At 39.0% G+C, this 107,470-nt stretch overlaps 5 protein-coding genes and 1 long non-coding RNA gene across 11 annotated transcripts; all 6 read left to right on the plus strand.

The window, feature by feature from the left end:
- Positions 1 to 38,408: 38,408 nt before the first annotated feature.
- On the plus strand, positions 38,409 to 58,844 carry LOC145448297 (atlastin-1-like). 5 transcript variants are annotated; one of them, XM_080326664.1, is made up of 11 exons: positions 38,409 to 39,263; positions 40,207 to 40,403; positions 41,397 to 41,537; positions 42,280 to 42,435; positions 44,228 to 44,287; positions 47,573 to 47,798; positions 49,751 to 49,935; positions 50,332 to 50,403; positions 51,152 to 51,349; positions 52,537 to 52,608; positions 54,644 to 58,842. In XM_080326664.1, the coding sequence occupies exons 1-11, from the start codon at positions 39,260 to 39,262 to the stop codon at positions 54,878 to 54,880; spliced, it is 1,548 nt and encodes a 515-aa protein (XP_080182790.1). In that variant the 5' UTR covers positions 38,409 to 39,259; the 3' UTR covers positions 54,881 to 58,842. The 5 variants fall into 5 exon arrangements, with proteins under 5 accessions (XP_080182790.1, XP_080182792.1, XP_080182788.1 ...); XM_080326666.1 differs by having other exon boundaries at positions 38,419 to 39,267; positions 40,215 to 40,403; positions 54,644 to 58,843; XM_080326662.1 differs by lacking the exon at positions 38,409 to 39,263 and having other exon boundaries at positions 39,276 to 40,403.
- Positions 58,845 to 58,965: 121 nt separating this feature from the next.
- On the plus strand, positions 58,966 to 62,977 carry LOC145448298 (uncharacterized). The gene is made up of 4 exons (XM_080326667.1): positions 58,966 to 60,646; positions 61,252 to 61,449; positions 62,395 to 62,466; positions 62,537 to 62,977. The coding sequence occupies exons 1-4, from the start codon at positions 60,584 to 60,586 to the stop codon at positions 62,846 to 62,848; spliced, it is 645 nt and encodes a 214-aa protein (XP_080182793.1). The 5' UTR covers positions 58,966 to 60,583; the 3' UTR covers positions 62,849 to 62,977.
- A 6,899-nt stretch (positions 62,978 to 69,876) lies between these two features.
- On the plus strand, positions 69,877 to 71,248 carry LOC145449149 (uncharacterized). Its single transcript, XR_013918155.1, has 2 exons — positions 69,877 to 71,026; positions 71,082 to 71,248. It is a non-coding gene; the product is annotated as an uncharacterized LOC145449149 (long non-coding RNA).
- Positions 71,249 to 74,383: 3,135 nt separating this feature from the next.
- Positions 74,384 to 92,903, plus strand: LOC145448368 (vacuole membrane protein 1-like). Of its 2 annotated transcripts, none has more exons than XM_080326749.1 (8): positions 74,384 to 74,528; positions 80,533 to 80,689; positions 82,556 to 82,646; positions 82,711 to 82,901; positions 86,177 to 86,258; positions 87,647 to 87,856; positions 89,587 to 89,868; positions 91,730 to 92,903. In XM_080326749.1, exons 1-8 carry the CDS (start codon positions 74,504 to 74,506, stop codon positions 91,868 to 91,870), a joined length of 1,179 nt encoding a protein of 392 aa, XP_080182875.1. In that variant the 5' UTR covers positions 74,384 to 74,503; the 3' UTR covers positions 91,871 to 92,903. The 2 variants fall into 2 exon arrangements, with proteins under 2 accessions (XP_080182875.1, XP_080182874.1); XM_080326748.1 differs by lacking the exon at positions 74,384 to 74,528 and adding an exon at positions 78,701 to 79,006.
- A 3,122-nt stretch (positions 92,904 to 96,025) lies between these two features.
- Positions 96,026 to 98,433, plus strand: LOC145447827 (ADP-ribosylation factor-like protein 8B-A). The gene has a single exon (XM_080326104.1). The coding sequence runs from the start codon at positions 96,088 to 96,090 to the stop codon at positions 96,646 to 96,648; it is 561 nt and encodes a 186-aa protein (XP_080182230.1). The 5' UTR covers positions 96,026 to 96,087; the 3' UTR covers positions 96,649 to 98,433.
- Positions 98,434 to 100,319: 1,886 nt separating this feature from the next.
- Positions 100,320 to 101,866, plus strand: LOC145447822 (uncharacterized). Its single transcript, XM_080326097.1, has one exon. It carries the CDS (start codon positions 100,650 to 100,652, stop codon positions 101,511 to 101,513), a length of 864 nt encoding a protein of 287 aa, XP_080182223.1. The 5' UTR covers positions 100,320 to 100,649; the 3' UTR covers positions 101,514 to 101,866.
- Positions 101,867 to 107,470: the final 5,604 nt, after the last annotated feature.

Genomic DNA, 107,470 nt, shown 5'->3' on the forward strand with positions numbered 1-107,470 from the left:
ACAATAACAAAACGCAGCTGTTCGAACTTAGCGGATCCCATACAGCATTGCTAGCTCTAAATACTCCATTGAAAAATCTATTCCCCAATGAGTTAGATAACAGTGCGTTACTCGTAGCGATTCAATCGTATACTCTATAATATCAAAAACGCAAATGACTCGGTGGATATCACTGCTATCTATAAATACTAGTTGCATAGCTGAGGCTAAATGCCGTAAATGACTACTGGGTTGGCCGAGTGGTTGAGGCGTTGGGCTTAAGTTCCAATGAGCAAGTGTTCACGTGGGACGTGCAAACCTATACCAGCTCATCGGGTCAAATCGATCCATTATGACGTATATATCATTAGCAGTAATCTTGGACATATTCAATCTATAGCGTACAGCGAATAATCATGTAATAAATATTACACGTTATATATATTGCCTTGGTTCAACTGCAATAACAAATAAGGCGATCAACTTACGCAATAATGACGTTATCATATCTCAGCGTTACTGGACTGGAACTAAGCAAAGCCGCTCTCGTAATAACTAAATTAATCAACTACGCAATCATAATGACGTAATCATTACTGGACATGCTTCAACTGCAATACGCAATCATAATGAAGGTAATCAACTTACGCAATAATGATGTAATAATATCTCAGCGTTACTGAACTGGAACTATGCTATCTCTCACACAACCAAAACCTCTCTCGTATTGGAAACACGCCCACAATGTTCTGCGTTCTGATTGGCTAAGAGATGTCACGTAATTAAATACTCTAAGCCCATTGGTCCGCGTCGCGACCCACTATCTATTACTACTGTCAGAAACTCGGTAAGGTCATAGTTACTACCACATTACCTAATTTACCCGACCAACTCGTCATGATCATTCCTGAAATCAACACAAACATGACTACTGACTTGAGTTAACCACAAAACAGCATCAAGTTTTAAATCTACTTGTAGCTTACGGATTATTTGAATGTTGGTTATGTTTCGTTGTAATTGAGTGTATGGAAATAGTATTACGTCTCGACATCTTACCATCTTACGGTATTCAAAGAGTCAATCACAAAGACATTGTCAAGTAAATCCGTTTGTAACTTACCCGACCAACTCAAACAGTATCAGTATGAAAAACAGCCAAGCATACACGAGTCCTTACAATCACTAAAACCTAAAATCCACAACGAGTTCGGTTGCACTCATATACCGCCAACTCTTATATTTTTGTTCAACTGTAAAAGCAATTACTACTTGGTATACTCTGTAACATAAAGTAATTACTTCTCAGTGTCGGCGACTTGAGATTAACATAATATGTTTGAGTATACGAGACTTGAAAGTCTGACCAACGTAGTTGAGAACTCATTTCTTACAATCGAACGATGGTGTTATATTCAAAGTTATCATGCTGTGAACATAAGGATTGACACATTGATTTGACATATGAGATTTTGTAATAGTTGATCATTACTTTATTATTGAATTATTTGCGTTAATTAGACCCGGCGTTGTGGTAAATGTTATGGCAGCAACAAACTTTTCAGTACCAATGTTATTAACATATTAAGCTGTAAAACTATGTGTGTCTGAAATGTTCTTGATAGGAAAATTACTCCACCTTGGTAAAAATCACTCTGCGTATCGCGGATATCAGAAAATATTTTCAGTACCCAAGACTAAAGATGAAACGACAATATCGGTATTATTACATTCAACAATCAGTACAATTATTAAAATCTATCGTTTGCGATAAACAACACTAAAGATGTAATAATTCCAGTATTCATACATTAAACCTCCGATACAAAATGCTTTATTATTCCGATTCCCAACGGGTAATTGAAACGACTAAGTGTAGAATCAGTATATCACAGTATCGTTACTATTGAATCCAACGATTTATTGTCGGAATTTGTGACAGAGAATTGAAACATATGCACTTTGCAGATTGTGAAAATATCACTTTGAGTATCGAGTACCGTTCGAAGCTAGCGATCAATTCTTAATCATTTCAGTAACTCCCCCATTGTGCGTGCTAAATGTAAAATATCGCGAGGTTATACACTCTAAGACTTTGATCATTACAAAAGTAAATTGTGATATGTTTGTTAGATGCATCCAATTCAGTTAGAAATGTCTGATGCACAACAATCGTAATATCAAAAAAGTACTTGCTACACTGTTATTTGCTAAACGTGTTTTGCATTGTTGTTCATTTGTAGTATTGATTGAAATTGTTCTTGAACCCTCAAATAATAATTCCTGACACGAAACTAAGCCGCCGAAAATCATTACCATCACAAAGAAACAATTTGCACGATGTTTACTAAATGTGTCATATAGTTAGGTGTACTGGAATTATTTGTAAAACACACACACACACACACACACACGATCAGAAAAATTGGAAATTTTTCCGTTGTCATTCGCTAAAGTAAATGTCATCACAATACTCTGTCACTAAAAGACGTTACTTGGACGTGCTTGAATTCTAGACATAGTTCTGATTTACCCAACACAAGACCCAAGGACAACCCTAGTTTCACCCAAACACAGATATCCAAAATATCACACACTTCGCTATTCCTAAAGCACAAACACCCGATACAAAATAATACTTATTGTGTTGTTGCGGCATCATCACTCAACAATATCACCCTCAATACAAATGATGTTTATGTGTAACATGCTATTGATTTGAACCACACCCACCTGACGGAAGAGGATTTACTCAATCTTTACAAAATGGATATTGACCAACATCACATCACCGGATTGTATCTGTTTCGCTGGATACGAGTTATGTTAGTTTAACAGTAAACAAATTTCACCCTCTTGGATTATGAACTCAATGCGTTAGCAGTCATTCAATATTTTGTTTGTGTCAACTAGTTACTTGGTATGTTACTCCACAACTCTTACAAAAGTACGAAGGATATTAACATCACACTAAGTAATTAACTTTACTCGATATCGTCGCATTACGAAACTAAAGAATGGTTCGTTAGACTCTACAAACTGTTTCGATATCACAAGACCTTTATTGTCTGAATGGGTGTTCATGTGTCTTAAGAACCAAATAGTTCAACACAGCACTAGTACCAACAGAAACATCAGAGTTGTTTACACAAAAGTTTGTATGCGTGCAGTATGCGAATACCATGTGTAAGTCCAGCACAATTGCGGTATCCATCCGGGTTTAGTTAACACAATTTACGACACCGAGGTCACCTCATCTTTCGTAAGACAACAAACCAACCAAGGTTTCAGGATATGTCCATGTCATAGCAATAAATCAGCTACTCCAACAACAGAGTACATATGTTTTCTAGTTACGGTGCTTACATCTTACACACAAATCAATCTACTTTGCTAACAAAAAGTGCTGGGTCATCAAGTGAGTGCCCTAGCAACAAAACAGCTAAACGTACTATCATACAAAATGGCCGTTATAGTCACCAACGGTACATGGTACAAGTAACAAGTCTCGAGAATCCAGTTATTGAAAAAACATGAAGTGTTTCTCCTGCGCCAAGTCGTTATGTTGACGAAAGCGTATATTGTAGTATCATGATCGATTTGCATTCGTTGGTCACAAAATGTCACTACTCTAAATAATTATTTTTCACTCAAACACAAACGCATACTTGTCACCAATCGTTTTCATCAAGCACGAGTTCAAGAAACCTGTTACGACATGAATTCCGATTTAGTTTTACAAATATTTTATAATTGTTTTTAGTAACACTATATCAATGTCATCAAGTTGAGTGTTTACGATATTGGTGTGTAGGTGTGTGTCATACTTGGGGGATCCGTATTACAATTGACTCGAATTAACTAAATGTAAGAAGGGTTGAAATGTTTCGAATCGATTCATAAGTGGTCTTCGTTGTGGTTTTCGTCGGACATACAGCACGAACTAACTGTAGACTCCTCCCTGTTGTACAGCTACTCGGTAATTGAACTGCATTAACATGTAAACAACGATCTTGTTTCGTCACACCAAAAATATGTTCACTGTCGCGATACTCCGCACAAGACGTGCATAGCCTTTTCACACTCGTAATAGTATACCAACGTCAAGCGATAACGTTTAACAAGACCAACGACACTGAACCCACGACGTTTACCTATGTAAAATTACCACTTTCACTTGTCAGTCCATCGTTTACCTGACTAAACATATTATTTTCCTTTGGAGATCTGACGTTTACCCAAAGTAAGAAACCATTTTCACTTGTAAATATATTTTTTCCTCGGCTAACAAACCTTTTTTCACTTGGAAATATATTTTTTTCCTGAGCAACAAACCTTTTTCACTTGGAAATATATTTTTTCTCTGGTTAACAAACCTTTTTCACTTGGAAATATATTTTTTCTCTGGGTAACAAACCTTTTTCCCTGAGCAACAAACCATTTTCACTTGGTGGTCCGTCGTTTACCCGAGTAAAAATATCATTTTCCTTTGGAGATCCGGCGTTTACCCAGTGTAACAATACATTTTCACTTGGAAAAATACTTTTACCTAGAGCAACTAATCATTTTCTCCTGGGTAACAAACCCTTTTCGTCTGGAAACTATCATTTAACTTATTACCAATACCGTTTTAACTTGGAAATACATTTTTTCCCTGGGTAACAATACCATTTTCGTTTTGAAAACTGACAACCACACCAGAAAATTTGATATTTTTGTATATTGTTACGACTGACAGAGACAAAATATACACCAACAACGACTCCGATACATTTGTCTAATCAAATATTCACTTGCTCTGATGCATCCCATCAAAATCATTGGTTACTCACATACAATAACAATGAGCTGTTGTACATCGACATGTGTGTTTTCGGAATTGGCGAATAAAGGGGTTTCCGATATGTCCGTGATGTCCGGGTTCGTGCTTTGGATTTTCCAGAGTCAAAATGTCTGAATAAAACACCTCCTCGACTTTGGTAACTGGTTGATACACGGATAATGGTATTCGGAAAACGGATGAATTTATGTTCCCCATCGCGCTAACAACTCCGGGTTACTTGCGAGTTTCCTCAGGTCTGTTTACTATATTGTGTCTTTACTGATCAATACATGTCGCTCCAGTCAGCTGAAACCGGATCACTAATATGAGAAAGTGTGTGGGGGCCTGATCCGGATATTCGCTCATGAACCAACGACCAATATTCAAGTAAACATGTTACAGACCGTGTTTTGTCTCCATGAAAAATACCAATGCATACACCATCACATACAAGTAACGACACGATTGTTCACAAGTATTCGCGTAAACGAGGTGTACATACAATGTGTCGGTGTACAAACATCATGGAAAACAAATTCATGTTCTCAAGTCTCATCATGCGACGACTCTGTACATTCAATGTGGGCATAGATGACTTGGAGACAGGTAAGCAGTCATATTTGGTCGTAACATGGTCTTAGTATGAACCGACCTCCACCCAACTTGTGAAAAATCAATCTCACACGAGTACAACCCTTTCACGGGTTCACACATAGATTTTGTAAGATTGTTCGGATTCTCAGGCAGACTTGTATTATGATCCAGACTTCGATATAATCGGGTTGTGTAACTCGCTCAATCCCACCGTGTATTGTTCGTCCTAATCTGCGAACTTTTTTGCTGAGACTGCAGTGTTTCACCTGGCATAATGTATTTGGCGATCACCCTCGTTATCAGTCTTTCACGCGATGAATATGTCAGATGTCGCTACTCCCACACAACGACTACAGATAAACATCGTGAGCAGTGACTCCGGATTGAAATCGTAAACAGGGACTCTGTGTGAGTTGAAGTCTTATTTCGTGTTAATCACACCGCAAGAGGGTGCTATCTCGTAATTCTACAGGTCAACATAAACCGCGAATGGAAACTTTTGGTCTAGTTGATCCAGCTACCTATTGAAACGTTGTTCCCACACAGACCATTGAGAAAACGTTATCGCTACCTGACCATATACACGAACATGGAAGGACTACGCGTAACTGTCCATAGATTCCTCTGGCCTCACACCGTTGTTTTACGACACAGACAAGACGCAGCGGTGGAAATATTGAAAATAAAAAACGATACCTTGGTGACATTTGATTTGGATTTTACACCTGATGAACCATACACTCGATTGGTACATTGGGACGACAACTCTATCGTCGAGGTCGAGGGAAAAGAAATGTACAGATTTGTTGGTGTTGTGGATATTCGGCGAAAATCGGGATGTATGATAGTATATGGTTCACATATTTGACTGAGAATATATCGGTATGCATAGTGCGCTGTCCATTGTATCATGCCGTGTGTCATCTATGCCCACATTGAATGTACAGAGTCGTCGCATGATGAGACTTGAGAACATGAATTTGTTTTCCATGATGTTTGTACACCGACACATTGTATGTACACCTCGTTTACGCGAATACTTGTGAACAATCGTGTCGTTACTTGTATGTGATGGTGTATGCATTGGTATTTTTCATGGAGACAAAACACGGTCTGTAACATGTTTACTTGAATATTGGTCGTTGGTTCATGAGCGAATATCCGGATCAGGCCCCCACACACTTTCTCATATTAGTGATCCGGTTTCAGCTGACTGGAGCGACATGTATTGATCAGTAAAGACACAATATAGTAAACAGACCTGAGGAAACTCGCAAGTAACCCGGAGTTGTTAGCGCGATGGGGAACATAAATTCATCCGTTTTCCGAATACCATTATCCGTGTATCAACCAGTTACCAAAGTCGAGGAGGTGTTTTATTCAGACATTTTGACTCTGGAAAATCCAAAGCACGAACCCGGACATCACGGACATATCGGAAACCCCTTTATTCGCCAATTCCGAAAACACACATGTCGATGTACAACAGCTCATTGTTATTGTATGTGAGTAACCAATGATTTTGATGGGATGCATCAGAGCAAGTGAATATTTGATTAGACAAATGTATCGGAGTCGTTGTTGGTGTATATTTTGTCTCTGTCAGTCGTAACAATATACAAAAATATCAAATTTTCTGGTGTGGTTGTCAGTTTTCAAAACGAAAATGGTATTGTTACCCAGGGAAAAAATGTATTTCCAAGTTAAAACGGTATTGGTAATAAGTTAAATGATAGTTTCCAGACGAAAAGGGTTTGTTACCCAGGAGAAAATGATTAGTTGCTCTAGGTAAAAGTATTTTTCCAAGTGAAAATGTATTGTTACACTGGGTAAACGCCGGATCTCCAAAGGAAAATGATATTTTTACTCGGGTAAACGACGGACCACCAAGTGAAAATGGTTTGTTGCTCAGGGAAAAAGGTTTGTTACCCAGAGAAAAAATATATTTCCAAGTGAAAAAGGTTTGTTAACCAGAGAAAAAATATATTTCCAAGTGAAAAAGGTTTGTTGCTCAGGAAAAAAATATATTTCCAAGTGAAAAAAGGTTTGTTAGCCGAGGAAAAAATATATTTACAAGTGAAAATGGTTTCTTACTTTGGGTAAACGTCAGATCTCCAAAGGAAAATAATATGTTTAGTCAGGTAAACGATGGACTGACAAGTGAAAGTGGTAATTTTACATAGGTAAACGTCGTGGGTTCAGTGTCGTTGGTCTTGTTAAACGTTATCGCTTGACGTTGGTATACTATTACGAGTGTGAAAAGGCTATGCACGTCTTGTGCGGAGTATCGCGACAGTGAACATATTTTTGGTGTGACGAAACAAGATCGTTGTTTACATGTTAATGCAGTTCGATTACCGAGTAGCTGTACAACAGGGAGGAGTCTACAGTTAGTTCGTGCTGTATGTCCGACGAAAACCACAACGAAGACCACTTATGAATCGATTCGAAACATTTCAACCCTTCTTACATTTAGTTAATTCGAGTCAATTGTAATACGGATCCCCCAAGTATGACACACACCTACACACCAATATCGTAAACACTCAACTTGATGACATTGATATAGTGTTACTAAAAACAATTATAAAATATTTGTAAAACTAAATCGGAATTCATGTCGTAACAGGTTTCTTGAACTCGTGCTTGATGAAAACGATTGGTGACAAGTATGCGTTTGTGTTTGAGTGAAAAATAATTATTTAGAGTAGTGACATTTTGTGACCAACGAATGCAAATCGATCATGATACTACAATATACGCTTTCGTCAACATAACGACTTGGCGCAGGAGAAACACTTCATGTTTTTTCAATAACTGGATTCTCGAGACTTGTTACTTGTACCATGTACCGTTGGTGACTATAACGGCCATTTTGTATGATAGTACGTTTAGCTGTTTTGTTGCTAGGGCACTCACTTGATGACCCAGCACTTTTTGTTAGCAAAGTAGATTGATTTGTGTGTAAGATGTAAGCACCGTAACTAGAAAACATATGTACTCTGTTGTTGGAGTAGCTGATTTATTGCTATGACATGGACATATCCTGAAACCTTGGTTGGTTTGTTGTCTTACGAAAGATGAGGTGACCTCGGTGTCGTAAATTGTGTTAACTAAACCCGGATGGATACCGCAATTGTGCTGGACTTACACATGGTATTCGCATACTGCACGCATACAAACTTTTGTGTAAACAACTCTGATGTTTCTGTTGGTACTAGTGCTGTGTTGAACTATTTGGTTCTTAAGACACATGAACACCCATTCAGACAATAAAGGTCTTGTGATATCGAAACAGTTTGTAGAGTCTAACGAACCATTCTTTAGTTTCGTAATGCGACGATATCGAGTAAAGTTAATTACTTAGTGTGATGTTAATATCCTTCGTACTTTTGTAAGAGTTGTGGAGTAACATACCAAGTAACTAGTTGACACAAACAAAATATTGAATGACTGCTAACGCATTGAGTTCATAATCCAAGAGGGTGAAATTTGTTTACTGTTAAACTAACATAACTCGTATCCAGCGAAACAGATACAATCCGGTGATGTGATGTTGGTCAATATCCATTTTGTAAAGATTGAGTAAATCCTCTTCCGTCAGGTGGGTGTGGTTCAAATCAATAGCATGTTACACATAAACATCATTTGTATTGAGGGTGATATTGTTGAGTGATGATGCCGCAACAACACAATAAGTATTATTTTGTATCGGGTGTTTGTGCTTTAGGAATAGCGAAGTGTGTGATATTTTGGATATCTGTGTTTGGGTGAAACTAGGGTTGTCCTTGGGTCTTGTGTTGGGTAAATCAGAACTATGTCTAGAATTCAAGCACGTCCAAGTAACGTCTTTTAGTGACAGAGTATTGTGATGACATTTACTTTAGCGAATGACAACGGAAAAATTTCCAATTTTTCTGATCGTGTGTGTGTGTGTGTGTGTGTGTTTTACAAATAATTCCAGTACACCTAACTATATGACACATTTAGTAAACATCGTGCAAATTGTTTCTTTGTGATGGTAATGACTTTCGGCGGCTTAGTTTCGTGTCAGGAATTATTATTTGAGGGTTCAAGAACAATTTCAATCAATACTACAAATGAACAACAATGCAAAACACGTTTAGCAAATAACAGTGTAGCAAGTACTTTTTTGATATTACGATTGTTGTGCATCAGACATTTCTAACTGAATTGGATGCATCTAACAAACATATCACAATTTACTTTTGTAATGATCAAAGTCTTAGAGTGTATAACCTCGCGATATTTTACATTTAGCACGCACAATGGGGGAGTTACTGAAATGATTAAGAATTGATCGCTAGCTTCGAACGGTACTCGATACTCAAAGTGATATTTTCACAATCTGCAAAGTGCATATGTTTCAATTCTCTGTCACAAATTCCGACAATAAATCGTTGGATTCAATAGTAACGATACTGTGATATACTGATTCTACACTTAGTCGTTTCAATTACCCGTTGGGAATCGGAATAATAAAGCATTTTGTATCGGAGGTTTAATGTATGAATACTGGAATTATTACATCTTTAGTGTTGTTTATCGCAAACGATAGATTTTAATAATTGTACTGATTGTTGAATGTAATAATACCGATATTGTCGTTTCATCTTTAGTCTTGGGTACTGAAAATATTTTTTGATATCCGCGATACGCAGAGTGATTTTTACCAAGGTGGAGTAATTTTCCTATCAAGAACATTTCAGACACACATAGTTTTACAGCTTAATATGTTAATAACATTGGTACTGAAAAGTTTGTTGCTGCCATAACATTTACCACAACGCCGGGTCTAATTAACGCAAATAATTCAATAATAAAGTAATGATCAACTATTACAAAATCTCATATGTCAAATCAATGTGTCAATCCTTATGTTCACAGCATGATAACTTTGAATATAACACCATCGTTCGATTGTAAGAAATGAGTTCTCAACTACGTTGGTCAGACTTTCAAGTCTCGTATACTCAAACATATTATGTTAATCTCAAGTCGCCGACACTGAGAAGTAATTACTTTATGTTACAGAGTATACCAAGTAGTAATTGCTTTTACAGTTGAACAAAAATATAAGAGTTGGCGGTATATGAGTGCAACCGAACTCGTTGTGGATTTTAGGTTTTAGTGATTGTAAGGACTCGTGTATGCTTGGCTGTTTTTCATACTGATACTGTTTGAGTTGGTCGGGTAAGTTACAAACGGATTTACTTGACAATGTCTTTGTGATTGACTCTTTGAATACCGTAAGATGGTAAGATGTCGAGACGTAATACTATTTCCATACACTCAATTACAACGAAACATAACCAACATTCAAATAATCCGTAAGCTACAAGTAGATTTAAAACTTGATGCTGTTTTGTGGTTAACTCAAGTCAGTAGTCATGTTTGTGTTGATTTCAGGAATGATCATGACGAGTTGGTCGGGTAAATTAGGTAATGTGGTAGTAACTATGACCTTACCGAGTTGCTGACATTCAAATATCTTTTACGCTGTAATATACGGATTTAATTGTGATAAATTATTAGTCAGTTATTGTTCAGACATTCAAATCTCGTATACTCAAAATATAATATGTACAAGTCAAATCGTATATGCACCGATTAGTAAATACTTTGTCTTCATAATAGTAACGACCTTTACAATCGAATAAAAAAAGACCGATCATACGAGTACAACCAGGATGAATTATTTCAAATTTATGAGTTGAAGTGATATAATCAAGTAAGTGAAACTAGATTTTTAACAATTGTTAATGTTGTGAATAATTCTTTTGAGTATGGTACGATGTTGAAATATCTCTTTGACAAACGGAAAGCAGGATCGTGAATAGAGTTGTAAGTTTCAAGGATTGTTTCAAAGTATGATCTTGAAATGTGACTGGATCAAAGTTGGTAGTCATGTTTGTCAATATATTTCAATTCAGATTATGTCAAAGTCCAAATATTTCATTTTGGATTATCTGGATTTACCTTTAGTACATCCCGCGAATGGATTCCGACACCGCGCTATAACATTTTTGATAATAAGGACTCGAGGCTTTTCATGATAGAGTTGACGAGTAATAAGATGCGTGTTTTTGTTAAGAGTTTGATTTCGTGTTGATAAAGACAATAACTGTATAATGCACATACTTGTGATTCTTGATTCTTGTAGAATTATAGTTGGTATTGATTCTATAAGTGTGAAAACAGCGGCGTGGAATGTGCGAATAATTCGATGTGGCTGAAAGTCGGTGTCAGTAATGGTCGAATCAAAAGATCACGAAAAGATTTCTCAAAATAATTAGAATTGTACCGAATTAACATATTCAGATACGAATCAACTTGGTTTGTGTAGTAAGTTTCATTTCGAGTTGGCAAATTGATACATTGGTTGAATATTCTCATAATTCTTATCGCGCAACTAAAGTCAGCCACTGTTCGAAGTGTCAAAACATATAGCGACCACCAGAAAGTGTCAAATTGTTGGTTTTCGAATCACCGTCTGCGACGGCTCTGTGACAAACTAAGTACCGAAATATTACCATGTGAGCGATCGGTATGTCTTTAACACCAAGTCACTAAAATGGTTATGCCCGAGACATTATCTTGTTAGCGATCGCGGGATTTGCAATCTATTTTACACTTTTTGAAGTGTTAATTTACGAGTGTGGTTATTTGCTGGTTGCTTTTTGTGTCACTGCTGAATACTGAATACTCCTGAATGTAATAGTGCTGACTGGATTAGTGTAATAATCGATACGATAGTGCGCGGTTGACCGTGAAACAATTCCACACGCAGGTCATTCGAAATATAGGTCGCACTGCTTAATCCTCACAACAAGCCACGTTTCCGTTTGTGCGGTTATTGTTGGTGACTCGTACATATTCAACACCACGCGAGAGATGGCCGAAAGTGCGAATCACGACCGCGCCCATAAGAACACATAGCGAATCACCAACACAGCCTATACGTGAAAGTACGACATGCGAAAGTACGATGTGCGAGAGATGCCTACACCCGAAAGTACGATATGCCGACGCAACCATAAGAACACATAGCGAATCACCAACACAGCCTATACGCGAAAGTACGACATGCGAAAGTACGATGTGCGAGAGATGCCTACACCCGAAAGTACGATATGTCAACACGAGTTTCTCAGCCGCATGCCAACCCGCCCATAAGAAATAAGAGCCGCATGCCACCCCCGCCATAAGACGAAATAGCCGCATGCCACCCCCGGTTTTCCAGCCGCATGCGACCCCGCCCATAAGAAATAAGAGCCGCATGCCACCCCCGCCATAAGACGCAATAGCCGCATGCCACCCCCGCCATAAGAAATAAGAGCCGCATGCCACCCCCGGTTTTCCAGCCGCATGCCACCCCGCCCATAAGAACCCCATGGCCGCATGCGACCGATCGACTATACTACTGCGGGGTTGGCCAAAAGCCAAGTCATACTTCTACTTGTTATTAAGTTCGGTCATGTTCGTGCTTGGCTGGGGTTGCTGAACTTCCAGCTTGTAATCCAACTGTTGCGTCATAGATAACATTGACATCCAGCTAATCCATCACATAGCTCCTTGTTACGCAAATCAAATAGAATGGAACCATAATAGAAATGGTTTTATTGCATTTATTTTAAATCACTTCTTTGCAAGATGCTCAATACTTGATAACAGTTGCAATAAAAATTTGCATGAAAATTGGCAAAATTGCAAAAAGTTACAGCATAAAATGGCTTCAACTCCTCAACTTGACTCGAGTCAAAACTATAGAAGTGCAATTGACTTGTGGCTCGGGAACTTTTGACTTATGGTGGAGACCAATTTATCCGCTGAGTAGCGACTAACTCTACTAACTCCTCTACTCAGCAACGAATTCGTTCCTCAACTCACGCTAAAAAGTATATAGCCTAGGCTACTCACACTCAAATGCGTTCGAATCAACACTCAAATTTAAGTCTGCGCTCCACCAAACTTAAAAATAAAATAGTATTTACGGTGAGCACAGCTATTATAAATAAACAAAGAATCGGTCACCGTAAATACTATTTTATTCAAATCCAAATTTTTCGACGGCAATAACTCCGCTTCCACTGGTTGGAATTGAACCAAATTTGGTGAGCATCGTTTCTATAGACAGCTTTCATGGGAAGAACATAAAATTTTCAAATTTTTTATTATTTATTTTTATATCATAATTAGAAACTTTATTCTCCTGTAGCAAAGCGGTTACTGGCTGGAATTGAACCAAATTTTGTGTGTAGGCTTAAATTAGGTAACCTAACAATTTTATCAAGTAGCCAGTACGATTTGAGAAAAAAAAGTCATTTTTGAAGAGCCCTACTGGACACAAGCAAATCTCACGGCTGCGATTGGTCTTCGTCGCACTTTCCCTTCCACTTTCCACGGTAATTTTCTACCAGCTTGCCGAGCATTCAATTTGATAAAATGGGTTTCAATCGAAAGCTGCCGCTGTACTTGTCGTACGACAGTAGTAGTATAGATCGCTCGTGGTGTGCCATTGTGGCTTATGGGCGGGGTGGTGACTCGTATTGAAAACCCGGGGTGGTGACTCGTACTTTCAGACCCCCCTCTCGGCCGTGATTCGTAATGGGTTCTTATGGATGCGGTCATGATTCGTACTTTCGGGTATAGGCGGCGGCGGTGACTCGTATTGAAAACTCGGGGTCGTGATTCGTACTTTCGGGTATAGGCGGCGGCGGTGACTCGTATTGAAAACTCGTGGTCGTGATTCGTACTATTCTTACGCGGTCTCTGGTGACTCGCCATGTGTTCTTATGGGCGCGGCGATGATTCGTACTTTCGTTGATAGAATGCTAGCGGCATGTCGTACTTTCACCAAAAAGGGTGTGAAATAGTTTGCTAAATCTAGGAATCAGTCGCTTGGTAATTAGTTTACCACGGAACCGGCGTAGACGGCAATACGAATATCAACAATAGCCGCGTTCACCAACTAACACTTCAAATAGGTGTGAAATAGTCTGCAAAAACCTGCGATCGCTGACAAGATAATGTCTCGGCCATAACCATCTTTCGCGACTTGGTGTTACAGGCATATCGATCGCTCACTCGGTGAAATATTCGTAACCAGTTTGGCACAGAACTTGATACTGCTCGTAAGATTTAATAAGTAACGAATAACAGACCATCAGTGTCGGTAACTTGAATAGCGACAAATTGTCAATTATTTTTGCTCTAACCCTAATCCTTTGTGAAGTGAACGCTTATTCAAAAGGTGTGAAGTAATTTTAAAATCCTACGACCGCTCACAGGGTAATGCTCCAGACATAGCGATCGCTCATGATTTGGTATTACAGACATACCGATCGCTCACAAGGTAATATTTCCGTAACTAGTTTGTCACAGAGTCGTCGCAGACGGTGATTCGTAAACCAACAATTTGACACTTTCTGGTGGTCGCTATATGTTTTGACACTTCGGAACGTGATCGACTTTAGTTGTATGATAAGAATCATGCGAATATACAAGTAATGTGTCAATTTGTCAACTTGAAATGAAACTCACTAAACAACTCAAGTTGATTCGTATCTTAATATTTTAATTCGGTACAACTCTGATCCTTTTAGAAATTCTTTTAATGCGATCTTTTGAATCGACCGTAACCTGAATATTACTGACGCCGACTTTCAGCCAGATCGAATTATTCGCGCATTCTGCGTCGCTGTTTTCACACCTATAGAATCAACACCAACTATAACTCTACAAGAATCAAGAAGCACAAGTATGTGCATTATACAGTTATTGTCTTTATCAACTTGAAATCAAACTCTTAACAAAAACACGCAACTTACCATTTGTCAAGTCTAGCATTACCAAAAAAATCAGATAGGTCTATTATTGATTGAAAATCCTTGAGTCCTTATTATCAAAAATGTTATAGTGCGGCGCCGGAATCCACTCGCGAGGTGTACTAAAGGTAAATCCAGATAATCCAAAATGAAATATTTGGACTTTGACATAGCCATGTTTGTCAATCTATTTTAATTCAGACTAACAACTTTCAACCCAGGCATATTTAGAGATTATACGCACATTGATTCGAAACAAGTAATGAAACATTACAACTCTATTCGCAGCCTGTCTTTACGTTTGTCAAAGAGAGTTTCAGAAATATTATCACTATGACATCTCAACATTTTAACATCTTGCCATCAACAAAAGAGTAAAATACAAAAACCTTGTCAAGTCAATCCGTTTGTAACTCACCGAACCAAAGCAAAATGTGTTCATACGAAAAGTAGACAAGACTACGCAAGTAATCACTACAACCCACAAACATATCAAGTTCGGTTTTAGGCATAGACCGCCAAATCGTCTTTTTGTTCAACTGTAAAAGTCGTTACTATATTCTGTAAGATAAAAGTAATTACTTCTCGGTGCCGGCGACTTGAGATTAACATAATATGTTTGAGTATACGAGATTTGAATTTCTGACCAACGTAGTTGAGAATTCATTTATTACAATCGAACGCAGGTGTTATGTCGAAAGTTATCATGATGTAAACATATGGATTGACACATTGGTTTGACATATGAGATTTTGTAACGGTCTACCATGACTTGATTATTAAATTATTCGCGTTAATTAGACCCGGCGTTGTGGTAAAGGTTATTACGACAGCAACAAACTTTTCAGTACCGTTGTTATTAACATATTGAGTTGTAAAACTATGCGTGTCTGAAATGTTCTTGAATGGAAAATTATTCCACCTTGGTACATATCACCCTGCGTATCGCGGATATCAGAAAATAATTTACAAATGTAATTGTTTCCAGTAACCAAGACTAAAGACGAAACAACAATTGCGTTTGATGCTTAACAACCGGTACAATACTTTATTGTCGGAATCTGCGACATCGAATTGAAACATACGCACATTACGCAGTACGAAAATATTACTTGGGAACTCGAGGGTATCATTTAATCCGTGTTAAACTCTTTTCACACTATCTGTCGAACGCGTGAAATGTAAAACATTACGAGGTTACACTCCAGGACTTTGATCATCAAGAAAGTAAATAGAGGTATGCTTGTTGGATACGTCCTATTCAACCGGTCTTGATTGGTACAAAACTCATAACAATATTAAAATCGAAGTATGTGCTACACTGAAATCTACAAAAATGTGTTTGTATTGCTGTTCGTAGTAGTGATATCGATTTGAACCTCCGGAATAGTTGTCATCACCTAACCAAACTACTGAAAGTCGTTGTCAATCTGTATGATGTTCACTGATTGCATACTAGAACTATTTGTGCAGCACACACGACCAGAGAAATTGGAAATTTTCCCATTGTCATTCATCAAAGTAAATGTCGTCACAATACTCAGTCACTAAAAAACCATATACTTGTATGTGATTGAATCATCGGTAATTAACTAGCTGAATCAAACCCCTAAGAAATTTCACTCACTCATTGGGTATTAAACAGCGTCGCTTAATCGGTGTGAGTCGCTTTTTTCTAAATACAAATCATATCTGTCCATCAGAAAACAATTTTCACTCACTTGGGTAATGAAACCAGTGTGCGATATTAATACAAGATATTTCCGTCACACAAAATATAATTAACTTCACTCGATATTCCCATGCTACGAAACTGTACAATGGTTTCATGTTTTTGTATGACATGGAATTAATACCGATCGAAGTAACCGTATTAGAAATGACTTTCAAACAAAGACACTATATGTGGTTAACATTCTCATCGATTCTATTGTGATCAATGTATACTTCATGTGATCTGGATTCATTTCGATATGGTTAAACATTCAACCTCGACGGATACGAATTGTCACACACTCAAGTAATATCATACCAAATAGTTATTTACAACAACCAAGACACAGAAAATTTGTTTTGATCGTTTCGATTTTATTACTGAGGTACTCATCACTTCACCTAATACAATCTAGATTTAAACTCCGTCTATAGTTTTGCTGGATACGAATTATATTAGTGTAAACAATTTTCACTATCTTGGGTTATGAACTCAGTGTGTTAGCGATCATTCAATATTTTGTTGTATCAACTAGTTACTTTGTAGGATACGAATGATCATCCCTACAACTCTTACAAAAGTACGAAGGATATTTACATCACGCAAAGTAATCAACTTTACTCGATATCCTCACACTACGAAACTAAATGTTTGGATGGACTCTACAAACTGTTTTGATGTCACAAGAACTTTTTCATACGAATGGTTACGTATCTAAATATTCAAATAATCCAAAACGCAACTATAGTACTTACAGAAATATCATATAATTGTTGTAACAAAGTTGTATGCATATACTATTGAATTGCATACTAAAGTTTTGTACCTTCAAGAAGCTCTTCAAAGTTGTATGTGTACAATGTTTATCGTGAGTCCTACACATTCATGATATCCGTCCGAGTTTGACTTTTAGAAAATATTATGCCGACATACTGATGTCTTTCAAAAACCAAACCGTGGTCACTGCTTGGGAGACCGATAAATGCCACGACAGTAATCTAGTTACTTCCACCAAAGAGTATGTATTCGACTTACCTTCCACAAATCTAACGCATAAAACAATTTACTTTAATACCGAGAAGCACAGAGCCTCACATCAAAACAACTAGAAGGTGGAACTATATTTTAAAAAAACGTCGCTAACCTTTGTGCACTAGCTGTAAATCACACAAGCAACAAGTTTCAAGATTCTGGTTATTGAAAACACGTTGAAGTGTTTCTCCTGTGTCAAATCGTTATGGTGACGAAAGCGTATATTGTAATATCATGATCGATTTGTATTCGTCGGTCGCAAACTGTCACTACTCCGAATAATTATTTTTCACTCAAACACAAAAGCATACTTGTCACCAATCGTTTTCATCAAGCACGAGTTCAAGAAACTTACTTGCTACGACATGAAGTCCGATTTAGTTTTGTAAATATTTTGTAATTATTTTTAGTAACACTACATCAATGTCATCGAGTTGAGTGTTTACGATATTAGTGTGTATCTGTGTGTGTGTGGCATACTTGGGGATCCGTATTGCAATTGATTCGAATTGACTAAATGCAAGAAGGGTTGAAATGTTTCGAATCGATTCATAAGTGGTCTTCGTTGTGGTTTTTATCGGGACATACTGCACGAACTAACTGTAGACTCTTCTCTGTTGTACAGCTACTCGGTAATCGAGATACATGCAGTCACATTTAAACAACGATCTTGTTTCGTCACACCAAAAATATGTTCACTGTGGCGATACTCTGCACAAGACGTGCAAATCCTTTTCATACTCGTAATAGTATACCAACGGCTACCGGCGACAACGTTTAACAATACCAACGACACTAAACATACGATACCTACCCAAGTAAAATTACCATTTTCACCTGGAGGTCAGGCGTTACCAGAGTAAAAAATACCATTGTCCTTTGGAGATTTATCGTTTACTCAGAGTAGCAATACATTTTCACTTGAGGGTCTATCGTTTCCTAGAGTAACAAACCTTTTTCACTTGGAAATATATTTTTTCACCGGGTAACAAACCTTTTTCACTTGGAAATATATTTTTTCCCTGAACAACAAACCTTTTTCAACTGGAAATATATTTTTTCTCAGGGTAACAAACCTTTTTCACTTGGAAATATATTTTTTCCCTGAGCAACAAACCATTTTCACTTGGTGGGTTCTCGTTTACCTGAGTAAAAATATAATTTTCCTTTGGAGATCCGGCGTTTACCCAGTGTAACAAACCATTTTCACTTGGAAAAATACTTTTACCTAGAGTAACTAATCATTTTCTTTTATAAATATATTTTCTCCCTGGGTAACAAACTCTTTTCGTTTGGAAAACTATCATTTACCTGAGTACCAATACCGTTTTTCACTTGGAAATCTATCTTTCGCTGAGTAACAATATCATTTTCGTTTTGAAAACTGACAACCACACCAGACAATTTGATATTTTTGTATATTGTTACAACGGACAGTGACAAAATATACACCAACAACGACTCCGATACATTTGTCTAATCAAATATTCACTTGCTCTGATGCATCCCATCAAAATCATTGGTTACTCACATACAATAACAATGAGCTGTTGTACATCGATATGTATGTTTTCGGAATTGGCGAATAAAGGGGTTTCCGATATGTCCGTGATGTCCGGGTTCGTGCTTTGGATTTTCCAGAGTCAAAATGTCTGAATAAAACACCTCCTCGACTTTGGTAACTGGTTGATACACGGATAATGGTATTCGGAAAACGGATGAATTTATGTTCCCCATCGCGCTAACAACTCCGGGTTACTTGCGAGTTTCCTCAGGTCTGTTTACTATATTGTGTCTTTACTGATCAATACATGTAGCTCCAGTCAGCTGAAACCGGATCACTAATATGAGAAAGTGTGTGGGGGCCTGATCCGGATATTCACTCATGAACCAACGACCAATATTCAAGTAAACATGTTACAGACCGTGTTTTGTCTCCATGAAAAATACCAATGCATACACCGTCACATCAAGTACGTCACGATTGTTCATACATACCAAGTATTCGCGTAAACGAGGTGTACATACAATGTGTCGGTGTACAAACATCATGGAAAACAAATTCATGTTCTCAAGTCTCATCATGCGACGACTCTGTACATTCAATGTGGGCATAGATGACACTCGACATGATACAATGGACAATGCATTATGCCTACCGATATATTCTCAGTCAAATATGCGAACCATACACAACCATATGCTCTGATTTTCGCTGAATATCCACAACACCAACAAATCTGTACATTTCTTTTCCCTCGACTTCGACGATAGAGTTGTCATCCCAATGTACCAATCGAGTGTATGGTTCATCAGGTGTAAAATCCAAATCAAATGTCACCAAGGTATCGTTTTTCATTTTCAATATTTCCACCGCTGCATCTTGTCTGTGTCATAAAACCCCGGTGTGGGGCCAGAGGAATCCATGGAACGTTACGCGTAGTCCCATATTTACTCGTGGATATAGTCAGGTAACGACAACGTTTTCTCAGTGTTCTGCGTGGGTGAACCGTTGCAATACGTAGCTGGATCAACTAGACCAGTGGTTCCCAACCTTTTTCGACCCATCGCCCCCTTTTCAAGGTCAACACCGATCATCGCCCCCCAAATTTTGTGCACCGATAATTGGGCATACAGACTGTAATCACCGGCGGCTTGACTAAAAAAAAAAAAAAAAAAAAGGTCATCTTTCTAAGCTCAGAGCTGAAAATAACGTTTTTTCTCTCTGAATTGCTAGGTGGATGACTAAAAAAAAAAAAAAAAAAAAAAAAAAAAAAAAGGTCAGCCGTTTTGACGCGTCATCGCCCCCCTATCGCCCCCTTCGCTATTTTCGCCCCCCGTCGCCCCCTTTGTCCATTTTCGCCCCCCTATCGCCCCCTTCGTCATTTTCGCCCCCCTAGATCGCCAAATCGCCCCCTGGGGGGCGATATCGCCCACGTTGGGAACCACTGAACTAGACCAAAAGTTTCCAACCGCGTTTTATAACGACATGTAGAATTACGAGACAGCACCCTCTTGTGGAGTGGTTAACACGAAATCAGTCTTCAACCCGCAGAGACACACCTTGGATTACATTATCAAATCGTGATTGAACTCGAGTTTCACACATACACATAATCCCTGTTTACGATTTCAATCCGGAGTCACTGTTCACGATGTTTAGCTGGAGCCGTTATGTGCGAGTAGCGACATCCGACATACATTGCGTGAAAGATTGATAACGATGGTAATCGCCAAATACATTAAACCAACCAAGGTGAATCACTGCGATCTCAGCAAAAAAGTTCACAGGTTATGACCAACAATACGCGGGGATTGAGCGAGTTACGCAACCCGATTTTACTATATGTCGAGGTCTGGATCACGATGCAAATCTACCTGAGAATCCGAACAATCTTGTAAAATCAAGGTGTGAACCCGTGAAAGGGCTGTACTCGTGTGAGATGCATTTTTCACAAGTTGGGTGGAGGCGGTTCATACTAAGATCGTGTTACGTCCAAATATAGCTGCTTGTCTGTCCGCAAGTCATCTATGCCCACATTGAATGTACAGAGTCGTCGCATGATGAGACTTGAGAACATGAATTTGTTTTCCATGATGTTTGTACACCGACACATTGTATGTACACCTCGTTTACGCGAATACTTGGTATGTATGAACAATCGTGACGTACTTGATGTGACGGTGTATGCATTGGTATTTTTCATGGAGACAAAACACGGTCTGTAACATGTTTACTTGAATATTGGTCGTTGGTTCATGAGTGAATATCCGGATCAGGCCCCCACACACTTTCTCATATTAGTGATCCGGTTTCAGCTGACTGGAGCTACATGTATTGATCAGTAAAGACACAATATAGTAAACAGACCTGAGGAAACTCGCAAGTAACCCGGAGTTGTTAGCGCGATGGGGAACATAAATTCATCCGTTTTCCGAATACCATTATCCGTGTATCAACCAGTTACCAAAGTCGAGGAGGTGTTTTATTCAGACATTTTGACTCTGGAAAATCCAAAGCACGAACCCGGACATCACGGACATATCGGAAACCCCTTTATTCGCCAATTCCGAAAACATACATATCGATGTACAACAGCTCATTGTTATTGTATGTGAGTAACCAATGATTTTGATGGGATGCATCAGAGCAAGTGAATATTTGATTAGACAAATGTATCGGAGTCGTTGTTGGTGTATATTTTGTCACTGTCCGTTGTAACAATATACAAAAATATCAAATTGTCTGGTGTGGTTGTCAGTTTTCAAAACGAAAATGATATTGTTACTCAGCGAAAGATAGATTTCCAAGTGAAAAACGGTATTGGTACTCAGGTAAATGATAGTTTTCCAAACGAAAAGAGTTTGTTACCCAGGGAGAAAATATATTTATAAAAGAAAATGATTAGTTACTCTAGGTAAAAGTATTTTTCCAAGTGAAAATGGTTTGTTACACTGGGTAAACGCCGGATCTCCAAAGGAAAATTATATTTTTACTCAGGTAAACGAGAACCCACCAAGTGAAAATGGTTTGTTGCTCAGGGAAAAAATATATTTCCAAGTGAAAAAGGTTTGTTACCCTGAGAAAAAATATATTTCCAGTTGAAAAAGGTTTGTTGTTCAGGGAAAAAATATATTTCCAAGTGAAAAAGGTTTGTTACCCGGTGAAAAAATATATTTCCAAGTGAAAAAGGTTTGTTACTCTAGGAAACGATAGACCCTCAAGTGAAAATGTATTGCTACTCTGAGTAAACGATAAATCTCCAAAGGACAATGGTATTTTTTACTCTGGTAACGCCTGACCTCCAGGTGAAAATGGTAATTTTACTTGGGTAGGTATCGTATGTTTAGTGTCGTTGGTATTGTTAAACGTTGTCGCCGGTAGCCGTTGGTATACTATTACGAGTATGAAAAGGATTTGCACGTCTTGTGCAGAGTATCGCCACAGTGAACATATTTTTGGTGTGACGAAACAAGATCGTTGTTTAAATGTGACTGCATGTATATCGATTACCGAGTAGCTGTACAACAGAGAAGAGTCTACAGTTAGTTCGTGCAGTATGTCCCGATAAAAACCACAACGAAGACCACTTATGAATCGATTCGAAACATTTCAACCCTTCTTGCATTTAGTCAATTCGAATCAATTGCAATACGGATCCCCAAGTATGCCACACACACACAGATACACACTAATATCGTAAACACTCAACTCGATGACATTGATGTAGTGTTACTAAAAATAATTACAAAATATTTACAAAACTAAATCGGACTTCATGTCGTAGCAAGTAAGTTTCTTGAACTCGTGCTTGATGAAAACGATTGGTGACAAGTATGCTTTTGTGTTTGAGTGAAAAATAATTATTCGGAGTAGTGACAGTTTGCGACCGACGAATACAAATCGATCATGATATTACAATATACGCTTTCGTCACCATAACGATTTGACACAGGAGAAACACTTCAACGTGTTTTCAATAACCAGAATCTTGAAACTTGTTGCTTGTGTGATTTACAGCTGGTGCACAAAGGTTAGCGACGTTTTTTTTAATATAGTTTCACCTTCTAGTTGTTTTGATGTGAGGCTCTGTGCTTCTCGTTATTAAAGTAAATTGTTTTATGCGTTAGATTTGTGGAAGGTAAGTCGAATACATAGTCTTTGGTGGAAGTAACTAGATTACTGTCGTGGCATTTATCGGTCTCCCAAGCAGTGACCACGGTTTGGTTTTTGAAAGACATCAGTATGTCGGCATAATATTTTCTAAAAGTCAAACTCGGACGGATATCATGAATGTGTAGGACTCACGATAAACATTGTACACATACAACTTTGAAGAGCTTCTTGAAGGTACAAAACTTTAGTATGCAATTCAATAGTATATGCATGCATACAACTTTGTTACAACAACTATATGATATTTCTGTAAGTACTATAGTTGCGTTTTGGATTATTTGAATATTTCGATACGTAACCATTCGTATGAAAAAGTTCTTGTGACATCAAAACAGTTTGTAGAGTCCATCCAAATATTTAGTTTCGTAGTGTGAGGATATCGAGTAAAGTTGATTACTTTGCGTGATGTAAATATCCTTCGTACTTTTGTAAGAGTTGTAGGGATGATCATTCGTATCCTACAAAGTAACTAGTTGATACAACAAAATATTGAATGATCGCTAACACACTGAGTTCATAACCCAAGATAGTAAAAATTGTTTACACTAACATAATTCATATCCAGCAAAACTATAGACGGAGTTTAAATCTAGATTGTATTAGGTGAAGTGATGAGTACCTCAGTAATAAAATCGAAACGATCAAAACAAATTTTCTGTGTCTTGGTTGTTGTAAATAACTATTTGGTATGATATTACTTGAGTGTGTGACAATTCGTATCCGTCGAGGTTGAATGTTTAACCATATCGAAATGAATCCAGATCACATGAAGTATACATTGATCACAATAGAATCGATGAGAATGTTAACCACATATAATGTCTTTGTTTGAAAGTAATTTCTAATACGGTTACTTCGATCGGTATTAATTCCATGTCATACAAAAACATGAAACCATTGTACAGTTTCGTAGCATGGGAATATCGAGTGAAGTTAATTATATTTTGTGTGACGGAAATATCTTGTATTAATATCGCACACTGGTTTCATTACCCAAGTGAGTGAAAATTGTTTTCTGATGGACAGATATGATTTGTATTTAGAAAAAAGCGACTCACACCGATTAAGCGACGCTGTTTAATACCCAATGAGTGAGTGAAATTTCTTAGGGGTTTGATTTAGCTAGTTAATTACCGATGATTCAATCACATACAAGTATATGGTTTTTTAGTGACTGAGTATTGTGACGACATTTACTTTGATGAATGACAATGGGAAAATTTCCAATTTCTCTGGTCGTGTGTGCTGCACAAATAGTTCTAGTATGCAATCAGTGAACATCATACAGATTGACAACGACTTTCAGTAGTTTGGTTAGATGATGACAACTATTCCGGAGGTTCAAATCGATATCACTACTACGAACAGCAATACAAACACGTTTTTGTAGATTTCAGTGTAGCACATACTTCGATTTTAATATTGTTATGAGTTTTGTACCAATCAAGACCATTTGAATAGGACGTATCCAACAAGCATACCAATATTTACTTTCTTGATGATCAAAGTCTTAGAGTGTAACCTCGTAATGTTTTACATTTCACGCGTTCGACAGATGGTGTGAAAAGAGTTTAACACGGATTAAATGATACCCTCGAGTTCCCAAGTAATATTTTCGTACTGCGTAATGTGCGTATGTTTCAATTCGATGTCGCAGATTCCGACAATAAAGTATTGTACCGGTTGTTAAGCATCAAACGCAATTGTTGTTTCGTCTTTAGTCTTGGTTACTGGAAACAATTACATTTGTAAATTATTTTCTGATATCCGCGATACGCAGGGTGATATGTACCAAGGTGGAATAATTTTCCATTCAAGAACATTTCAGACACGCATAGTTTTACAACTCAATATGTTAATAACAACGGTACTGAAAAGTTTGTTGCTGTCGTAATAACCTTTACCACAACGCCGGGTCTAATTAACGCGAATAATTTAATAATCAAGTCATGGTAGACCGTTACAAAATCTCATATGTCAAACCAATGTGTCAATCCATATGTTTACATCATGATAACTTTCGACATAACACCTGCGTTCGATTGTAATAAATGAATTCTCAACTACGTTGGTCAGAAATTCAAATCTCGTATACTCAAACATATTATGTTAATCTCAAGTCGCCGGCACCGAGAAGTAATTACTTTTATCTTACAGAATAGTAACGACTTTTACAGTTGAACAAAAAGACGATTTGGCGGTCTATGCCTAAAACCGAACTTGATATGTTTGTGGGTTGTAGTGATTACTTGCGTAGTCTTGTCTACTTTTCGTATGAACACATTTTGCTTTGGTTCGGTGAGTTACAAACGGATTGACTTGACAAGGTTTTTGTATTTTACTCTTTTGTTGATGGCAAGATGTTAAAATGTTGAGATGTCATAGTGATAATATTTCTGAAACTCTTTTTGACAAACGTAAAGACAGGTTGCGAATAGAGTTGTAATGTTTCATTACTTGTTTCGAATCAATGTGCGTATAATCTCTAAATATGCCTGGGTTGAAAGTTGTTAGCCATGTTTGTCAATCTATTTTAATTCAGACTATGTCAAAGTCCAAATATTTCATTTTGGATTATCTGGATTTACCTTTAGTACACCTCGCGAGTGGATTCCGGCGCCGCACTATAACATTTTTGATAATAAGGACTCAAGGATTTTCAATCAATAATAGACCTATCTGATTTTTTGGTAATGCTAGACTTGACAAATGGTAAGTTGCGTGTTTTTGTTAAGAGTTTGATTTCAAGTTGATAAAGACAATAACTGTATAATGCACATACTTGTGCTTCTTGATTCTTGTAGAGTTATAGTTGGTGTTGATTCTATAGGTGTGAAAACAGCGACGCAGAATGCGCGAATAATTCGATCTGGCTGAAAGTCGGCGTCAGTAATATTCAGGTTACGGTCGATTCAAAAGATCGTATTAAAAGAATTTCTAAAAGGATCAGAGTTGTACCGAATTAAAACATTAAGATACGAATCAACTTGAGTTGTTTAGTGAGTTTCATTTCAAGTTGACAAATTGACACATTACTTGTATATTCGCATGATTCTTATCATACAACTAAAGTCGATCACGTTCCGAAGTGTCAAAACATATAGCGACCACCAGAAAGTGTCAAATTGTTGGTTTACGAATCACCGTCTGCGACGACTCTGTGACAAACTAGTTACGGAAATATTACCTTGTGAGCGATCGGTATGTCTGTAATACCAAATCATGAGCGATCGCTATGTCTGGAGCATTACCCTGTGAGCGGTCGTAGGATTTTAAAATTACTTCACACCTTTTGAATAAGCGTTCACTTCACAAAGGATTAGGGTTAGAGCAAAAATAATTGACAATTTGTCGCTATTCAAGTTACCGACACTGATGGTCTGTTATTCGTTACTTATTAAATCTTACGAGCAGTATCAAGTTCTGTGCCAAACTGGTTACGAATATTTCACCGAGTGAGCGATCGATATGCCTGTAACACCAAGTCGCGAAAGATGGTTATGGCCGAGACATTATCTTGTCAGCGATCGCAGGTTTTTGCAGACTATTTCACACCTATTTGAAGTGTTAGTTTGTGAACGCGGCTATTGTTGATATTCGTATTGCCGTCTACGCCGGTTCCGTGGTAAACTAATTACCAAGCGACTGATTCCTAGATTTAGCAAACTATTTCACACCCTTTTTGGTGAAAGTACGACATGCCGCTAGCATTCTATCAACGAAAGTACGAATCATCGCCGCGCCCATAAGAACACATGGCGAGTCACCAGAGACCGCGTAAGAATAGTACGAATCACGACCACGAGTTTTCAATACGAGTCACCGCCGCCGCCTATACCCGAAAGTACGAATCACGACCCCGAGTTTTCAATACGAGTCACCGCCGCCGCCTATACCCGAAAGTACGAATCATGACCGCATCCATAAGAACCCATTACGAATCACGGCCGAGAGGGGGGTCTGAAAGTACGAGTCACCACCCCGGGTTTTCAATACGAGTCACCACCCCGCCCATAAGCCACAATGGCACACCACGAGCGATCTATACTACTACTTACGACATCTCGTTATGCCGGAATGGTAACTTCTGATGACTCAAACGCGCTAGCTTGGAACTCTGTTGTGTGAATGAGTGAGATGGCGCTTGGGTGGATGTCGTTCCATATATACATGAAATGCTGAATATTTCAGGGTGAATATGCAGGGTGAATATACCAAAGTTGAATGGTAGACGAACAGAGGGAATCGTTCGAAGAGAAGCTTCATTTAAAAAGACATCCTGAAAATATGTTAATTTTTCAATTTTTATATACGATATTGATGCATTCTTATTTTCTTGGAGGCCTGCACTTACGTGTTAGCCGCTGAATCTTAATGAATTTCGAATGGGTCTGTACCAGAGTTGTAATTTTGAAAAGCACGGGTCACCAACGTGGTGCCCGCGGGCCTCCGGTAGCCCGCGAGGACCAGATGAGTAGCCCGCGAGCCTGTTCTAAAAATAGATCGAATAGCAGAACTTACCAATATTCGTCTGATTTTTACCGGTGAGCTTTTAAATATATAGTTATAAATTCATTGATTTAGCTATTCTTGTTCAAATCACACTAACATGTAACTTACAAATGACAATACAGTAGGGTTGGCATACGTTCGCAAATTCCCGGACATGTCCAGAAGTTCACTGTTCAAACTTGCGTCCGGGAGGACTTTCTAAAATATGCCTAAATGTCCGGAATTTTGAAGGCTTGGCGTAGGCTCATAACTTTTTCGTAAATCAACATAATAACATTATATTTGAGAATACTAAATCTACATGGTATTTTTCTTCGTTCTGCGCGCGATTTACTATCACATTTATTGATTTTAATATGGGGACTACCACCCTCGCAAGAACTGCAACAAAATATGAATAAAAATAACCTTCATTTACTGAAACAAGCCTAATTGCAATCGCAATTATAGGAGAACGGTATATTCCTAGAGATGGTTAACGCCGTTTAAATGCTTTATACAAAGATAGTGGTTCCAAACGTGGGGGACGTTTGCCTTTATTCTGGGGTTCGCGAAGATGTTGAACTTAATCAGCTTCCAAAGTAGCCCGTAAGTTTTGGCAAAGGTGTTGACTTTTTTCAACAATCAGCTCGGTAAATTTTGATCTGGGCCACGGAGCATTTGCAAATTGAAGAATGAGTCGCGAACATAAAAGGTTGGAAACCACTGTAAGCAATGTTCTCTCTAATTTTCAGGAGTCTACGCGCACTCACCAATTCACCGCACGGTCCCTTGGACAACAGTGCGTGCGTAACAATTAAAAAAAGTTTATCACTTCGGATTTTTGTGCGTAGCTTAGATTTCTGTGCGCAGAAACCATGTCAGCAGTAGCACTGCACAATTCCGCACGTGTGCACTGTGCAGCTTAGAAGGAACATTGACTGGAATTGGGGTGTTTATAAAGGTCAGTGGTGCGCACCGGCATAAGGCTGATAAACAATCATATCGTTGTGACATGAACGATGTACAATTACGCTCCCTGTATTTTCGAAGTCATCATCCTCCACCAGCTCTACCGCTAACTCTGATCATGTGGGCGGAGAGAGGATCAAACTATATAGTTATATATGAAAACCAATATTATTGACAGAATTCATTCAAAATATTTTACTACCAGATGCATATTGAAACCAGATTCATATAGCAAGTCCACCAGAAGTTGCATCGATTATCCTATGTTGGGCGGGAAGGGGCTGAAAATGTGGTTTCGGTCCCGCGCGGTTACACAACACACAGCCCCATACTCCTGAACCGGATCGTGACCACCTCTGGTCTATAGGCAAAGCTTTGCTAGTGTGACGTCATATTGACAGACAATGTGTTCATTAGGGTTAGTTCGGATATCAATAATTTCCACTATCCCGATAACGGATATATCCGTATATTTGAAATTTATCCAACCGGTTAACCTGATAATAACTGCTAAGTGAGACAATCGATTTCACGAGGTCTGCATGAAGAATGGATCCTAAAATCACGCAAATTTATTGTTCACTGCTTCTGCAACGCCCATCCCAATAAAGCACAATGCATCAATTGTGGCATCCTGTAGCCAGGACCGGAGTTTTGTAACAACGAGTCCACATGCATTGAATGCTCTTTCTGCTTTCACAGATGTGGGCTGAATAGTGAGGAGCGCTTCCTAAATAGTCTGAAGGTTGGCAGGTCGTTTCCCGGAAGCGTCAAAGGCATTACATGCCTTTTTGGCCATTCTTCCGTTTAGGTTTGGAGTACTGGAAGGACGAGTAACTGATACTGGAATTGATGCCGACATTATATCTCGCTCTAATTCTTTTTTGAGATATTCACGTGATCGGGCGCGTAGCCAGCCGAAAAATAAGGAGGGGGGGTTGAAATAAAATGAGGGTTTTCGATTTTTTCGAATTAAGCATCCGATGAAATCAATTACGCTTGCACGCACGCGCATGTTTGCGAACATTCCATGTCATTCAGTTTCGCGATGTTACTCTTTAATCACAATCGCTAATCAGAATACACTTAACGGCATATTGTCTCCAAGCGATGATATCCTCTGTACCAGGCTTATTGCAGATGCTATTGTGTAGTCCAGCGATAATATCGTGAGCGCTGAACACCAAGCCAATGCAGGTGCGATTGTGCAGGCCTGTGATGGTATACTGTGCACAAGGCCTATTGCAGATGAGATTCTTCAAGCCAGCGGAACTATAGGCTTGTTGAAGACGCGATAAATCAAGCCAGCGATGATAGCCGAGTTCGCGGCAATCGATGACCTAATTTCTCAATCTTCTCAGCTGGAGATCGCGTAGTTGTGCACATACGTATCTCGCTAATTGGCCGAGCGCAACACTGATAATACGACTTAGGGTGGATTGCACAGATGCCGATTGAAAAGTAATCACCGATTGCCTTAATCGGCGATAATTTAATCAGCGAGCAAGGTCACCTGGTGACTCTGTGGTACAGATACGGATTCGCCTGTGAGTTATCTTATCGCGGATTACTGACGCAAATCGACGCAAATGACGTACGTTAGCAATCAGCTGTCTTCGGTCGGTGGCGATATGAACTGTGTCGTCATAAGGGAGAGATGCGCTCTTGATAGATATGTATATTTAGCTGATGTCATGTGCGTATAACAGCTAACTAAACTGTTGCTACTGCACAGTGTAAGGTTATGAACGCCAGAACGCGTCAGAACAAACGTTTTGAGGTTATGAAAAGAGGTATTGTAGGAATAGCGTACCAAAATCATCGTCTTATACCGGTATTGCTATGCCAGAAACTCTACTACAAATTTCGTATATTGCAGGACATTTATCTCATTACTCAGGCATATCTAGAACTAGAGAGATACTTTCAGATGGAATTTTATTTTCCGTTTATTGGTGCATTAGTCATGATAGCCGCTTCACCAATGTGAAGATATACAAATTGAGTTCATACACACACATTTGCATACGATTTTGATTTCTTCATACCAATGACAATTGGCTCTGCATAGGAGTGTAGAAGTAAATTTCAGCCATTGCAAAGATCTAACTGTTGTGCAATGTGCTCAAGTGCTGTACAAACAGTAATGCATTTATGTTACAATTTTGCAATGCAAAGTTATCTGCTGTTACCCAGTTGAGTAATCTTGTTTGTTGACAGCCAAACCTCACTTCAGTTTATCAAGAATTTGGTCAACCATAAAATTCAATACAACCTAGCTATATTAATATAGTGCAATGTCGAGTGAGAATAACAATGGATCCATACCTCAATGTTCTTGCTACCCTCCAGATGTTAGAGAGCCTAGCATAAGAGAGAGTGCCAAGAAGATTGGTCAAAGACAGAGCAAATCCATTGAAATATACCCTGGAGGTTAGCGACACCGATAACGTGACGGCACAACCGAGAGCACGACTTCAGCGCAGACAGATTGTTCAAAATCACTTCTCTGGAATGTCATCTCGTGTTGGAACACCAATAACCACAAATTCAATTCCTCGTCAATTATTTTTATTACGAGATCCAGTAGCCTAGGCTGTAGTCAGGATTGGACAACTAGAAAATCAGCTTTTCAAATTAGACTATATTGATAATTATGGCTGCATATTTTTCCAAATTAGAATAGAATTATAGACAGTAGTTATTTTCCAATTAAATTAGAATAGGGATTACTGAATATGTGAAAATTTGGAAATTGAATCTGCACAACTCGCTTAGTATTGTAGAGGTCTACTGTAGAATTTTCAGCAAAACCAGAAATTAAGTTGGAATTATATTACTGGCATTTTGCACTTACTATTCTAATTATACAGCCAATTTACTAGTTGTCCAAGTCTGGTTTTTGTGCTATTTCGATTCGTTGCTGTATTTTCTCAATTTTGCAGTTCTTTTTCCATTTCCAGTTTCTGGTACTTGACATGCATCTGTAATTCAAAATATTTCATTCTGATATCATGCTGCTCCTTTGCCATTTCCAGGACGCTCATTTCTGAACACCACATTTTGATCACCAACATTTTAGTTAAAATATGATATTTTTTATCAACACACCTGGCTCTCTTTTCGAGACAATTGGCGACGAGCTTTTTGTGTTCTGTTTCATCTTGCATATTTGAATGTAGCAATGAATAAACTGTGGGTTGCATCACCATCATTGTATGCTAACACTTACCGGTCTGGTGTTCCATCCTGAAGTCTGTCGAGGGAACTGAAGGAAGCGTCACATCGCCATCAACAACGACAAGGGCAGCAATTTCATTTGCTGCAAGAAAACTATGGTTAACTACAGTTGTATTGATTCAATAGAGTTCAAATTCAATAGAGCAATGTTAATGTCAATCAAAAGAACCCGCAATGTTCTATTTGAAGTAGTCGTGTGGCTATGTTAGTACCAACACGATTCATATGGATTTCAAATTAGTACCTCAACTTACCATCGCTGTTGTGACATGAAGAACCAGTCTCAGTGTTCACATCCTCGTCGATGATGAAGGTGCCAACTGAATCTTCGGAATATGCATCTGAATAAACATTTTATTTAAAAATTTTAGTTAGAAATACCTTAGAAAAGTTACTTTCAAATTATTTTTTCATGGTTTATCTTAAAGTCAGGTTGCAAGCCTAACAATAATATGGCCAACGATACTGCTCAGGCACCTGCACAGTAGCAAAGCCTGACTGTTGCACGTTAAAATTGGATGCAAGTTCCTCTGTCGTTGGTTGTAACATATTAAAAAAGTTTATGTCCTAAATGCACTCAGCATTGTTCGTGTGACTATCGAATACGCAATCGTAGTCATACCGATGTTTCAAACATTCAATTTGAGATGGAATAAGGTCTGAAAAGTGATAATAAATAAACCAGTGCTATAAAAAACAATTGCAGATTGATCAAGGAGCGGTTCAGATTAGGAATTTGCTGAGCAGTGTTCCCCATGTGTCGTTTTCGTATAGCCGATGACGTGCAGCAGTCTCTGGATATGGTTAGTTTGTTGGGAATTTCCCGTGTTTTTCATGATCATCAAAATTTGTCTATTCAGTTCAAAACGAGCGTTAAAACGTGAGTATGAAGCACGCAGAGAGTCACGATAAACACAGATGAAAACAATACATCTCCTACTTGGGATTTTTAGGAATTGTCAGTAAAATTACCTATCGAAAACCTTTTCCAAGGAGTTCGTCAACTGGAGGTGGGCCAATTTTGGCCCGTTCGACGAGTCGTGATGCATATAACTTTTTTGCTTTTCGTTTCAAATTTTTCAATACATTCTGGATTTGGCCAGTTGTACGGCTGCACGCGCAGGACCGGTATTCGTAGCTGCATATTTCTCACTGATTACATCTCAGGCCACATCTTTTTGTTTTGCCGTCAGTCTTTTTGTCTTCTTTGGTTTCAATATATTCTTCTATCAATTCAATTATTCTAAACTTTTCCTGTCTGTTGCAATTTTCCGTCGTCGTATTTTATTTCCAAAGTATACTATCGAATTCTGTACAGTGTACAGTACAGTCTGTAAAAAATGTCATACCGGTAATCATAGCATAAGGTACTATCGGCTGTGGTAGGCCCACACCCATAATATGCGCCAGCTAATACCGCAACTGCACGTCAAAGCATCCAGTTAACACCATCTCAATACCAAATACTAGTGTACCTGTAGCCAGCCCAGACCGCAGTCAACGCGAAGCACACAGCCGATTAACTTTCTAGACACCTCGCTCGGCGGATAATATTTGGCCGATTAAAATTCACCGATTAGTGGCAAATCGGCATCTGTGCCACGGAAGCCAGCCGATTACTGACGTTTAATCGGCGATTAGGGATTAATCGACATCTGTGCAATCCACCCTTATTGAAACTTACTAAAAAGTATAAAATGCTTCAGCAACGATACTCTTTTATCCGGTTAGCCAGCAGAATTATATCCGGATACCAGATAATAAAAAAGGCTGCGAATAATCCCTTAACCGGCTAACCGTTATTACCCAATTGGGGGGGGGGGCGAGCTCGAAGGGGGCCCAAAAAAATTTTCGCGATAGGTGCGATTTCAAATTGCCAAATATCTTGATTATTGGGTACTCTTCTCCCAAGAAAAAGTACGCAAGATTTATAGAAATGGGCATATAGGTGTTGTCCATTACAGCGCCACGCCGCACCATGTTTTAGCCCATGTATAACATCCGACTTCAAGAAATGTGCCGGAACGATCGGCAGCGAGACAACCTTGTCCGAAAAAGACTGCCCTTATGCTGACCGAAAACTTCGTTATATATACAAAACACATACAGGTTTGCGCCGAATGTTCCTGTCTTGGCAATCTGAACCTCACAAGACAAATAGGTATACCATCCCGCAGGGAAAAATTATATGCCAGTGAAGAAATACCAATTCGAAATCGTGTGATCTTTTACTTTAGTACGTTTGGGCGATTCTATATTTTTTGATATAGCAGACAGGAGGTCACGAAATAACATCATGTAACGAATTCATACCAGCGGATGTTTAATTATTAGTTACTGGCTCTACAGTTTCAAAGATACCTCACTCAGCTCTACCGGTAAATGTGATTACGTGAGTAGAGAGGTCAAGAAATTTATAGCAATCTATATGCATTTCCCGATCTTATTGACCGACATTATCATGAATTATCGAAATTTTCGCGCCTCGCGCTCGCTCACTAAACACTGGGTTACAACTATAACATTGTGGCAAAAGCGAGCAGCGTGATGGGAGACGGTTTATCACCCTATGGGAGCCCAAGACTCGAGTTTTTTGGGGCCCTGACGAAGTGCTGCTTAGTTCCTGCCAACGGGTAAACATCCGGAGATGTTTAATTACTATTGAGGGGTCCTACCTATCATACACACCTCACTCAGCTCTACCAGTAAATGTGATTACGTGAGCAGAGAGAGGATAAAAATTGATAGCAATCGGTATGTAATTCTTGACCATATTGACCGTTTTAGTCATGAATTAAAACAATCTATCGCGCTTCACCCGATTAGGCATCAATATGGATCAAGCTCTGCAACTTTCGCATAGACCATTTTGCAGCTCTTGATAATCCATGCGAACGAATTACGATCGTTTTCACAACTACTTACTTACTTGAGTAGATTTAAAGTCAGTCAATTCTACTTCTACTTTCAGTTGTTTTAAGTTGCTCATGGAAGAAGTAATTCTACTCGTACTTGAGTAGATTTTTTCGTCGTTACTTCTACTTCTACTTGAGTAGCTTTGACCACCTCTTGTCCACACCATATAGGACAGTATGATATCTGGCAACGCAATTTCGGAAAATAACGTGTGGAAATCGACACTGAACTGAGCAACGAGAATAGGCGGGCACTTGACGTTGAGTATCGATCGATACTTAGTTGAGTGGAGATACGTATTTGAGCAATACTTAGTTAAGGAGAAGAATTGGTCTCAACCCTTAGATACAACCCTGCCTATGTTTACTCATTATCATAGATTTCTTCATTGCATATGTAGCAAAAATAATTATCTTGAAACTTTGAGTCAATTTAGTAAATACCCCTTAATCGATCTAACATATCATGCATTTTCAAAATGAATTTTATTGTTGACCTGTTTAATTATTGAAGGTTTTAATAATTTCCTCCTTATACTCGTCCCGGCAGCATGTGAGGCACAGTGGCGTAGCAGTCATTTGGCGCTTATGACTTTGCACCATGAGCAAGATGCTGCTAGGGGGTAGCAAAATGTGAGATGATGACCTTTTGTTCTTTTTAGTCAACACTGCAGAACTACTGAAAAAGTTGGATGATGCGTCAGGACTTAACTCGAGTCACTTTGCGAAAATGACTTGAATTTAATTGACTCGGCAGTTTAAAAATGTGGATTGGCTCATGGATCGAGTCAATTTCAAGTCATCAAGTGTGAATTTGCTATAATTCTTCATAATTTGGTTGCAATCCAGAAGCCAGTCACCAATATGTTACAACACGTAGGCAGTTTTGTAGGTTCCTCGAGGTGACGTTTATAATTATTGACAATTAACTCTCCACTGAGAACATCTTATACTGAAACTGCAAGTAGTAAAGCTTGTGTTATTGATGGAATTTATGGCCTTGTGGTGCAAAAGGCCAACACTGCTATAAGCGCCATAACATGATTTGATTAATAAATATTAATACGCACCACCGTACTAAAATCACACCTGTGTGCGTGAATCACAGCATAATTTCTGTACTGGTCCTGCACTCCGGCGAAAATTTGAATCCGTATGCAATTATGTTTCAAAAATCTTGCCGGAATCCTGTCTAGGTGGATCCCAAAATCCAGACAATATACATCTCCACCATTCCCTAACAGTTATAGCCAGTAAAGTCTCTATCAACAGTATCTGTTTTCATGCGATCGCAATACGAACAATGGCTCTTTCGGAAGTCACTGACTCGAATAAATCGCTATTGTTATGATCGCTGTCCTGAGTGCCTACTGAAATTAGTAGCCATTATATATCTTCAGCGATAGCTCACTCAGTATCGGTGATCGAAGGACAGAAGACCGCGGTGTCATCAGTCAGACATATAGCCAGCATGGAGTGGAGTTGTTCAACTAGAAGATTTCCAGCGTTGCCAACTTAGTTATGAATTACAATTATAGCTACACAGTTTTTTTTTTCGGAATTAGATTAGAACTTGAATTAATAATTCCGCGAAAAATGGGAGATTCAATCGAGCTCGGTTCGTATCAAATCAAAGATCGTTCTCATAAGCACAAGAATGACAAATGCTTCTACAGCAAGCTCGGCTTGTTTCGCACGATACAGTTCTTCTGTAGTATTTTCAGGAAAACCGGAAATTAGATTAGAATTATATTGAGAGCATAGCAACATTTCAAAAATTAGATTGGAATTAGAATTGGAGCAGAGAAACTTTTCACAAGTTAGAATATAATTAAATTACCGGCATATCGCTCTAATAATATAATTCGACATCTAGAATTACTACTAACTAATTGTCAGTCTGCCGTCATTTATTAGTTATTCTGAGTTAATCACTGTAAATCCATGATTGTAAAGAGGTGTAATAATCGTATTGGCACCATTGCGTTGGATATAAATCAGGTAAACGGCATTTTCTGATACCAATTGTGCTTCCCCGCCTCTCAAATCGGTGTGAGTGAGTCTAATGCAGTAATTCGTTACGGGGATATATAGCCTACCCTATAGGTTGCAGTGGAGTGTACCGAATTTCTGGGATTTCTTGATGGGCATGAAATCAGAACCAACAACATTTTAGCTTAGGGATATATATCCACATGCATTATTGGAGTATTTTACTGATTGTCACATATTGGCATTTGGGTATTTAGCACAATTTGGTAACTGGAAGTCCCATTTAATTGATTTACACCCCACGCAAACATGAAAATCGTCGAAATACACGATTTTCGTTTTCAGCAGAGGTTATCAAATTTTTTTATACACGCCCCGTTTATGATAGTGAAAAATGTCGCCCCCAACCCCCTCTTATCGTGATTTCATAACGTTTAAAGAGAGATATCCGAATGCTAGCAATCCCGATGGATAGTTTGAAGCCATTGAAGGTTATGGCTGTTGATGAGAGGACTGCCAAATATGAAATTAGGACAATATACAGAGCAATAATAATGAGCTGGAGGTACATCTTGCCGGGCGCGAAAAAATTATCAGTGAACTATGGCTTCACGCCCTCTTCTGATGCTCTCACACCCCAAAAGAGGGGGGCACCCGCCCCCCCCCCCCCCCATCCGTTTGAGAACCACTGGTTCACAGTCTGCGCATTTTAGCATGTTATCGGGTATGATGAATTGCAGGACGGGAATAACTACCACTGAATTATTTGATTCGATACGAACCGTCCACGATAAAAAGCCATCCGCGGGCCCCAGGCTACTTCCCAAATCCCACAGCAAAGGGTAGCCAGCGTTGGTACGCCATTTCACGGTATATGAGGCATTGTTTACATCAGAGGTGTCAACCTCAAATTGCGTCGGGGGCCGGATTCAAACCTTCGGAGCACTCGCGGGCCGGACCAGTCAAATGATTCCAAAATGTTACCTCAAAATCCATGCCCTTGTTTTGTCACCCAAATACTCAAATATCAAGGTTACTAACTTAATAATCATGACCATAGGGTTCTATTCTATCAAGGTATCACCTCTATTCGCAAACAATGAAATTGGAAAAATTTCAATGATTTGCCGGTTGAATAGATAGATATATATATATACACTGCCAAAACCGCGACTTTACCGAGGACATATACGTTGGCATATATTGCTATGATGTCTTGTTTTATTCGTAATCAGACAATATAGTCATGTATTGCCCTATGCATAGCAAGCAATACAAGCGATTTAACCGTAAACGCAGACGTTTAGATAATTTGGGTCATTATTATTGTATCGCGAATCGGGTTTCTAACCGACGTTTTCGCTTCTGCACATAATTGCTTTTGGTCCAATTTCCCATTTTCCCAGCGAAATCAATGTGCATTTTTTGCCGTCTCAGAATTCGTATCAATGGAAGCAACTTGTTCCTAATAGCTGCGAGTGTGAAACCATAACATCGCTGCCGGATGGTTATGATATGGCGTACGAACATGAAAATATACTAGATGTTTTCTATATTGAGGGATTATTTAATGAATGTATTTCGTACTAAAAATTTCAACATTTGTTAGAAATGTGGTGGATAACATAGGCATTTTTCAGAATCGTGTCGCGGGCCGCATGTTTGACACCCCCGGTTTACATGAATATAAGCCATGTCGATGTTTGATTGGGAGACTAGTCCAACTATTGTCGCGACTTCATCTCAATTGTGTTGTGTTTTGAATTATTGAAATTATTATTACACTGAACTGAAGTGATCTGAACTTCATAAGTTATCCAATACCACTGCAGCCGGGCTCGATCGGTCCTGATTGACTCTATCTGTGTAGATTTATATTATCGTCAATGAAGCCGTGAACCTCCACTGTAATACGTTGTCGTATGTGGTAATCAGAAATAATTTTCTCGATATTGCATATAGAGAGCTTCTCCAGAAAAGAAAATGGGTAAGTAAACATTTTACTTTACATTTAATATATCATACAGAACGAAGTAACGGAGTCAGTCGTTCTGTCCGCTTTTATTGTATCCACGAGAATTTGCCAAATTGGTGATGATCCTTAAAGCTCATCGTCATTTTCAATGGCGTTGCAACACTCGTGGCTTCTAAATCATTCGTTCAGTAGATTTGTTAATGTGCAAAGCAGAATGGATTCGAAATTCAATTCGCCCTCAAAAGGCGCTGGCGACAGAACCACTGTATACATCATATCTTAGCCTGTATGGAGCTCTCTGTTGCTGACCTTGCTGTAAATACTATATCCAAAAGCTGGTAATAACAACGTTTATATTATACGTTATTTTCCATCCAACCTTGCGAACATCTGATCAGACCTAGAGGTTAGCTCCTGAGAGGTAGCGTGTTTGGGAAGGTAAGAAGTCGGGCTATACGCGTAACATTACAAAAGCGCTAAGAAACTCTTGAATGGGCCTGCTCCAATCATAATATAATATAATTCAACATTGCTTCCCCGTTTGAAAATGTTGAAGAACTTTATTAAGTTTTAGCTTTCCTGGTTTCGTTGACTCATTAGTAAGAATTTTTGAACATAAATACATCCAGGCTTGCACACTCCAATGTCATGTACATATTTCATTCCAAGTTTAAGATAAGTTTAATCATACATAATTCATTGCCATTGCGGAAATTTTAAAATAATATTTATAATAAATATAAAGTAAAACTAATAAAGTAAACTCAAAATTAAGACGTTGCTTGCTGCAGTACGATTGTTTTTAATACATTTTAATCTCTTTGTTTTGTTAATGTGGAGTGGACCGAAAATGATAATCGTTTTCATGGCACCCCAGACCACAGGTTGGAAACCCCTGTTGTAGTAATACGACTGAAGATACACGTTACGTACATGAACTTGACTTTTATTACAGCTGCGCAGCAACATGCGATACCCATCGTCATCGAGAATAACGGAAAGCTCGAATTGAATCGGGAGGGAGTCAGAACTGTATTTACCGATCCGAAATTAAACGGCAAAAAGATCTGTATCATTTCCATCGCCGGAAGTTTTCGCAAAGGGAAGTCTTTCATGTTAAACTTTTTCCTGCGATACCTGCGGCGACAAGGAGTACGTATATATACACTCTTAGGAAAATAATATATATTCTCACCCAAAAGGCGATACACGAAAATGAAACCTACCTTAGAATGATACCGCGAGATCAATCAAACATTACATTTTAATCCAAATTTTGCCTCACTAATGAGAATAATCACAAATGAAGCAAGAAGTAACGGAATGAATTAGGGAGGTAACCACGTATATAGGCACGAAGGACTTGTAACAGTGCCATGAATGAATTCGAATATATAGGCTACAGAGAAGAAAAAACGGGGATTAAAATGATGATTGACTCAAATTGACTCTGACATGAAGCAAGAGATGGTCAAAGAAGTCAAGGAAGCTTCTCAAGTAGCAGTAGAAGTAGCCACCCAAAACTACTTGCAATAATGTAGAATTTGCTGGCTTTAATTCTACTCAAGCAAGTTAGTAGTTGCGAAAAACAGTCATAAATACGTTCTCAGGTTCCGTCGGAAGCTGTCAGCTGAGCACGACGAAAATTCTGGACTTTACTTAAAGTGTGAAAATCAATTTTCTTTGGTACTCCGTGAAGACCTGAATCCTCTGAATTTATCCGTTTCAGTTTCTCTGTCTTTCCCATCGGAAGAAATTAATACTAATACTTGACAAATTGCAACCAGCTAAAAGTAAGTAAGTAAATCAGATAATATTACGAAGTAAAAGTAGCGGGGAGTTACATTTATTGTAAGTAGCCTACTGCAATTGGAGGAAACCTACCTCAGTACTTGGAAAAAGAAAAAGTAGCCTAATATGATATTGCGGCCACCTCTACTTGAAACACACGGATAAGGAATGCTGTTCAGTCTTTCTTAACAATTGGGGTGAAGTATTCGATCGACACCCCGAGGACTTTCTGACTTTTGCGGTGAAGGATCTGTTTTTGTGTGTCGCCTTTTAGGTGTGAAGTGTGAATACACACACTCTTTGCTAGGAGTGTATTTTTCTTGTGAGACAAACTTACAGGTGAACTCGTTTCAGTATCGCAACACAATGTGGATGGGACACGACGACAGTCCTGTCAATGACAACGGCTTCTCCTGGAAAGGAGGGAGAAATCCAGTCACGGCCGGAATTGTTATCCATAGAGAGATCTTTATCTCTGAGAAAAATGGAGAAGAGGTGCGTACGTTGCATGACTGTAATTGACTCCAATCATGAATTGACTCGAGTGGATTTTTTTTTCGTTGGATCGACTTAGCCGGGGTCATTTTCTTAAAAATAGAAAATGAATCGACTCCACTTGAGTCCATTTATGTATCGACTCGACGTAGAATTGATTATCTGGCATGACACGGCCAAGTGATATGACTCGAGACACTTTTCCTATAAATATTTATTAATAAAATCATGTTATGGTGCTTATAACAGCTTTGGTCTTTTGGAGCACAAGTCGATAAATTCCATCAATAACACACGCTAACTTTAGTATAAGATATTCTCAGTTGAAAGTTAGTTGTCAATAATTATATGCGTCGTCCAGAGGAAGCTGCAAACTCGATAACGTGTTGTAAGGTATTGGTGTATACGTCAATAAGTTGTCCAAGTTCAATTGCATTCTCTTTCGCTGTGCGCTGGTTCTCAGTATCTGTCTGCGTTGTTCAAGTGCCGGATAATCTATCACAAAATGGCGTGAGTCCTTCGATGACTCCACTATGGGCACGGATAGGCGTCGCAGAAACCTCTGTTCTGTGGAGGTGTTCATTCAATCCGAATTGTCCCGTTCGTAATGGCGATTGAAAAAAACAGTGCCTAAAAATAAATTTACGTACACCCTAAAATCCCCTTGCGTACCATAGTTTGACAACCCTGTTATGCGTTGTTCTCCCCTGCTTCCTAGCAAATAATCGCATTTTCTCTTAAGGTGGTCATTTTACTCATGGATACTCAAGGCCTGTTCGACGGCCAGATGGACAACGCAAAGAATTGCGTCGTGTTTGCATTGAGCACGTTATTGAGCTCGGTGCTCATCTACAACCTTTCTCAGCAGATACACGACAGTGACCTTGAATATCTTGAGGTACTATTTCAATTATGCGGTTATCAATTTCAATCTGGCGTGACAACTATAAATGCACATTTTCAAAAATGCGCAACTGTGGATGTAGAAGTAGAACTATTGAAAATACTTACGTAGTTTCCCGTCCACCAACTATATAGAATGGTAAATTGTTAGATAGTGGGTATACCAGTGTGTGAACAGTTATGGTTATTTATAGGGTAGTATTATCCTCTGGCAAATATTTGGTTTATAAATCCTATTTAATCATTTATGATGCGAGTGAAGTTGGTCAGAACGAGGTTACCCACCTTTTTGAAGTACTCCAGTAGATTTTGCCTACTTGCTCAACCAACTCAACCGAGAATTCACTTGAGTAAAGAAGAATCCACTGTGATGCCATATTGAAATCATCAATCCAATAAAGTAAGAGCATAGGCCTACCTGCAATCATATTTATCTGTAGTTGTGCATTTAGAAATAATGACGCCGTGTTTGAACTGATGACGTGCAAACGAGTATGTCAGTATAGTTGCTGATGTCTAAATTATGACAAAAATTAGAAGCTGGAGTCACTCAAAAGGGAAAAATTCGAGATTTATATAATAGAGCCGCTATAGCAGGGGCGGGCAACATACGGCCCGCGGGCCGGATCCGGCCCGCGAAGGGATTTTGCCCGGCCCGCGGACAGATTTCCGTCTTGCATGATAATGTGGCCCGCGGCCCTGTCTGAAGTTCGTGGAAGCGAGAAGACTTGCATTATCGGCATTTACGATGCACTCAACCCTAATGTCGTCTGTGGTAATCATGATTTTTGTCGACTACAATGGTCAATCGTCATTTACACCAGGCTGATATTTCTTATTTTTGATTCCGTAACCGCCGACTTGTAGCACGGCACACTTCTAGGCTTTTTGCACCGCATATGCCAGGGGTCGCCAACTCAAAACGGGTCGCAGGTCACATGAATTCAATATCGAGATTAATCAGGCCACACAATTGAACAACGAGGCTATACCGTCACCTACTCCACCCTGATGAATTGATATCTAGGTAAATTAGGGTTACCGGACCTATCGAACGCCTTGAAACTTAATTAGGGATTGCACCGTGTGTTGTTTGATCAGATAAGATAGAAGCAGACATGGGGGCGCCTGTATGACAACGTTATTCTCAAATACACATTGTCCTCGCCATCAGGGGCGAGAATTGGCTTTGAAGTGACATTGCTGTCGTTAAAATACATTCATTAAATACGATTTATTCCTTGTATATGTGGATAAATGGCCGATGATGTATCAATTTAGCAATCCGGCCCGCCAAGTAGGCCTACTCAATTTTCCTAAATCCGGCCCGCCGACTGGAGAAGTTGCCCGCCCCTGCGCTATAGTATACATAAATGTTCTCGCTCACAATACCTACCTACGATTGGGGGTAGGACTTTTTGTCGGTATATCTCAGTTTGAATCGAAATAATTATCTTTGGCATACCTACCTATACTACCATGTATATCATCTATATGTATTATTATCAACACATAGTTTGTTAGTTTGTTAGTGTGTTTGATGTATTTGAAATATTTATGCCACTTTGGGCACCGCATGATATTTACGTTTTTCATGATGAAAATATTTAAACCAACTATATTTATATGTATGCCCAGTTACAAACATACTAATTGTTAACGTGATATCTTTGTCGGTGCATTTTGTGATTTTTACAATACATATTATACTGACTTCGTGACCGACCCTTGGTCTTGCACCAACTCCGCATAATAAGACAAAAATAATCAACTCCCGTTTGTTCTAGTACTTCACCGAATATGCGCGAGCTGCTAAAGAAGCTAGTTCAAGCCATAAGCCGTTTCAGGTGGGTGACAACTATTTATATTTGTAATTTATATCTCTGACTGATAAAAGGATGCACTGCGTTCTATAGAATATGTGGTCTCAAATGAAAACCGGCGGTGCTCAAAATTTTGACAGCAGTCATTTTCCTCATATAGCCATCATAGTCGAACTACAGATAAAATATAGTTACGACTTGCACCGCTCCATTTCATCACTGTGGCACTATCTTTACGCAATCAAGGCAGAGAAGGAATTCTAGGTCGTGTTTTGGTATTTAGCACTCCTACCATGTCTACAGGTAGGCAAAATCGAGTAGCGCACGCGGCCCGCAGCGCCGGTTTGTGTGGCACCCAAAACCCTCATGAAAAATATTGATAAAATGCATACTAAAAATCAAATTATTTCGGCAACTTGACAGAATATTCTCGTAATATATTTCACCATGACAATAATGTGATATAGTCTTTCTATGATGTTTATGTTTATGTTTGTTGCTACCGTAATAGCCTGACCTCAAGTCCCTCGAAGTTTTAAAGATTTCGCTTGTAAGCATCACGGAAAGTCAAAACAGAAATGATATACTTCGGTTAACGTGCTTGATTTTTAATTTGAAATTACAGCAAGATTATTACTTTTAGTGCGATGCTTGATAAACCGAATTCTTCCTCGATATTTGTTGAAGTTGTTATGTTCGTGCATTTTACGTTGGTATTACCGCCAATCATTATTTCCTCGTGTGTCGTGCTTCGTATTTCTACCCTGTGTTCTGTTGTCTCGGGGTCTTTTTCGTTTAACTGCACTCTGGATCGTGTCGCCTGTCTTAAAGTTATTCTGCTGATAATATACTGATTTCTTATTGCAACCACGTCGTATTGAGTTATTGTTCAAACAAGATCAAGAACATAACAGAAGTATTCTCTATTTGTATTATCAATATATTGTAAAAGCAACATGGTGATGATACTGTCAGCATTGTATGTCCTGGAGGTGAAGCAAAAGTAGAATCAGCACATCTATGAACAGATCGTTGGTCACAGATTCAAATTTCCATCCTGTTGTAACAATCGGCACAAGCGACTTTTATCGCGTATTTTGTCAAATTGGTTAGTGAGGACGGTCTTGTGAATATTTCGGACGGTATATTTCGGCTAGTTTGTGCTGATTATTCATTTATATTATCTGCATATTTACTCGGTCACTATATAATTGAATAAAAATAATGCGTTTGGCTAATAATCCCCATTTACTATGATGCGACCCGTAAGCCAAAATGTTTTTCCGCCATTGCATTATGACGTGATCAGTATATGAGAGATGCATGTGAAAAGCTATGTACTTTTTTGCCACCTCACATCATACAATGCCAGTTGTTTTACCGCAAATGAAGGTTATTCAGTATTTTTTCGGCTAAGCCTATTTCATGGCACTTTGTGACAATGCTGTGGGTTGATCATGACGGACATATCATTTCCACTCACGATTGTAGCTTAACTACATGTTTCGTGTGCTGCAGTGCGACCAATCACGGTTCAAGGTTTCCACAGTGGAGCTTAAACCGTGGCTAGTTCGCCTCCGGTCCGCCAAATATATTACAATTCAATCTCTCGATACCAAATTACTATAAATTGGACGCTTGTCCATTCATTAGAGAAACATAACATCAAATTTTAAACTAATTTGTGTGCATGGTGTCACATAGTTCATGGTCTACTTCGGTAGTACGTCACAATGGTGCAAGCGTTGTACCAAGCTGTTTAGAAGTAGGCTGCAATTCATTTCGGTCATGTTATATGTGACTTTTCATCTAACTTCGTCAAATTCCGGCTGTGCAATCAAGCGACACTTGGCAGTACAATAGATCAAAGTCGTCAAAATCGCATCTCTTTAAAATGATACCAAACAATAGGGTTACCAAGTGTCATCTTTTAACAGGATTCGTCCCCCTTTTTCAATAAATTGAACGGGTCCCCGGAGGTCAACACAGCTGAAATAGGGTAAAATCAGGTAATTTAGGAGTCGAGTCAGAAAGATAACCTTTTTTCAAGGCAACAGAGTACTATCCGTCGAAAATTTTTCCAAATTACCAGTTTTTTTTTTCCGCTACTAGCTTTCAGAATTTTTGAAAAGTGTCCTCATTTTCGGGTCCCGAAATATGGTAACCCTACAAAACAGTTATAATCAAGTTAGTGGCCATTCGCAGAACTTTGCCTAGCAGAAATTCAATAGAATCATGCATATCTTAAATATATAAGGCCGCATTAAATTATGTTTCAAATATTACAGATGAGTGGCATACATTTTGTCGTAATTGACCGGCGTGCAACATATGTTTTGAATTTTTACCGGTACGCGAGGTCAAAACGGTTGAGAACCACCGTTCTGAGCTATGCTATTCTCGTGATAAATTAAATTTTAGCAAAGATGTGCCTATCATTTCAGTACCCGAAAGAATACTCTCTGGGTATTCGACTCGAATCGAGGACCGTAACTGCCGCACCAACCCCACCCCAACCCCCAACCCCAATTAGGGTGCTCGATTTCGTAGGGGGGCCCAAAATTATTTCGCGAATCAACACAAATTATAGACTATTTTGTGGAAAAATTAATATAACTCCAAACCTTCGCGCCCCAATAATAAACACGCATCATTTACAATAAAATATACATTTCGGTACCGGCAATTACCGCTCCACGACGCACCCAGACTATGAAGTTTCGGCCAACATGCGATCTCATGAACTGTGTTACCAAATAAAACCTTAGCCAAAATTACCGCGGCGTGTTTGCTGAATACATCAATATATATATATGGTCGATCAGCGCCTAGGTGGCCGGCTCGGAATAGTCCTGTGATTTCTATTCGAAGTCACCACCTTCCTCAGGCCTACCAGTATATTTGATCAGGTGGCCTAAGAGAGGGTGATAAATTAATTGCAATATATTCCATTACCAATATTATAGACTATAAATTCAACCTTGGATATGAATTTTGTAGCGCTGGGCGCGACTGCAGAAAAAGGTACACGAGTGACCAAAATCCCCTGAATTTTTTTGTTTTTGGTTTTGTCGCCCGACGCGACGGGCCGGGAAGCTCGGCTATGGCCATTTGTGGGGCCTACGACTAACATTTTTGGGGTGTCTGACGAAGTACTGTTTCGGCCCTGATCGAACCGTTAAATATTTTACTCGATTCAGATTAGAGTATTATAGAATCCTTGTTCCAAACCCTACATATAGGCCCCTGTATGTGTATAGTCATACTACCATAAAAGTTACCTTCTACATATTTCATTACCATACGCAGACACTGACCTTCCTTATTCGAGACTGGCCCCACGCTGTCGAACTCGATTTCGGAATGAAGGGTGGTGCCAAGTACTTGGATGAGGTGCTGCAAAAACAAAGTGCAACTCAAGGATCCGTAAGAAGCCACTTACAGAAAACGTTTGAGGCTACAAATTGCTTCCTTTTGCCATATCCTGGAAAAAAGACAGCAGAGACTGATCATGTACGGGATCTAAGACTGAGCGGTATGTTTGGTGTTTTCAACTACAGTTCTTCATTTTCGCAGCTGTTTCGGTCGTTTGCTCTTCAGCTCAGGGGTTCATAACCGTTTTATGGTCACGACCACAAATTTCGATTTCAAATTGTTCCGTGACCCCATTCTGATTACTAGAGAAATGATAAGCACCTTCGCCCAAAGCTTCGCACGGCCCGTGTTGGAAGCTGGCGACGAGGTGCGCAGTAATAGCAATTATACAATTATGAACTCGTCGACTTCCGTCTATCAAGACTATATAGCAACGTGGAACTATTTCTATCTCAATCCAAACGCAGTAGTCAACTAGTGGTAGGCCTACGTGAAATTCTGTGTCACGCGACGTACAGATAACGATACATGAGCATGAGCAATGAGCATGAGCAATGAGCATGCATGTATGCATATTGTTATTACATAGAACTACCGGTCAATTGTAGTTTTCCTGGAAGGTGGGATTCCCGTTCCATTAATTTCTAGGTACCCGACACTTTATTCTTCATAGTGAAGGCAAGACACCTACTTTACCTTGTAGTAGGTGGCGCATTAAAATGACTGATCTGTTTGCCGGGTTCGCATTACTGAAATGTCTTTTTTTGTCGATTTGGAAAAATGACCTACAATATTCAGTAATGCCGCCTATAGCATCTTGTTAATTGACATTCTTGTTATAGTCATGTATTTATTTTCGTCTCTGCGATCCCAAAAGAATACGCAACCGACCCCACTGAGGTCGCAACCCCTAGTCAACGACCTCCACCCCAATTGGGGGGTTTGACGTGCGGCACTTGCGGCCCTGTGCCTACAATATCCATTGACGTTACACTATGCCAGAGGTGGGCAAACGTTCGAGCACGCGGGTCGCATTCAACATCTGAATCCATTCGCCCCCTTGTGATGGTGAAAGATCTCGTGCGCTCCCTATCGTCATATCACAAAACGCAACCAGGATGCTAGCAAACGTGCGGATAGTTTGAACCACTGAATTCGACTGCCAGTAGTACAATTCTAATCTAATTTATGAAATTTTCTATGGTCTCAATTTAATCATAATCTCACTTCTGGTTTTCTCGAAATGATACCTGAGATCAGTAACAAGCATAGCTTGGTGTACAGATATTTGTCATTCTTGTGCTGATGAAAATTAATTTTGATTGGATATGAACCGATATTGATTTTATTCTAATTTGGAATATAATACAATTCCAACTTTACGCGATTCCAGTAATTCAAATTACAATCAATTTAGGAGTTTTTCAACTCTGCGAAATATGTATACCGTAGTCGAAAGAGAAACAGTGTTCTTTAATGTGAAGTATTACAGGCTCGTTATTTATATTTGTTTTGACAACTGTTACAGAAGTGGCGCATAAAACATGTGATGTGATTATCACCACTATCTCGATTTTAGTACTAGGCTACCAATAATAATAACTGAATAATTGTATTTAGCATAATACATTAGTGTTTGCGAAATGGTGCTGCTAGAATAGAGATTCAATGATCCGTAATATGCAATTTACAACTAGGCTAATTATCATTATAATCGTATATAGATTTTGATTATAAAGTATTGAAGTGAAAAACAAGGGTTGGTAACATGTGTTTGAAGATAGCATTTCGGAATCACCTAACTGGTACAGCCCGCGAATGATAGGCCTACAGGGTTGTAATGAAGTCACAAGGCTTCGAGTCACAAGTCAATCTCACTTTTATAGTTTTGACTCGAGTCGAGTCGAGTCATTTCCGGATTTTGAGAAAACGACTCGAGTCAAGTCGAGTCATCAGAAAATAGTGATTAGAGTCGGACTCGAGTCGAGTCAGGACTCGAATCATTGCAACCCTGGATACAAAGGCTTGAATCCGGCCAGCTACCCAAGTTGAATTTCACATATCATATGCTTGATCGATACCGATAGAAATAACCTACGTGTAAATTTATAGACATCGAGCAAAAGTTCCGAGCACACACGAAGGAATTTGTGCATCAAATATTAAAGCCAGAGAATCTTGTTGTGAAACGCATTAACGGCCAACCTCTGCACGCAAATGCGATAATGCAATTTCTCGAAGACAGCATGGATAGCCTCAACAGTGGCAAACTTCCATCTGTGAATAGGATGATGCAGGTAGATATGTTAGGAATATAACGCATGTCAAATCCAGTTTACATTTTCAGTTAATAGTGTCCATCTGTTTTTTTTTTGTATATAGTCATAAACAGTTTAAGGTAGGGTGGTCCTTCAAACGAATTTGGGGAAGTTGTTGATCTGACCCATTCCACGATGTTCCGTTTGGTTGAAAAACACCCTGTGTAAAATTTGATTTTTAATAATTAGACTTCGAAGGGGCTCAATGGATCCGAGATTCTCCCCTTGTGAGCTACAAAAACATCTAATCCCTTTAATATTTTCTCTCTCTCTCTTTCAATTTATACATCCTATGTACTATATGCGATATATAGATAGATATAGGCCAATATGTATCATTCGAATCGCAAGCGTATGGTGGCACGTTATCTTTAGACTGTGGCGGCTGTCCAAAATCTCGAAGCACAGCAGAGGAGTGTCACGAAGTACCGGGAGGGATTTTCTGAGGTATCGTATGTCCTATGTATGCATTGTAATTGTGTACGTATTAAGAGTCACGATTGAATAGGACAATAGTAGGCTCGGAAAACAGAACAAAATTATTATCTATACACGATTGATGTCAATCGCAAGCAATGAAAAGTGATACAATGACTTCTCACACCTAAACAATGTGTTCCAACTGTGTCTTGAAGCAGCAATGTCATTATCCTACATTTAGAGGGGGTCGGTAAAGAAGTACTTCTACTTTTTCACGTACTCCAAGTAAGTTTGTTCCATCAGACACTTAAACTTTTGTAAAGTATAAAGTAGTTTTAGTTTAAATGCCCCAAAATCAACAAGGATAAAAACTATACAACATCCTATTCCTACGTGCTTATCATTCTAGACGACTTCTACTTTTGCATTAACAGTTTTCAGTTTTTTATTCGAAACTATAGACCCAGAATGTACTTTTTACGTACATGGAAATTGGTGCTTCGTCTTGGACTTGAGTAGGCTATATATTTACGAAATTTCTTCCACTTCCACTCGAGTATCAAAGATTACTTTCACCACCTCTGCGTACATTACATTTCCAATACTGGCATTTGAATGTTGAATGTCGATATTTTTGTTAACGAACATGCATTGCACGTAGTCACCAACCTAGACTTGAACATTACTATTCCCCTTGTAGTTTTTTCATTAGTAATACAGCACAAATATCGAATATACATCAATTCAAGGAAAAATCCGCAATTTACAAATTCAGATGTTCACGGGTGACAACTTTTACGACGATGTTGCCTTGCAAGAGATGCACTGCGACTTGCATGCCGCATCTATGAAGTTTTACAGCGATTTAACTCGCTTTGGCGGAGAAGAATCCCGTGCGAAATACCGTCATCATTTGTTGACTTCGTTAGAGAGGGAATTTCGGCAGGTGACGAGGATAAACCAGGTCATAAAAGTAAGTGCATTAATTCCTGATGCGTGACGGGGGAATATATATAATCTTGTGATTGCTTAATCACCTCACAACATAAACAAGAATACATTCATTATAACTTGGATACCTCTTTCTGAGAGTTATCGGCACACTAGAGGGATTCAATAGAAACCAGTATGATAAAGTATGAAATTCGCTCCGTAACACTGGCGACAACAAATTTTTAGGTATTGTAGTAAGGGCTCCTAACCTGTATGCCTAGGGTTTTTTAGGAGAGGAGATGAAAACATTTGTCGTCTCCAAGTAGTTAAAGTTTACTCCATAATAACAAAAGAAATCGATTAAAATGTTATTAAAATACTAGTACAGCAATAAGGTAGCCTACTTCTTGATCTTGAGTTAACTTTACTTCTTTTACTGTTGGATTTAATACTGGTACAATAAAATTTGCGCAACGGCTACCCTTGCAAAATAAGGAATTATGATGAAAGTCATCCTAAGCCTGGCTATGAATATATACATGACATTGGAATGTAGGCTACGAGCCACAATGTGTTTTATGTTCAACAGTTCTTACTACTGAGTCAATGATACCAGGAAAGTTTAAGGTTCAAAAAACGGGGGCTATTGATCTTTCGATTTTTTTCTAACGGGGCCACGGTGTAAATAAGTTTTGGAACTCCTGTATTATGTAGCAATGCTAAATTTATGAATAGCAGAAGACGAGTACAAAACAAAGCTAACTGACAGGGCATTGGTAAATTGTACAGAATATATTTACGTTTACATAAACTGAGATTGGCAACTGAATATATTTGATGCTATGCTACACCTATGAGCTAGCGAAAATTATGCATAATTATTATATAATTTCTAATATGACATTTTCAGTAACTCTTTCCGTGCATTTTCTTCGGTAGGCTACTCACTTATACGGTAGCCTACTGTAGATCTAGGTCTCAAGGCATAATAACATGGCCGCCGATTCGGAAGAATGTAGATCAGTGCAGTACGATCAGTTTTACATCAAACACCTCAATTTTCTTCCAGACAAATACTTAATTTGTTATTGCTTGCAATGTTTGTGATTCCATACTTTCGCACTGGTTTCGCCTTCTTTAAACTTGTGTTGATGTCATTTTACACTGTCTACATTCAAATGTTTGTAGATTTGTGTATACTCCACCTGTATCCCGCCTGTTTTGCAGAGTGTATCTGAATCCAAGGTATTGCAACTGATAGAACGCTTGACGGAAGATTACGAATTACAGTTTAAGAATGTACGTATATGACTTTGATTTTATGTGAACATATTTTTTTTACATGCGATACAATGGTAGGGTTGCCATATTATTTTTCTCACTTCGCAGTCGGTTGACTAAAAAAGGTCAGCTCATTTGCGGAATCTCAGTCGAATTTTGCTATGAATTTGACCAAAATTCCTCAAAAAGAAGACAAAATCTCAAAAAGGAGGATATTTAGACGTCCTCAGAAGACATGTTCAAAAACCCGAAAAAAGAGGGCGTATGATAACCCTATACAATGGATGCCGCGACGGACATATCATTCGTATATAACAATCTTCGGAAACATGTGTTGAGCCGATTGGTGTTGTGGGCCCCCGAGGAGTCCGTTACGCCTCTTGTCTGAAGATTTCGTATAATTTTGGCTCAGAATTATCGTGGCTACGTATCATGATAAAAATTGAAAAAAATATACTTTTTTAATAGACACGTGTGTTACTGCCTTACTCGGTACCCTTTAGTCACCTTATAGCAGTCGTTGTCCTTATTAGAGCGAGTCTCAAATCCGAGTATTATTAAATCTCACGCCCACACCTCACAAACCTGGCGAAATGCATTTCCAATGTGGAGGGAGCAGATTACCGATTTAACGCCACGCAGTTCTATGAAACATGATTTATTACTAATTATTCATTGATTCGGGAGAATGATTTCACTGAAATTTCTTTTTCATAGTATTTATCTACCACTCTTTTGTATTGTCTGCTTTTCGTATACATCAAGGGTTTCAAACATTTCTTGCATAGTCGTTTCACGTGCTCGTTGCAGGAAATTTCAAGCCCATCCGGGGAATACGGAATAATTCAAAACATATCTTGATTTTACAAAACCAAGCACTAAACAGCAATGCGCGCCCCTATCATAATATCCAGCACATGACCAAAACTGACGCACCCCAAACAATGTTCCATTTAATTTTTGACGAGTCTGCGCACACTTACCAGCTCAAGGATTATTTGTGCGGAACTTTGATTTTTTATGCTCAGAGACCGTGTCAGTACTGCGTATTTGCGCACGTGCGCAGTTTAGAGAGAACATTGACACTATACTAGAGTAGGTCCCATAATCGTATCGCAAAATCAACATAAAGTAGACTAAGTTTGGGCACATTTACTTTTCTTGAAAATATTCCTTCGCTAAATTTAGTGTCGCTGGATTTCATGATTTTAATATGGTGACCCCCCCCCCCACACACACACACACACACAGACACACACACATAGAATTATAGATAGAACTATAGAACAAAATCGAAAAATATGCTAAACATACAGATATGAGTCCAAGCGTATTCGCAATTATGAGATAACCCTATTATCCTAATATCGCTTGACACCGATGGGTTGCTTGAATCTAGGGGTGTACAACGTGTAAGTCCGAGACTATCAGGTACTGGCATTATGGTATTGATATGTCCTTGCGGCATGGATTCCGGGGACAAAAGCGACCCGCAGAGGCGAATAATGCAAATTCATAGAGATATGCGTTTCATCAAAGGACATTTTCCTTTCACTTCGTCTTATCTTAAGGTTTTAGAGTTTTCCACGCCGACAAACGTAACGTTACTGTTACATCACACCGACTTGTGTAATACAGGGGTGGGCACATATTTCATGATGATTATGTTGTCATAACATATTTCATGATCATTATGTTGTCATAACATTGCTTCTGCGCGTGGCTATAGTGTCGAACACAGGTGACTTGATAGGTGATGAAGTATCCACCGGTAATCGCGCTAATGGCTTTTGCAAGGTATTCAGCAAATAATACGTATGTTCAACAATAGCGCTTATGCGGCCGCGACCCAAATTGACACCATTCGTGACCTCAGGAACCACAGATTTATAGTGTAGTGAGCTGCAATGAATTTGTAATGTTGAATATTTTTGGTTTACGAACGGTGTTACGCGGACATCAATTAATTTTGAAATCACTCCGCAGAGCAAGATAGGGTTCCAAATATTTACATGATATCATGGAATGATACAGAGATATTGTCTTTCTACAGCAGCATTGCACTAACGAAGGGAAAAATTACTGGGGAGACAAAGACTTGGAATCACTCCATACGGCGATATCGTCAGTGGTGTTCGATAACTACAAGAGTGACCAGTTGTATCAGAGGTTTCCCGAAAAGTTGAGCCAATTACAAGAACGTGTGAAGATGTCATTTCAAAAGTTTAAGCGAGACAACGAGGAGGCGATGAGAGTCGACAAGGAAAAGGCAAGGAATGAAATGATGTGAAGTTTGATCCATTGAATATGTATCCCAGTCTTATACAAACTATAGGAATTTCAAAACGCGTGATAATACTATAGCACTACTCACCTATGAAAATGCGCAACTAGAACTACAACTAAAAAACTACTCAATTTCAGAATATCACAGGTAGAATTATAAATTGAACTACTCCCTTTTCAAAAATGCGCAACTAAAGTTACAACTACTCATTTTTCAAAACTCGCAACTAGAACTAGAACTAACACTACTCACTTTTAAAAAAGCGCAACTTGAAATGGAACCGGAAGGATCCACTCTTCAAAAATAGCAACTACAATTAGAATTATATCCTCTTTTCAAAACTAGCAACTACAACTATAGAACTACAACTACTCACTTCAAAACTCGCAACTAGAACTAGAACGACACCTTCTTACTTTCCAAAATGCGCAACTGTGAATAGAACCGAAACTATTACCTATTCAAAAATCGCGACTACAATTAGAACTAGAACTAGTCTCTTTTCAAATCTCACAACTACAACTACTCACTTCGAAACTCGAAACTAGAACTACGACTGCAACGACTCACTTCAATACTAGCAACTAACTGCAACTATAACTACTCACGTAAGGCTATCAAAACTAGCAACTAGAACTAGAACTAGCTACAAATTAGCAACATAATAACCAAAACACAACTAACTCAATTCCGAAGCATCTTGTTAAATTTCATTTTATCGATATCGGATCGGCTCTCCACTTGAACGGATGGGTTTCGACCCCTAAAGCATGCCCCCTCGTTTCGCCACTATTAGTGGTAATGAGTCTGAGCTATAGCGATGGCTGCTAGAGCAGCACACTATTATCACGATTCACGCCACACGACGGCATGTATACATCAGTTGTTCAGCATGTAATGATGTTTTTTGAATACACAACTAAAACTAGAATTAGAACTATTTATTTTTCAAAATCCGCAGCAACAACTGGAACCATACTCAATACAAAAGTAGTTGGTTGACCGTAAACTATATAACTAGATCAGTATTATTTGGTGCTAGCCTGTGAACAATTAGTTAGGGTAGCATTTTCACCAGTCAAATAATCTGAGTTTTCAAATACTATTCCAACATTTACGATACTTATGATACATATATCTAGTAATAATTCTCAAAGCATCTAAATTCAATGATTCCCAACTGCGGCCCCCAAAAATATCAAGCAATCGAGTTATGACAAAAAATGAGATTTATATTTATTAAATACACTTGCTTGGCTCGGAGTCTGGAGTTTTTAATTAGGATTGCAGGAAAGTCGTGAGTAGACTGCTATGGTTACGTCACTGCTGTTTCAATGCAATGTGCCATAACTTTCCAGTTGAACGAGCAGTAGCTAGAGATATGGGTAAAGACAGGACCATAACTGCCACACGCCAAATTCCCGATGGAAGGGAGGACGAGCTCGAAGGAGGCTCAAACATTATTTCGTGAATTAGCATAAAGTATCGAGTATTGTGCATCTTTTTCAATTTTATATCACTCTAGGCGTGATTTCATGCTGCTAAATATCTTGATTTTTGGGGAGGCTACTCATCCCCAAGAATAAATGCGCAATATTTATAGAAATCGGCAATGGGCATATCGGCGTTGGCCATTACCGCGCCACGACGCATCTAGACATATTATGTTTTAGGCCATGTAACATGCGACTCCAAGAAGTGTGTCAGAACGATCGGCAGCGAGAAAACCTTGGCCGAACAGGACTGCCCTTATCCTGACCGAAAACTTCGCTATATGTACAAAATACTGTCTGGGCAATCTGAACCCCACGAGACAACTACCATCCCGCAGGAGAAAATTATATTCCAGTGAAGAAATACCAATTGGAAATCGTATGCGACTCTTAGTTTAGAAGCCTACATTTTGGCGATTCTATGTTTTTTGATATAGCGGACAGGTCACGAAATAACATTTTACGGAATCATACTAATGGGCCCTACAGTTTCCAAGACACCTCACTCAGCTCTACCGGTAAATCTGATTACGTGAGCAGCGAGGTCAAGAAATTGATAGCAATATATATGCACTTCCCGGTCATATTGACCGATTTTATCATGAATTATCGAAACTTTTCGCGCCTGGCGCTGGCTCACTTAACAGTACAACTATTTTCGTGGCAAAATCGAACAAGGTGATACGGGTAGGTGATATGAGAGACCAAGACCCAAGTTTATTATTTATTTGTTTATTTTTGGGTGGGGACTGACGAAGTGCTGTTTCGTTCCTGTCTACGGGTCAGGGCTGTGGAGTCGGAGTCGGAGTCGGTGGAGTCGGAGTCTGGATAACTTTCGCTTGATGGAGTCGGAGTCGTGAAAACTATAATAGCTGGAGTCGGAGTCGGAGTCGTGGAGAAAATACTGACTGGAGTCGGAGTCGGAGTTTGTGAGAATGACCCTGACTTCGACTCTACTCCGACTCCAACTACTCTATCATGAAAATATTGAAATATTGAAATATTTTGCTTTCAAAGAATTTTCAATTTAATTTTTATGTACCACCAATCACTGTTATTAATAACCATACAGATCAGGTGCGGCCAGCCCATGGCACGCAGGCCAAATTTGGCACACGAGAAGGTTTGATGTGGGCTGCGATTTAATTCTCGAAATTATTTATGACATCAGGTACAATTGCAAGGCCAACCAAAATTTGATGATGACTAAAACAACAGTTCTGACGCATTGGCGTATCCAGGGGTCAGCCACATTTATCCCAGATCTTCGTATCTGACCATAAAGTAGAATATATCATAGCAGATTTATTTGACTTGAAATTTTTCTCCGTACTTCGCATGATTCATTGTCACTAGATTTCTTGCATTCAGTATTTGAGCCCCCTTCTGAAAATTATAAATACATATTATTCACAGAATTGAGTCTAACTATCGCAATTAGGAGATAACGTGTGGTCCAACATGCGGCTTTGCTTGTGCACTCGCAGCGAAATCGTCGACAAAACATTTGCAAAAAATGATAGAGGCATGTTCACTGATACCGTCGATTTTGCTATGTCTAAACGTCGGATAATCCTATCCTTGCCAAATGAGCCCAGTGGTATACAGATGCGACCCCCCAATGTATGTTAGCAACATATTTATTGATATAATTCATTCATTATCTTGCAAAAAAATTTCGCGCTTCGCGCGACCAGGGCCTGACTGCGCACCGCACAGTTGCATGGCATATTGTTATCAATTATAAAGCGTATTAATATAAGTCTTGTTTGCAATGTTACCTTATACTGTTCGCTCCTATCGGACGACTAAAAAAGGCTATCAACATTCCATTTGCCCGTGCAATGGTTCGTATATCTCATGTGTCGCTTTGGCCGAAAAAGTTGCCCACCCCTGATATAGATAAAATTAGACAATACTTGCAAATTGTAATTTAGTAACTCAGTTGCACAGGTGAAGAAAATCGCAATATGCGTTTTCGCGATGCAGTCAAAATTGATGCAATTTTTGGAATTATACCATCATACTGTGACAGAGCAAATGCATCGGCTGGTTTTGTAAAATTGTAAAAATGATGTAAATATGACCAAACGCTGCTTCCCACTTGACAAAATTAAAAATATTTGTAGTGTAGCTTAGCCGTTTGGGTCGAACAAATAATTAAGAAAGACTGCAAGTCCCAATCCTTGAATACTTGATTAAGTACATGTAGACTACTAGACATAGGCTATATGGTCTTTGACTACTTAACTAAATTTATGACCAATGTCTGTTGGTAGTAAAAGTTTGTGTGCGTGTAATCAGGATAGTGTGCAATGACAAAATTAGTAAGTTCAATCTCTTTATTAGTTGCTGACTCATACACAAGAGCTACACTTGGATTTTTTATCTACATTTTTATTTTACAGAATGAGATATCTGCCATATTTGAATGATTCGTACATTTCAGGATATTAGAGATTCCATGTTATAAAAACTTGAAAAATGAAGGATATTTAGCAAATCTTTCTTTCATGTTAATTGCATAGTGGATAATTCGAGCTGTGCCACAATGAAACAATTTAGCATGTCACCGCTAATCATATATTTGCATATGTTTAATGGCTGTATGATAGTCAATCAACCGACAACGTGGCATATAATTTTCGAAGTAAATTGGTAATAATGCTGGAGTCGGAGTCGGGAGTCGGAGTCGGAGTCGGTACGTTTAAAGACCCAGAAGTCGGAGTCGGAGTCGGTACGTTTAAAAACTCAGGAGTCGGAGTCGGTATGTTGAAAATGTGTGGAGTCGGAGTCGGAGCCGGAGTCGGTGGTAAAATTTACCGACTCCACAGCCCTGCTACGGGTATACGCACGAAGATTTTTAATTATTATTGAGGGGCCCTACCTTTTCAAACACACCTCCCTCGGCTCTACCTGTAAAACTGATTACGTGAGCAGAGAGAGAATAAAAATTGATGGCAATATATATGCAATTCCCGATCATATTGACCGATTCAATCATGAATTACAAAAAAAATTTGGCACTTAGCGCGTCTAGGCGATAAAACCTGACTCACTAAATCGCCCCGAAAGCAGCATAATTGTTAGTCCTATAGTTCACGACCGACGCGTCCGCATAATTTGATAGGTCCGGTCTTCATCGAAAGCTAGTGTCGCACTGATTCCAAAAATGCGAATTGAAATCTCGCCAGGGCAATAAAACTACTCCGAAATAGCCACCAAAGGTCGATTGTTCTGAACAATAGGAGCGCAGCAACACAATGGCCAATGGCGTCAAGCGATTGATCGGAACAATGCCAATTTTCATATTTTGATGGCTATTGTGGGTCCGTTTCATTGCCCTGGTATTCGTGCGGCCCCGACCGTACTCTGAAATTCTAAATTTGGCCCTGACGCCGAAAAAGGTTGGGAACCACTGATCTAATTCCTACTTGAATTGGTACTTGAAATAGTAGGCTATTTTTTTACTTGGGGCTGCATTTAAAACAAAAATCAATTTAAAACAAGCATGCTTAAAACAAGGCCCTAGTTTAAAATATGTTTTATTGTTTTTTTTTTAGTCATGACGTCACGAATATTTGATTGTGTCGTCACAGTGGATTCACATTGACAATTGAAAATATCGGGGGAATAGGGCTCCTTTGACGAAATGGGCTTCCGATCACTGTCATAAGCAGACCAAAAATATCATTAATCAGGACTACATCGTTATGCCGCATTTTTACGGTCGGCGGTCAGCATCAATAAAACACCCATTCCGTGCCAATCATCTATATCCACGTGCAAATACTGTTGAGCCGACGACGATTTCGATGGTTCCAGCATCCCCATATCGTAAACGTCGACGAATTTTCGTGCAAATCGTCAGTAGGCTTACACTACGTGTTTTTTCAGGCGTATATACACAATTACGGCACAATTCGCATTCTCACCCGGCAAATAATCTGAGTTTTCAAATACTATTCGATCATTTATGACACTTCTGATACATATATCTTCTAATATTTCTCAAACATATATTTCCCACTTAAAGTAGTTTTGGCATGTCTTCCAACTAGTATTTGTACTTGAGTAAAAATGTTTGTCATTGTTTCCATTTGAGTAGCAATGGTGACTATTTTGACCGCTTCTTGATGCGGATGAATTTAATGGATAAAATGAATAAATCAATATTATCTTTCTATAATTTCTTTGCAAGCAGGACTCGAAAATGAAAATTCTGCTACGAAAGCAAATGGAGCTAATCTTGGATTTCCGCGGCAAAATAGCCCAAGTGAGTGTATATTCATATATATAGCAGTGATTTCCAGCCCTTTCCAGTTGGCAACCCACTTTTCATGACAGTATCCGTGTGTAACACACAATGAGATACGACCAAACGACTTAAAACGTAATTCAACGCACAATACGTCGTGTATGGAGTTGTACTGCCGGCAGGCGGCATTGCGCATTAATTCGCAGACACGAATTACTACCCGTAGCAGATGATTACAAACGAGAAAGTGCGTAATTCGTTATTTACGCCGAGCACAAAGGAGTATACTGAGAAGCTTGCGTCGCGGCAATTATTTGCTGATTCCAACAACAAATCGAGCTGGATTGCCGCATTTACTATGATCAACATTCGCAAAGCCTTTGGAGGAAGGAATTAATTACACGCAGTAACACATGTCCAATTTCCCGCTCCAATCCAAACGATTGTCCCGAAAATCTGGCACGGAACCGTGGCTTGCGGCGAATATGGTCGCAAAATCAATTTAATTTAGAGGAAGAAAACCTGTATTTGTTACTCTAATCGTGAGAAGATAACGTGTTTGTCATATTCCGAAAATTTATCTTTCAATTTCTGTTCAATTGCTGATGAAATCTGTGTCTTAGAGCACGTCGGAGTACATTGAAGAGCACAAACTCAAAGAATTATGTGATTTTGAACGTACCAATGCCGTTCACATGCATGACGTGGTGTTGTTCGAACAACAACTCGATACCAATGACGCCGATATCCAACACGCCCAGTTCATTGGGCGTATACAGGACGAAATTGAAAGGTTCACCAGAATAAATGAGGAAAATAAGGTATACTCGACTTATTTTAGATAACATTATGAACATATAAATCCTGAGGAGTTGCTGTATGTGTAATGCTGGATCCTGGCTGTATATATACATATACATGCATTTTGTGTTTTCGCTGACTCGGTTAGGGCGTGTCGCATCACCAAAACCCCACGTATCAGAATTTCTTAAATTAGGTTGGAATTCGAATCGCTGAATTCGGAAAAACACGGAAATTGACCTAAATTCCAAAGCATAAAGAAATATATACAACTCAGTTCATATCCTAGGGTTACCATAATCCATACCATACGTTGCGATCAATATTATGGAATAGAAACATTTCACAAATCAAGTTTAATCCCAAATATATTTTTTGACAATTATAATTAGCCACCTACAATTATCTAGTATACCTGGTACATCCCATGTAATTTTGATTGACCTCAGAAAGCTGCAAGCCTGATAAGATCCAATGTTCGAAATGCATTCTTTTGAGATTCGTCATTGTTGAGACTGGATAACAAAGAAACTGAATTCGTTTAAATAGATTCATTTGTCTCTACCATAATGCACACGATTGTATATTAGGGCTGTTGAAAAATAACTCCTTTTTTCGGATTCCAGCCATTCACTGATTAAATTGTGAGGTTACACTAAAAAAACGCTGCACACCAATTCTAACCAGTATAAGACTTTGCAGATCGAGTAAAATTTTAATTTATTGGGTAATTTTTTTTTAAATTTTTTTGTCAACCCGATAAAAAGACGATGCAAAAACATTTGACTCAATTCCAACTAGTTGAAGCGGAGTTATTTCAGTTTTTTGTTGATAATTATCGGATTACCCTTGATTGGTGGTTTACCTGACAATTCAACCAGTGAATGGCTCAAAACCGGGGGAAAAAAGTTATTTTTGAACAGCCCTATTTTATATACTAAATAAGCCAAATTCATATTTTCCAGAATCGATTCAAGAAATACCTCGACTATCAAAGCCACAACGTACAATTACAGTACGAAAAGACAATAAGTTCAGTGAGTAACTAGGTACATGGTGGATTCGCGCTCTGAAGTTTTATCGACTGATTCGCGAACATTGACGCAGATTCTGACAAACGGTTACATGGAGGAAAAGGAGCTTCGAAAGTTGCATGACGAGATTGTATCGTACTTGACTACGGAACACGAAAATCAGTATAACAAGCATCAGCGTTCCCAACAACTGGTTCAAGATCATCTCAAAAAGATACCCGATGACCTCGAAAGCAAATATGCCGACACGAGGAAATTAAATGAAGAAAATTACTCGATCTTCGGTCGCATTTTTAAGATCCTGAAGAAAGGCGTGAAAATTATTGAAGTTGTCGGGAAGGTTATAGCAGCGATACCGGCAATAGCGGCTTTATTTTTTCTGTAAAAAAAGTATGATCGTAGTCTCCGAAAAGAAATCGCGATCGGATACCTTATACGACACTAAAATTGGTTGAATTGATTGATTGACATTTCGATATATTTATATGCAGAAATAGACGAAAATAATATTTAACGCGAGTGTTTGGAATGCATCGTTAAACATAGTTGTCTTGTTACTGTCAGACTTGGACAACTATAGGCAATTCTAGTTGTCGAATTAAACTAATTAGAGCGAATTTCCGGTGATCTATTTATAATCAAATTTGTGAAACGTTTTTTTGCTCTAATACCAATTCTAATCTAATTTGTGAAATGTTTCTAAGCTCTCATTTTAATTCCAATCGAGCTTCTTGAAAATGCTGCAAGAGAACTGCATGGTAGAAAACGATCCAAGCTTGCTGTACTATACAGACATCTGCTATCCTTGTGCGTCTGAAAACGAACTCTGGTTTGATATGAACGGAACTTGATTCAATTTCCAAGATTCCGCGACTTCAGTAATTCTAATTCTAATTCAATCCGCAAAATGCTGTGTAGCTATAATTCTAATTCGAATCTTGTCCGGAAAAAATGTGGAGATAGGATTCTAAATCCAGCCTACTTTGGAAAGAAACTGCTGTGTAGGTCCAATTCTAATTCGCTGCTCTAATATTGAAAAGCTGAAAATTTTCTTGTCCGAATCTGATCGTTGCCCCATGTATGATATTTTCATTGCGATCCCAATTCAATAAAACTGTCTGTCATGCCTGGCGCGTCGCCTGTTCAGTTTAGCTTTCAGTATGCTTACGATGCGTATAGGCTATGTGTGGTCGTTAGTTGTTAACGTGTGTCAATCATTTCAATATTCATCGACCTTCATTTCAGTTCGCTAGATCGGTCGTGGAATAATTGAATTCGATAGTGCCATTTAAGTTTCCGTTAGGATCAGGTGTCGACCAATTGAAGTATAAATGTAGTGGATATACAAGAAATTTAGCTGACTATATGAATTGATATTAGTTGTTGCCCCGAATTTCACCTAATTATTAGCTTACTATGTGCCAATGCTTCTATTGTCGTATTAGTTAGAGTTATATGCGGTTTTTAGTTGAGGTATATATTTAGCTTGGATGTGTGTACTTTTGTCGCATTCATACTACGAATTTGACATTATTAATTTGATATATGCTGTATATCGCCGAGAATTCGTATTCTCAAAAAACAACTGTATTTTGCGATTGAAGCATAGACTGCTGAAAGTGCAACATGGTGCTGTAGGCTATCTAGGATAGGAGTCAAGATTCTGTGGTTGCATGAAAAGATGCGGCTGATTGATAGGAAATATTGAACTCTGACAAACTTGATCAAGTTATTGGAAAATATATGCATGGTCGTCTGCAAATATGAGACCGTACAAAGCCTTTATTCGTTAGAGGCGAACCACGTAACGTTTCAAAATTGACTGCATATGGAGAGAATTATTTGAGGACCTTATTGTGGTCAGAATAACCGACGTTTCTACTCTACCGAGTGACAAAGCAGTCGAAAGACACACCAGGCATACTCCAGACATGCTTTTTGAAGGACAACGCAGTCGGAACACACTTACAGACATACCCTAATCAATCACGCAATCGTTGACTTATATTTTTCATCTGAAGTAACAAACAATGTAGAATGCGATAAGACACAATGCGATGTGTTGAACAGATAGGAGGATGTCGATTGACACCCAGTTGCGATCCTTTTAATCTAACGGCCACCTCGGCCTAGAGTGCCGGATGTCACAGTTCTTTTCGATGATGATCTTTTTGAAGCCGCGGCCCTTTCTACTATAGCCTTTCCATTCCTTGTGAGTGCTTTCTTTCTTCTCTCGGGTCCGAGTGACAATCGCAGTCCGAAAACTCTTTAGCATTCATGTATAGCATGGAGGAGAAGACATGTGATATATAGATTCGATATGCCGAATGATTCTATCGCATTCCAATTATCAGAGCACCACAGTAGGCTAGTGGTGACAAAAATGAAACTGATATATCAGACAGACAATTTAGTGCTTCGTCAAAACAAATTTAACTCCAGATGACGATATGATATGATATGTAAATGATTTATTACTCGTCACCTCATTAACATTGGAATACCACAGTATATTAATTTTAACAACCAGATAACAGAAGAAGAAAGACAAATAAATAACAAAACAACAGCAGGACAAGATGCTAGTCAGAGGTGGTCAAAGTAGTCAAAAAAGCTACTCAAGTAGAAGTAGAAGTAGAAGTAGCGAATAAAAATCTACTCAAGTACGAGTAGAAGTACTTCTTGCAAAAGCAACCTAAAACTACTTGAAGTAGAAGTAGAATTGACTGATTTTAAATCTACTCAAGTAAGCAAGTAGTTGTGAAAACGATCGCAATTTGTTCGCATGGATTGTCAAAAGGTGCAAATTGAGCTATGCGAAAGGTGCCGAGCTTGATTCATATTGATACATACCAGGAGGTAACCAATTTTCGACAGCATATAAGCATTCGTCCGCATTATGGAATGAAAATGATAGCATTGGTCTGGAAATGCGATACTGATCCTCTGTTTACTCGAACAGCACGTTTTAGAAACTATCATGGTATGGCGCACTCCCCCATATTATAAGGCCTGTAGTTTAGTCGGAAAGCAATACGGAGAAGTTATATAGGATACAGTGTGAACACTTTGCGCGATTAGGAAACGTTAATTAAAAATATGGTGGATCGTGAGAATGCCATATTGTGTAGCTTTATTTCCGGAAATTAAAGGCATTACTACACTTGCTTTTATACTTCAACATGTATGTTATCCAGACAAAAGAACTGATATTAATTAGATCACAAACTATATGATACTGGGAATTGTAAGTGAAATATGAATACTACTTCTAAAAGCGGAAAATGTATTTCATTTTTTTTGTCCAGAAAGTTTCAAAGGTGGTATGCTAAAACAGCTCTGAAACAAAAAAAAAAAAGTCAGAGTCCACTTTTTCAGATTAGGACACACCATGGACAATGGACAGCTGGATTACGATATGATAAGTAAATGCTATATATTGCGAAACATCAGTTTCAAACGTTATGATGAGCCACATACAGAGGTGGTCAAAGTAGTCAAGAAAGCTACTCAAGTAGAAGTAGAAGTAGCCCTGAAAAAATCAACTCAAGTACGAGTAGAAGTACTTCTTAAATAAGCCACCTAAAACTACTTGAAGTAGAAGTAGAATTGACTGACTTTAAATCTACTCAAGTAAGTAAGTAGTTTTGAAATAAGTCTTAATTCGTTCGCATGGACTGTCAAAAGCTGCGAATTGAGCTATGTGGAATTAATTCGTATTGGTGCATCTCAGGAGATATCAATTTTCGACAGAATAAGCATTTTTTCGCATCATGGGATGCAAATTATAGTGTTGATATGAAAATGCGGTACTAACCCTTTGTTTACTAGAAGACCCCGTTTTGGAGAATATCATGGCATGGCGCCCTACCCCATATTATAAGGCCCCACACGTTTAGGCGAAGAGCAATACGTAGAAGTTTTATCGGATACGGTTTCATCACTCTGCGCGATTAGTATACGTTAATAACAAAGCTTGTGGATCTTAAAGTTATATTTTGTGTAGCTTTATTTTCGGAAAATAGACGAATTCCTTCACTTGCTTTTATGCTTCAACATGTATGTTCTGCAGACAGAAGAACTGCAAGTAATAAGCACTCAAAGTATGATACTTGCAATTGAAAGTAAAATATAAATACCACTTCTAAAAATTGGAAACTATGTTTCGTGTATAATGACCATAAAGCTTCAAAAGTGATCTACTAAAACTGGTGTAACGTCCAAAAAAACTGGATTTACCAGATTAGAAAGACACGTAATGGGCTGCTATATTACGATATGATTGGAAATTGCTAGATTGCGAAACGGTAGTTTCAAACGTTATGGTGGGTCATAATAACTGTGATGAAATATTTGATATGGGCGACAATGCGGTGTGAGCGGAACCAAGAAATCTGGTACCTAAATTACATTCACTGATACTTTCCTGAAAACAACTTTGTCACTCCATAACTACTGTGCGCGAAGCGCAACAAAATTTCTGGGCTTTACTTGACTTTTATGAATATTAAATGTTGGGGCTCCGTGAAAAAAAGCCCCAAAATTCCTCAGGCTATCTCTCGTACTGGGGGACTAAACTACTTCTACTTGACAAACTTAAAATAGCGAAAAGTAAGTAAGTAGACCACAAAATATTACGAAGTAGAAGTAGAAGTAGAGAAAATCAGAACTACTTGAGTAAGTACCAAAAGTAGAGGAAAACTATTTGAGTACTTCCAAAAAGTAGAAGTACTTCGTTACTGACCACCTCTGGCCACATATACTGTGATGAAATATTCCATGTGGACGACAATGCAGTGTAAATGGAACCACGCCAACCTGCTACATAAATTATATTCACCGATACTTTCGTGAAATCATACTGGTTACTCCGTATCCACTGAACGCGAAGCGCTACGAAAATTCTGGGTTTACTCAACTTTTATGAAAATTAAATGTTGATACTCCGTGAAAACAACCCCGAAATTCCTCAGGCTATCTTCCTGATTGGAGGATTAAACTATATAGAACTATATATAGTACTATACTTCTACTTGACAAATTGAAAATATCGAAAAGTAAGTAAGTAGATCACAAATATTACGAAGTAGAAGTAGAAGTAGTGAAAATCGGATCTACTCGAGTAAGTACCAGAAGTAGAGGAAAACTACTTGAGTACTTCGAAAAAGTAGAAGTAGGCTACTTCGTTACTGACCCCCTCTTGCTAGTGTTAAAAATATTACGGCGGAATCAGTACCTAACTCTCTATCTTTCTCTTTCTCTTTTAAACTCTGTAAATGGAATTTGAAAGCTATATGCCAAGAGTTTTCTGTATTTCCTAATTGATTCATATCAGATCAGGGAGCCTTTCAAAAGTCTTCGGGAAACTGGTCTCGTCGTTGTTTCAACAGCTTCTCCCTGCTACGTTTATCGAGTGGTGTATGATTACTGAGCTATATGGTATGATTATAACATAACATAAAATTGTTGGGTTATATTTTTCATCTGAACAGTCACACACAATGTACAATGCGATGAGACACAATGCGATGTTATGAACAGATAGGAGGATATCGAACGACACGCATCAGTAGCGATCCTTTACTCCCGATGTCACAGTTCTTTTACTGCTATCATCGTAGCACGATTTTCATATAAACGGAAATAAAAAATGACACACCATGAACATGAAAATACAAAATGTGATATATATATAGAATAGCAGTACTATTATAGGTAGTTTGTCGACTAAGATATAGCTTAATATGCTAGCACTGTCGTTTTAAGTCAACAGAAATCACATCCACATCGATAAACAAAAAAAGTCATTATGAATTTCGCTGATTAGTGGCGCGTCTACGTCTTTTTCAAATATCAATTAAAATCATCCAGGACCGTCTTCCCAGGACCACTCTGATTCTACTATACTTATCTAATTATATACTTTAAGGTAAAGGTAAATTAGGACATTTCTATGTCCGACTATCACTTTGTTGTTGGCCTATCAAACGCGTAAATTGCGAATACCAGCCGCGCCTATATGTACCAGTTTCAAAGTTCATTTAGCAACACCCAGAACAGTTTCCCGAGGACCAATCCGGTTTTAATGTACTCCAATGATCATATGCTTTGATATAAAAGTAAATTAAAACAATTCTAGGTCCGACACGATGTCCAACTATCACTTTGTAGTTGGCCTATCAAACGCGTAAATTGCGAATATCAGCCGCGCCTATGTACCATTTTCAAAGTTCATTTAGCAACACCCTGGACATTTTCCCGAGGACCAATCTGGTTGTAATATACTCCAATGATCATATCCTTTGCTATAAAAGTAAATTTAAACAATTCTAGGTCCGACACGATGTCCAACTATCACTTTGAAGAGGGCCTATAAATTGCGTAAATTGCGATTATCAGTCCCGCCTATGTACCATTTTCAAAGTTCATTAAGCAACACTCCGGACAGTTTCCCGAGGACCAATCTGGTTTTAATATACTCCAATGATCATGAACGTGGATATAAAAGTAAATTCAAACAATTCCAGGTCCGACATGATGTCCAACTATCACTTTGAAGTGGGCCTCTCAATACGCGTAAATTACGATTATCAGCCGCGCCTATGTACCATTTTCAAAGTTCATTTAGCAACACCCAGAACAGTTTCCCGAGGACCAATCTGGTTTTAATATACTCCAATGATCATATGCTTTGATATAAAAGTAAATTAAAACAATTCTAGGTCCGACACGATGTCCAACTATCACTTTGCAGTTGGCCTATCAAACGCTTAAATTGCGAATATCAGCCGCGCCCATGTACCATTTTCAAAGTTCATTTAGCAACACCCAGAACAGTTTCCCGAGGACCAATCTGGTTTTAATCATCATCATCATCATAAACATTGATATAAAACCATTGATATAAAACTTTTATATCCACGTTTATGATCATTGGAGTATATTAAAACCATATTCGGTCCCGGGAAACTGTCCGCGGTGTTGCTTAATGAACTTTGAAAATTGTACATGGGCGCGGCTGATAATCGCAATTTACACGTATTGATATGCCCACTTCAAAGTGATAGTTGGACATCGTGTCGGACCTGGAATTGTTTGGATTTACTTTTATATCCACGTTCATGATCATTGGAGTATATTAAAACCAGATTGGTCCTCGGGAAACTGTCCGGAGTGTTGCTTAATGAACTTTGAAACTGCTACATATAGGCGCGGCTGATAATCGCAATTTACGCGTATTGATAGGCCCTCTTCAAAGTGATAGTTGGACATCGTGTCGGACCTGGAATTGTTTGAATTTACTTTTATATCCACGTTTTTGATCATTGGAGTATATTAAAATCAGATTGGTCCTCGGGAAACTGTCCGGAGTGTTGCTTAATGAACTTTTAAAATGGTACATATAGGCTATAGATAACTAACCTACGGATAGATGGGCAACACGTGATTCACGGTCGAGAGACCGGATGCTCGTCAGATTTGTTGTCGCTTCATAGCATGAAGCGGGCAAAGCGGCAGGTTGTCGGCCAGATTGACTGTTAAAAATGCAGGTATGTGTGGTGCAAATAGGATATAGGGCAATCAGAACAGGTTCTTTAGTGATACAGTACATAGCCACTGGCGCGGCTATCAAAGCATAAATATCAGGAGTATATTTAAGGACTAAGGCCAGTAATCAGAGATGCCTCAAACTCAAGTCTTGCGCAACGGAGTAAAGGCTTCCTTGAACTCCATTGGAGTAGAGGCTTCATATTCAAAGACATTTTCGACATGTCTGGCACTATTCGCTACATGTGCGTTCGCTCGATATGAAATGTTAAGATACCCTCCAGGGTTGGAATCCCGGTATGTTTAGCGTAATATATTTGGTGTGCAGTATCACACCGCGTGTACAATTAGTAGGATCTTTGGTGTGCACGAGGCACCGATTCCATATCGGCAGACAGGCATACGGTACGTGTTTCATTCCTTTCAGATAAAATGGATATGGACATAGATATGTTAGAATATTACATGCAAATGGATGGAAACAGGCTGCAGCAAGTACAGAAGTACCTTACAGATTTTGATAATCCATTGGAATACCTCACTGAGGAACTGTGTTCTGATCGCTATAGGCTTAACGAAAGCCTGTGTTAGTGGATTTATGGAGGTCCTGCAGTGTGACCTTACCAACCCATCCAACAAAGGTCTACCCTTGCCCCCGTTGTAGAAGTTCCGTGTTGTTTTGCACTCTTACGCCACAGGAAGCTTTCAAGTTGTTGCTGGGGAGCTGGAACATGAACCTGGACAGTATTGTCATAGCTCATAAAAGCTCAACATACATCGAATTCCCACAAGGTGAAGTTGCAGCCAATGGGGCCTCACGATTTTATGACAAATAGCTGCTGAACGTCGATATAACAAGGTTCAAATATCCTCCAGAATAACTATAGAATGGATTTTTTGGAGTGTGGAAGAGCGTGTTCTCCTGCTTATCACTAGGTCTACGGATAAATGTCGACACAGCAATGGCTTTGATTGTTGCAACAGCAGTGTTATACAACTATGCCAGAAAACACAGGTAATATATTTCTTGATTTTTTTAATATCAAGCGCTTAACTCCCTTCAAATTTAGGTGCATTATCAACAATGAAACTGATGTCATCCCGCAAGTTGTAGAGGCACCAAGAGATGTACGAGGATCCCTGAGAGGCCTACCTAGCTCAGAGACGCCGGATCGTAGAAACCCACTTTAGTAATACAATTTAATTTGTTATCATAAATAAAGAAACTGCGGTGAAACTTGTATAAAACCGAACGAAATGGAACAGGGTAGAAAGAAATGAAGTGGAACAGTACCTATCAATAATGCACAGTTACATGGCTATGGCCATAGCAAAAAAAAAGCATTAATATCGCGGTGCGGTGTTGCAAGTCGAAGCTTATGCAGTTGAATGAGCATAGCAAAAGAAACGTATTCATGTCTTGGTGCTGCAATTAGAGGCATAGTAACTATCAATAATGGGAATGCCACAAAAAGAGTTTACATCACGGTGCTGCAAGCAGAAGCTATGAATCTTAAAATAAAAGCTTTTATAAAGTAGGTAGACTAGTTTAAACTACTAGATCTGGTGAAGGCGAGCCTTCAAGCTTTTGCCTTGCATCTGCTATCAACAGGTGCTTGGTCACAAGTACCAACTGCAGATCAGCAAGGGACTGCTGCTCCTCCACTAAGAGCCTTTGCTGTTGCAAGCAGTCAATTTCTAATTCAAACTTTTTCACTTTCAACTAATGCTCCAAGAACTTGGTATCCGATATGAAGTTATTAACTTCAGCTCTTTTTGGTTTCTTTCTTGGCAACCCTGTCTTTTCCGTTTCTTTTACCACCGGAGTTGCAGTCGTGAAAGTCACATCTGAAATAGGGACATATGATATAGAAACCCTCCTTGCATAGCAAATGTGTATAAATTCTAATGCAGTCGTGAAAGTCACATCTGAAATAGGGACATATGATTTAGAAAGCCTTCATTGCATAGCAAATGTGTATAAATTCTAATAACTGCTATACGGTATGCTTATGAAGCTATGCATCTGTATATATTTACATAGATTTTAGTTAACGCTCATTAATAATAAACAATATCGATGACCACACCACATCGAGGATATGTCCTAGACCCTGATCACCATTGACTGGCTATGGTCCTCACGACTATCAATCACTGTGCTTTGTTAATTCCGCTCAGTGTTAGCTTTCGGGTTTGCGAACATATGGTTTTACAGTTATTTAGATGGAGCGATTTTGGAGGTTTTACAGCTAAGCGGTAACCCAACACGCAGCAAAACCTACATAACCAGAGTCAGCGATGCTCACATATCAACAGCGAATACCGTTGACTAAACTAATTTGTGGGGATCACTGCATGATATGGTGCTTTTATCCATGAAGTGTCCATTATTATGGCATACCGTACCCAAAGATGCTGATGAAGATGTGGCTTGAATTGTTCTGGTATCATGCTATGGATCATCTGTGACATGGTACTGCCTTGGTTGGAGCGCCTCCAGTTGCCGCCATGTGGGCCCGTTCCTCTGTAATATCTTCTTTCGATCTGATGAAATGCATACGCATTAGAACTGGCCTGGCACATTCCTAGAATTCCATCAAAAAGCATACCTCGTCTTCATGTTAGTCCAGCATTTTTTAAGCTGCTTGGATGATACCTTTCGAGCATGCAGGAAAGAATTGTATTGAATGGCAAGATCTTCCCATGCACCATTTTTCCTTTGGATAGAACTTCATCATTTCTTTTATCTAAGTACATCCAGCTTTGCACTTACAAGAGTCATAAGACGGCTCTAGTCAGCCAAACTAAACCTTAATTTTGACATACTGTAACTGAAAAAAATATTCCTGATGATATCCAACAAGTATGTCCCATGATAATGTTCAGGTAAAGCAGACACATCGAGTAACTTTGTCTCTTTATTTATCAATACATACCAAAACCTATCTATGATTATACAAACCAAACTATTTCAAGGAAACCTCATGCAGCTGGATTCAATATTGAAACCAATTGATAACCTGAATAATAAGAGTGAATATCATGACTTCTTTGGCTCCTTAAATATACTCCTGATATTAATGCTTTGATAGCCGCGCCAGTGGCTATGTACTGCATCACTAAATAACCTGTTCTAATTGCCCTATATCCTATCCGCACCAAACATACCTGCGTTTTTGACAGTCAATCTGGCCGACAACCTGCCGCTTTGCCCGCTTCATGCTATGAAGCGACAACAAATCTGACGAGCATCCGGTCTCTCGACCGTGAATCACGTGTTGCCCATCTATCCGTAGGTTAGTTATCTATATATAGGCGCGGCTGATAATCGCAATTTACGCGTATTGATAGGCCCACTTCAAAGTGATAGTTGGACATCGTGTCTGACCTAAAAATGTCCTAATCTACGTTTATATCAACGTTAATGATCATTGGAGTATATCAAAACCATATTCGGTCTCGGAGAACTGTCCAGGGTATTGCTTAATGAATTTTGAAACTGCTACATAGGCGCGGCTGATAATCGTAATTTACGCGTATTGAGAGGCCCACTTCAAAGTGATAGTTGGACATCATGTCGGACCTGGAATTGTTTGAATTTACTTTTATATCCACGTTCATGATCATTGGAGTATATTAAAACCAGATTGGTCCTCGGGAAACTGTCCGGAGTGTTGCTCAATGAACTTTGAAAATGGTACATAGGCGTGGCTGGTAATCGCAATTTACGCAATTTACAAAGTGATAGTTGGACATCGTGTCGGACCTAAAAATGTCCTAATTTACTTTTATCTTAGAGTATATAATTAGATGAGTATATTAGAATCAGAGTGGTCTTTGGAAAACGGTACTGGATGATTTTATTTGAAATTGGAAAAATATGTAAACGCGCTACTCATCAGCGCCATTCATACATGACTTTTTTTTATCGATGTCGATGTGATTTCTGTTGAATTAAAACGACAGTGCTACTTTATTCAGCTATATCTTAGTCGAGAAACTACTTATAATAGTCCTACTATTCTAGATTTATGACATTTTCTATTTCATGTTCAAGGTGACTCATTTTTTATTTCCGTTTATATGAAAATCGTGCTACGATGATAGCAGTCTTACGTCTAATATTCTCTGCATTACTTTTCATTCAGTGTGCATGTCTCTTCTTTATTTCGCCTAGGCTAAGGTGGGTGTCTGATCTTAATGGCTACTCCAAGTTGTTTCGACACCTTCCTATCTTTTCATTGTATCGCAGTCTTGTGATGTTTTGATACGATCAAAATATTAATAAACCTGATTGATTGATTGATTGACCATTCAAATATTTTAGTTCTAATATAGTTTATCACCAACAAGCCTACAGGATTTAATTTCAAATTAGGCTTATATATATACAATCCTAATTGACTTTCTTATATTCCAGATTACGGTCACTATTATTCTTGGTATTTCACGCAATTGCTGCTTCAACATAGGCTCTATTTATGCAACCATGTCTCGGCAAAGATCTAACAAAGGTTTGTACATATTCAATTTCCTTCAACTTAAATATATTTATGCATGTTAGTCAGACTCTTTTATGAATCTGTACGATAGGACTGTATGCATATTCAAAAAGCATAATATAAATAAGTGCTTCTCGACCTTTTTGTCTTCGTGGACCTGGAACCCCTGTAGACCATCACAGACCTCCGTGGTCCTTTGTCTCTGGCAGCTCATCCTTGAATTATTCTGGAATGCCGGAATAGCAGTTATGTATATCACGCCAGAAATTGAATTTTTGCAAACAGAGTTCTTTCTTGAACCCCAACATAACATTTCAGCTTGGCAATATGGTTGTAGGCCTTCATTAGGATTGTGGCAATTCAAATGAGTTCGCACAGGTAGAATATTTCATCTCAGACAGCCATTATGTTTATGTGAGGCCTGAAGTTTTGGCATTCATGAAGCGAAACTGTCTCGTGATTTATCTTCAGTTAAAAGTTGAATAAAAATTAGATGAAACACGGATCTAAATTATTAGTGGCCTATACCATATGGCGTAGATTCGGGTTTTGCCACAATGTACCGTAATTTTCCATGTATAATGCGCAAAATTTTACTGATTTTTTGCCCTTAAATAGTGGGGTGCGTATTATGCATGGGTATAACAAGCCTTCAAAAAATCTCCCTCAATAATAAAACTTGAAATCACACCTTTCCTCATGTTTGTTCCAATTGTGCATCAGTTCCAGCCATCGTGCCCAGTAATTCGTATTATAGAGTGTAACACGCTGCCAATTAACAAGAGTCGTCTGCACAGCACGCGATCTCCTGCTGAGTTAGTTAGCAGTTTGTACGAGAGCGAAATTAGGTCGTTCGTTCAAGCGCGCCGCGGCAATCCTTGGTAATTCATTCCGTCAACGACAGGCCTTAACAATAGTATACACAAGGGGCCATGTGCGCAAGATATAATCGCTTGCATAATCAGTCGCATCTCAAACAGGCCTGGTGCGCACGACATAACCGTTAGCCTGAGCAATCGCATCTGTAATAGGCTTCGTGCGCAAGATGTCGTGTCGCTAGCCTGAACTATCGCGTCGCTGCCCTCGCAGGCTTTGGCTGCTTTCTACTATCGTTTAGAAACAATGACTTTAATTGTAATATGATTAGCGATCGCTATGTCATGATTGTTGAACAGTGACATCGCAAAACAGAACGACATAGTATACTAAAATACAACTATTCATGTACTGCGAATGCAGGGTGCGCACTATACATGGGTACAGGCTTTTCCCAGAATTTACATGCTATTTTAAGGGTGCGTATTATACATGGGGGCGCACTATATTCGGAAAATTACGGTAATTGATTGCTTTGAGATGCTCTGAATCCTGTATGGAATCGGTGTCCTGTGCTCACACTATGTTTTATTTTCGCATTATTTTTTATTAAATTACTTTAACTTGGAAGATCATCGCTGCTCACCTGATATATCAGGCAAAAAGGCCAGCGATTCCAATCAGGCTCTGAATAGCTTGTCATGGTATTTCTCTGTAAAATTTAATTTGCAGCAGAGTGACTTTTACCAGACTCGGACAAATAGATCATTCTAGTTTTCAATTACACTAATTAAAGCGAAATGCCAGTGATCTGATTCTAAGCTGATTTGTGATATGTTTGTATATGTTCTAGTTTTAATTCTAATCTAATTTCTGGTTTTCTTATAAATGCAAGAGTAAAACTATAGTGTCCGAAACGGGCCAAGCTCGCAGTTCATTTGCCATTCTCATGCTTATGTTATGATAATGAACTCTGATTTGGTATGAACTGAACTTGATTAATTGTATTTCTTTATAATTCAAAATTGAATTCAATTTCCTAGTTATTTGCAAATGTAGCACATCTAATTCTATTCTAATTTGGGAAAAATTGTGTACAAAGTTCTAATTCTAATCTAAATTGGAAAACTCGACTCTTCATGTAGGCCTAGCGTAAATGTCATTTCATGTGTTGTGTTCAAATAGCCTATATGTATAATACTTGACTTCACTTCTTATGGCCATAAGGGAAAGGAGCCAGATTTGCAATTGCAAATTTAGCATTGAACATAATGCTAAAACAATCATAAAAATGAACAAATGACGGATATTTTTTTATGAGGTGTTTTCGGACATTCATTTTGTAATTCGGTTACAGCTGTAGGCCATTAATTTAGTCTTGAATTGCAGCTGAAGATCTTCAATATAAAATTAAAAAATATAATCTTATTGAGATAAACCCGAATCTTTTCGCCCGACACTCTTTAAGGGTAATCGTCAGCAATACGTGATACAGCTTCAAATTTATGTCGGCTATTATATTCAGCGATCAGGATTTTGGTAGCCTACTGCTGTCAAAATGTGTGAAGGCTAGAAAGAATGCGCACGGTTGTTGCAGCTGAGTTTGCAATGAGATTATATATTAGAGTTATGTTGACAAAATTTAATTGGAAATTTCAAATACAAATTTCATTTTGGCAATCATCTATCAAATACCGTAATCAAATATATATCAGAATTTTGATATTTTTCTACATGATTCAAATTCTAAATATGATATGGTCATTCCAAAGTCCGAATCGCGTATCTAAATATGGTGGGAATCATAAATGATCTCTAAATGTACAATGAAGACAGTCTGTGCAATAAGGATAGTCGTTATCGGCATGCTATGTGTAGAATAAGGACAGCAGTAATGGATTACTGTCACTTTTCAAAAGCACTCAGTTAGGTATGTGGTAGCCCAACTGCATAATTTTAAAGTTATTATAAAAAACCCTCTGATCTCCTTCCTAGTTTGACTCTACCCCCTTCAAAACCCTCTTACCGTTCTCTGAAACAGAGTAATATGTCCACGCCTTTATCTGAATGCCTTTGCATATATTGTTTCTTCAGATTATTGTACATGATGTCTTAACTACGTAAATCTTTATAATTAACTAGATTATGTCCCCCCCCCACCCCGCATTCAATCACCAATAAAGCCACAGGAAATTGTTTGTGATTCACTTTGCCAGCTTTTTGAGAAGTCATTATTCATATTCACATATCCGTATTGAATTGATTTAAGTCCATCTAAATCTGTATTTAAATATACCTTAACTTCGAAACATTGTGTTTTCTAAATATCCCTCCCGCCCCCTTTTGTTTTATCTCTCCCTCCTTTTCTCTGCATCACCACTTGACCACTTCCACTTTAGTAGCCCTACCAATTCTGACTGATTATAAGACCTCTGACTGGTGGTTACCAACCAATACCAACAGAATCAGTGAATCACTCCTGACGTGCCATATTTGTAGTTGCTAAGCTGTTTCAACAAAGTTTTGAGAAAATGCTATTTGGTCAAAATCTCACTTCATCAGTGAGTCTTAGAATAGTCACACTACTACAGGCTTGTACAAACTACTGAATTTTCAAAATGCAAAACTGGGAACTAGAAGTAGTGCTAATGACATTTGAAAATTCGCAACTAACTATTTATTATGATCAGAAGTGCAGATCAGCTAAGAAATATTGCTAATGGAATCAGCATTTGAAATAACCTATTGATGGCTGTAAGAACATCACACAACAGAACACCAGTATCACATACGAGAACACTAGTTGTTCTAGTTAGCCAACTAATTTTTTTGAAGGAAGTAGAACTACTCATATTTCAAAATCCCCAACTAGAACTACTCGAGTGACGGCTGCCACCATTGTTAGATGACCGTGAAGTAACTATCGGTAGTTGGTGTCAGTGGGTGGGTGTCAGATTCCATAGACTACTCCTTGTCGCTTCGACATCTTCCTGTCTTTTCATTGTATCGCATTTTTTGTGGTGTATTGAACTGATAAAATTGCTAATACACCAATGATGATGATAATGTCTACATTATAAGCCATTAAAAATCTGTTAGATTATATTTGATGCCTGCTTTATCAGAACAGAGTTGTGTGATTCAATTCAATTAAATTAGAATTGTTGAATTCAGATAGATTCGTGATTGACGTCTGATATGGTGGTCATTATGAACTTTGGCCTGTCAGAATCGTGAGCTGACTCCACACTATTATTTACTCTAGCTGAGAGATTTGGTAGTAATGCATAATCATCAAAAGGTATTCGTGCGTAAAGAAACTCTCTCTCATGTGTGCCCTTCGATCTGTTTTTCTTTATGAATGGACTTTGCTCAGTTAGTTTGAGAATTCTTTATTGTGAAATCAGTCATGAGCTGTAGTTGATGGTAATTTGAGCAATCTGTTACTTGTGGGATGGAGATATCTCTGTCGATTTGTTAGATAATCATGGAGTTCGGCAGAAAGTTGTTGTACGGCTTTCAGAATAAATATTGGAAGCCGAAAAATACGATTCTACCCATCCACGCAGAGATTGGCTCGCAAAATGTCAGCAGTAGTGAGGAGTATAGGCTTATGATCGAGGCTAGCGAAACTTACACCACGAAAAGACAGAAATCTCAGGATTTTGAAAATGGTGATTATCTTTAAATTGTTGTGTTACTTTGTATGTTGTCTACGCCATTTGTGCTTTGCCTGATGTATTGTACAGGCTACTGCAGTAAATTAGAGTAAATGTCTCTGTGAAGTATAACTCAGAAGGTAGCTGTCCAATATTAGGTTGTAAGCTGTCTGGTACTCAACTGGTCCTGGTGCACTGTTGTGGCAGTTCTTCGTACGATATATATTGTTCATACACAGTTTATTCAACGTTTACAGCAGTAGGTTTACATGAATCTCATCCCGAGTCAGCCAAACAGCCCCTTATAAAGACTCGTGATAATTGCAATAGGAAGTCATATTTGTATCTGAATATGGCGTGAAATACACATTGTTGTCTATTACCATATACAACTACACTACTCACTCGCAGACTAGGAAAACTAGATAATTCTTGTTTCCTAATTAGATTAATTAGAATGAAATACCATTAATCTGATTTGCGAAGTGTTTCTATTGCCTCGTTTGAATTGTAATCCAATTTCTGGTTTTCTGAATGTTGCAGGAAAACTTCATAGTGCGAAACAATTCAAGCTCGGTGTACATCCATCTGCTATTATCGTGGTTATGGGAAACAACTATGATTTGATACAATCGAAAAGTATATTCACATTGAAATGAACCCGACTACTTTTTGCGGACACTCGTCAGGGGTATTCATTGGCAACTAGTAGAGAATTGGAAAGGATATTGTTGATTGTGATGTTGCTGACGATTAGCCGTTACGAGTGTCAGCGGAAAATATTTGGGTTCATTTTAATATGAATATTCTATTCCATTGTATAGTGAGGTTCTGTACCTCCAAGAAGCTCTTCAGATTAGATACGAACTGAACTTGATTCTTGTTGTATTTCTTTCTGACACGGAACCTCATTCAATATCCAAGTTTTCTAGTTTGATTTGGAATAAAAGGTGTAGCTTTATAGCTGATATAATTTGGAAAAGCTGAAAATTTCGTAGTTGGCAGTCAGCACCCCGGCCCTAAATGAATATTTACAACCCACAAGTCTTTACTCCATGCAAGCAGTATTGGTATTCATTTTGCATCTGTCTGTAAGCTATCAAGTGAAGCATTGTAATGTTGAAATCAGGTTAATCAGAACACAAATGATAATACGAATTACTGGACTGAAAATTAGCTAAGGAAAATAGAGGATAGAATTGGCAATTCATAGGGACGGGGTTTCTAACTAAATAAAACCCACCGCTGGCTACGCCACTGCTAGCAGTGATGACTCTGATCCAGCAATGGCTGCAAGAACATCACACAACAGAACACTGGTATCGCGATTCACACCAAACAACGACACATGTTTTCTAGTTGTTGGGCAACTATTTATTTTTAATGTGCAACTAGAACTACTCGTAAAACCAGTAGTTTGTTGGGCGCCAATTGGCTAGATTGGTAGTCAGTACGAGTCTGGTTGTAATGTAGGCTAATGTAGGAGGGATTCGGTAGGGTAGGTAATCAGCAGTGTGACCGTTTCCTATTTCTTTTTGCAGGCAACCTTGATTTTCAACTGCAAGACGATAATCTTTCCGAAGTGAAGCAAAGAGAAAGGAACGCGAGAAAGCACATCGTGCTGTGGAAAAAACCTTTAACAACTCTTCAATTTTTCATCTTAGAGTCTATTTATTGTTTGAAAGAATGGGTTTTGAAGTGAGTATTAATATTAGCGTTACATTATCTGAATACATGCATGTCCAGCTCGCAAATGCAATAATCAGGCTTGTATAAACTACTGGATTTTCAAAATGCACAACCAGGCCTAGAACTAATCACTTTCAAAAACTTGCAACTAGAGCTAGAACTACTAACTTTTCAAAACTCTCTACTAGAATCAGAACTACTGGATTGTCAAAGTCTGCAACCAGAACTACTCACTTTTCAAAACTCGCAACTAGAACTAGAACTCACTTTTCAAAACTCACAACTAGAAGTATAAGTACTTTTACAAACTAGCAACTAGCACTGGACATACTCAGTTTCCAAAACGTGCAACTACTACAACTGGACGTCTGGGACTAGAATAGGACTACTGGATTTTCATAATAAACAGCTAGAGCTAAAAGCAGAACTACTCAAAAAACTAGTATGCCTAATTAATATACCGTCAACTATCTAGATTTGGTGGGCTAGTTTGTAAAAGTCTGGCAATAATCAATAGTAGTTTTTGCCTTCTTACACTACTTAAGTAGTTATATATGTTTTTAAGTCTACTTCCTATTGCACTTAGACCCGAAAATATTCGGGTCCATTTCTATATGAATATTCAATTGTATATTGAATTTCTGTACCTACAAGAATCTCTTCAATTCTCTTAGTATTCATGATCAAATTTAAACTTTATTTAGTCCAATTTTTTATTTGGACCAATTCTGCTTTTTGAGTAGGCCTACCTTATATGAGTAGTTCTAGTAATGAGGCATCCTAGATTCGTTTCACCCCACTACATATGTCGACAACTCCAGAAAGCACATCTTTATGTGGCCAACATCAATGCATGACACTGACAAGGATAACTAAGCGCAATTGATCCATAACTCTCTCAAGACAACCGATCTTGCAGTGTTGGGATCAAGTCACTATCTTCGAGTAACGAGTCATCTCGAGTCATGTCGGATTTTGACTCGAGTCAAGTCAAGTCTATCGATTTTTAAAGGTGACTCGAGTCAAGACAAGTCACTCGTTTTTCGGAGGTGACTCGAGTCAAGTCGAGTCAAGTCACGAGTCAAGTCACAATTCAAGTCAAATTGAATTTTCGAAGTCTGAATGCTTCCAAGTCAATACATTTTGCTAGCTGTGTGAAAAACAGATTGATTGGTCATTTATCTTGAATCAAATACCGAATATAAAGTAAAGCATGTCTAAAAGTGGCGTTGTATCGCTCACGCACGCGTAGAACTGCTAATAAAATAGTCAGCCAAAATAGTGGAATCGAATACGAAGCATCGAGAAGTTGAAACAAATTTATGTGGCTCAGTACACTATCCCTACACATCCGAGAGAATATAAACGCATAAACTATACTCGTTCGGTTTAAATGATACAAGAGTGTTGTTTAGGTGAGCACTGCATTATGTATGCACTGATTCGTCTAAGGGCAGAGATACGTTGCTATTAGATTAATTTATTGCCTGCGCAATAACACAAGCTGTGATCATTTCGTTTGCATTCAATTTATTAGTGATGTTGATGGGCAATGAAGTATCAGTGAACCGTACAATCCGTGAATGACTGGTTGCTCTTACAAGTCACACCGGCGTATCGCGAACAACTCGTGCATAACAAGATACAGTGATTTATTCGACACCGTTTATTTGATGACTTGAAATTGACTCGTAAATTTTGTTCCTAGTCACGAGTCAATCCGCATTTCTCAAGCGCCGAGTCGAATCAAGTCATTTTTACAAAGTGACTCGAGTCAAGTCAAGTCATACGAAAAAGTTGACTCGAGTCAAGTCATGACTCGAGTCATCCCAACACTGCGATCTTGCGTTGTAATATTTCTTAACTTTTGTTCAGACTCAGAACAAGGAAGAAGACAATAGCTGCCGTATCTATATCTGCAATTATATTTTTGATCTTATATTACAACGACGGCCCGCATTTAAAGGTAAGTTATCGTAATATTTCAACTCCTTTCGCCGGCCTGTATTTATTGCAATGTATTTTTTTAGTACTTTCACAAGTGGCAGAAGACAATTTTGTGGTGTGTCTATTGGATTGGATTAGGTGTGTTATCGTCAGTGGGATTGGGGACTGGTTTGCATACCTTTCTACTCTACCTGGGCCCGCATATTGCCGCCGTCACCCTGGCTGCTTTTGAATGCATGTCGGTCGACTTTCCCGAACCACCGTACCCAGATCAGTGAGTACCTCTTATATGTTTTTATTGGGGATGGATTTTGGCTCAATTTCGACCCGTAGAAGCGAAGTTATTTATGTTCAAAATTTAGGATTTCAAATCATTGTATTTACGTTAGGTAGATCTATACTAAATAATTCAAGAATATGCCACCGTAAAAACGATTATTTCCAAATCCAAAATTTTGTACTCCGATAACTTCGCCTCCAAGGGTTGGAATTCAGCCGAATTTTTTGCGCGTCGTTTTTTTTTCAGACAACCTTGCAATTTCATTGGGTAGCCAGTAAAATTTGAAATAATTAATTTTTATGAACTGAATGTAGAGAATTTTCTGCTACAATACCTTCGCTTCCACTGGTTGGAAATTGAGCCAAAATTTGTGTGCAGTGATTTTTTAGGCAACCTAATAATTTTATCAATCAGGCTAGCCCGTAAAAGTTATTTTTGAACGGCCCTACTGGACAACGTTGAGTACCTGAGTGCAGGCTTGGACAACTAGATAACCCCAGTTGTCTAATTATTGTGACATGCCGGTAATTTAATTCTAGTTGTATTTGTGAAACTTACTATGCTCTAATTTTAATCTAATTTCTGGTTTTCCAAAAAATGCTGTGACCGGAGAACTGTGTAGTGCAATACGGGCCAAGCTTGCTGTGTACCGACATTTGCAATTAAGTCTGATATACGGACTTCAATATCCGAATTTTCGATAATTCAATAATCCTGGTTCCAGTCAATTTGTAAACACTATTCCTAATACTAATCTAATTCTCAATGCTTGCCTTTCGAGTCGAGTATTCGATTGTGACTCGTTAAACAAGTCATAACACTATGGAAGACGAGTAAAGTGCAAATTTGAAGCCTGCTTTTTTTCAACCACAAATAATATAATACTAGTTGTACACTAGGGTTATTCAGATTTAAAAAATTGTCAGGAAACTTCGATGCTCGTAATCCAAATGATGGTTTAGTCAATAAAAACACTTTTATGAGCAATTTTAGTCATCTTCGTCATGATCTTCTATCCCCGAAAAGCCCCCAAAGACATTCTACGTAAACTAAATTGTAGTCTACCATAAAATAAGATAACTCGGTATTTTACAGATGATTTTAAGTTGAAAAAAGTATTACTGACATTGCATACCTTTGTATAATATCTTCTGGGTGAAAACTAGGTGAAAATATCTGCGTTTGTTCTGGACTTGCAACCAACGGTGCTTCTTCAATGTACAATCCAAAAGAAGCCGATGTCAACCGCGCAACCAATACATGATTCCCATGAACTTGACAGACAGGTTGTGCAGAGCAAAACGGAGATGCATGTCGCCTTTATAGGACAGCATTTTTGAAAACATGTATTTTATTGAAATACCGTATCTCATCTCTGCACGGCCGTTTTTAACTGATAACGTCACAAAAGCTATAAACCGGTGTCATGGTCAACACTACAGATCTAGTAGTAAGGAGAATTGCCCCGTGGATCTTCGGGGGTTTTGAGGGAAGGAAGATCAGGATGAAGATGCCCAAAATTGCTCATAAAAGTGTTTTTATGTGCTAAACCGGGGGTCAATAACCCGGTGCCCGCAGGCCCCAGTTAGCGCGCGTGGACTAGATAAGTAGCCCACGAGCCCATTCTAAAAATAAGTGGAATAGCAGCATTTACCAATATTCGTCATATTGTTACCAGTGAGCTTTTAAATATATAGATTGATTGATTCAGCTATTCTTGTTTAAAACACACTAACATGTAACTTACATATATAATCACTTATAAATATCCTCAATTACAATTTGTAATAAGATGTATGCGATAGAACAGTGGTCGGGAACCTATGGCTCGCGAGCCATATGTGGCTCTTTTGGGTATAAGATATGGCTCTTTGACATATTTTCAATTTTGTACTTAATTTTATCGATATTGCAGCCATTTGTTGATCAATTTTCTTACCGGCTAGAATAATTATACCCGTGGCACCATAAACATGTATTTGAGAGGTCAAGACAGTGACGTATCCAGGGTTAAGGGCTTGTACCCCTTTACAAAAATCCTCAAATTTAAGTTGCTGTAGCGCCAGCGACTAATATCCCTCGCGAATTCGATGTACCCGGCATCGCAGGCTGCGAGTGATGTGGGGGCGCCTATATGACGATCTAGTTTTCAAATGCACATTGTCTTCCTGATCTAGGCCGAGAAATGAACTGCCTTGGAAGTGACATTCCAATTACAAATCCAAATTACACACAACGCTTTGCCACCCGCGTTCGTCATTGATAAGTACGTATCTTTCTAGTACTGCCGTTAAAATGTAGGCGTGTAGTGTAACGTTTATGTTTCTGCCGAATTGAGAAGTCGATCAATATTTAGATTTTTGGAATCAGTGCTACAGTTATATTAGATTAATATCAATTATTATAAATTGTCAGCTATTTACGATGAATTGCGCTACCACAGGATGATTAGTAGACTACCAGTTTTTACAGAGAAAATATGGCACCCACGGGCCAAGATTAATCCCATGTAGGGAGTTGAAGCTTGTACAATAGTGTCCTATATGGTGTCGACACAGGCAAATCTCACGCCTCAGTGAAATTGTATCACGTCACAATTTCCATTTGGCTACAGGCAATTTGACGGTCATTTTTGACCGGCTTGCCGAGCATTAAATTTACTAAAACGGGTTTCAATCGAAAGCTGACTCTGCACCGATTACGAAAATATAAATTTTATTCCGCTCGTGGCCCTGGAACTCCCACAATCAGCCTCGAATTTTTCATTGTTATGGAGATTGGCATTGGGACGCAACAATGCTGAACAATGCTGTCTGGCTCTTTTTCTCTTGAGCTACTCTCTCGTTTCGCAAGACACTCACTCAGAATTGCAGTGTCAAGTTACATACCAGAGTACAGCGCACTAGCTGATATCATACAATGTCAGGCTTCCCACTGACTGCTATAGAAACAGATAACATGATGTCCAGTCCTGCCCAGTGCTATGAATATCAAAGCGGAAATTCACTGTGGTACGGGTAAACGGCGGGAGTAAATAGTAGCCCGCTGCTTCAATCATTACTCAAAAGTAGCCCTCGGTTGCAAAAAGGTTGGTGACCCCTGTGCTAAACCATCATTTGGATAGCAAGCATCGAAGTTTCCTGGCAATTCTTCAAATCTGAACAATCCTATTGTACACCGGTTTTGGACCAGTGATATTTTTGGACCAAGCGTTCTGGTTCTGGTTTCATTTCTCTGTATATGACTTATGATATTTTTTTCCTTTGCAGAATTGTATGTCCTGAAACGAGTGAAGATTCGATGAGTGTTTGGAATATCATCAGTAAAGTGCGCCTCGAGGCTTTTATGTGGGTTAGTATTATGGTTTATTATATATATTTTGAAAATCCAGTACCGGCAGTTCTATTTCTAGTTCTCTGTGCAAGTTTGATTGTATTGTTTTTTTTGAGTAGTTCTAGATCAGTGGTCGGGAACCTATGGCTCGCGAGCCGTATATGGCTCTTTTGGGTGTAAGATATGGTTCTTTGCCAAATATTTATTTTTTTACTGAATTGATCAATATCGCAGCAACTTGTTAGTGAATTTTCGTCACAGCCATAATACTTATTCTCGTGGCAGTATAAACATCTCTTTGAGAGGTAAAGTCAATGACGTCTTCAGGTTGAGGGGCTCGAACCCCCCCTTTTCAAAATCCTCAAATTTAAGGTAATGTCGCGCCGGTGACCAATGTCACTCGCGAATTCGATGTACCGGACTCGATATCTTGGATTGAACGATAAGTTGATTGATCAAAGTTAATAGCAGACATGGCGACGCACATTTGGCTACGCAGTTTTCAAATACACATTATCTTCCTGATCTACTCCGCGAAATGAACTGCTGTGGACGTTTCATTCACAATTACAAACTCTAATTACATAGCTATCCAGTATATCCACGTTCTTGATTAGTAAGTAGCTCTGTAGTAACGGCGGTAAACGTAGGCGCGAGGATTGAGAATTAGATCAGTATTTAGATTTTTGGAATCGATTAATATCAGTTATAATAAATTCTAATCTATTTACAATGAATTTTGTTATCAATGGTGAGGCTTGGCCCGTCTGTACCTTACCTCTCCTCTCGTTTCAAGCTCTATTTCCGAAAATTAAATATGCTAATTGTGTGATTCTGGGAGTAAAATGTTCAAATTCTTGTCATTCATGAACAATGAACATCAATAGAAAATACCAATTGCTATTGAAGGTTTCACAATTTTTGTTCACTCGTCGCGAAGACAGGTCAGGTGCTGCATCACTTGCCTCCCCTGACTCGACCTCGCTGATGTGTCACAGCTTAGAATGGGTAGGCATATTTACTGCTGTCGTGACCATGTTTGGCTCCACCTATGCTTGTGAACATGGGTTCTCGCATTTAAAAGGAGCATTACGACGAACCTACTTTCTCATACCTCAGGTTTTGCGTGCTTAAATAAGGCAACCAACATGATTAGTACGAGATTTTACAGATAAAATGTGGCACACACGATGAATCTTATGTAGTGAGTTCGAGTTGGTGCTACCATGACGTCACAAAATTTCAATTGTGAGATAACAGTTGATTGACATGTATGGCTCTTTAAGAGTTGAAATGGAAAAAATAGGGCCAATATGGCTCTTCGGACAAAAAAGGTTCCCGACCCCTGTTATAGATCTATTTTGAAAATCCAGTACCGTAGTTCTAAATTTGTACATCTCTCTCAGGGATTCGGAACTGCGATCGGGGAGCTGCCTCCTTATTTTATGGCTCGAGCCGCACGCCTCACCGGAGTCGATCCAGACGACGAGGATTACGAAGAGGCTCTGGCGCAGGAGGAAGATGAAAACCCGACCGCGTTGAGCTCGAGAGCCAAGTCCGCCGTTAGGAAGCTGATTCAACGAGCCGGTTTCTTGGGAATCATGCTTTGTGCTTCGGTATGTGTTATGTAGACCGCAAGTGATTACCACAGCTGTAATCGGAGGAAAACTAAAAAATACACTGTATTTTCCGAATTGGACGAGGACCACAATTAGAGCAACGAAACATGTCACAAATTAGATTACCGGCATTTTTCTCTAATTAGTATAATTACACAACTAGAATTATTTAGTTGTTCAAGTAGTGGTTGTAACGACTCGACTGAACTCGAATCATTTTTTCAAAAGAGAATATGACTCAACTTGAGTCAATTTTCATATTGACTCGACTTGTACCAAGTTCTATTACTCCAGACATTCTATATGACTTAATTCAATTCTCGTTTATCAGGACCAATGCTTGAAAAATAGGCGCATGAACCCTGTTCTAACAGTTCGGATAAACATATTCAATGTGAGAAAAATGAGTATATTATAAATGCGAGACCTTCGATATCACCTAAGAGGAAAAATCAATGTCCCACCTTATTTTTTGCAATCCATTGCATTCCTGGTTTCAGTGACTCGTTAATGACAACTTTTGAACATAAAAACACATTGCTGCCCGCACACTGCGATGTCACGTAGATATTTAATGTTGAACTTGAGGTATCTTGAATCAGACGTCCATCTTTTAGCAGGGGTAGCAATTGGCACATTTTAAAATAATAATATTAATAAATGAAAGTTTATATTGCTTCTTGGACGTATAGAACTTCAATTGAATAGCATATTCATATTGAAATATAGCCCAATAATTCTGGCTGACACTTGTCGGGGGTGATAGTCAGCAACTAGTAGAGTATTGCGAAGAACATTGAATATCAATAATCCTATCAAAAAATATGACATCACCAGCATGAAATTTGTAATAATCCAGGCAGAGCTCGCTTCGGCCTGATTATCCGAAATTTCATGCAGGTGAAGTCATATTCTGAGATACTATTGTTGATATACCATTTCCTTTCCAATTCTCTACTAGTTGCTGACGATAACCCCTGACGAGTGTCAGCCAAAAATATTCGGTTTCATTTCAATATCAATATATCATTCAATTGTAGATAAAAGTTCTGTAGGCCTACCCCCAAGAAGTTATTCGGTCATCAATTGTGCACCGAAATTTGTTTGTGATTTCCTTACCCTTCTTTGTGAGTGAGTCATATTATTCTAGGGTTACCATGTTCTGGAACTTCGGGAAAGGAGGACACTTTTTCAAAATTTTCAGACTTAGAATTGTGGAGTAGAATTCGTAGAAAATGGTAAATTATTCCCGACTTTGTTGTTGTTGACTAAAAAATAAAAGGTCGTCACTTCCGCTGGAACAACAAATTTCCTGTTTATCATAATTTATGCCCATTTTCTCTCGAATCTTAGCTCTAATAGCTGTAAAGGGGGACGAATTGTCAAAAAGGAGGGCATTTAGGCGTCCTCGGAAGACATTTTCAATAACCTGTAAAAGGAGAACGTTGGTAACCCTATTTTATTCACATATAGGTACTGCATTGTATAAAATGTGTCTAAATCTATATTTTAATATGCAGCAACTGCGTATAGAATCATTATTCAAGATTATCTGATCCTTTTTGCATTGGCATTTGCTCATAGACTTAACCCGATTAATATCTTTGAATTTAAAACGTTGTCTGTTTTCAAAATATCCCTCCTTTCCCCCTTCCTCCCTTTTCTCTCGGCTGGCTACAAGCGTGCTGGTCAAACCATTCTTCTTCAGAGTTTCCGTTCTTTTTCAGATACCAAATCCACTGTTTGACCTGGCGGGGATCACGTGCGGTCACTTCCTGGTGCCTTTCGCCACCTTTTTCGGAGCCACCGTCATCGGGAAGGCCGTCATCAAGATGCACATTCAAAAACTGTTTGTGATCATCACGTTCAGCGAACACCACGTCGATTCGTTGGTGGATTTGATCGGGATGTTTCCGAAGTTCGGCCCGTCTATGCAAGCGCCGTTTAGGGAGTTTCTTAAGAAGCAGAAAGATAATCTGCATCGGCCTGTGGGGCAGCATGTTGAATCGGTGAGTGTGGGTTTTCTGAAATGCGGGTTTATATGCATAGGTGGGTGAAAGCGGTCATCGTTTGTAGAGACGTACCAATTCACCAGGTAACGGTGTTTCAAATTTTACTGTCAACTCCATGAAATTGTTAAGTTGCCTAAAAGAACGATGCTCATCCATTTTTTGCTCACTTCCAACCGGGTTTGTGATCAAGTCACAAGGCTCATTTTTATAGAGTTGACTCGAGTCAGGTCAAGTCGTTTTCAATTCACCGCCAATTCAAGCCCGAGTCCAAGTCAGCGAGCAGAGGGTCAAGTCCGAGTAATGGTATATGACTCGAGTTCAAGTCATTGCATTGCGTTGACTGCTCACTTTCGAATTAAAGTCTTGTTAAAACCACTTTTTATAACTTTGTTTGGTGATATCGAATAGTTCGCATTCAAAATATACTATTTTTTCTCGCTTTCATTTTCTGGTCGGATTTTTAAGTACCAGTGCCAATAGGCGAAATACCAACGGTGTGGTTATTTTACTATTCTTCGAAATTACAATGAAATGTCGGTCTTGACCGTCTGAGACTTGAGTCATATGACTTGATCCGAGTCGTGCACAATCACTCGAGTCGAGTCATATCCGTATTTTGAGAAAAGGACTCGAGTCATTACAACCCTGCTTCCAACTGGTAAAGGCGAAGTTATTGCAGTTGAATATGTTGAATTCGCAAAAATAGCGTGGACGATGGGTGATCGTGAAGTTATTATTGAAAAACTAAAATAACTTATCTTCTACCGGTTGAAATTGCGTCAAATTTGTTTTGCATCGTTTTTGTAGACAACTCGACAATTTTATGGGGTTGTCTGTAAAATTTGAACAAAATTGAGCCAAATTTGGTGTGCAGTGTTTTTTAGACAACCTAACAATTTAATCAGTGAATCCCCGGAATCCTGAAAAAAGTTATTTTGCTACCCTACTGAACAGGTATAAACTCCACGACTTGAACTCAGACGCGATTCTTTGCACCCTGACTTGGACTCGGTGGTGAATTGAAAGTGACTCGACTTAACTCGAGTCAAAACTATAAAAATAAGATCGGCTTGTTGTGGCTCGGTTACAACCCTGACTTGAAGAAGTCTGTGAAATTGCGCTTCCAACTTGTAATCCGGTAGATGTGTAATCTACTGATAAGTAATCTACTGGAGTAGCAAAGCAGACTACTTTGACCACCTCTGCCTACCAGCCGCACACTTGGAAGACTAGAAAAATTCCAGATAGTCCAAATTAGATGAGAACTATAGTTATGACTACACCGGTTTTTCCAAAGTATACTAAAATTATTATTGCTAAACTCGCAAAGACTCGGATATTTAATTCAATTCCGAATCGGAAAAACATGCAACATAATTCTAATTCTGTTCATTTCAAACCCAAGTACATTATCATTATATACATGAGAATGACAAATGTCTGTCCAGCAAGCTTGACTCATTCCGCACCACACAGTTCTTCTGTGGCATTTTGAGGGAAACCAGACATTCGATTAAAATTGAAATGGGAACATACAGACATGTCACAATTATGATTAGGTTATCAGTATTTTGCTCTAATCAATCCAATCGAAGTACTAAAATGATCTAGCTCCAGCGCTCAATTTGGTGCAGCCCTACTTGTAATGGGTAGCTGTGATTAACATTTCTATGCCGGGATTCTGTTTTGTTTGTGTGTTCCCTAATGTGAATGTCACGCTCGTTGCGGTTCTTGGAGACGTCTTTTACCTCGTGCGTTGTGTTGTGAGGGACGGATAACTTTTGTGAAGTATCCACGTCTGATCCTAAGCCGTTTTTGTTGCATCATTCAAGTTTTAAATTCAACTCTTTCTTTGCAGTCTCAAAGCTGGCTGCAATGGTTTTTCGAGAAGTTGGTGATCGTCATGGTGCTCTACTTTGTGATATCCATCGTCAACTCCATGGCGCAGTCCTACATGGCGAGAATGCAGAAGAAAAAGAGAGAACGGAACAGCGATTGACGGTGGCGTCTCGTGTGAGAACCGTCGATCGTGTTTGCATCTCAAGATTTTCCTAATTAGTGACATCCTGGCCTTGGGTGCGTATGCTAGACACCTTGTATTGACATGCATCGTAGTGCAATGTGGTAAAATTGAGTGGAACGCCAGTTAGTAAGGCCGTAACTGGACGAGTTTAGGTGGCGATCGATTGTATTGTCCTATTTTAATGTAATATTGCTTTGTGTCGGGTTCCGGACGTGATTAATATATTATGTTTCCATTTCTGGGATGTGCTGTTAGCTCGGCACAATGATTCGAGTGCTCTAATCTGAATCAAGAGTTAATTCAAATGATTTGAGTCTCGTGAAAGATGATTTTTTTGAGAACTTAGTTCGATCTTATGCTCCTTGCCGCTAACAGTTCATTTACCAATGAAAATTATAATTCCGATGCTATTTTCCACTGTGGTAGCCTTGAAACCTCGATAGGTCGTATTGCGGCATACAAAGCTTGTAGTGCAAAGCCATGCACGGTAGATGGAAATGAGATATCTGTGAAGTCATGATAGATCCACAGCGTTGTCACGAAGTGCAATAAAACCAGGTATATTGGAAAGAATACAAAATTATGTTTGATGCTAGGTAGAACTGGCGTTATAAACTTTGTGATCGCATGAAAGGGATATGTTTGAACACTCTTTCATGCTGTTACGATGTTATCATGAATGATCCTCGAAACTTTCACTCGATTCAGAATGCAATCACTCCAGCACTCGATTTGATGCAGCCCTACTTATAATGTGTAGCCGTGTTTAACATTTCTATGCAGGGATTCTGTTTTGTTTGTGTATTCCTTAATGTGAATGTCACGTTCGTTGCGGTTCTTGGAGATGTCTTTTACCTTGTGTGTTGTGTTGTGATGGACGGATATCTTTTTTGAAGTGTCACGAACAAAATTGTAACCAATCTTATCCGCATTTTGTTTTAACCAATGTGTGTGTTATCGATACTGATGTTTTACAAGTTGCTATTACATCTGTCTTGGGCTCCTTGGATTCTGGTGGAAATTCTTCATGGTTTAGGCGACGGTTGCAGTCAGTTGCGTTTCATTTTAGAAATCTAGCAAAGTGCAGTGGACTTGGGAACTTCCCAACCTGATATATCTCGAGGTTTTTTCCAGAGGACCATTGAACCTGAACATTACCATACGTCCTCCTTGAGGAGGAGCTGTCTTCCTTCAATAATCGTTGGGTTATAATTTTCATCTGAACAAGTTACACACAATGTACAATGCGATGTAACGAACAGAGAGGCAAAAAAGACCGCGAAAGACGTGTAATTTAGGCCTAAAAGACAGACTACAAATATTTCGGTAGTCAAAGCGGAAAAACGACATTTTTTTATTCAATTAAGTAAATAGCTGTATAAATATGAAAATCACGGATTTTCTCGTCCACTACAGTAACATGTGCAGCCTGTGAAAAGTGTTCTCCTTTCCGCATCTGAAAATTTGATAAGGGTAACCCTAATTCATTTTCATTCAGTGTGCATTGTGCATTCCTCCTCTTTACATCGCCTAGGCCAAGGTGGGCGTCTGATTCCATAGACTACTCCAAGTCGCTTCGACACCTTCCTATCTTTTCATTGTGTCGCATTTTTGTGGTGTATTGAACTGATAAAATTGGTAATGAACGAATGATGATGATGATGAAATAGATTTATCAAACACTAAGGTTATAAAGTAATGTAGACTATGATCTGTAGATAATTTGATGGGTATTATATATACGTAATACAGTGTTTTAGATATAAAGCGAAGTAAGACTTTGCATAACAGGAAAAAATGAGTTCAGTTGAATTTCATCATTTCAAAACGAGATTGCCATACAATGAACAGATAGAGAGACGTTATTATTCTTTTTCGCAAGGTCACCTCTAGTCTGCACCCCCGTTCCTTTTTCCGTGGTTGCTGTGATTTCCAATTTTCGAGTCTTTGGTATTACCTGGCCGGGGATCGAACCCACGACCTACCGACCGAGAAGCCGGACTCATCACCATTGCTAACTATCTCGCTCGGTACTGGAAGGTGCTGGAACGACTTGGAGTAGTCTTTGAAATCAGACACCCACCTTGGCCTAGGCCAGTGGTTCCCAACGTGGAGAATATCGCCCCCCAGGGGGCAATTTGGCGGTCTAGGGGGTGAAAATGACGAAGGGGGCGATAGGGGGCGAAAATGGACAAAGGGGGCGAAAATAGCGAAGGGGCGATAAGGGGGCGATGACGCGTTAAAACGGTTATATTGGAGTCAAGTCGGAGAAATGACCTTTTTTAAAGTCAACCCGCGAAAAATTGGTTGCAAAAGTGTAAAATTCGACATCGAGCCGAAAAGTTGACCTTCTTTTTCTTTTTTTTTAGTCAACTCACCGGTGATTACAGTTTGTATGCCCATTTTTCGGTTCTCAAAATATAGGGGGCGATGATCGGTGTTGAACTTGAAAAGGAGGCGATGGATCGAAAAAGGTTGGCAACCACTGGCCTAGGCGATGTACATAGGAGGTATTCACATTGCACATTGCACAGTTGCCCACTGAATGATAAGTAAAATACGACAGTATGGAATAGCAAGCGACAAAAGATGGGGTAGCATGTCAGGAAAGCGAGATCGATAAGTTGGTTCGTGGTCCGGTAATCTTGACCGAAAGCTCGAACCGAATAGGGTTACCAATTACCATACGCCCTCTTTTAAGAGGATTTGTCCTCTTTTTTGACTTTTTTGAAAGTGTCCTCGGAGGATGCCCTTTTGTCCTCTTTTTTGAGATTTTGTCCTCTTTTTTAAAAATTTAGGTCAGATTTAGAGCAAATTGCGAGTGATCATCATCATTCATCATCATTGGTTTATTAGCAATTTTATCAGTTCAATACACCACAAAAATGCGATACAATGAAAAGACAGGAAGATGTCCAAGCCGTAAATAAGCACAGAAGTGACGCTCCGGCGGGTATTTCGGATTTCGGATGATTTTAGCTCTGGGCGGAAAGATGACCTTTTTATTTTATTTTTTTTAGTCACCCACCTAGCAATGCGGAAAGAAAAACGGTATTTTGAGCTCTGAGCGGAAAAGATGACTTTTTTTTAGTCAACCGATCACAAAGTGGGAAAAATTCACCGGTTTTTGAGAATTCTTCTCCGGTTTTGCAAGCCTCAAATTTCTGAAAAAGTGTCCTCTTTTCAGATTTCTAAAATATGGTAAGCCTAGAACCGAACCGATTGCTCATGATCATGAAGCAATGCTTCTGATGAAAGATCCACGTATTTTAAAATTTCCGGATTTTCTATTCGGCAATGCGTGAAATATATTTTCGGATTTTGAAATTAAAAATTTCTCGAATCCGGACCGGATTTGGAATATCGAAATACAGAATCAGCTATCTCCGCCTCCGACTATAGATAACTAACCTACGGATAGATTATAGATAACTAACCTACGGATAGATAGCCAACAGCCGTCGTCACGCTTGCTTGCTCGGAGGAAAATACTGCTCAGCAATCTGAACTCAACGTAATTGCCAATCCCATAGCTGACGACCTGAGCCCTCAAATTTAACAAAGTTGATCTTATTAGAAAGCTACTGTCGCACTGATTCCGAAAATATACATTAAACTTTCATCAAGGCAAAAGAACCAGCCCGAAATAGCGATAAAAGTCTGAAAATCGGCATTGTTCCAGACAATCGCATGGACGCACCATAATGACCATAACAATAACCCTTGCGTGTCCTCGATTGTTGAGAACAATGCCAATTTTCAGACTTTGAGGTGTATTTCGAGGCGGTTCCATTGCCCCGATCAGATTTGAGTGTATATTTTCGGAATCAGTTCGACAGTAGCGTTCAAATAAGATCAACTTTATTCAATTTGAGCGCTCGGGTCGTCAGCTATGGGATTGGCAATTACGTTGAGTTCAGATTGCTGAGCAGTATTTTCCTCCGAGCAAGCAAGCGTGACGACGGCTGTTGGCTATCTATCCGTAGGTTAGTTATCTATACTCCGACAGACGACGTCACGCCACAACGATTCCGGTCATATGATCAACACGATCCCTATACGAATCTCGTGCCACATTAGTATTTAAAAGCGCCCTACCTATTAGTCCGCTTTCGATAGTCTACCTGGAAAGCGGAGTCATTGCTGTAACTGTGCTCATTTCGTTTAGTATAAGTATATATCTATATATAAACATGTTCGCGTTTTTCGGCCGAGTCCTCGACTGGTTCAAGTCCCTCTTTTGGAAAGAAGAAATGGAACTGACTCTGGTAGGACTCCAGTACTCCGGGAAAACCACATTCGTCAACGTAATCGCTTCCGGCCAGTTCAACGAAGACATGATTCCAACCGTTGGGTTTAACATGAGAAAAGTCTCGAAAGGCAACGTCACTATCAAGATCTGGGACATCGGTGGACAGCCCAGATTCCGCAGCATGTGGGAACGATACTGCAGAGGCGTAAACGCAATTGTGTTCATGGTAGATTCGGCAGATCACGACAAATTAGACGCAGCAAAGAACGAACTTCATAATCTACTAGAAAAACCGCAATTGCTGGGTATCCCCGTGCTTGTGTTGGGTAACAAGAAAGATCTTTCCAATGCCATCGACGAGAAAGAAATTATCGAGAAAATGAATCTTGCCGCTATACAAGATAGGGAGGTATGCTGTTACTCCGTATCTTGTAAAGAAAAAGAAAATATCGATATAACACTGCAATGGCTTACGCAGCATTCGAAATCTGCAAGAAATTGAGTCGTGTTTAATAACTTTCGTATGTTATATGAACAACACATAACGGTGCATGATGCCAGATGTGTATGATTCTCTTTCAGTGATCATTTTGAAATGATGTTGCAAGAATTATTGTTCGAATGAATCTGCTACCTTTCGGTATAATGATAACGATCCTATGAAACAATAGGGTGACTTAGTGACAACGTTTTTTCTGCTTTGCAACGTTTGTCATTTTTCATGTAATACACTGAACGATCAGTGGGTATTTCTAAACGTTTTGTCTGTGTACTGAATCAGTAATGACTCGTGTGTAATAGGCTATTACTAGCAATCTCTACGAGCCATTTGTTTGAATGTTACTTACCGTTTATCTTACTTTCTCAACAATTATATTGAATAGGATTGGGCACAATGATTTGAGTGCTCGAATCGAAATCGAGTATTTACTCTTGAGAATTCGACTCGTGAGAGATTAGTTTTTCCGAGTACGGAAATTCAACTCTCCTTGTCACTGGAAGACAATTATAGTTTGGATACCGTAGTGTTTTCATCCGTGAAAGGCTGTAAACCTTGATAGGTCTTATCGCAGCATAAGAAACATTTAGTACAAAACTACGTATCGTACGTTAGCAAAAATTACTTATCTGTGAAGTCCTGATCAACTCACAGCATCGTCACCAAGTGCAATGAAATGGTATAGTCGAAAAAATACCAAATAATCCTTGATGTGATGCAGAACTCGCTATATGTTCTTTGTGTTCTCGTGAAAGATATACATACGGGAACTTTCCACATCTTCCATACTGTATGACATTATAGTGAGGGATACTCGACTTGGAAGGGCTCCAAATACTCGATTCAGAATCAAATCACGCGGGTACTGGTACTCGATTTTGTCCAGCCCTAGTAATAAGTAGGCTAAACATGTTGTCATGTCTCATTCAATCTTATAGTTGTGCACTTATGCAGGCTGAAATTTCGATATTTATTTGCGTGGAAATGATGCCATTCGGATTTATATTGTCCAATGAAATATCTCATGTGCAGACAAATTGAACACTATCAGCAAATCAAGAATGTTATCGCGCATGCATTCTCCAATGTAATGCAATAGTTGCCGACCTGCTCTCTTGTTCTGCAGCATTCCAGTACCGGTAGCTAAAATAATTCAGTTGATATTCCCACGTTGGTGTCAATAAGTAGCCTAATTTGCGTCATAAGACCTGCTTCTACAGTGCTTCCTGGCCTTTTTCAGTTCACGGGCTTCTTTTAGTGCACATTTTACGGTGCGAACCACTGAGATATGACCGCACGATTGAAAAAAAATTAACAAGAAAAGAAAATATGGTTACGCATACAATTTACTATTAATATGAAAATGTAGCTTGCATATTACATAGGCTATCAGATCAAGTCTAGGCTCGATTGGATTGATGTTTCTTTTATCCAGAAACACCTAAAGTTTAGGCACACCTGTTTTCATTTGCCTGCCATCATTTTTTATTGACAATGCTTAAAAATTGACTATCACATCAATTAGAAGATTGCTGGCATTACATCACAACCAAAAATAGCCCCCTAGGATGTATTGAATACAAAACTATGGAAACACTGGTTGCGAAGCACTGCACTTGTAGGTAACAGAACAGATAGGCAAGGCTATTGCTGCGTAACATTGCTGAATACGTGTGGCACTGAAACAGGACTGAATTCGAATCAATGTTTGTGTTTTATAAACTTCACTTTATGATTGGTTTACCGGAACCGTTTTGGTTTTATTTGAATACACTTGATTTGCAATGGTTTATGACTATGATTAGTTCATCATATTGCCGAGGAACAGAACTGACTGTGTAGCGTTTCAATTTTCTGCTTAAGCTGCATAACACCAGGTATTGAGATGCGATTCAGACTTTGCACCTTGATTGCATGTGTTGCATTGTGTCTGCATTTGTGATTCTTCGGAGATACCGGTAGTGAAGTAGTTATGTTATTCAGGACGCATTATTGAAAGAGTTACCCAGGCTCATTAAAGGGAATCTGTTCAGTTTCCTTTTTTCTGAATAAGGATTCGAGTCGAGTAGTAAATGATGGTTTTTTAACGTACTGGAATTATATTGTCACTAAGAATTAATTTAACAACGAGAAATACAGTTCAGATACAATTTTCCACCCTGGTAACTTTGAAACCACGATTGGTCACTTCCCAGCATACCAGAAATGTAGGCCTACAAAGCTGCTAACGTCAGAGGAAATAACATATCTGTGAAGTCACGACCGATCTACAGCATTGTCACAAAGTGTAATGAAATAAGTATAGTCGAAAAAGCACCAGATTATTTTTAATGGGATGTACAACTGGCATTATATTCATTGTGGTCGCATGAGAAGTAGCCTACATATTGGAAGCTGCTACATCTTTCGATGCTGTTATGGCTTCATAATTATTGATTCTTGTGTAACCGACTCCGAATTCAATCACTCAATCGATATTGCCAAACCCTAATTCTAAATCAACAGACCAGTTTGATAAAAGTATAATACGAATGTTGAATGCTCTATATAGACATGAAATATTCTTGTCTCAAGTGTTCTTGGAATGTGCAGTCGATAACCCTTGTATATGTGCAATGTTAGGCGCCACAGACATAAAAGTCTACTTCTCTCTTCTTAGGCTACTGTGTATTTGTTATTGTATGTTTTCTTTCTTGATAAATTGAACGTCTTACTTTGTTTCGTGACTCCGTTTACAAAAATTGTATCGCGTTACTTTGTTGACAAGTACTGGAGTGATTGTAGCATGTTCATTTTCGTCTGTTTGCGGTTTCGCAGTGACTTTCAATCGTAGTTAAGGTTTTGTTGGAAATGTTTTGGCAAAAGCATTGCAGATTCGAGAGTCTCAACTGTAGAGTACTTTCGTAAATGCAACTTGCGTCGTATTTTGTAGGCTCTCGTCGTTAGGGCCGGGGACAATGATTTGTGTACTCTGACCCAAAATGAGTATTAACATGATAAGAGTCTTGTAGTGAGGTCATTTTGTGAGTACTACAAGTTGCATCGTCAATGTAGATTGTAGTTTTGGTACGTTTTTCCCCACATTAGTATAATTCCCATTTCCGTGGAGTCGTGATCAACCTTAACTAGGGGGTAGGGGTGTTCAAAAATAACTTTTTCCCAGATTCCGGGGATTCACTGATTGAATTGTTATGTCGCCTAAAAAATGTTTCATGCCAAGTTCGGCTCGATTCCAACCAGTAAAAGCCGAAAGAGGCAATTGAGATTTTTGAATTGTCAACCCCATAAAAAATTTAGTTCCCTAAAAAAACGATAACAATTTTTGCTCAATTCTTACCGGTAGAAGCGAAGTTATTGCAGTTGAAAGTTATAAATTTGCAAAAATAGCATTGACGGCAGAAAAAGAACCAGAATTGTTAATGAGAAACTCGTAACTTCGCTTCTACGGGTTGGAATTCGTCAAATTTATTTTTTATCGTTTTTCGTAGACAACTCATGAATTTCATGAGGCATACAGTAATATTGGAAAAAAATTATAATAAATTTCTATTGAATCCACGTCGGCTTATACTGGTTGGAATTGAGCCGAATTTGGTGTGCAGCGTCTTTTAGGCAACCTAACAATTTAATCCGGGGAAAATATTTATTTTTGAACAACTTTAACCTACAGCATTGTCGAAATAATGCCGAATAATGTAATCTGGAACTGGCATTCTTTTCTTTTTGGTCGCATAAAAGTTACATATCTGAAACTTCGGCATTATGCCCCACTCTAATGGTGTCATTATAATTAATTCCCGACTCATGGCTTACTACTGGACTCAAAGTCGTATCACTCAGGTACTCGTTTTTTCCCTAGCCCTACTCACTGATTCTAGTAATGTACCAGTGCGTTTTCTCTATTGTACCATGAATATAAGCAGTGCAGATATGTTTTCATTCTTACAATGCATATTCAATTTAGTATTTAATGCTGACGCCGTAATTAACCACCTGAAGCAGCCATGGTTTCACTGCTGAGTCCTGACGCGGCCGCTAATTCCGAAGAATCCGCAGAAGAATCGAAGTCGCAGCCCTGTGAAAGTTTGCTGTATAATTTCGGCCACGCTCCCTTCGAAGTCGTGCAAAAGTTTCAGGATTTCTGCATGAATTACAAGTCACTCACCGAAGCGCTGCTCGGAATATTATCGAGAGAACCTTTGCTGAAAAGGAAATACCATTTCATTATCACTCCTGTAGTGTATCAATTGCTGGCTAGACCTACAGAAGTCGATTCCGATACACTTCTAGACTCGACTATCGATCTTTTAAAGAAATTTACACGCAGGGGAAGGTATGATTCTGTGTCCAACGCGATCGAAGAACTATTATTTTCTCCGGCTCAAGAAGCAGCGGCTACTTGCGACAAAGGAACATGGACTTGCGGTAACATCAGCAATAATTTCACGGAACTTTCGCACAGTGAACAAGACCTCCTCGAAAAGATAGCAGACTCGTTGATTTATAGGATTGGTACGATGAAACCACCTAAAAAGCGGAAAAACCAGAGCAAGCCTAAAAAAGAGTCTCCGAACAAGAAGAAAAAAACGGGCGAAAAAGCGCCTTCGAAAAACGGGCCGGCAGTGACGTCGCAAAAAGACAGTAAAACTTCATCAAACCATCTTTGCTTAAATTCGCTGCACAATAGCGTGTGCGGGTTTCATCCGCGTGAGCCTCCGGACGCTCAGCTCGCTATTCCGATCAAAAATTTTATCAAAGTCGACAAAATTTGTGAGAATTCGGCAGCTAATGCGGTGGTGACCGAGCCCAGTTTTGGGGACGTTGATTTTTTGCTGAAAAATTTCGACTTGATGCCCGTGAAAAAATGATGTGGTTTTGCGAGTACACGTAATTATTCGAAAGTTTCAGCACTGGCGTGCGGAAAGTAGATTTGGCGGTTTGAATGCTATGAATCGGGCTAGGCACAAATAAGGCACCTTGATCCGGGTCGAGTATTGATGGCAATGATTCAAGTGAATAGCATGAGTATGATTTGTGGAGTACCCAAACTTGATGCTCTTAATTAATGATGAAGAACCAAATCTTCAACAGAAATTATCGTTTCGACATTTTTTCCTTCCGTGGAAGCACTGGAACCATTTTGTGTATCGAGATTATAGTGAAGCCCTATTGTCATACTTATGGTTGACAAATATGAATACATTCATTTTCCGAAGTCCAACTTGCATGGTTACGACTAGACCCGAGTCACAATTTTCGGTGGCTGTACTTGACTTGAGTCATTTTCTTGAATATAGAAAATCAATAGACTCGACTAAGCCATATGATTCGAAACATGCTTGATTCAATTCAGTCATATCTGTTCTGATGAATAGGAAATCGATTAGCCTATAATATAGTGTTGAGACTCTAGTCATGCAGTATCTCAATATCACCCGAGCAGAGTTGTAACAAATTGACTCGAACACTATAAACTAAGGTTGACTTGTGACTTGGATACAACCCTGATAACTGACTTAATGTTCATTCTAGTCGTGTGTAAGGTTCCAATTTCTATTCATTCTTACTAGGTATGCCATCATTATGAATGGTACTCAATTCAGGCATATCGTCGCTGGATAACCAAACCGTCTGATGTCCACATTTCGTATTGTTGAATTTTTTTTCTATCACTATTTGGACATATAGACCTTACGTTTTAACCGGGTTCCAAGTTCCTAAGTAGCATGGATTTCTATTGAAGTGGACATATGAACCTGAATTGAGAACAAAACAGTTTTATGTTCAAATTATATGGCCAACTTAAAGTCAAATTTCCAAAAATGTACACACGACTGTGTGGTTTTCCTGATTTTGCCAAGGCTAAGGTATGAGCTTCAAGAGATCCAGGTATGCGTTGACTAGGGTTACCTGCCCTTCTTAAGGAGGACTCGTATTCCTTTTTTCAGGTTTTTGAATATCTCCACTTTTTTGGCAATTCGTCATCCTTCACAGCTTTTACAGCTGGGCCGATGGACAGGGTCAACTGAAATCGTCGGCATAAATGAACGCGAAATAGGTAATGCGGACGTTTGAGCGGGTCGTTCTGGAGTCTAATCAGAGTGACAACATTTATTTTTAGTCAGCACAGCGAGATGTACAGTAAATATTTCAAAATCAGCAGTTTTTAATTTCGGTAAATTAACTTGTACTACTGGATAAAAATGACATCCTTTCCTGATTTAAAAATATGGTGACTCTGGTTGACTCCGGTTCAATTTGCTCATCTCGCGGATTGTAAGCGGCCGTTTGAAGTGAAATAATTATATATTTTTCCAAATACCGGTTGGTTTCGATTCAACACGCTTTTACTCTCAGTTGTGACAAGCAGTGGTGACCCTACGGTTGGGGGGCCCTGGGCGAGACTTCCGGGGGGCCCTTATAAGTATGTAATCGCAGCTTCTGGGGGGCTTCGCCCCACAGACCCCCCTTTCGCCTACCAACTTAGCAGGCATGCAGACTTGATGATTGTCGTGATATGGGACTTTTGTAACAAATGCGGAGATTTGATGGTTGACTCATCTGAACGTAATCATCTTCTTAATTGGTACAAGGATTTCCACGTCTATTCGCCACAAACCTTTAAAAAAAGCACTAAAACCAAGGAGGGGGGCCCCGGGCGACCGCCCACCTCGCCCACCCCAAAAGCCACCACTGGTGACAAGGTCAGTTTTTCCAAAGGGCGGTGTTCGCTTTTGAAGACATTCTCGGTTACGAAATCTATGACAGGACCCGTAGCTCAGTGGATTTAACTGGTGTTCCATGGAGGTCAAGACACACACTCGCCTCATACATATGAATTGTGATGATAAGTCAACTTGGCCATCATGGGCTGCAGGCCATTAGACTTGATAGCAGCGGAGTTGTAACTGCTGTGGAGGCAGTGGCACGTTGTTTAGGGGGGGGGGTTCGAAATCGAACTTAAGCAATTGGTATCACGCTGTCGCGTTTCGACCCAACAGTAGGCTGCGAAGGTATTTTCTTAGGCGAAGCCTCTCATCGCAAATTGGCCTCTGGCTAAATTAATACTAGCCAGTCTTCATTATCACCAGACCACGACCTAACATCGACCTCGTCCTCCGCCACATGCCACCTCATTTTGTCGCTTGCGTCTTATATTCTCTGCATTACTTTTCATTCAGTGTACAGTACATGCCTCTTATTTACTACGCCTAGGCTAAGGTGGGTGTCAGATCTTGAAGGCTACTCCAAGTTGTTTCGACACCTTCCTATCTTTTCATCGTATCGCAGTCTTGTGAGGTTTTGAAACGATGAAAATATTAATAAACCTGATTGATTGATTGATTGATGTCTGATAACCTGCTAGAGTTGCAACCTGAGTTCAACGTAAGTTGTGGCTACGTGTATGTCCTCTTTTAAGAGGATTCATTCTCTTTTTTGAAAGTGTCCTCGGAGGACGCCCGAATGTCCTCTTTTTTGGTAAATATAAGGGCAAAATTCGACTGAGATACAGTAAATCAGCACTGAAGTAACGCTACGACGGCTATTTCGGAGGCTGAGCCGAAAAGCTGACCTTTATTAGTCAACCGACCACGAAGTGGGAAAAATTTGTCATTTTTTTCAGGATTTTCCTCCGCTATTGCAAGTCTGAAAATTTTGAAAAAGTGTCCTCTTTTCAGATTTTCAAAATAAGGTCACCCTAGATATACTTAACTTGCAGTAGCAGACGCACGTTGCTGCGTTTGTCCTTGATCTGACAACTCAACGAGAATGCGACAATAGTAGGCTTGCCTCAGATACACATATTGGTCGAATGGATGGAATATACAATAGGATTATGCGAAATGAGTCTATATATAATTGAAATACGCGCGCTTAAAAATGGCAAGTTACATGGTAACGAGAAGAAAGACACAAGCCACGTTATATACAGAGATGGGCGATGCACCATAATGAGACAGGGTTGCCAGACATCTTTTGAGAAAAAGGGCCAAATTACATTACCCACAGACCTTTTGTCAATCACCTGGAATTCCAATTTTATATTGTTAATACTGTTATAGGACACCAAATCCACTACCTATAACTACACTGGATCCAACTACAATAACTGCTATTATTTCAAGTCTTTTCCAACTGAATATAAAATCGTAAAATAAAACTTTTTGTGCTATATTATGAAAGTGATTTAATTTTATAAATTTTAATTAAAAATTGAGAGAAAAGTTTCTTTACATTTGAAACTTATGCAACTTATATATTTAATTTTTAGGTTTTTCACCTAAAAAACTCTCCGGTTATGTTGAAGTTTTTTTCTTTGAAATTTCCATAAATCATTGATGTAGGCCTACTATAAGGGTACTCTTCTTCAGACTTTTTCTGCTACTTAGCTTCCAGCCATGTTCGATGCTTTTTCGTCCACCAGTTCACAAATCTGTAGCCTATTTACAATTCCAACACAGTCTACATCAGGGGTGTCAAACTCAACTTGAGTCGCGGGCCGGATTCATAAGTTATTTGATCGCTCGCGGGCCGGACCAGTCAAATGATCCCGATATGTTACAAATCCATACCTTTGTTTTGAACTGAGATGCTTTATTATCAAACGCAATATAAAATAGTATTACACATTACATCACGGATCATGTGGGCTCTATTCGAGCCACACCGTTATTGTCAAGCCGTCGAATTGGCAAAAATACGATGATCAGCCGATTGAATACACATATAAACCTCTAAACCAGTAGCTCTAACGACGATATAGTTGGGATATTTACACGGCCCTCTTGTTTTAATCGTGATGCGTCGTTCGCCCAACATATTCGTGGTGAGGAATACAAGAGATTGTCAATGCGGGCATTGGAATTTTTTTTCATTATTTTTACATCGCCAACTCGTCCTTCACTTGAGCAGGGGCTCTCAACTTCCCTTGTATAACGGGCCGCATTTTAACAGCAAATGACGTTGCGGGCCGCACAACATTATTTCCATGTATTCGTGGGCTACTAGTAAATCTAGGCTACTGCAGCCTATTTACCAGTCGTATATACGGCCGTATGGTACATTTTTATGCATTCTAAAGCAGTGTTCGTAAGTTTTCAGTTGTTGTTTTCTGTGAGAATATTATCTTCCAGCGGCGCAAGTATAACCCGTCATTGAGCGACGAGCGTGTATTGCATCAGTTGCCAAGTTGGTACATCCAATATCCATCTTCAAACCCTTCCACCAGAGGACCGAACTCTCTGTTTCAACACGTGAGCGAGCAAGTATATAATTACGGTAACTTTTTCGTTACAAAGGCCATTATGAGAATTAAGTCTGGCGTTCGGGTCATTTCTGAACAAATCAATCAACTCTACTCCTTTCCTTCCATGACTGGAGCTCTGAACTAATAGTCGTACAGATAGGAGTCAGCTTTGTTAAGTTGATGTTTTTCGCTTGGCCCTCCCAGCGTTTGCCATGCCAGCATTTCTACTCTGATAAAAATCACTCAGCTAATAATAGCTTTGCAGTGTCTGTGGAGTCAGTGGATTCGTCCGATGCTATACTAAAGTTGTTTACGCGACAACGTATTTCAGAACATGCGATGAAAGATCGACTGACATTGCTGTTACTGTTTTAGTTACGGTTCAATCAAACAACTGTAGCTTCAACATTTGTCAGGTGATGTTATCCTTGCTGTTAAATTATGGAAGCAGCGAATATTCGCACAGTATGTTGAAGTTTTATTGAAATGACACCTTCTCTGGGAAATTATATGGATTTAGCGATATTACAAACAATTTTGAACCATGCGTCTGTAACATCGTCGACAATTTTAACAATGCCTTGGAATATGGATTGGTGGGCTTGACACCTAAAGCTAGCAATGTTTTTTCAAACACCAGGCGATACGTACAGGCCTAACTTCAGAAGAAAGTGTCGCGGTATAATTTTAAGCTTCTACACTTCGTTACGACAACTGATCTTCGACAAACATGTCAAATCGAGTTTCCAATTTATATCTGAGAAAGCAAAATAACTGTTCCACGCAGACTTGCAAACCCAGTTCCCGCTGTTTAATTTCCCCTTCCTTGTTCTTGTATCTGTTCAAACCGCTCGCGGTGAATGAAACATTTTTTAAAAGTGTACCACACAACGGAATTGTCTTGAACCAGAGTCCAGCCGAATACCGTTTCAAAACAATAACAATCTACACTCGAGCATATATCATGAAACCAGAATACATCAAAGAATCAGTAATCAGACGAGACAGAGACGGTGCAATAAGAAAGCTAAATAGCTAAATTATTATGTAACAATATCGTGCCAGTAGAAATTGCGTTTATAATGAAAGATGACGCGGGTCGCAAAATAACCGTCTGCGGGCCGCATGCGGCCCGCGGGTTGAGAACCCCTGCTCTTGAGGCCAGGGCTGGGATCTTCTAGGTCAGTGGTTCCCAACGTGCGGGGTGATATCGCCCCCCCAAGGGGCGATTTGGCGGTCTAGGGGGGCGATAGGGGGGCGAAAACGGACGAAGGGGGCGATAGGGGGTCGATGGTGCGTTAAAACGGCTATATTGGAATCGGGACCGTAACTACCGCACCCCAAACCCCCCAATTGGGGGTGGGGGGGGGGCGAAATCGAAGGAAGCCAAAAATTATTTCGTGAATTAACATGAATGATAAAGTAATTTGTTAGAAATTCATGCCACTTTTTCAAACATTTTTCGCGCCGCGTGCAATTTAATATTTTTATGTATCTTGATGTTGGGGTCCCCGTCACCCAACAAAAATATGAATGAGTTATAGAAATGGGAGACTTCGGCGTCGGCCATTACTGCGC

The sequence above is a fragment of the Botryllus schlosseri genome, chromosome 10 (genome assembly GCF_051294905.1).
Source record: "Botryllus schlosseri isolate E-star chromosome 10, Bs_hap1, whole genome shotgun sequence".
NCBI lineage: Eukaryota > Metazoa > Chordata > Ascidiacea > Stolidobranchia > Styelidae > Botryllus > Botryllus schlosseri.

What these genes read in the sequence shown, in the direction of transcription:
- LOC145447827 (XM_080326104.1), top strand. Translation starts at nt 96,088, where the DNA reads ATGTTCGCGTTTTTCGGCCGAGTCCTCGACTGGTTCAAGTCCCTCTTT.
- LOC145447822 (XM_080326097.1), top strand. Translation starts at nt 100,650, where the DNA reads ATGGTTTCACTGCTGAGTCCTGACGCGGCCGCTAATTCCGAAGAATCC.
- LOC145448368 (XM_080326748.1), top strand. Translation starts at nt 78,820, where the DNA reads ATGGAGTTCGGCAGAAAGTTGTTGTACGGCTTTCAGAATAAATATTGG. An exon ending in ACGACGGCCCGCATTTAAAG is followed by an intron (nt 82,647 to 82,710) that starts GTAAGTTATCGT and finishes GTATTTTTTTAG; the next exon opens with TACTTTCACAAGTGGCAGAA. An exon ending in GCCTCGAGGCTTTTATGTGG is followed by an intron (nt 86,259 to 87,646) that starts GTTAGTATTATG and finishes CATCTCTCTCAG; the next exon opens with GGATTCGGAACTGCGATCGG.
- LOC145448298 (XM_080326667.1), top strand. Translation starts at nt 60,584, where the DNA reads ATGAAAATTCTGCTACGAAAGCAAATGGAGCTAATCTTGGATTTCCGC. An exon ending in GAATAAATGAGGAAAATAAG is followed by an intron (nt 61,450 to 62,394) that starts GTATACTCGACT and finishes CATATTTTCCAG; the next exon opens with AATCGATTCAAGAAATACCT. An exon ending in ACGAAAAGACAATAAGTTCA is followed by an intron (nt 62,467 to 62,536) that starts GTGAGTAACTAG and finishes ACATTGACGCAG; the next exon opens with ATTCTGACAAACGGTTACAT.
- LOC145448297 (XM_080326662.1), top strand. Translation starts at nt 40,185, where the DNA reads ATGAACTTGACTTTTATTACAGCTGCGCAGCAACATGCGATACCCATC. An exon ending in CTGTGAATAGGATGATGCAG is followed by an intron (nt 49,936 to 50,331) that starts GTAGATATGTTA and finishes CGTTATCTTTAG; the next exon opens with ACTGTGGCGGCTGTCCAAAA. An exon ending in ACCGGGAGGGATTTTCTGAG is followed by an intron (nt 50,404 to 51,151) that starts GTATCGTATGTC and finishes TTACAAATTCAG; the next exon opens with ATGTTCACGGGTGACAACTT.